The 132,604-nt window shown below is 47.3% G+C and overlaps 2 protein-coding genes across 19 annotated transcripts; one reads left to right on the forward strand and one right to left on the reverse strand.

Moving 5' to 3' along the window:
- Nucleotides 1-12,104: 12,104 nt before the first annotated feature.
- Nucleotides 12,105-17,455, reverse strand: TP53RK (TP53 regulating kinase). The gene is made up of 2 exons (XM_045363069.2): nt 17,092-17,455; nt 12,105-14,938 (listed from the first exon to the last, which is right to left on the reverse strand). The coding sequence occupies exons 1-2, from the start codon at nt 17,372-17,374 to the stop codon at nt 14,460-14,462; spliced, it is 762 nt and encodes a 253-aa protein (XP_045219004.1). The 5' UTR covers nt 17,375-17,455; the 3' UTR covers nt 12,105-14,459.
- SLC2A10 (solute carrier family 2 member 10) lies at nt 16,907-53,753 on the forward strand. Of its 18 annotated transcripts, XR_012419503.1 has the most exons (9): nt 17,671-17,794; nt 24,864-24,975; nt 27,188-27,884; nt 28,451-28,552; nt 42,814-44,097; nt 44,308-44,502; nt 44,638-44,760; nt 47,124-47,259; nt 51,213-53,753. XR_012419503.1 is itself a non-coding variant. In XM_074005466.1 (8 exons), exons 5-8 carry the CDS (start codon nt 43,158-43,160, stop codon nt 51,289-51,291), a joined length of 1,278 nt encoding a protein of 425 aa, XP_073861567.1. In that variant the 5' UTR covers nt 17,490-17,625; nt 24,864-24,975; nt 27,188-27,884; nt 28,451-28,552; nt 42,814-43,157; the 3' UTR covers nt 51,292-53,753. The 18 variants fall into 18 exon arrangements, 10 of the variants coding, with proteins under 10 accessions (XP_005569307.3, XP_073861567.1, XP_065379311.1 ...); XM_074005466.1 differs by lacking the exons at nt 17,671-17,794; nt 44,308-44,502 and adding an exon at nt 17,490-17,625; XM_065523239.1 differs by lacking the exons at nt 17,671-17,794; nt 27,188-27,884; nt 28,451-28,552; nt 44,308-44,502 and adding exons at nt 17,490-17,625; nt 40,641-40,723 and having other exon boundaries at nt 24,864-24,947.
- The last annotated feature ends 78,851 nt before the right edge of the window (nt 53,754-132,604 follow it).

A 132,604-nucleotide genomic window follows, 5' to 3' on the forward strand; every position in this document is an offset into this window, starting at 1 on the left:
TTGCCTCAGCAAACAGTGCCACGTTAGCCAAGGTCATGTTTCCTTCCCAGAGTGACTGACATCCAGTTACTGACTGAAGCAGGAATACAAGTGCCCAGCCTCCTCACCCCAACTTGAGACAACTTTGAGGGCCATCCCCCTTCAGAGCACTCATGCAATTGGTCAAGGCCTCTGTCTAGGTTGCATTTCAGCTCAACATCTCCCTTCACCCTACAGTTGCCCCTCCTCTCCCCTCCCCTCCCCTGCCCTCCCCTTCCCTTCCCTTCCCTTCCCTTCCCTTCCCTTCCCTTCCCTTCCCTTCCCTGGATGTGGATCCCAAAGGCATGCTCTAATACATTTCCTGCACACTAGTCTCCAAATCCTGGAAAACCCAACCTACAACACAGTGTTTCTCAACCATTTGAATGTTATAGTATATGTCTGTACTGCTCATTAAAAAAAAAAAAAGGTATATAAGACAGAGTTCATATGTAGAACCAAATCACAGTGTGGGTTCTCTAGGAAACACGGGGTTAGGAGTGCGTAAGATTTATTGGGAATAACACCTGTGAAAAGGAAAAGGAACAGGGAGAAGCAGGATTGGGCAGAGGGAGCCACCAGGCAGCATTCAGGCACAAAAAAGTCTCGCCATCACAATGGAGAGCCCCGAGCAAAGCTCACCCACTGGAGGAGTCTTGCACCAGGTGGGTAGATACTTGTACCCTTATCTTGCTCAACCAGCCTCTGAGCTGAGGGCCTCCCTGAGAAGAGCATTACTTCGACTTGAAAACCAAGGCAGTCCCCAAAGGAGCTAATAATGACTGGGCAACAAGTCCCAGTTTGAAGGGGAATCTAAGCTGCACATGTCTATGACTCCCACTAGCTAGAGGGGCTTTTTCATAGTCATCCAATCTGATACACCTGTCCCACTCAACAGGTCAACAAATAGGGTCACAGTGTCTGTTCCAATACCACCCAGAGCATCAGGGTCTGAATTATGGCCAGTTCCCAGTCCAGGGGTCCTTCCACTAGACTTCAAGCTAACTCATGTGAAGAGAAGGAAAGCGTGGCTTTGAACTTCCAGTAGGCAGAGGCCATGCCTGCTCAGACACAGCTGTCTCTCCACTGCCTGGCACATGGGTGGGAAAGAAATATGAGTTGGGTTGAATTGAATTGATGTGCAAATCCCAACATTTGGTAATCTCTCACCAGAAGGCTGGGCTGTCAGCATTCCTGGTATTCCTCGTGCTGCACCAACCAGTAGTCATTCATACCCAAGCTCTGCTGAGCCCATGGTAACAGGAGTATGTATTTTGGAATCACCTATTCATTTATTCATTCAGCAAACATTTACTGAATTCAAACCTGTACCAGACACTGTGCTGGACACTGGGGATCTGACATGAAATGAGGCAGGCAGCATCCTTCCTTCATGCGGCTCCCCATTTAGTGGGGTAGGCAGTTCAAACGCCAGTCCATATGTGGTTATAAAACATAGCCACAAATCCTGTGACACCCTTTCCACTGGGAGGCAGTGTCTATGCCCCTTCCTGATGAACCTACGTGAGCTTCTGACTGCTTTGACCAACAGCTTACCGTGGAAGTGACCTGATATGGCTTCCAGGGCATGAATAAGGCCACACAGCTTCTGCCTGATTTCTAGAACACTTGTCCTTGGAGACCTGGACTACTGCCCTGAGGCTGCCATGCTGGAGAGGCCATGAGTATCTGCTCTGGTTGACAGCTGAGCCCAGACTTCCAGCCAGCCCCATCAAGGCACAAGACACATGAGTGAAGCTGTCTTAGGCCCTCCAGATGAGCTCATCTGATGGCTGAGTGACCCTGCGTGACATTCCTCAATGCCATGGAGAACAGAAGAATCACCCAGCTGAGCCCCACTCTAATTCTTGCCCCACAAAATCATGATATATTACTGCATGATTATTGTTTAAGTTTGGGGGGTAGTTTGTCAAGCAGATGTTTAACACTGAAACTGTGTACCTGGTGGGCTCATATCACCCCTCTGAGCCTCCATGGCCTCATGGAAAATGTAGATAATGGAAACAACTACATCATAGGTTTATGATAAGGCTCAAAGAATGAAAAGCCAGGCACTGTTAAGTGCTTTTCCTGTTTATTCGTTTAGCACAGGACCAGGTACCTATCAACCCCTAATTACAGGAAAGTATGATTTCTAATTGGGAAATAACACACTATGTGAGGTATGAATAAATATATTAACTATGGTCATCAGCCCAGTTATGGAGGCTTGCTGTGTGCCAAGCACAGTACTAGGCATTTACATGAACGATCAGGTCCTATCTGGTCCTTCAGCCCTCCCTCCCTTCCCTTCCATTGCTGGGGACTGTCCTCTTTGCAGTCTTCTTTCTGCTCCTTGAGCATAGCAAGTTCTCTACTTTTACAAATGCTCAGTCTGCCTGGATCTCCCTGTGCACCCTTCCCAAGCTCCCACCACCATCACCATGACTGGTTCCTTCTACTCACTCAGTCCTCAGCTCAAATGTCACCTCCTCAGAGGGTCTCCACCCCTGACCTCCTGATCTAATGAAACGCAGCCTTCCTCAAGTCCACGTCACTCACCCTGTACAAAATCCCCGAGTTATTCCTTCATAGCATGATTCGTCGTCTGAAAGTGTTTACCACTAGGTTAAACTCCAGGGGAACAAGGGAGTCCCAGTCGCCCCCTGCCACTCTCTCAGTGCCTGTAACATGGAGAGAAGCAATAAATATCGAAGGATGAAACACGTTCTACATCATTGGGTTTTATTGTTAGAAATATCAGTAAAAATCATGACTATTGTTCATTCAACAAGGATTAATTAAGCACCTATTGTGTACTAGGCATCATTCTGGGTGCTGGGGATACAACAGTAATCAAATCAGACACCAGTTTTGTTCTCACAGAGTTTTCATTTTAGTAGCTCTGTGATAAGACACGTGTGTGAAATACACAGCATGTCACGTGGAATTTAGTGCTATGAAGAAAAATAAGGTAGGCAGTGGGAGAGAGTATGAGGGGAATCTTGGCACCAAATTCCATTCTTCCCTCCACAGAAGGGACTTTCGGTTCCCCTTCCCTCCACCTCCGCACCCTGACCCCCATACCCCGTCAACATCTCTCAGTGTGACATTTTGTTTGAGGTCTCTGCAGCTCCAAGAACAATATTGGCTTTGATGCAGGTCCCAGCAGAGAGCCCTCAGACTGGAGTGGGGTTTAGTTCCCCCTTCTTTCCCCTGGAGGGGGAAGTCAAGCAGTTTGGCCTTGTGGGGCCTTTCCTCACTATGGGGAAGGAGGCAGGCCTGGGCCTTCCTGGCCTGGAACGTTGACTAACCCTGGGTTCTGGGCCATCCCCTGGCCTCCTCCATCCCGGGCAAAGAGTTAAGGTTTACAAACACGGAGAGGCCTTTGATCGGCAGCAGACCCCCAGTGTTCTGTTTTTTGTTCCAAACCTCAGGCCAGGACCATACTCTGTTTTGCCTCCAGCAGGGGAGACAGTGGGTAGGCAGGGAGCGTGCGTGCACGAGAGTGTGTGTGTGTGTGTGTGTGTGTTTGGGGGAGTGGGAGGAATCAGAGGAAGGCTCACACGGATCCTTGATTTTCTTTCCAACAAGCAGCTAGGTTTGGAAGAGAGAATTCAATTCAATTCAAAATACCTAAGGAGCACCTACTAAATCCCAGGCACCATGGTAGAAACTAGGGCTAGAGCAGTGAACCAAACAGAGCTCCCTGCCCAGAGCCCAGGTTCTAGAGGGGGCCATAGAGAGCAAACAAATGAGCAAGTGAATACAGAGGCTATCGGGGGCCATGATGCGCTGGAGAGGAACAAAGTTGGGCAATCAATGGGGGTGGGGTGCGGGTGCTGTGGGGGCTTCCCAGACAAAGTGGCATTTGGTAGAGACCTGAAGGAAATGAGGGAGGCAGCCATGTGGCGATCAGTGGGAAAAGTGTTTCAGGGAAAGGGAATAGCAGCTGTGAGGGCCCTAAGATGTGCGCAAGGCTGGCATGTTGGAAGTACAGCAAGGAGCCCAGTGTGGCTGACCCAGGGGAATAGCAGAGAGAGGAACAGCAGAGGGGTCAGAATGGGGACAGGAACAGCAGAGGGGTCAGAATGGGGAGTGCTGGGGTTAGTGGGGGCAAAGTGGAGTGGTTTTCCTTTTTCTTTCTTTTCTTTTTTTTTTTTTTTAGGAGACAGAGTCTCACTCTGTCACCCAGGCTGGAGTGCAGTGGCACGATCTCGTCTCACTGCAACCTCCACCTCCCAGGTTCAAGCAATTCTCCTGCCTCAGCCTCCCAAGTAGCTGGGACTACAGGCACATGTTGCCACGCCCAGCTGATTTTTTTTTTCTTTTTTAGTAGAGACAAGGTTTCACCATGTTGCCCAGGCTGGTCTCGAACTCCTGAGTTCAGGCAATCCGCCCACCTCAGCCTCCCAAAGCGTTAGGATTACAGGCATGAGCCACCGCACCCGGCCCCCCCCCTTTTTTTTTTAAGTTTGTTTTTAACTAAAACTAAACTGTGTCATCCAGGCTGGAGTACAGTGGTGCAATCACAGCTCACTGCAGCCTTGAACTCCAAGCGATCCTTCCCACCTCAGCCTCCCTAGTTGCTGGGACTATAGGCATGTACCACCTTGCCTGGCAGATCTGAACTGAGATTTAATAGAATTCCTGGGCTACGTGGAAACAGTGGGGACGAGGGCAGAAGGGGGGAGAACCATGAAGGGCAACTGCAGGGATTCAGGCAAAATATAGCATGGCCTATGCCAGGGTGGCCAGGAGGGGGAACAGAGAGTAGTTCCAAATTCATCTTTTTTTTTTTTTTTTTTTTCTGAGACAGTCTCACCCTGTCCAGACTGGAGTGCAGTGGCGATCTTGGCTCACTGCAACCTCCACCTCCTGGGTTCAAGCGATTCTCCTGTCTCAGTCTCCCGAGTAGCTGGGATTACAGGCACCCACCACCATGCCCGGCTAATTTTTGTGTTTTTAGTAGAGACGGGGTTTCACCATGTTGGCCAGACTGGTCTTGAACTCCTGACCTCAGGTGATCCGTCCACCTCGGCCTTCCAAAGTGCTGGGATTACAGGCAGGTGCCACCGCACCTGGCCTCATTAGCTTTTTACTGAAGTACAACATAAATACTGAAAATTACACATAAAAACATGCCTGCAGTTTCATGAAGTTTTACAAACTCAATCCACCCACATAACCAGCATCAAGCTCAAGAAATAGAATATGTCCATCCCCCCCAGAAGCCCCAGAAGCCCCCTCCAAATCACTGCCCCTTGCCCAAAGGCAGCCACTCTCCCAACTTTGTAATTATATTTTGAAAGTAAAGCTTGCAGGATCTGCTGCTGGATTGAATGGGGGCAAGGGGAGCTGGTGAAAGATGGGAGTCAAAGAGAGACCGCAGGTTTGGGGTGAAGTTCTGGATTCCTGGGGCTGCCATTTCCTAAGATGGCAAGTTTATGATGGGGGCAGAGACCATGGGTGAAACCAGGGGTTTGTTTTGGGACCTGTTGAGTTTTGGGATGCCTGTGAGGCCCTGGGGAAGATACACGCCATCTTATCTAAAGGTTGCAAACTCAAATGCTCTCAGGGACAAGTAACAAGAGCAGTAAGACATATCTAACTCTCCTCTTACCTCTGTAAGGAGAACAATGGGACCAGTGTGATGATAAACAGTGACTCAGAGCCAAAGAGCAATAGGGAGCAGTGGAGACTGGGGCAAATTGGAAAGCACAGCCCCCTCTAAAAGAAGATGTGTTAGAACAGGGGCCCCGCATGGCAACATCTCCTGAAAATGTTTCCAGAGAAGCCAGATGTCTGGATTTTTACAAATGAAACCATCCATATGTGTTTGAAATTGTTTAACACTGGCATATGAAGTTGTTTAACATTGGCAACTAAAAAGCAAACATTACGTGAACCCAAGAAAACTGGCTAGAGTGACAGCAACTCACTGGATCTAGATCAAATCTTCCACTTTACAGGTAGAGAAACTGAGGCCCAGGGAAGTCTAGAATTTTCCCCAAACTCACAGAGGGAGTTGGTGGCAGACTTTGGCCAGGGCTTGAGTAGACTACGTCTCAGTGCGGAGTTCTCACCTCCCAGACCTTGGTAAGAAGGGGTTGGAGTTTGTCTGTCTCCTTGACTTTGATCTAAACAGAGAGGCCCCAACCTGACGGTGAAAGGCAGTAAGATGCTATGAACAAGTATGGCTTTGGGGACCTGGGGTCTGAATCTGTGTTGGTTAGGAATGCTTTTGGCTTCAAGTGATGGAAAATCTGATTTACAGTAGCTTCAGCTTTGGAGATGTTTGCCTGTGCATATAAGTCCAGAAAGCAAGGTCTGAGGTCACTAAGAACAGACTCACACTCTGCCCATCCCTCCACCTCATCATCCATCTTCCTCTCATTGACTCTTTACCATCAGGGGTGGCCTCATGGTCTCCAGATGGCTGCTGAACCTCTGGTTATTGTCATTGCATTGAAAAACGGAAATTGTTGATGGGAATGTGCTGGTGTCCGAGCAGGGAGAGAATTCTTACATCTCCTCACCTTCTAGAAGCAAAATCTTCCACAGAAGGAATCTTCGCAGATTTGCTCTTGTATCTTATTGGCCACAAAACGGTCACATGCTGATATGGTTTGGAGGTTTGTCCCCTCCAAATCTCAGGTTGAAATGTGACCTCCAGTGTAGGAGGCGGGGCGGGTGGGAGGTACTGGATCATGGGGGCAGATTCCTCGTGAATGGCTTGCTGCCCTCTCTGTGGTAATCTCTGAGTGAGCCCTGGCTCTGTTAGTTCACAAGAGAGCCGTTTGTTTAAAGGAGCCTGCCTCCTCCCCTTCTGTCTTGTTCCTGCTCCCACCACGTGACACTGCCTGCTCCCCCTTTGCCTTCCATGATCGGAAGCTTCCTGAGGCCCTCACCAGAAGTAGATGCTGGAGCCATGCTTGTACAGCCTGCAGAACCACGAGCCAGTTAAGCCTCTTTTTCCTATAAATTACCCAGCCTCAGGTGTTTCTTTACAGCAATGCAAAAGGCCTAATACACATGCCCATTCCTAATCAGGGACCAATGTGACCTTTCCTGAGGTGAAGTTATCTTCACCTAAAAATATCTATATAAATTGGGGTTATGTCCAAAAGGAATAAGGAGGGTAGGCTGGGCGCCATGGCTCATGCCTAAAATCCCAGCACTCTGGGAGGCCAAAGCAGGCAGATCACTTGAGGTCAGGAGTTTGAGACTAGCCTGGCCAACATGTCAAAATCCTGTCTCTACTAAAAAATACAAAAATTGAGACGATCCTGGCTAACACAGTGAAACCCCGTCTCTACTAAAAGTACAAAAATTAGCCGGGCATGGTGGCGGGCGCTTGTAGTCCCAGCTACTTGAAAGGCTAAGGCAGGAGAATGGCGTGAACCTGGGAGGTGAAGTTTGCAGTGAGCCGAGATCGCGCCACTGCACTCCAGCCTGGGCGACAGAATGAGACTCCATTTCAAAAAAAAAAAAAAAAAGAGGGATGGGCTCACGCTTGTAATTCCACATTTTGGGAGGCCAAGGCAGGTGGATCATTTGAGGTCAGGAGTTTAAGACCAGCTTGGCCAACATGGTGATATCCCCATCTCTACTAAAAATACAAAAGTTAGCCAGGTGTAGTGGTGGGCACCTGTAATCCCAGCTACTGGGGAGGCCGAGGTGGGAGAATCGCTTGAACCTGGGAGGTGGAAGTTGCGGTGAGCTGAGATCGCACCACTACACTCCAGCCTGAATGACAGAGCAAGACTCTGTCTTTAAAAAAAAAAAGGAGGGTGACTTTTGGTAGGCAATAATGCTGTAAAATGGGTATGGCAGATGGTATTTTGTTTCTTGCCCTCTCAGCATCTATTTCCTATTTTTCTGATGACATACTTTGATTTTCCTTCAGGTAGGCGTTCTCAGAACAGCAGCCTCAGCATCACCTGGGAGCTTGTTAGCAATGCAGATTCTCAGGCCAATCTCACACCTTTGATTCAGAAGATTTGGAATGGCAGACTGGCGATGTGGGAAAGTGCATCCTGTCTACCCTTAGCTTATAAGGGGAACAAATGGAGCTGTATTATAATCACCTGTTTGCTGCTCTCTAAAAATAGTAGACACCTAAATGACATCATAACGATATTGCTCATTGTTGCCATGTGCCATGCACTGTGGTAGTGCTCCAAGTGCTCCACGCACCTCCTTATATGGATGTTTGTGGTGGACATGGATGTGCGACCCAGATGCCTTAAGGAAGGACTGATTGCCCCAGAGGCAGGGCGAGTGGTCAGCAGTCAGCTCCTGTGGTCAGCTCCTCCAGGGATAGCCTCACAGTAGGCAGAGAGTGGCCTTGCCTGAGCTCATGTCCCTTCCAGGGGTGACCCCCCAGTGACTAATGTGAGACTGCAAAGTCCTGGCCATCTCAGGCCATCTTGTGACATCTCTGAAGAGCCATTTCAGCTGCAGAGTTCCCACAGGGTTGAGCGAAGCTGCTGCTGGGTCTCAGCTCCAGTTCTCCCTCTGCCCTCTCCTGTGTCCTCCGTGCTGTGGATATTGATCCCAAGGGCAGCTCAATCGCGTCTCAGAGTCTGCTTCCTAGGGATCCTGACCAGTTACAATACTCACAGCAATTCCACCATGCAGCACCATTGTGAGTCCATTTTGCAGATGAGGACACTGAGGCTCAGAGAGGTACGAGGAGGGGATCCCAGGCCATGCACCTGGTAAACAAGGAGACATGGGCTGGGAAGCCAGCATATTTGTGAATAGAGAAGTGGCATGTTCTGGCTTTAAAAGGGTCCCCTGGGCTGCTGAGTGAGGAAGAACAGAAGGGGCCAGGACAGAGGCAAGGGTGCCCTAGGCTGCAGCTGGACATTGTCATCCCTGCAGCTTCTTCAGAAGAGCCAGACACAGCCCATGTGCTCACTAAATACCCAGTGAAGAAGTGAATGAAGAGAGAATGGATGAAAACGTTAAGACCGGAAGGAACCAGACATCCTCACGTCTGTCTCGCTCATTACATGGTGCATAATTAGCACAGTGCCTGCCACACATAGGTGCTCAGCTAAGGTGGTGTTGAGTGAATAAATGAACATGTTGAAGGAAGGGAGAGAGGGGAGGAAAGGAGGCCGGGACTTGGGAAGAAAAGATGGAAGTAGACGAAGGAAAAGGGGAGAAAAGAAGGGGAGGAAGAAAGAGGGGAAGGAGGGAGGAGGAAGAGAAGAAAGTGAAGGGAGGTTTCTTTACCTGTTCGCACCGAGAATGACAGTAACTTACGACCCCTGGTGGCAGAAAAGTGCAGTCCATTGAAATTGCGGTGCCTAGAATTAAAGAAAAGGGAAGACTCCTAGTTCCCCAAGAACTAGGCTGCATTCGTTTGTTTTCTGTTGCTTTTAACAGAATACTTGAAACTGGGTAATTTATAAAGAAAAGGAGTTTACTCCTTATTGTTATGGAGGAATACAAGGTCAAGGGGGCACATCTGGTGGTGGCATAGCCTTCTTGAAGGTGGGGACTCTACAGAGACCTTAGGCGGCACACGGCATCATATGATGAGGGTGCTGGGCATGTTAGCTCAGGTCTCTATTCCTCTTACAAAGCCACCAGTCCCGCTCTCATAATAACCCATTATGTATTAATCCACATGTGGATTAATCCATTCATGAGGGCAGAGGCCTCAGGATCCAATCACCTCTTAAAAGCCCCATCTTTCACTACTGCTAAGTTGGGCAGTTTCCAGCACATGAGATTTGGGGAACACATTCAAACCATAGCAGGTGCGGGCCCTTTTAAGAACATGGACTCCTCCATCAGGGTTCTGGCAGTCAGTGACAACTGGGTTAGAACTAGGGTGAAGCAAGCGAGGCACAAATTTAAGGGGGCACCCAAAAACTCAATAATCAAGACAAATATCTTAATGGGATGGTTTTAAAAATCAAATTGGCAAACTATGGCCCACAGGCTGACTGATTTGTAAATAAAGTTTTATTGGAACCAGGGTCAGGAACATGGTGAACTCTTGCAGTTAAATCAGAGATTATGCCCTGCATGTCTTCACTAATGTAGGTGTTCCCAACCCCTAAGGTAGCACGTGCTGTGGGCATGGTCGGTTCAGCTCATCCAACAATAAGAACACAGCTTGTTTGGAGCACTCCCCCAGCTTTAAAGCAACTCTACTCTGGAACTACCTCTCTTGGCCCCATGGACTGGCCACAAAAGCACTTTTCAGTGTTCCAGGAATGTGGGCCTGTGTCAAGTGTTGGTCGCATCTCAGTGTCCTATCACATTTCCCTGGCGCTGCCATTCGCTAAGTGGCATGGGGCAGGACTTAATTTCTCTGTCTCATTTGCTTTTTCTGTAAAATGGGTTAATGCATGCAAAGAATGCAACTCTATAATAAAGTCAGCTGCTGCTGTTAAAAGCATGGGTTTGAATCCCAGCTGTCACTTACTGTGACCCTAGGACATGATATTTCCTATTGCTGTTTCCTCCACCATAAAATGGAGATTATAATCCTCATCTGGTTGGGTTTAGGTGGGGATTCACACAAAACTGCTAGTGCTTTTGGCTCAGCACTGCAAAGCACCTGCAGCTCCCCGGTGGACATCAAGGGATCTGAAAGTGCAGAGGGTTCCTTAGCCCTTTGTGACACGGAACTAGGGAAGGAATCCACTGTTTACCTAGGAACGTTTGTTAACCCTTTATTTCCCACTGTGGGCCACGGGCTAAGTGTGCAGATGGGCGATTCTCCTCCTGGGGGCATTTGTGACGTTTCTCCAGTCTCCAATATCTGCCACTCTCCCTCTGGATACTAGAAAAGATCATTACTGCTTCCTGACAGCTGTGGCTACCCCAATTATCACTGGCACTGAGACTGGAGGTAGAAAGAAATTATTTAGGCAGATATTGAGGGCAAAAGAGTCATCAGCTGAATTTCCCTTCTAACAAAAAAGCAGTCCCAGAAATCATTTCTTTTCTAACAAAGAGCAGCCTGAAATATCCAGCTTCAAACATAGATAAGGAAGCTGGAAGCTTGCACAGGGGAATACTGGCAGCTGTGCCAATAGAAAAGGGCTACTTGGGGGCCAGGCATGTCCGACACAGAGGCTCCATCTTCCCTTTTAGCACGTGTACAGTAATAAAGAAGTGGGCAACATGGCACAGCTCAGGCAGAGAACTCGCCTGCATAATAAAAGATTGGGGTGGGGGTGCCCAGAGATTCATACCCTATGCCAGTGGCACACCTGGGTCCAACCAGTTTTGCACACCCTATGTAGATTAGACAGTACCTCCTCACCAGCTCATCTATAAAACCCCCTGCAGATCTGCTGGATCACCGCAGATCCAGCAACCCATTTTTCCAGGACCCCTCTTGTAATAGTTTAATTTCTTTCAACTATTAAATTTCTGCTCTTCAACTCACTCTTTGTGGGTCCATGTCCTTGATCTCCATGACCATGAGACAACGAACCTCGGGTGTTCCCCCAGACAAGGCTGCTTCTCCACTGCGTTCCCTGCCTCGGTGGCTGCCAGGTCCTGTGCCAAGCAGTTGGAGCATGCTCGCCACGGCTTCCACCCTGGCTACTGTTTTCACTGGCCCAGCTGGTTTTGGTCGCCTTCTCACTTCCAGGTTTCTTGCTTCCACTCTTGCCGTCTATGGTTTTCTGCCAGCAACCAATGCAACTCTTTCAAAACAATCAGGTGTCACCCTGTTAAAAATCCTGAGTCCCATTAAGAACAAAACCCAACCTTGTAACAGGGCCCTGCAGGATCTGGCCCTGCCTCTCCCATCGCATGTTCTGCTCCTCCTCCTTGCTCACTGATGCCAGCCACACTGGCCTTGCTGTCGGGGATGTTCCTTCCTCACCAACTTCGCACGCCACAGCCTGCCTGGGATATACTCCCTTCATCTCCCGTGTTTCTGGTTTTCCTTCACCTCTTCACTCATCACTGTCTGAAACTGCCTTATTTTACGTTCCCCAGGAAAGTAAACTTCATGTTCCCCTCTATTAGATCTCCAGTGCCTGGCACATAGTGAGTACTAGTGTATTACTCACGCTGCTAATAAAGACATACCCGAGACCGGGTAATTTATAAAGGAGAAGTTTAATTACTCACAGTTGAGCATGGCTGGGGATGCCTCGGGAAACTTACAATCATGGCGGATGGGGAAACAAACACATCATTCTTCACATGGCAGCAGGAAGTGCCAAAAAGAGGGAAAAGCCCCTTATAAAACCATCAGATCTCATGAGAACTCACTCACTATCACGAGAACTGCATGGAGGTAGCCGCCCCCAGGATTAAATTACCTCCCACTAGGTCTCTCCCGTGTCACGTGGGGGTTACAGGAACAATTCAAGATAAGATTTGGGTGGGAACACAGTCAAACCATATCAACTAGGGCTTTGTTGATTTAATGCACATAAGCCAACCATACCCCACAAAGTAGGTACTAGCCTTATAGTACATGTGAGGAAACTGAGGAATGAGGCATCTCATTCATGTTGGGAATATTAATTGAAAAACTTGTCAGCTCCTGTGGTCCTTGGAGTTCCTTGAAAATAATGTTATATGCCAATACTTCTTATAGTACTGTGAAGACGCACCATATCCCATATCTCTTTTGTCAGTGGAAAGAACACAGATTTGGAGCCAAGTAAAAGTACCTTTGGCTACCTGTGACGTCTAGGACAAGTTCCCACCTTTTGGTGCCAGTTTCTCCATCTATAAAATGGGGACAACGCTTAACTTAAGAGTTATTTTAGATCCAATATAAAAATTCCCAGCCCAATGCCTGACATGCAGTAAACAGGCAATGATACTGTTTTTCCTCTCTACGAGTCACAACTACCCAGGAAGGGAGTTTTCACCATTCCTGGCCATCCACCCCATGCTGGACACTGGGGGAGTGCTGACTGTGATGAACGAAACAAACAGGGTACTGGTCCTACTATTACAGAATGTTTGCTTCATAAGAACAGGCACTGACTGTATCATCTCTCAACACAACGGAATGAAGCTAGGAATGAGTAACAAAAGAAAAACTGGAACATTCACAAATGTGTGGAAATTAACAGATTTCTAAACAATCAAGTGGTCAAAAAAGAAATCACAAGGGAAATTAGAAAATACTTCGAGATTAATGAAAACAAAAACACAAAATACCAAAACTGAGAGTGTGTGATGAAAAGTGTGCAGAGAGAAATTCATAGCTGTAAATGTCTATATTAAGAAACAAGAAAGTAACTATGTGAGGTGATGGGTGTTAATTAGCTCGGGTGTAGTCATCATTTCATAATGTGTATCAAAACATCACACTACTTTATAATTTTTTATAAAAATAAATTTTCTTACAAAAGAACAGGCGCTATGTCTGTCTGGCTCACCATTGTACCCAACACCCAACAGGGTGCCAAGGAACATAAAAGGTACTCAAAATATGTTTGTTGATTGGAGTTTACAAGGAAGAAAGGTATTTTATTATACATCCGTTCCCTTCCCACCCACACACAGCTTCTTCTAAGAAAAGAAATTGAGGCTGGGCAAGGTTAAAAGCTAGCTCCTGGTACCTTTGCATCCACACTCAGCTTATCTGTACCTTAAACCAGACTTCATCAAACTTCAGTCTTCACAAGTCACTTCATCATTTTTGCTCTACCTACTCATTGCCTGTGACAGAAATCAACTCAGTTTGCTTACCTGTATAAACTTAAAAGGAACTTTATATCAATCACTTGTCTTAGAAGGTAACCACAAAAATACAAAACAATAAAAATAAAAACAATGTTAACATGAATTTCAGTTGCCTGAAAGCTGTAAGTCTGCTTTTTTAAAAGAGAAATTGGAGTTAAGCAGATTTTTCATTTTTTGATCATGACCCTGAAAGAGAAATATATTTGACATCAAAACTCAGTACATATCCTTGTCTACATATACATGTGAAAGTTTCATAAAACAATACATTGATATTTTCTATGCTGCAATTCTATTTCATTTTAAAAAATGCTGGTTGTATCCCATTAAACTGGTTTCAAAATAAATATATCATGTACACAACAAAAAAAACACTGGGTTAGAGGGCCAGTAAGCTCAGTGAGCATCACTGAGACTTCATCCTTGTCTCACAAGGACTAAAAAGAGAGTAACATTCTCATTATGTGGTTCAATGCCACACCCATATAACTGAGACATACATGTCACAATCTGGGAGAAGCCTGTCCTAGATTTAAATACCCAGTTCTGCCTAGAACATGACTCAGACACATAATAAGCTCTTGAGTAGAGTGAAGTGCAGATGATAATGACACCACAGGCACGATCACACACCACTTAAAAATATCTTAACACCTTTACTTAGATCTCATCTCATACTTTTAGTATTTCTTCAAATTTACTTTGAAAAAAGAGCTTCACTGTGTGTGGCTGTCATACACATTTTCCTACCCAACCATGGTCCTCTTTCTTCCTCTCAGGCGCACTTCATCTAATTTTTTTAGCACTGGCCTGGCCTTTTTGGAGGAGGTGGAGTAGCTCTTCAAAAAGGCTTCAAATACAGTTTCAGTGTTGGGATGGGTACTGAGGAAGGCCTTCTCCAGGACATAGAGGTCTACTCCCTTATCCTCTGGAAGTGCCGAAATGAAGCTCAGCCCAAAGTCTATGAGGACAATGTTCAGCTGTTCCAGGGGGGGTTTCAGGAGCATGTTGGAGGTGGTGAGATCACCATGAATGAGGTCTTCATCGTGCATTCGAGCCAAAACCTGCCCAATTGTCTTGGCTAAGTTGGAGAGACTTTGGGGAGTTTTTTCAGTCTCCATAGTAGACTGAATATAATCTCGAACAGTCACTGAGCCTTCAATTTCTTCCATATATAAGCAGTTGGAAGCATAGTCCACAAAAAAGACAACTGGGGCAGATATTCCTGAAATCAAGACATAAGTGGTTATTGGGTTGGATTTTTTTTTAATGGATAAACTTAATTTTCAAAGATTAAGCCAGTTTTTCCATCTATATCTACTTATTTCAGGATGATTTAGGAATGCTACAGGGAATGGTACAACTGAATGGAATATTCCCCTGCTCCTGCCCCCTGCAGGACTATACCTGGGACCACCCCACAGCTAAACTGAGGAGGCCATAGCTTCCTCCTCCCTTCCAAACCACCCTTTCTCACTGAACTTCATTTGTCACACTCACTCTCTAAAAAACAAACAAAACAAAGGCTGGGTGTGGTGGCTCATGCCTGTAATCCCAGCACTTTGGGAGGCCGAGGCAGGCGGATCACTAGAGGTCAGAAGTTCGAGACCAGCCTGGCCAACAGGGTGAAACCCCATCTCTACTAAAAATACAAAAATTAGCAGAGCGTGGTGGTATGCACCCGTAGTCCCAGCTACTCGGGAGGCTGAGGCAGGAGAATAGCTCAAACTCAGGGGGTAGAGGTTGCAGTAAGCCGAGATTGCGCCACTGCAGCACTCCAGCCTGGGTGACAAAGTGAGACACTGTCTCAAAATACAAAAACAAACAGCAAGGCACAGCCCAGTCAGAGCAGTTTCTACTGATGAGGACACAAACAGGAGGCCAAGCAGTGTGCTGGCTTCGAGGTTCATCTTCACAGTCAGAGAGGACAGGGTTCAAATCCCAGCTCCTTTTCTTATTAGTTGTCTAATCTAATCTTAAAATTACATTAACTTCTCGGCCAAGGCAGGTGGATCACGAGGTCAGGAGATCGAGACCATGCTGGCTAACATGGTGAAACCCCGTCTCTACCAAAAATACAAAATATTAGCCAGGCGTGGTGGCAGGCGCCTATAGTTCCAGCTATTCTGGAGGCTGAGGCAGGAGAATGGCGTGAACCCTGGAGGTGGAGCTTGCAGTGAGCCGAGATTGGCCACTGCACTACAGCCTGGGGGACAGAGCGAGACTCCGTCTCAAAAAAAAAAAAAAAATTACATTAACTTCTCTAAGTCTCAGTTTCTGCTACAATAAACTCAAATGAATTTTTACTGAAAGTCAACCAGGCTCAGTATACTTTTCTAGAAACTGAGAGATGTATCAATGGGGATACAGCAATAAACAAGCCAGCTATAATACAATCTCTGCTTAACGAAACATATCATAAGAGGCTGAAAACAGAAATATGAACACACAAATAAGTTCGTGAAATCTTCAGTCTCTGAAAGGGCAGCAATGTGTCTGCTTGTTGGCTACTGAATGTCCCCCCTTGCTAGATCTCCCAGCACTTAACAATGTCCTGGCACCCACAAGTACCTAAAAAATACTAATAAAAGAAAGGCACGAAGCGTAAAATTAAAAAGCCAGTACTTCTGAGTCAGAGGCATACGGAGCTGAGGGCCTGGACCGGCCACTTAGTAGCCGTGTAACCTTGGGCAAGTTACTTCTCTCTGAGTGTCACTTTCTCAACTGAGGACAAGGTTTATGGCGCTGGCGCACAATAAATAGGCAATTTAATGAAATCCAACACTTACTGAGCACTATGTGCCAGGCACACATTCGAACATAATACACTGCACACAGACCTCCTCTAATGGTCACAACATCCCTATGACATGGATATTGCTACTATGTCTCCCATTTTACAGGTGAAAAAACCGAAGGTGAGAGGCTAAATAACTTGTTGAAAGGCTACATAAGCAGCAGAGTTAGTATTTCAACCCAGACAGCCTGGCTCCAGTGGGGCAAGTACTTGTAATTACATGTTTCTTAAAACTAATAAATGAAAAGATAATGATCGAAAATTGAAACGAGTCAAATGGGGAAATCAAGGCTCAGGGAAGTTAAAGATGTTCGACGTTGAGCAATAATGACAGCGTCCAGATTTGAACCTGGCAGAACGGCCCCAGGACAAACGCTTGACGCTGCAAGGCCACGTGGTTTCTTAAGACTTAACGAATGAAGAAAGGGATGAAAGAATAACATTTCCGAAAGGCTGGCCACGGCAGAAGGCACAGAAGGAGAAACTGAGGCAAACCGTGGCTCGGAGCGCAGGAGAGTCCCTCACCCGCCCAGGCCCTAGAGCCTCGGGGCCGCCCACGCCAGGATCCGGGCCCTCCTTACCCGCGCGGCGGCAGCGGAGGAGAGCTCGCGCTTCCTGCACCGTCCGCCGCCGGCCAAGCCGCGCCTCCAGCGCCGGGTGCCGGTAGCCCTTGGGGAAGCGGTGCTTTATCACCGCCGCGCGGCCCTGGAAGCGGCCGCGGAACACGCGCGCCTCGGCGCCCTGCTTCACCAGCTCCAGGCCTCTCAAGAAGCGGCTGCTTCGCTCCCGGGCCGCGGCCAGAGCCTCAGCCTCTGGCGCGGGCTCCTCGCCATCGTCCGGGGCAGCAGGTCTGGCCGCCGCCATGACTGTGCTCGGCGGTACAGCTCCGACCGACCCGCTCTCTCTGAAAACTGTCGCGATGCTTCGGCTCGCTTCGGAAATCCTGGTACTTCTTCGGTTACCCGAACGCTTCCGCCCCGGACACTTCCGGCCTGTGAGTGGTTACGCCTCCCAACCTTTCGGCTCTCTGAAGCCTTGGGTTCCCTGCAGGAAGGGCTCCTGTGGCCCCGCCTTTCACCTCTTCGGCTATCTCCGTACACGTTCGGCAACTCTCGGTAAGTGGCTCTTCCCTACTCCTTGGCTCTCCGGAAATCTTCGGTGATTCCCGCAACCGGTTTTGGGAGATCACCTCCCAGTTGGTCGTCTCTTTCCGGAGAACTTCAGCTCCTCTCGAGAAAAACGTCGGACGCTCTTTGCTCACTTAAGGAGTCTCCTCCTGGACAGGTGCACCCTCTAGTAGTGTCTTTTTGGAACACCTCTTCCCCTGACTCCTAAATTCCCCCCAGAATGTACTCATACTAGTCAGTGTCGGAAGGGTCAGACAATGAACCGTGTTTCCGACATCCTCTTAAGTGCTAGGATAACTACCATTTAGTGCATTCAGAAGAAATAAGATTAAATGATGAAAATCCTTACAGAAAAGAAAATTGAGACTCAGAGAGGGCAGTGGGGGTGGTGGGATGGGGCGGGGAGTGGGGGCTGGGGAATCCAGGAAAGTTTTCCGGAGACAGAACCTAAACTGAATTGGGAGGAATTAAACTTTTTCAGTTTCTACCTGTTTCATTACAAAGCTAATAACACAGGCTGTAGCAAATTCTTACAATACGGAACTTTGCGCGCACACACACATATAAATAAACTGCCCATCCTCCTTGTGACACCGCTGGCCGTTAGTTTCTTTCCAGAACTTTCTTTTATTCAGTGCGCACACTCACACATCATTGTGGCCTTTTTTCCAACATAAATGACATCATACTGTGGGTTCTTTTGCAACTTGCATTTCATTTTCCTAAACAATTTATCTCGGACTATATTCCATATCAGTACATACAGAACTACCACATCCTTCTACTTGGTCAGGCAGTTTCTTGTTGCTAAGCAGTTGTTTCCAGTTTGTTGTTTTTCAGAAAAACACTTTACTTACTATTGCCAGTTTATTATAAAAGATAGTATAAAAGATAAAAAATGAACAGCCAGATGAAGAGGTACATAAGGGAAATTAAAAATTGTACGTATTTATCATGAGCAACATGTTTTGAAATATGTGTACATTGTGGAGTGGCTAAATCCAGCTAGTTAATGTTACCTAACATACTCATCATTTTGGGGATGAGGACACTTAAAATCTATTATCTTAGCACATTTTTCAAGAATACAACACATTGTTATATCTATAGTCACCATGTTGTGCAATAGATTTCATGAATGTTTCCTCCTAACTGAAATTTTGTGTCCTTTGACTAACATCTCAAAATCCTCCCAATCTCCCTCCTCCTGCCCCAGCGCCTGGTAACCACCATTCTACTCTGCTTGCATGAGTTCAACTTTTCTTACCTTCCTCATACAAATGAGATCATGGGATATTTGTCTTTCTGTGCCTGGCTTATTTCATTTAACACAATGTCCTCCAGTTCCATCCATATTGCTGTAAATGACAGCATTCCATTCTTTTTAAAGGCTGAGTAGTAGTATTCCATTATGTATATAAATGTACCATATTTGTATCCATTCATTTATTGATGGACACTTAGACTGAGAATTGCGAATGATGCTGCAATTAACATGGGAGTGCAGACATCTCTTCAATATACTGATTTTGTTTCCTTTGGATATGTACCCAGTAGTAGGGTTGCTGGATCATAAGGTAGTTCTATTTTTAATTTTTTGAAGAACCTCCATACTGTTTTCCATAATGTCTGTACTAATTTACATTCCTATTAACAGGGTGCAAGGATTCCCTTTTCTCCACGTCCTTGCCAACACTTTTTATCTTTCTTATGTTTTATCATAGCCATTCTAACAGGTCAGAGGTGATATCTCATTGTGGGTTTAATTTGCATTTCTCTGATGATTAGTGATGTTGAGCATTTTTAAAATATACCCGTCGTCCATTTTTATGTCTTCTTTTGGGAAATATTTCTTTTGATCTTTTGCCCACTTTTAATTCAGGTTTTGTCCTTTCTTACTATTGGATTGGATTCCTTATATATTTGGATATTAACCCCTTATCAGATGTATGGTTTGCAAACATTTTCTCCCTTTCAGTAGTTTGTCTTTTCACTCTTTTTTCTTTTTTCTTGACTGGTCAGAAGCATTTTAGTTTGATGCAATTCCATTTGTCTATTTTCACTTTTGCTGCCTGTGTTTTGAGGGTCATACACAAAAAATCATTGCTCAGACCAATGCCATGGCATTTTGTCCCTGTTTTCTTATAAGAGTTTTATGGTTTTGGCTGTTACATTAGACTAAAGTCTAATCCATTTTGAGTTGATTTTTGCATATGATATAAGATAAGGGTCTAATTTCTTTCACATGAATATCCAGTTGTCCCAACACCATTTATAGAAAAGACTGTCCTTTCTCCATTATGTGTTCTTGGCATTTTTGATGAAAATCAATTGACTATAAGTGTGTGGATTTATTTCTGGGCTCTGTATTCTGTTCCATTGGTCTATGTGCCTGTTTTTATGCTGGTGGCATGCTGTTTTGATTCCTATAATTTTGTAGTATATTTTGAAGTCAGGTAATGTGATGCCTCCAGCTTTGTTCTTTTTGCTCAAGATGGCTTTGACTATATGGAGTCTATTCTGATTCTATATAAATTCTAGAATTTTTTACTTCTACAAGAAATGTCATTGGAATGTTGATAGGAATTACATGGAATCTGTAGGACATTTTAACAACGTTACTCCTCCAGTTTTGTTTCTTTTTTTTTTTTTTTGTCTCATAAACAGTGCTGCAGGAGCAGGCTTATCCAAGTGATATCACTGGGTTGTAGGTGACAAGCACTTTGAAACTCAACACCTCAGCCAAACTACCCTCCCAAAGTTTTGTGCCTATTTATGCTTCAGTCAAACTCATGTCTCATTTTCTCATATCTTCATCTTCACTGAGTTTTTCAGGTGCTGGAAAGCTCAGTCAGAGGGTGGAGTGGGAGGGTGCTCAGGTTCCAGGCAGCGAGAACAGACACAGGGTACAGTTGGGTTGGACAAGAACCAGCAGCTCCACATGGCTGGAGCAAGTTGGCACTGGGGACAGGCAGGGAGCTGAAAGAACAAGGACAGTGGCCTGGTCCCAGAGGATTTTTCTTGCTGGAAGAGAGGTGCTGTGAGCCTGGGGTGACTGCACCAAGCATGGCCCTTTGAGGCCTTGACCTCTGGCTGCCAAATATGCAGCTGAGCTCTGGGTAGAACAGCCAAGCAGTAAAGGGGAGGGAGGCTTCTACTTTTTAGCCCTTTCTGAGCCTGAAAGAGAATCTATGGCCTCTTCCTCACTTCCCACCCATCAGCACCAGATGCCCATTCATTCATTTATTCACTAATTCATTTAGTAAATATTTATTGAGTAACTACTATAGGCCAGGCACTGTGCTAGGCCCTGAGGACAGAGCTGTAAAGAAAATAGAGAATCATTATTAGTGCCTCCATGGAGTTTATTTTCTAGTGGGTAGAAACTGACAATAAACACATAAGGAAAATGTGTCGTTGACAGGGGCTAGCAGGAGATAAATCAAGTGGGGAAGGGGGATGGGAAAGATGACCTGCATCTGGGCTTGCCAGGGACAGCCCTAGTTTTTACCTGTTACCCTGGAATAACTATCATTAGTGCCCCTGCCTTTTTTTTTTTTGAGATGGAATCTCACTCTGTTTTCCAGGCTGGAGTGCAGTAGCATGATCTTGGCTCACTGCAACCTCAACCTCCCGGGTTCAAGTGATTCTCGGGCCTCAGCCTCCTGAGTAGCTGGGACTACAGGTGTATGCCAGCATGCCCAACTAATTTGTTTGTATTTTTAGTAGAGATGGGGTTTCACCGTGTTGGATAGACTGGTCTTGAACTCCTGACCTCAGGTGATCTGCCTGCCTCGGCCTCCCAAAATGCTGGGATTATAGGCATGAGCCACCACACCCAGCCTAGTGTCCCCTCTTTACTCTCAAAAGCATCCAATTTTGGATGATACAATATATGGTTACCCTATGGGTAGTAGAGTGGGGTCGGAGGGAATGATCCAGTTTTATTTTATTTTTTTATTTTTATTTTAACTGAGACAGGATCTTGCTCTGTTGCCCAGGCTGCAGTGCAGTGGTGCAACCTCCTGGGGCTCAAGCAGTCAATCCTCCTACCTCAGCCTCCTGAGTAGCTGGGACCACAGGAATGTGCCACCACTTGCAGCCAATTGTTATCATTTTTTGTAGAGACAGGGTCTCCCTATGTAGTGCAGGCTGGTTACGAACTCCTGGCCTGAAGTGATCCTCTTGCCTTAGCCTCCCTCCCAAACTTCTGGGATTACGTATGTGAGCTACCATGCCCGGCCTAATTTTAAATAAAGTGGTTGAGAGGGTGTCCACGAAAAGGTGACATTTGAGCCCTGTGAATGGATTCCTGGGGGAAGATCTTTCCAGACAGGAGGGGCCCCAAAGAGGAAGTGTGCTTGACATGTTTGAGGAAGAGTAAGTTATTTAACCTCTCTGTGCTTTAGTTTCCTCATCTGTAAAAGAAGATTGTAGATAATATTCACCTTGTAGGGTTTATGTTACGATTAAATGGGTAACGAGGTAAAACACATAGAACTGTGCTGGGAACATGATACGCTCTTCGAAATGGAAGCTATGATTATTATGGAGTATTTAGTATGATGACAATTAAAAATGGACCCCCAGGATCCAACCACTGCTCCTTGGCGGGGAAGGGGCTTCCCATTGTGTGGTGTCTTGGGAAACACAGAAACCACCTCCCACTGTAGAAGCCTCTCCTTTGCCCCATCCTTGTGTGGCTTGCAACAAGAACCCTGACTTGTACCACTACTGAGTGGAGGTGTGTTGTGGTTACTGTATTAATTAGCTAGGAAACAAAATAAACTGCTGTAACAAAGTAACCTACAAATAGTGGCTTAAATATGAGAGAGATTAATTCTTGCTTATGAAACAGTCCAGATCTGTTATTCTCAACTTGTTGCTTCCTCCTTTGAGTCTACTCTACTTGTTGCCCTCTCCACTCAGCAAAAAGGGTGATGACAACCAGGAAAAAGAGATCAACCAGCTAAGAACTGGGCCCAAAGTTGCACATGTCACTTCCACTCTTATCCTATTGGCCAGAACTTAGTCACATGGAAGATGCAAAGGAAGCTGAGAAGTATATTCTTTAGCAGGGCAGTCATGAACTCAGCTAAAACCCTGTGTTATTATTACTAAAAGGAAGTAGAGGAAGAATGATACTGGGGGACCATTAATAGAGTGCAATGGTTTTGATTTTTTTTTTTTTTTTTTTTGAGACGGAGTCTTGCTCTGTCACCCAGGCTGGAGTGCAGTGGCCGGATCTCAGCTCACTGCAAGCTCCGCCTCCCGGGTTTACGCCATTCTCCTGCCTCAGCCTCCCGAGTAGCTGGGACTACAGGCGCCCGCCACCTCGCCCGGCTATTTTTTTGTATTTTTTAGTAGAGACGGGGTTTCACCGTGTTAGCCGGGATCGTCTCTCGATCTCCTGACCTCGTGATCCGCCCATCTCGGCCTCCCAAAGTGCTGGGATTACAGGCTTGAGCCACCGCGCCCGGCCCGGTTTTGATATTTTAAACTGCAAGTAACATCAGTCAACTAATTAGCTTAATTGGCATAAACAATAAGTTCATTTATTATCTCCCAAAATTTCAAGAGGTGTGACTGGGTGTGGTGGCTCATGCCTGTAATCCCAGCACTTTGGGAGGCTGAGGCAAGTGGATCACCTAAGGTCAGGAGTTCGAGACCAGCCTGGCCAACATAGCGAAACCCCATCTCGACTGAAAATACAGAAAAAATTGCAGAGCGTAGTGGCATGTGCCTGTAGTCTCAGCTACTAGGGAGGCTGAGCCAGGAGAATCACTTGAACCCTGGAGGCAGAGGTTGCAGTGAGCCGAGATCACACCATTGCACTCCAGCCTGGGCAACAAGAGCAAAACTCCGTCTCAATAAATAAATAAATAATTTCAAGAGGTGGAAGGTCCCAGCTGTCATTAGATACCAAGGACACGGGGTCTTTTCATTCTTTCCACCAGCCTCAGCCTGTTGTTTTGGTCCTTATCCTTGTCACCTTTTGATCTCAAGATGGCTACCAAAGTTCCACACATTATCCGAAGACACAAAAACATTTGGTTCAAGAAGAGGAGCAGTACCTCCTGTATAGTTCTCTTGATTTGGGAGAAAAATCCTTTGCTGACGCCTCTCCTCTCCCCATCACACTTCCCGTAAAGGGCATCGGTCACAGTTGACTCATGTGTCTTTGGCTTAGCTACAGAGGAAGCTGGAAAAGTGAGGATCTGGCATCTTCAGCCTTTGAAGATGGAGATGTGTTCTACAAGCAATGAGCAAAGGAGCTGGGCATAGCTATTGGAAAGGCAGCCACAAATGGCTGGCACACTGTGACACCCACCAACATCATTTTTCTGAATTTTCAGTTTAATCATCTTCAGAATGGGGATAATTAGTTCTACTTTGGCAAGTGTTTATAAAAATTAAACAAGATGTTCAACATAAGGGTGCCTGGTGGATAGCAGACACTCTTCATGTGTTCATTTTCCTTCCTTCCATCCCCCAGTCATTGGGGCGCTGTTTGAAATACCAAAGAAAAGCCCCTTTGGTCTGAGGGTTGCTATGATACCAGTGCCTTGAGCTCTGCAGTCCTTAGGTTTCATTCATACACGAGGCAGGTCGCTTTTTCAAACATAAGACCCTTTCTGTTGGCATAATGTGGTTTCTAGCACCTTTCATCAGCCCAGACTACTCAAAACCTACCCAGAACCAATTATATTTATAACTCCCAGTTTCCCAAGTTTGTGGCTTCATTATCATAATTGTTAGTGTCCACATAGTTGTCTCTATGGTTACCAAATTCATCTGAGCCCTTGCCTTAGCAATCTGCATGAAAACATACTTACAAGACCCAGGCTTGCTATGGTCAGACTAGTTCTGGCTTCCGTGGCAGGAAACTCCATTTAAAGCCTTTCAGTGGCTCCCCCACTGCACTTAGGATAAAGATCCAATCCTTATTCAGCCCAGGAGGTCCTGCATGATATCCCTGCCTCCTCTTCCAAACTCATCTCCCATGGAACTCCCCCTTCTCCTTGGTCTCTGCTTTTTTTTTTTTTCTTTTTTAAGAAACAGGGTCTCACTCTGTCACCCAGGCTGGAGTGCAGTGGCATGATCTCAGCTCACTGCAGCCTCAAACCCCCTGGTCTCAAGCGATTCTCTGGCCTCAGCCTCCTGAGTAGCTAAGACTGCAGGCATGAGCCACCACACCTAGCTAATTTTTGTATTTTTTTTTATAGAGATGGGGGTCTTACTGTGTTGCCCAGGCTGGTCTCCAACTCCTAGACAACTGTAATCTCAAGAAACACCAGGAGAGGAGTGAGGTAAGGACAGGAAGGCAGCCGGTGAAAGGTGAGCCCATTTCCACTCTAGGCAACTACAGCTGAATCCCACTGGGGAACAGAAGCCAGTGTAGATGACGCAGGCCTCAGACCCAAGGGGCAAGGGAGCCGGGTACTCAGACAGCAGTCGTTGATTGAGGGTTGTTCCCAAGAGATGTTACTTTCTCTGTGCTCCTGGCCTGCCACAGAGCAGCAGAGCAGGGGCAGAGAGAGCCCAGATGCAGATGCCAGCTTGACTGTCAGTCATGCGCTCTGAAGGGCAAGGCATTCAGGGGACTGAGCACAGCACTGCCAGTGACTGCCTAATGGGGATACATTTTGCATTATTCATCGCCATGGTGGCTGCAAATGACAGAAACAAGCTTAAACACAAAAGGAAGTTTATTTTAGATGCAGCTGGACCCAGGGGCTCACACGATGTGTCTGGCTGCCTCTATTGCTTTCCTCTTTGATGGCTTTATCTCCAGCAGTGCTCCCCTTCTCATGATGAGCTCCACATCAACCAGCCCAGCAACCCCAGCAGAAGGGACAGACCCTTCTGCACTGGTTTCTCATTGCTGCTATAACAAATTGTCACACAGTAGCTTAAATGTCTTTTTTTTTTTTTTTTTTTTTTTTTTGAGACAGGGTCTCACTCTGTCGCCCAGGCTGGAGTGCAGTGGCACGATCAGGGCTCACTGCAGCCTCAACGACCACCCCCCACCCAGGCTCAAGCAGTCCTCCTGCTGCAATCCCCCGAGTAGCTGGTACTATAGGACTACAGGTGTGAGCCACAATGCCCTGCTAATTTTGTGTATTTTTAGTAGAGATTGGGTTGTGCCCTGCTGGCCAGGTCTCAAACTCCTGGACTAGGAGTTTGCCTAGTGGGCTAGGTGGAATTATTACTCAAATGAGTCTCTGAAAACTTCAGAAGCCAGAGTTTTTATAAATACTTTGGTGGGCAGGGGGCTAGGGATTGGGTGCTGCTGATTGGTTGGGGGTTGAAATCATCGAGATATGGAAAATGGCCCCGTGCACTGAGTCTGCCTCTAGATGGGGGCCACGGGACCAGTTGAGTCATGAATCTTTGGTCCAGGTGGGGTCAGTTGGTTGCCAGGATGTGAAAGCATGAAAAATATCTCAAAAGATGAATATTAGGTTCTACAATAGTGCTGATATCTACACGAGCAATTGGGAAAATTACAAATCTTGTGACCTCTGGCCACCTGACTCCTGAACAGTAAGGAATTATCAAAACCACATCTGCATTTTAGCATAATTCAGGCCCATCCTATAATCCTAACCTCATGGACTTTCATTAATTTTACAAAGGTGGCTTCAGTCCCTGAGCAAGGAGGGGGTTAGTTTTAGGGAGCGATTATTATCCCTACTTCGAAGTTAAAATATAAACTAAACTCCTCTCATGATTGGCTTGGCCTATGCCCAGAAATAAGTGAAGACAGGTAGCCTGTGAGGTTAGAGGCAAGATGGAGTCAACCATGCCAGATTTCTCTCACTCTCTAATCTTTGCAAAGGCATTTTCAGTCCCTTAAGATCACACTGAATTAAAGTTAGATACTATCCTCACCGATTTCTCAGCTTCTGATGGTTAACTGTTCAAGGGTCAGAGGAGAGATTCAAGGCCGAGGGTGATAAGCCTCCCAGTGTCCATGTAGATATAACCTAATCCCTACTTTCTCCTGGAGATGATCCATCTCCTTTTTCTAATCAAGATAATTAACAATAATGAAATGTGTATTAGTTATTTATCACTGTGTAACAAATTACCCCCGAAATTTAGCGGCTTAAAGAAACAAACATTTATTATCTCATGTCTTCTAGGATAAAAAATTTAGTACACCTTAGCTCTGAGCAAGAGCTTAGAATCTTGCAAGATTGAAATCAAGGTGTCAGCCAGGACTAGAGCCACCTCCAGGCTAGGCTGAGGGAAGAGTCATGTCCAAGCTGACCACAAGCTTGTTGGCCAGATTTAGCTCCTTAGGGGCTGTTGATCTAAGGACTTTAGTCCCTCACTGGCTATTGCCTGAAGGCATTAGCTATGTGATTCAGTAGCTTCACACCATGTAGGCCTCTCCATTGGGAAGCTCGAAACATGGCAGCTCAAAGGCTTCATCAGAGCAAACGAGTGAGAGATCTCGAAACTGAACAACACAGAAATCTCCATCATTTATAACCTAATCCAAAAATGACATCCACCACATTTGCTGTCTTCTATTCATTAGAAGTAAGTTGCTAAGTGATACTTCTAGTGACATCTAGAAGAGAAGAGGATGCCACTAGGCCACGAATACCAGGAGGGTCTCCGTGTAATCGGACTTCTTACATGAAGGCTCAGGGATCCAGGCACCAGTGTTCCAGTGACCCAGTCTCAGAAGTTACACAGTGTCACTTTACAGGCTACTGATCAAACCAGTCACAAGCCCACTTTGATTTCAAGGGAAGGAACGACGAATTCTGGAGCCATGTTTTCAAACTGCCCCAGCTATTATTATTTTTGAAACTGTGCAAGGATCCCCTGGTCAGAGGTCTTGTGGATGCTGTTATCTTTGCTGAGATACCTGCTTGTGCCTGTAGCATGGAAGAACGCCTGTGTATCCACCTGTACGGTAGGGGTCGCTGTGACTTTGGCTGGTGAGGGTACAGCTACTGGTGCACATGTGCGAAGGTGCCTATCTGTGAACACGTATTGAGAGGCTGGATGAGGCTGCGCCCATGTGAGTGCTGGGCTTGTACATGCATTTTTGCCCGAGTGAGCATTAATGGTGGTGTCCCCAGCCTACCCCTTTCCAGAATCCCAGGCTCATAGCCAACTGCCCACCTATTTCCACATGGATACCTGCTGAGCACCTCAAATGTCACGCAGCCAAGACAGAACTCTGGATCTCCTTTCCCAGTCCCAAGCTGCCCCTCTTCCAGTCTGTAAGTTCTTACTGAGTGTATATGTGATCTGCCTACTTTTCTCCAACCTCACCACTGTGACATGAGCCCAAACCAACTTCTCACCTTGCAACAGCCTCCCAGGTGGGAAGGCTGAGTATTCCCGCCCTTTAACCAGTTAGAACTCCCCAGTTATCTCTCCTGCTGATGGGGGTGAAATCTACATTCCTGACCCTGGCCCACCAAAGCCCCTCCCTTAGCCCCCATCTCCCTCCTCTCTCCCTGTCTTCTCCTCTGCTCCAGACACTCTGGCTTCATTTCTGCGTTCTTTATACCCCATAAGCTCTTTCCCACCCCAGGGCCTTTGCCTTTGCTGTTCCCTCTGCGGGGAATGCCGGGTCTCTGCTCAGATATCCTCTCCTAAGATCAGCGAGCTAATTCAGCCACCTGTGCCTGCCTAACCCACCACCCTAGTTTAACTCTCTGCCTAGTCTTTATCACTAGCTGATATTTCTCAGGATCCTTTAGTTATTTCTTTTTCGTCTTCTCCTAGAATGTAAACTCTTCCCCTCCCAGAAGGTAAACAAAAGACCTGTTTTGTTCTTCAGCCCATCCCAAGCGGAGCATAGTGCCTGGCATGTGGTGGTGTCCAAACACAAGCGTGGAGTGAATGAGGGAGGAATCCATGAGACAGTGAGCGGCTCCAGTGGGTATGCGCGAGTGTCTCACTCGGTGTAGATGTGTGTGTTGTGTGTGTTGTGTGTGTGCACACGCTGGGGAGGCCAGACAAGTGTGGACCAGTGATTGGGACACCTCTTCCCTGCAAAGAGGCCGGGGAAGACAGTGCGTGTGGGGTCTTCTACTAGGGAGGATGGCTGGCCAGTGTGTCCCCTCTAGGGGAGGGCTACAATGAAGGGGACCCGGGAGACGGCGGGTGGGGGCCCCCGGGAGGACAGTGGGCGAGGGAGGGGGTCCTTGCCAGGCCTGGGGCGGCCGGGGGCGGTCCCGGGCTTCCCTCTGTCCCGCCTCCAGGCCCCGGGGCCTGGCTGGCCGACGTGGCGTTGGCGGCGCTGCAGGGCAGGAGGGACAGAGGCGGGGGCGGGCCGCAAAGTTTGTCCGGCCGCGGCGGCGTTGGGGACTCCGGCCCGGGGGATGCGCGCCCGGCCCCCCAGCGTCCCCAGCACGCCACGGAGTCCCGCTAGCCATGGGTAAGTCCCGATCAGGCGCTGCCGGCTGGAAGCCCGATCCCTTCCCGGAGTGTAGACACCGCCCCCGCGCGCCCCCAAGAGTGCGCGCCTCTTGGCTCCCCCTGCGCCGCCCTGGCCGGATACCGCCTCTGGGATGGCCGGCCCGGGACTGCAGGCCTGCGGCGGGGGCTGGGACGGGGCTCGGTCGCGCTTCTTTCCATCGTCCTTTGTGCCCCGGAAAAAGTGGCCCCTCACTTGCTGCGGCGCCCACTCGGGCCCAGGCACTCTCCCGAGCGCCTTCATCCGACAGCCCCAGGCAAGTGCTGTTGTTCCTGGTCTGCGGATGAACAAATGGAGGCTCCGAAAGGAGCAAAGCAGTTCATGGATTCCCTGTGCCCCAGGCGCTGTTGTGGGCCTGGGGACGCTGTCGCGAACGAACCCTTGAACAAAACAGACGAACCCCCTCCTCTGGACGTGATTCTGCAGAGGGGGCAGAGAAGGAGATTCTAATACAGCATTGGGATGGGACGAGTTGGGAATGGCTTTGTTACCACTCGGGACTAGGGCTCTATTTTTCTCTCTGCATTCAGAAGCCTCGAAGGGTCAGTCATTGATTCTTGAGTGAGCACCTACTATGTGCCAGACATTGGTGTAGGGGTTGGAGATTCAGCAATGAACAAAATAGACAATGATCCTCTCTCTCATGGAGCTGGCATTCTGGTTGAGCAGCTGGTAAACACGTTTATGAATAACTTCAGAGAGAGAGAAGGTGCTGTGGAACCCACGAAATGGGGTGGTGTGAAGGCCAAGGGTGTGGGTTCGTTAGGTGGGTGGTCAAGGTGGGTTTTCTGGAGTAGGACGTTTTGGAGCTGAGACCTTCCTCAGAAAAGGGTCTTGCTGAGATCTGGAGAAATAGCTTCCAGGTGGCAGCAACGGTGCAAAGGCCCTCGGGCAGGAATGAGCTTGAGTGGCCCAGGCCGGGATGGCCAGAGCACAGCCGGCAGGGCACCGAGGTCAAAGGGATGGCAGACAGGTGTGCAGGGCTTTGTAGGCCATGGTGAAAAGTTCAGATTTTATTGCAAATGCCACGGGAAGTTGGAAAAGGGTTTTAAGCTGGACTTCTTCTTTTTTTCGAGATGATTGCTCTGTCACCAGGCTGGAGTACAGTGGCATGATCCCGGCTCACTGCAACCTCCAGCTCCCTGATTCAAGCAATTCTGCCTCAGCCTCCCGAGTAGCTGGGATTACAGGCACATGCCACCACACCCAGCTAATTTTTGTATTTTTAGTAGAGAAGGGATTTCACCATATTGGCCAGGATGGTCTCGATCTCCTGACCTTGTGATCCAGCTGCCTTGGCCTCCCAAAGTGCTGGGATTACAGGCATGAGCCACCGCGCCCAGCCCTGAATTCTTTTCAAACCTTGCTCTGAGTCGTTCTGTGGAGCTAACACTGGCTATGATGTAGGTAAGCCTAGGAGGTGGGCATTATTATCCCATTTGTAGATGGGGAAGCCCAGACATGTGAGGTGAGTTCCCCAAGATCACACAGCTATGGAGAGGAGAAGCTGGGAAGGAACCCAGCATTCTGGCTCCAGTCTGCATTCCTAACCACTGTGCCATGTGGCCTTTCATGGTGGATTGATGGTAAAACTGGTGAGCAGTTCTGGCTCTGACTGGAGAGTCCATCCTCTTAACCCCCACATCACAGTCCCCCAGAGCCTGAGAAAAAACTGAGGCCCAGAGAGGTCAAAGTCTTCTTAAGGACACTCAGCTTAGCCCTAGCCCCTTGCTCCTGCGCCTCCTATTCCTGCTAAGTCAACCCAACAGCCATTTACTGAGTGTCTTCTATGGGCAGAGCAAGGGCTGGGTGTTGGTGCTGGGGGAGGCACAAGTCACAGCTGCTGGTCTCTGTCCTCCCCAGAATTCTTACACTGCTCACTTCACAACAGGGACCAGGGATTGGGCTCTCTTTATAGCCTTTGGGGGCAGAACTGGGTTCTAGCCCCAATTCCTCTCACTTTGTTCCACCATTCCACTTTGACCTGGGAGAGTCTGCCAACTTCTCTGGTCATGCTTAAATACCCTTATCACAGGGCAGCCGTGAGAATGATGTGAAAAAATGAACTTACAGTGCTCAGCTCATCACCTATATCTGGTAAATGGTGAGTGAATGTGAGTTTTTATTTTATCTTGCACCCAATATTGGGATTCTGGAGTCAGACTGCCCAAGTTCAAGTTCCTGCTATGTCACTTACAAACTGTGTCACCTTGAGCAAATGTCTTCACCTCTCAGTGTGGTTGTTATTTCTGTAAAATGGGAATGACAATAGTGGTTGTCATAGGGTTGACTAGAGATTAAGCCAGCTGGTACAGATACAGCCCCTTAGGAGACTGACTGGCTATAGTGGGTGCTCCAAGTATCAGCTGGGACATTTGGAAGCCGGCCTTCTGCAAGAGGATATTCATACAGTTCAATTTCACTTCTGGCTTCTCCCTGGAGCTTCAGGGAAAGCCACAGCAGGTCTCTGGTGCAGGGGGGACACAGTGCTCTGTGACTTCTGGTTGCGACAGTGCTGTAGTGTCACCAACAGGAGGCCTGGGACTTGTGGCTGGAGATACTTACATCCCAAACCTGGGTTCTTCCCCCTCCCACTGCCCCCAACTCTCTCCCTGGGAAGCTCTGCCCTCCACAGTGAGGGGCTTAGAGGATTAAGGGATTTCCTCCAGTGTGGGACATCTTCACATACAACCTATGTTTAGACAGGTAATTAATAGAAAGGATGCACACTTGCTAAACTTAGGTCAAGCCATCTTAATTGGTTCTCCTTAATTTTTTTCTTTTCTTTTCTTTCTTTTCATTCTTTCCTTCCTTCCTTCCCTCCCTTCCCTTCCCTTCCCTTCCTTTCTCCCTTCCTCCCTCCCTCCCTTCCTTCCTTCCTTCCTTCCTTCCTTCCTTCCTTCCTTCCTTCCTTTCTTCCTTCCTTCCTTCCTTTTTGACAAAGTCCGGCTCTATCATCCAATCTAGAGTGCAGTCTTGCAGTCTTGGCTTACTGCAACCTCCGCCTCCCAGGCTCAAGCTATCCTCCTACCTCAGCCTCCTGAGGAGCTGGAATTACAGGCCCCCGCCACTACACCTGGCTAATTTTTGTATTTTTTGGTAGAGATGCAGTTTCACCATGTTACCCAGGCTGGTCTTGAACTCATGAACTCAAGCGATCCTCTTGCCTTAGCCTCCCAAAGTATTGGGATTATAGGCATGAGCCACCATGCCCAGCCTAAGCCATCTTAATTTGAGGACCAGGCTTTACTCTGCTTCCTGTCCATGGCCACTTCCAGGCCCTGGACCTTTCAGATGTTCATGAGCCAAGATCCTTTCTCTCTGGATTTCCTACGTCCTCACAGTTCATTTGTTTTTTCATTCATTTACTCAATCATTCGTTTAACAAATGTTGATTGAGTGCTGAGTAACTGTCCTTGGCATCAGGGAGACAGCTGAGAAGAAACAAACCACTCCTGTTCCCTTGAGACTGACTTTCAGGTGAGGGAGACCAAAAAATATGTAAACTATATAGTTATTTTGGATGATGAGAAGTGCCATGCAGAAAAAACAAGTGCAGAAGGGGATACAAAGTGCTAGATGCTACGGGGAGGTTGAATTTTACGTAGAAGGCCAGGGACAGCCTCACCAAGAAAGGGATGTTTCAGCAAAGATCAGAAGGGAGGAGGGAAGGAACCATTGGCATGTAGGGAAAGGACTTCCCAGGCAGAGAGGTTGGCAGGTACCAAGCTTTGAGTTGGGACGTGCTTGGAGTGAGAGTAACAGCAAGAAACCAGTGTGGCTGGAGCCCAGTGAGAGGGGACGGATCCTATAGAGCCTTGAAGGCCACGGTGAGGACATTGGCTTTTCTTAGAGTGAAATAGGAGCCTTGGAGGGCTCTGAGTGGAAGAGTGATGAGGCCTGATTTAGGTTTTCCCAGGATCCTTCTGGCTGCTGTGTAGAATTAGTTTAGGTTCAGAGGTATCTGACACAGCCCCAGAAATGCCATGAGGTAAAATAGCCCTGGTCCCCTATCCAGTCATTTGTTCATTCAGCAGAAACTTCATTGAGTTCCTCTTGGGTGTCAGGGCAGGGCTGGGGCCCTGGAGGCTCAGGACGAGTCAATCTCTATCCCTGCCCTCCTTAGTTGAATATGGAAGACTCACAAAGGAACTTGCAGTGTGACCAAGCAAAGGGAGTGCAGTGGAGAGTTGAGGAAGATGCATGGGAATTGCTCAGGGACTCCCTCAAACTTTTCCAATGAAAGGCGCTAAGCAGACATTACTGTCTGCTGATATGAAGGGTACTTGGGTACTGAGATTTAAAAAAAAAAAATGACAGGACAACCTTCAGAAAATCGAGAAATTGGTGATGAGTATTTATGGGTCACTGAAGTCTGTGGCTTCAGGTACAGTTGGATCTAGGGGCTCATACCGTGTTGTCAGGAATCCTTCATGGGGAAGATGGCCCCCAGTGGCTCCAGGCAGGTAAACCACTAGCTTGGCACCCCCGGTGAGCAAACACGCTCGGGCCGACTCTCACTGGGCCAGGTTCCCCCACGTGGTATTCACCTCTGCCTAGGGCCCAGGAATCTGCTGATTGGTTGGATCTGGATCATGGACACCACCCTGGGGCTGGGCACTGAGGGTGGAGGTGGGGGTGGTCATCTCCACCCAAACCAGGAGACTGTGAGACAAGGAAAAGGGGTGGCTCCCTGCAACGGAAGATGAGGAGTGGATGCCAAATAACAGATGTGTGTACCTGGAGGCTCCTTGGGGAGGTGGCACAGGGCCTGGGACTGAAGAGGGAGAGTAGAGGAACAAACGGACCCTTTCCTTGGAGAACAAGGACAGTGCACGTAGGAGGCCCAGCACGTGCGGAGGTGGAGCAGCATGAAAGCGTACAGTATGTGCCGGAAACAAACGTGTTGGCAAGGTGTGTGTGGGGGGGCTGTGGCGACAGGGTCTGGGAGGAGGCGAAGTGGCTGAGGAGTTAGGCCAGCCCATGAAGGGCCTTTGCTGTCATGCTAAGGTGGTGGGACTGACTCAGGTGATGGGAACCATGGAAAGGGAATGTTCTTCCTTGTCTTCCTGATGGCCCCGACTCCTTTGAGGTGCTCCTTTATACCTACAGTCGCATGCCACAGTATCATTTCACCACGCTTTATCCCTTGGGGTTTTTCTGAGCGCTCTCTCCCCTCCACCTCTGCCCCCTGCACCCCAGTTGCCTCCCACCCCACCTATCTCTGATTGACTCTTCTTGCTGGAAGGTCAGTGCAGCAGAGCTCTTAAGGACATGGGTTTGGGAGGCAGGCAGGTCAGCATTTCCATCCTGATCCTGTTGCTTCCTAGCTGTGAGAACACTGTGAGCCTTAACCTCCACATCTGTGGATGGAATAATGGCAGCAGTCTCACCTAGGGTTGTTATGAGGATGAATTGAGGGAAGGAACATAAAGTCTTTGCACAGAGGAGGTCTCCAAACATGATACCTGTTATTATTACTATTTTATTTCACATGTTGTTTGTTTTTATTGTCCATTAGTTTTATTGTCCATTGCAACTGAACCTGCACTGATGTGTTTTCCAGTGGAACCTGTGGGTGGAAGTTGTGAACCCTTTGGCTGGGTTCCCTTTTGCTGCAAGAGGAACCCAGGAAATGGCAAACAAATCCTGGGCTTTCACCTCGATTGCTTCACATGGCCTGGAAAGACCTTCCTTTCTGAGAGAAAACCTCAGGAATGAGGGAGGAGGGGCAAAGGGGGTGAAGACAGAGCAGGATCTGAGCAACATCTTCCAGGATGTTTACTAGTGGTGAGGAACAGGAAGGACAGGCCAGCCAGGGAATGGCAAGGGCTTGTTTCCTTGGAGGGTAGGAGTGGCAGGGGAGAGGGATGAGCAGAAGTGGAGGTGGGGAATGATTCCTTCACCCATGGAACTCCTCCCTCTGCACAAAAATTGCCCAACAAAGCTAAGAAGGGACCGAACCAAGAGAACAGAGTGAAATCACATTGCACCAAGGTTTTATAATGGAGCAGTCAAGAGTAGGGACTGTGGACCCAGACAGCCTGGCTTTCATTCTAGCCACAGCCGCTTACAGCGTTTTTCGTTCTTTTATTTTAGAGTCAGGGTCTCCGTCTGTCACCCAGGTTGCAGTGTAGTGTCACGATCATAGCTCACTGTAACCTCAAACTCCTGGGCTCAAGCGATCCTCACACCTCAACCGCTGGAGTAACTGGGACTACAGGCACCCACCACCATGCCTGGCTAATTTTTAAATTTTTTGTAGAGACAGGATCTTGCTATGTTGTCCAGGTTACACTTACTACTTTTGACCTTAGGTGAGTTGCTTCACTCCTCTGGTGATCACTGTATTCATTTGTAAATAATACAAGAGCCTACCTCATAATGTTGGGGTGAGAACTTTTTTTTTTTTTTTTTGAGACAGGGTCTTGCTCTGTTGTCCAGGCTGCAGTGCAGTGGCACGATCTTGGCTCACTGCAACCTCCACCTTCCCAGATTCAAGCGATTCTCCCACCTCAGCCTCCCGAGTTGCTGGGATTACAGGTATGGTGTGTGCCACACAACCAGCTAATTTTTGTATTTTTAGTTGAGATGGGGTCTCACCGTGTTGGCCAGGCTGGTCTTGAACTCCTGGCCTCAAGTGATCCGCCTGCCTCAGCCTCCCAAAGTGTTGGGATTACAGGCGTGAGCCACTGCACCTGGCCGTAAATGTGTTTTTAAACTCAAAGCAATGTCTGGTCCAGAGAAACTCTCCATACATCGGGCTATAATATTGCAGATGTTCTTGTCAGTTCCAGGGTGGGAGTGCATAACACAGATACTGCTGGATTATTCTAGATGCTTCCAGAAATATATAAATTTAAGTGTGTGAATTAAAAATTAAGAGTAATCTGTACAATTGTGCTGTGAATAGGGTAGCCACCATCCATATGTGGTTATTTTTATATGTACATTAATTGAAATAAAATAAAATAAAAAATTCGGGCTGGGCATGGTGGCTCATACCTGTAAGTAATCTCAGCATTTTGGGAGGCTGAGGTGGGCAGATCACCTGAGGTCAGGAGTTCGAGACCAGCCTGGCCAACATGGTGAAACCCCATCTCTACTAAAAATATAAAAATTAGCTGGGCATAGTGGTACATGCCTGTAGTCCCAGCTACTTGGGAGACTGAGGCAGGAGAATTGCTTTAACCCAGGAGGCAGAGGTTGCAGTGAGCCAAGATTACACCACTGTGCTCCAGCCTGGGCAACAGAGTAAGACTGTCTAAAACAAAAAGAAAAAGAAAAAGAAAAGAAATTAGTTTCTACATCCCATTAGCCACATTTCAAGGGCTCATTTTCCACATGTGGTTGGTTGGTGACTATCATATTGCACAGCATAGGTATAGAAATTTCTGTCATTGCAGAAAATGCTGTCAGGTAGTGCTGCTCTAAGAAGAAAGGAAAACATAGAAAGTGTAACACTCAAATCAGTGGGGGAAAAAATGGAAAAAAAAAAAAACCACCCCATAAATAATCCATCAAAAGCAGAAATGGAGGTAAGAAGAAATATCCTGATAGCACAGTAAATAGAAGACAAAAAAGTAAATGGCAGAAATAATTTCAGTTGTATCAGTCATTGCAATAAATGTGAATCAGTTCACCTTTTATTTATTTATTTATTTGTCTATCTTTATTTATTTATTTTTGAGATGGAGTCTTGCTCTGTCGCCCAGGCTGGAGTGCAGTGGTGCAATCTCAGTTCACTACAACCTCCGCCTTCCAGGTTCAATTGATTCTCCCACCTCAGCCTCCTTGATAGCTGGGATTATAGGCACCCACCACCATGCCTGGCTAATTTTTGTATTTTTAGTAGAGATGCGTTTTGCCATGTTGGCCAGGCTGCTCTCAAACTCCTGACCACAGGTGATCCACCTGCCTTGGCCTTCCAAAGTGCTGGGATTATAGGCATGAGCCACCACACGCGGCCGAGTTCACCTTTTAAAAGAAGAAACTCAGATTGTACCTGAAATCATCCAGCTCTATACTGCTTTCACAAGGGACACATGATAAATGGTTACAGATCTAACCGGTTGGGTTAAGTGGGGACACAGCCAAACCATATCAGAAGGGGAGCAGGTGACACCAAGTTTGTGTTTTCTTAATCCAGTCTGGCATTGGGCAGGACTGTTACAGGTGGTAACAGCAATCATGGTACTTCTCCTCAAGCACGCTTCCTGGGCCTCCTTTCTCTACTGAACTCTTCCAAGAGCCAGTTTTTACAGGTGAGGAAACTGGAGTTCAAAGAGAAGAAGCAGCTTGCTCAGGGTAGCACAGAGCAAGTGGCAGTGCTGAGACTGGAACTCAGGCCTTTTCAGTCCTAGTCCTCATTGCTTTCCACTGTGCTAAGTTGTCAACACGGCAGATCATATAACAACTTAGAGGAACAGCATCCATTGTTTCATTTTATCTTCCCACCAGTTCTGAAAGCAAACAAAGTGGATATTATTGTCCCCATTATACACATGAGCAAACTGAGACTGAGAGATCAGAAGTACCTCGGTTCAAGTGCAGCTGAGAGGGGCACAGAGTGAGATGAGGTATGTTCAGACACACAAGAGAGAAGCTTCAGAATGTCTTTAATAACCAGAACTCTCGGATAACTGGAATCGTGAGGACTAGAAGGGGAAAAGAAGCAAATGGCAAGAAAACAAATCTACCAAAAACAAAACAAAACAAGACAAAAAGCCTCTCACATTCTCACATTCAGCCAAGGATTTTCTACCTTCTTCATTAGTTTGTTCATTCATAAAACGGGAACACTGAAACACTCATTTCTTTGGATTTAGGAAGAATTTTTCAGAATTATTATTTTTGAGCTCCTCCTTTATTACCCTTTTCATTTTTCATCTTTAGCCAGTGGTCCATTTGGATGTAAATTAAACTAATCTAGGACTAAAAACCTCACATTGTAAGATATGGAAGTCAGAATTATTGTGCAGTTTGGTGTTTCCTAAGTAATGAAGTAGTTGGGTCATGGCGTGCTTTCCTGATTCCCACAAACTGACCCTTGAGCTCACTCATCATGTACTCAGGAATCTTTATTCCATCTTAAAGGAGAAAAATGTTTGAATGGATGCTTTATTTATTGGTATTTTTAACACATAGATGTTGCAACATCTTTCATTAATTTGTCAGGAGCCCTTTGGAAGAGACTGATCTAGTAACATTTTATAGATGGGAAAAGAAAGACTCATTCAAGTTATCTATTGCTGTTTAACAAACACTCCAAGACTTAGTGTCTTCTAATAAAAATCATATTATTATATCTACTAGTTATCTGGGTTGAATGGGTTCAGCTGGATGGTTCTTCTGCAGCTGTGGTTGGAATCATCTGGAGGCCCCTGTCTGTTGCCTAAGGGTCTCTCCACATGGTTTCTCCATGTGACAGTGTAGCCAGATTTCTTACATAGTGGTTTGGGGCTCCCCAAAAAACATAAAACGTGGAAATTGTTCAAGATTTAGACCCAGGACTGAACAGTGTCACTGTAGCTGTATTCTGGTGGTTAAAACTAGTCACAGAGCTACTCAAATTCAGTGTGAGAGGGAACCACATAAAGGCATAACGCCAGGAGCCGTGACTCATCGGGAGCCATCTTTAGAGACCAGCTCCCACAGCCCAGAAAGGGTAAGTGACTGGCCTAGTGTCACACAGCAAGTTAGTTGCCAAAACAGAAAAGAACCTTGTTTTGCAAATATCTAAAGTATTGTCCTGTCCTCACTACTATATATATGTAAAAATGACTTGGGAGCCCTACAAATCCCTCAATTAGAAAAAAAAAGAGAGAGAGAGAGAGAGATTGCAGGTTTTTCCATGTGTCTGGAAATTCTGTTGCTCAGTATACTAATTGAGAGCTTTTAAATTATAATTTGTAGAAACCAGACTAAAAGAACAAAGAATGTTTGTTGGCTCATGTAACAAGAGCCCAACGGATTGAGTAAGCTTCAGGCACTGCTAGATCCATGGGTTCATGCAATAATATTGGGATCTATTTCTTGCTATCTTTTGGCTCTGTTCTCATCTGTGTTGGTTTCATTTTCATAAAGGCCTTCTGCATATCATGACCAATGACTATTTTGTTTCTGTAGCTTGAAATTCTCAAAAAATGTAGTTCTTTTTTCCTGTCTATGCATAGCAATTCCCTGAGACCCACTTGCTCATCCCTACGTGTGTGTGGAGAGTACTTGTGACTGGTAACCCCATCAGTGGGGGAAGGGGCTCCTTCTCAAAGGAAAATATTCCAGGCAGACAGAAGAGGTAACAAATGTTTACTATACCCAGAGCCTTGTATTCTTTGAAGATTTGTTTCCATATGGAAGCAGTTGAAAACTGGTACCTGTGGGTTAAACTCTGAATGTGTTTTGTCTGACTCAAAGAATATTTTAATATGTTCTTGGAACAGCATTTAAAAATCAGAAAATAGTTTATAAAAATCTGGATTTATGGTTTCTCTTAAAAAAAAAAAAAAAACAAATCTGGCAGTTCTTGACCTTCCTGTTTTCCAATTTCCTTATCTGTTACATGGAGATATTAATAATACCTAACTCGTAAGGTTGCTGTTCCATGGTGAGCAGGTCTATGCAAATCTATCTCTGAAGGCTGAGGAAGCTGAGAGGCCAAAAAAGGAGGCCGACAAATCCAGTCTTGCAGAAGGAAATTTCACAGGGACATACAAACAGGAGCCGTATCTCAGGTAGCCACAAGACCGTGGATTCTCATACCTGCCCTCCAGAAAGTGTTCTTAATATATCAAGCTTTTAGCATAAAACATGTGCAGCTGATCACGTCTTCACACTTTCTTGCCAAGGCTTGTGACCACTGGAGAGGCTGGATAAGCATCTTTATGAAGGGTTATCTATACTACAGGTATTTTAAAAGATCTTACTGTAGAACAACTTGGTATGTGGGGCCCAAATATCCGTCATCATGGTGGTTTCGCTTCAAGATGCCCTCACTCTGGCCATGCAACAGGGTGTTTTCCTACAGTTGTGAGGATTACATGAAATGATGTGTTTAAAGTGTCTTACATTATGCCTGGCACAAGGGGATCAGTCATGAAATGGCAGTTACCCTTCTCATAATTTGCTAGAGATTATACAATCTGGTGTGTTAACAATACCTGGAGCTGTGTTGTGACTTTAGATGAGGCATGAACTCTCCAGTTTGCCGCAATCCCCACCATTCTTTGTTGTCTTACATGCAGCCCGTGTTCCTCATTGATTTTAACTGGCAGCTCCCTGCTATATAGCATTTCTTCTTAGTTTTCATTAGCACTCTCACCTGGACCCTTGTACTACCCTTCCAACCTGGGGTTACTCTTGCTCTCTGGTTTCACTGCTAGGAATAGAAACTGGAAGTAGCATAGTTTCACTAAGTGAGAAATGGTTGGGATTTTCTTCTTAGCACATAAAAATATATGGAGATTGACAATCCATTGTTGATATGGTAGGCTTACTGTCACCAAAGACCCATTCTTCTTCTATATTTCTGTCCTACTATGTCGGTGTGTAGCTTGCATCCTCATGGTTACCCCCAACCATGTTCCAAGATGGCTGCTGAAGCTCCAGTCATCACACTTGCATTCCAGGCAAGAGGTAAGGGAGCTAGAAAAAAGGGCAAAAAAGACTCTAGCCAGCTGTCTCCCTCCTCACCCTCTTCTTGGAGAGCTTTTCTCAATGTCCCACCAAAAAAACTCCCTCTTCCGTCTTAGTAGCCACCCATAGCTGTGGGAAAGGTGGGAAATGTAGTCTTTTAGCTGGATAGAGTCCTGATACCAAAGAAAAAGGGGTGAATGGACGTTGATTGGGCCACACTCACCTCATTTAGCATCTCCATACAACAGCAAGAGCAATATTTTAAAAATTAAAAGTAGATGACCTATTTATTTCCTGTTGGGACTCATAAAAATTGAAAAATAAAAGTAGATCACCTCATTCCTGGCTGAAGCCATCAAAGGCTTCCAACCACTGAGAATGACATTCCTCATTGTCCTCTTGACCTGCAAAGTCCCACATGGTCTGGCCCCTGCCTACTTCTCCTGCCTCATTATTTCCCATCACTCTCACTCACTGGGCTTCAGCCTTTGGCCTCCTGGCTGATCACCTCAGTGATTAAAGGTCCTCACTTTAGCCACATCACCTCTACAACTTACTTGTTATGTGACCATGAGAAAGTTTCTTAACTTCTGTGCACTTTGGAAGATGATAGTAATGATAGGTTATAGGGTTGCTGTAACAATTAAATGAGAAAATACATATAAAGCTCTTAAAACAGATTCTGGCATTTAGTAAGGACCATATAAGTACTAACCATTAATATCCATAGTTGTTCAAACACCAAGAACTGTCCTACCTCAGGGCCTCTGTACATTTTGTTCACTCTGTCTAGAATGTTCTTCTCCCAGATTTTCCTAGGACTTTCGCTCTCACGTCACTCAGATCTCTGCTCAAATTTTTGCTCTTCAGAGAGGCCTTGAAATAGTACTACTCCGTCAATCTTTTTTTTTTTTTTGAGATGGAGTCTCACTCTGTCGCCCAGGCTGGAGTGCAGTGGCGGGATCTCAGCTCACTGCAAGCTCCGCCTCCTGGGTTTACGCCATTCTCCTGCCTCAGCCTCCCAACTAGCTGGGACTACAGGCACCCACCACCACGCCCGGCTAGTTTTTTGTATTTTTTAGTAGAGACAGGGTTTCACCGTGTCAGCCAGGATGGTCGCGATCTCCTGACCTCGTGATCCACCCGTCTCGGCCTCCCAAAGTGCTGGGATTACAGGCTTGAGCCACTGCACCTGGCCTACTCCATCAATCTTAATTCTCTTTCCCTGCTTCATTTTTTATGACATCTTCACCACCCAAAATTATATGTTTATTATCTTCCTATTTCTTCTAGAACGTTAGATCCTGGACAACACGGCTATATTCCAGCCCTAAGAGCACTTCCTGGCATGTTGTAGATGCCAGATAAATAAATTTGGATGGATGGATGGATGGATGTGTGGATGAGTATATAAAAGGATGAAATACAGAGATGGGTGGATGAATGGATGGTTTTGTAGACAGATAAATAGATCAATAAATTGATGGATGGTTGAGTGAATTAAGGGATAGATAAATGGACATACAGATGGATGAATATTTGGATGGATGAAGTAGATGAATGGATGGAGGATGCATAGATGGATGGATGGGTGGTTGAATAGATGGAGTGGATGGAAGAATGGATGGATGGTTGAATGGATGATTGAACAGATGGTATAGGATGGTGGTTGGATGGATGGATGGATGGATGGATGGTTGAATAGATGGAGTAGATGGATGGATGGTTGAATAGATGGAGTGGATGGATGGATGAATAGATGGAGTGGATGGATGGAGTGGACGGATGGATGGATGGATCAGTGGATGGTTGAATGGGTGGTTGAACAGAGGGAGTAAATGGATGGATGGAGGAGGAATGGATGGATGGTTGAATTGATGGAGTGGATGGATGGACAGATGGATGGATGGATGGATGGATGGATGGATGGATGGATGGATGGATGGATAGATGGTTTGAATGGATGGTTTGAATAGATGGAGTAGATGGATGGATAGATGGAGGTGTTGACAGATGGAGGGAAGGTTGAATGGACTGATGGTATGACAAGGAACCATTCTAACTCTGTCCCTGTCACTTTTGTTTTTTAGGCCGCCCCCCACCTCTACTGCCCTTGTGTGCCTCTGTGTCTTTGCTGGGTGGCCTGACCTTTGGTTATGAACTGGCAGTCATATCAGGTGCCCTGCTGCCACTGCAGCTTGATTTTGGGCTAAGCTGCTTGGAGCAGGAGTTCCTGGTGGGCAGCCTGCTTCTGGGAGCTCTCCTTGCCTCCCTGGTTGGTGGCTTCCTCATTGACTGCTATGGCAGGAAGCAAGCCATCCTCGGGAGCAACTTGGTGCTGCTGGCAGGCAGCCTGACCCTGGGCCTGGCTGGTTCCCTGACCTGGCTGGTCCTGGGCCGCTCTGTGGTTGGCTTCGCCATTTCCCTCTCCTCCATGGCCTGCTGTATCTATGTGTCAGAGCTCGTGGGACCACGGCAGCGGGGAGTGCTGGTGTCCCTCTATGAGGCAGGAATCACCGTGGGCATCCTGCTCTCCTATGCCCTCAACTACGCACTGGCTGGTACCCCCTGGGGATGGAGACATATGTTCGGCTGGGCCACCGCACCTGCTCTCCTGCAGTCCCTCAGCCTCCTCTTCCTCCCTGCTGGTGCAGATGAGACTGCAGCACACAAGGACCTCATCCCACTCCAGGGAGGTGAGGCCCCCAAGCTGGGCCTGGGGAGGCCACAGTACTCCTTTCTGGACCTCTTCAGGGCACGGGATAACATGCGAGGCCGGACCACAGTGGGCCTGGGGCTGGTGCTCTTCCAGCAACTAACAGGGCAGCCCAACGTGCTATGCTATGCCTCCACCATCTTCAGCTCTGTCGGCTTCCATGGGGGATCCTCAGCCATGTTGGCTTCTGTGGGGCTTGGCGCAGTGAAGGTGGCAGCTACCCTGACCGCCATGGGGCTGGTGGACCGTGCAGGCCGCAGGGCTCTGTTGCTAGCTGGCTGTGCCTTCATGGCCCTGTCTGTCAGCGGCATAGGCCTCGTCAGCTTTGCCGTGCCCATGGACTCAGGCCCAAGCTGCCTGGCTGTGCCCAATGCCACTGGGCAGATGGGCCTCCCTGAAGACTCTGGCCTGCTGCGGGACTCCTCTCTACCTCCCATGCCAAGGACCAATGAGGACCAAAGGGAGCCAATCTTGTCCACTGTTAAGAAAACCAAGCCCCATCCCAGATCTGGAGACCCCTCAGCCCCTCCTCAGCCGGCCCTGAGCTCTGCCCTCCCTGGGCCCCCTCTACCCGCCCAGGGACATGCACTGCTGCGCTGGACGGCGCTCCTCTGCCTGATGGTCTTTGTCAGTGCCTTTTCCTTTGGGTTTGGGCCAGGTAAGTGGAGTTCTCTTGCAGGTGACTCTGGAGCCTCCTACCCCTCCTAAGGGGAAGTTTGGGGACTTCCCACCCTGACTACCTGGCAGGGTGTCAGCAGGGCAGTAGAGGTGGGTTGACCATGAAGCTTCAGGGCCCCTCACTTACTAGCAGTTGCTCCTCCCAGGGCCAGTGCCTAATTTTATGTTTGTAATTTGTATTCCTTAAAAGGCTCCCCAAGTCATTTGAGCTTCAGGTCCCTTAAAGCCTGGATAGCTCACAACTGGAAGGAATTTAATGAATAGGGTGAAAAACCAATCATCCCAGTTCATCCAAGACTATTCCCATCTCAGCACTGAAAGTCTCATGTCTCAGAAAACCTCTCAGTCTTCAGCAAACTGAGACCCTCCTGGGATTCTTACAGAGGTATGGGGGTGGGAGTTTGGTATCGGGAGCCTGACACTGCAAAATCCCATTGTTGAGAGGCTGCGTGTTTGACCTGATGGCGCCAGGCCCCAGGTCCCACCACAGCCCAGGAGCCCTCCTGCTCTCCCACCCTAGTGACCTGGCTTGTTCTCAGCGAGATCTACCCTGTGGAGATACGAGGAAGAGCCTTCGCCTTCTGCAACAGCTTCAACTGGGCAGCCAATCTCTTCATCAGCCTCTCCTTCCTTGATCTCATTGGTGAGTCCTTCCCAGACAAGCCCGTTTTTTTTCTGTGGCCCAAGCTCCCTACTCTAAAGCAGACATTTTTGGATTTTCCTGTGTATTAGCTGCAGAACCATTATTCTGTGCAGAAACATCACCAAGTGTCCAAAACGACATCCAGGACCCTCATACGCACTGTAAAACTCCCCCGGCCAGCTAACGGGTGATAGTCTACACCCAGTACTGGTGAGAGGTCATCTGAGGTCAACCGGCAGGTGTAAGAGTAGCAATGTTTATTTGCTCCAAACTGGCTTAAACTGGTTCATGACACCTGTTTTTCTTGGCTTTTCTTTTCTTTTTAATTTTTTTTGAGACAGAGTCTTGCTCTGTCAGCCAGGCTGGAGTGCAGTGGTGCATTCTCAGCTCACTGCAACCTCCACCTCCCAGGTTCAAACTATTCTCCTGCCTCAGCCTCCCGAGTAGCTGGGACTATAGGCACACGCCACTATGCCCGGCTAATTTTTGTGTTTTTCATAAAGACAGGGTTTCACCAGGTTGGCCAGGCTGGTCTCGAACTCCTGACCTCAAGTGATCCACCCGCCTTGGCCTCCCAACGTGCTGGGATTACAGGCGTGAGTCACTGTGTCTGGCCTGGAAGTTTTTCTCAAATCAAGTTTGGGTGACATCATCTCTTCCTCCCTAGCATTGAAACCCAGTCTGCGGTGTGGTGGGATGGGGTGGAAATTATGTGGGCCCAGAACACCAGGGAATGACTCTGAAATGCTGAGATGCTCATGGCTCCAGACCCTGGTCTTCAGTGGGTATTGCTCATCTGGGCCAGAGTACACAGGCTCCTTCACTGTGGGCCCCAAGGTTCAGTTATTTTCCTATACCCTATGGCCAAGAGTTTCCTTCTCAAAGGTGCAGCCACCTTGGGAGGCTGGGGGGCGGTGCTGTGGGAAACCCCAGTGGAAGAACCCCCCCCATCATGGCTGTCTTCCACCCCCCGTCTTAGGGAATCCAAGCTTCTCCCTGCAGCCTCAGTCTTCAAGCATTTCCCTTTGTGTGGAGTAAGTGAGTAAGAGAGGAGAAAGAAGGAGAGAAACAAGGAAGGGAGGAAGGAAGGGAGGGAGGGAGAAAGGAAGGAAGGAATTTACTGGAATTGTATCATACATCATCCCCATTTCACATATGGGAAAATACATCCTTACCCCATCCAGCCAGGGAGTCAAAATACTAGAACCAGCCCCACTGACTTCCAGACTGTGGCTCCTCCTGCTGGCAATAGGTCCAGCTGGTCATGGGAGGCTGCCTAAAGGAGATACGGATATGGCTGTCAGAGGTGAGAATGGCTTCCAAAACATAATTTGTCTTCTGCCTTGACAAAGACCCTTCCTCCACAGCCTCTTCTCTTGTCTTGGGCTGGATGACATCAAAGGACTCAGGGTCATTCCCATCTTGGCTGCTGGCTCTGAGACCCACTGGAGGCTCTAGGAAGGAGGCCGACCCTGGGACTGAACTGTGACTTTTGTCCTCTCTCCCAAACCAGTCACAGGCCAAACTGGCTAAAACTCAATTCTCTGAATGATCAATTCACTGAATGACCGATTCATGGAATTTCTGGGTGTTTTTTTGTTGTTGTTTTTGTTCGTTGGTTTTTTTTGTTTTTTGTTTTTGTTGTCTTTTTTTATTTTTGAGACAGGGTCTCTCACTCTGTCGCCCTGAGTGCAGGGCAGAGTGCAGTGGCATGATCTCGGCTCACTGCAGCCTTAACCTCCAGGGCTCAGCCTCCCAAGTAGCTGGGGCTACAGGTGTGCGCTGTCACGCCCAGCTAATCTTTTTATTCTTTGTTTTTAGTAGAGACAGGGTTTCACCATGTTGCCCAGGCTGGTCTTGAACTCCTGAGCTCAAGTGATCCTCCCACCTCAGCCTCCCAAAGTGCTGATATTACAGGCCTGAGCCACTGTGCAGAGCCCAATTCATGGAATTTCTAAGGATTTTTTTTTTTTTAAACTGAGATTTGCCAAGCTGTGTCTATGCAGCTGTTTGGCAACTCAGCTGGATCCACGATCCTTCAAGCCAGGCTTTTGGAGCCCAAGCACACTCCACGGGATAGTGCTCTAGATGTGGGTGAGGGCTCTTTCCCATAAACACAAGTTGCCGTTGTCTCTGTGCTTGTGGACTTGCATCCTGGCTCATCCCCTCCTTTGAGACAATCAATGAGATTTCCGCTTTAACGTACTTCACTGACAGCTTATTGGTCATTCTGCAAATTGATCATTGGGAACATTTGCTTTGAGTGAACTGACTTTCCATGCCTGACCTAGAACCCGCCAGTTGGCCCAGGCTGCGGGGCCAGAGTGCCTGGCCCCAGGCCTACACACCCGCCCTTTTTCCAGGCACCATCGGCTTGTCCTGGACCTTCCTGCTCTACGGACTGACCGCTGTCCTCGGCCTGGGCTTCATCTATTTATTTGTTCCTGAAACAAAAGGCCAGTCATTGGCAGAGATAGACCAGCAGTTCCAGAAGAGACGGTAGGAAGCTGACAGGGTGGGTCTGGGGGAAGAGCTGTATCACACCCCAAGCACATGGCTTCAGGATTTTCGTCTTTGTGCTTTCCCTTTGCAAGCGGGCATTCCTCCTGTCTTCCTGGGCACTATGAGTTTTGTCTGGTCACACACAGCTGTTTTCCTTGAGTTGTTCTGTGTCTCCCTACAGTGCCTTTTCATTTGACTTTAAGACCCAGCTCACAGGGATTTAAAAATCATTTGATTATGGAATACAGGAGGCTAGAACAGTGGAATCTTAAAACCATAAACTATCTTAGAGTCACTGGACCTTGGAGAAGCAAAACATTATAACTATGGCCTTTAAATATTGCATGCAAAACACTTGTGGGCTTCATGCATTCATTCTGTGGCTATTTATTAAGTCGTTACTATGTGCCAGACAGTGTTCAGAGCCTTAGGAAACTTGCAGAGATTAAGGAAGACAAAGTTCCTGTCCTCAAGGAGCTTCCATTTGATGGGGGAGGGAAGACAACACATGCATAAACAAAAGCATTTTAGTTGGTGATGGGTGATTAGGAGAAAATGAAACAGAGCAAAATATGTTGAGAGGGCCAGGTTGACACAGGGGGAACAAAGAAGAAAGGGGTTGTGGCTGAAGTAGAGTGGGTGGTCAGGGAGGGAAGTCCTCTCAGAGGAGGTGGAATTTAAGTCAGTGAGAAGGAGGCACCCATGTAACGATGGGGGAGGAGCATTAGGCAGAAGGAACAGCAAGTGCAAAGGCCCTGAGGTGGGAATGTATCTAGCATGTGCAAGGAACAACAAGGAAGCCAGTGTGCCTGGAACAGAGGGAGGGAAGAGCGTGCAGGGTCAAACAGGCTAGATGGGTAGGAGCTAGATCACATCAGGTCTTTGGGTCATTAAGGGGAGTTCAGAATCATAGCATCATGAGACTGTTCAAATAAAAGAAGAGTGGAATGGGAGCTTCGGAAGGAACTTCATACAATCCTAAGCATCTTTGGCAAATGTCCCCAGTTACCTCTTGTAAGTAGGTGATAGTCACCAGCTCCTGACTGCCCGTTCTGTTTCTGGGAAGTCATACAAAGTTTTAAAAAAACATTTTATTATTGACTAGCATCCCTGCACTGGCTTCTAAGCCCCACCCCAATCTGGCTCCTGATGTAAGAACCCGTAACCCAGTCCTCCCCACTCCAGAATGTCCTCTCCTACTTTGTTGAGTGGCACCTTCTGCAGTTTCGGCAGGCCCCTCAGCAACCCAGCTGTATTAGTTAGGAAATCGATTTGGCGGCTTGAAGTCGTCCAAATGTCAGTTGGGGATCCAGGGCTGGGTGGAAGCTGTGTGCCATGAGGTCATGCAGGGTCCCAGGCTCCTTCTGTTTTGTTGCCGTGCCACCTCTTCCGTATCGCCTTTCCTGCATGGCCTAAGGAGGTGCAACCCCACATACCTGCCAGAGGATGGGGGGGGTGGTGGGCATAGTCCTCAAGGTCACTTCCGCCCACATGCCTTTGCATAGAACTTGGCTACACCTATGTGCAGGGGAGGCCAAGAAATGTGGTTTTCAATCTGGGTAGCCATGTGTCCAGCTGAAAATCAAGGGTTCTGTTACTAGACAGCTGCCTGGCATCTCTGCCACACTGATTTTCTTGGGAGAAGATTCCAAATCCATCCTCTGAGATAAAAAGCAAAGGAGGCAGAAAGGCAGGTGGGAGCCAGCCTTGGGGTAAGGCAGGATGTGACTGCAGCTGTGGGGTGTCAGGCTGGTCCTGGGGTTACATGGGGGAGCAAGGGTCAGCCCTTGCGGACTGGAGGCTGGGTCTGCTCTGACTCTGGAGAAGATAGGAAGTTAGGGGTTTTCGTGGATTCCAGAGGCAGGTCTGTGTTTTATCATCTCTGTCCCTAGAGTTCAGGGGGCTCTTGATATCAGAGGCCACAGAGAGAGAGAAACTCAACTTTGGGAACACAGGACCAGGGCATATCCAGGGATTTTGACAACAGGAACTAAAGGGATAGTCTTTTCAGCAGCAACTATTTTCATTCCTGTGTCCTCCATACAAAAGTCATGGTCCCAGGAGAAAGTCTGATTGGCCGAGGCTGGTTTATGTGCCCACCTCCTAACCTCTAACTTAGCCAGGATAGGGTAGAGATCCTTGATTGATAGTCCAGTCAAGCCGCATGCCACAGAGTAGACTAGTTCCCCCAAAATGAGAGGCAGATGCCGGTAGAGCTGTCACCCACTGCTGTAGGGCTGACTTCTTCTGCATCCCTATGCCTCAGATGTGCTTGTTGGAAATGGGGACCTACATCTTACAGATCCAGTTTCTCTACCTGCTTTAGGGACACATTAGTAACACAAGGGGCTCAAATCGTCTTACATCAATCAATGGCAATTGGTTGCCGAAATGTTGTTTATTTTGCTTTCTGTCAAGTTATTTCTGTTCAAAAGAGACCTTTACCAATCCCTCAGGGGATATAATAACAACAACAACAAAAAAAACTTTCAAAAATTCCTGTTTTATCCCAGTTTCTCTGGAATCGATTCATTCAACTTTCAGCAAATATTTTTAAGTGCCGGGCACTGTAGTAGGCTCTGGGGACAGACCCATGACCGAGAGAGACCCTGTCTCTGGACTTAGAAGGAAGTTACATTTTAATGTATAGGAGAGAGATAGACTACAAAACTCAAAAATGCACGAATAAGATAATTCAGAGTTTTTACATCATGAAGAAAATAAGGCAGGTTAACCTACCAGAGAGTGAACAGCAGATTTGGGAGATGGATACAGTTTCTTTAGCTAGGGTACAAATAGCTATGGGTGCATTTGTGTTACAAGTGTATCAGGAATTTTCAACAAGCACGGTGATATTTTTTGTGTATTGGTTTCACTCACTGCCCTGTTCCCAGGGCCTAGAGCAGTGCCTGGCACTGTCATCTTTAACCATATCTCTGACTGAATGAATGATGCTCAAGGAAGGCCGCTCTGAGCTGAGACTGGAATTATGAGAAAAAGTCAGCGGGTTCAAGAGCTGAAGAAATGTTCAAGCGGAAGAAACAGTTTCAAGAGCTGGAAGAAATGTTCTAGGTGGAGGGAACAGCAAGAGCAAAGGCCCTGAAGTGGAAACAAGTTAGGGGTTTCGAAGGGGGCCCAAGTGGCCAGGGTGTGATGAGCAAATGGGACTGGAGGGGTTGGTGTCAGGGAGGGCAGCCATGGTGAGAAGATGGGATGTTAGGCTGAGCATGATGATGGCTTTCTTTTGAGCAGGTGTATTAGTCCATTCTCACATAGATATAAAGAAATACTGGGTAATTTATAAAGAAAAGAGGTGTAATTGGCTCACGGTTCTGCACTCTGTACAGGAAGAATGATGCTGGTGTCTGCTCAACTTCTGGGGAGGCTTCAGGAAACTTACAGTCATGGCGGAAGGCGAAGGGCAGTCAGCACATCTTACATGGCGGCAGCAGGGGGTGGCGGGAGCAGGGGATGGTGCTACACACTTTTAAATGACCAGATTTCATGAGAACTGACTTACCATCTCAAGGACACTACCGAAAGGGATGGTGTTAAACCATTCATGATAAACTGCCCCCATGATCCAATCACCTCCCATCACGCCCCACCTCCAACACTGAGAATTACAATTGAACATGAGATTTTAGTGGGGACACAGATCCAAACCATATCAGTGGGGAGTGACAGATTTTTGCGTTTAGAAAGGTCACTGTGGATGTAATGGTGACAAGGGGTTATAGGAGGCCAGGGAAGACCCTGGGAGACCAGGGAGGAGCTGCTGGGGGTCCAGGTGAGAGAAGGTGGACATTTGTAGTAAGGCAGGAAGCAGGAAGGGTCATTGTAGGAGTGAAGGTGGGATTGGGGGGTGGGAACTCCAGTGGAAGGTCCACCCCCCAGGGACGGCCCCAGGCCTTGCCACCCCGTGATCCCACACATTCTCTGTTTGACAGGTTTGCCCTGAGCTTTGGCCACAGGCAGAACTCCACTGGCATCCAGTACAGCCGCATTGAGGTCTCTGCAGCCTCCTGAGGAATCCGTCTGCCGGAAATTCTGGGACCATGGCTTTGGCAGACCGTCTCCAGCATCCTGCTTCCTAGGCCCCAGGGCACAAGTTCCAGCTGGTCATTTGGGAGTGGCCCCTGCCCCCAAAGGTGGTCTGTTTTTGCTGGGGTAAAAAGGATGAAAGTCTGAGAATGCCCAACTCTGAGGGTTTCTGAGGATCTAGCTTCATGCCTCAGTTTCCCCACTGACTTGCACATCTCTGCAGTATTTATAAGAAGAATATTCTATGAAGTCTTTGCTACACCATGGACTTTCTCAAAGAATCTCAAGGGTACCAATCCTGGCAGGAAGTCTCTCCCGATATCACCCCTAAATCCAAATGAGGATATCATCTTCTCTAACCTCTTTTTTCAACTGGCATTTTGGGGAGGGGTAAATCTCTTTTTTTACTCTTATTTTTTTTGAGGCAGAGTCTCACCCTGTCGCCCAGGCTGACATGATCTCAGTTCACTGCAACCTCCACCTCCTGGGTTCAAGCAATTCTTGTGCCTCAGCCTCCCAAGCAGGTGGGACTACAGGCGCATGCCACCACGCCCAGCTAATTTTTTGTATTTTTAGTAGAGATGGGGTTTTGCCATGTTGGCCAGGCTGGTCTCGAACTCCTGAGCTCAAGTGATCCTCCCGCCTTGGCCTCCCAAAGTGCTCGAATTATAGGCCTTTTGACTTTTATCTGAGTTTTATTCGACCCCTCTAATTCTCTTACCCAGAATATTTATCCTTTGCCAGCAACTCTGACTAGTTGATAGGAGGCTTCAGCTCTAGTCCTTGGTCTGCTGGTGTCATTGCTGTATGAATGACCATGGGCCTCAGTTTCCCCACTTGTATAATGGGAAGCCTGGACAAGGTCATTCTTAAGATTTCTACTGACTCCAGTGAGCTGGAATTCTAAATGCTGGTCCAGGAGCTGTCTCCAGGATGGCACAGGATGGCTTTGCAGAAAGGAGATAGGTTTGGAGGCCAACAAACCTGCTTGTCAATATTGCCTTTGCCTCTTGGCAGCATTTGAACCTCGGTAAAAAACAACTCCCCGAACCCTCAGTTTTCTCATCTGCAGAATGGGGATAATTATGTCTCAGGGGGTGTATTTAGACCCTGTTTCCCTTCAGGAGGGTCCCCAGCTGGTCCAGGAACTGGGAAATTTCTACTCATCCTCCGTTACCCAGGTCCCTCCTCTGGACCCAGTAAAGGGTCAGGGTGAATCAGACAGGGGACTGAGCAAGTAGCTAAGACTGGAGATCACTTAAGGAAGGGACTGACAAGAAGCTCCCAGATGCTGGGGAGAATGAAGAGCTAAGATAGGTCCTAGGTGCTGGATGCTTTGTCATTCATACCTGCACACATGGATGCTGGCAGAGCCCCCAAGGACTCCGGTCCCTCGAGTTCTCCTGTCTTCTCCATTCTAGATGCTTCCGGTGGTGTGCTGGAGCTGGCCATGCCGGCTTGTGAGAGCTGATTGCTACACTTTCAGGATTTTTGCAAGTGTAAACACAGCCATTATAAAAAATTAAATGACTTAAATGTATAATTCAATACATTATATGAAAACAAATAATTATACTCAAAACTCATTACCTAATTTTACTACATGTTACTTTTATCTGTGCTCTCGAGGCTATTTATATATAGTAACTCTTACAGAGAGACCTAGGGGAGATACCGCACATTTCTTCCTGATTCTCCACTCAATGATGTCAGGTTAGTTTGTCTTTGGTTGGTTAACTGGCTGCGGGGAGTATTTTTGTATCACAAAGATTAGAGAGGACTATACATCAGGGCTTGATCTTGATTTATTGTTTTGTTGGTTTTCTAGACTTCAGAACATGCTGGATTAAATGTCAGTAATGCACATTAAACTTTAAAGTATGTCTTGTTTATAGCCAATACAGTGTGAATAGCACCAAAATATGAAGAAACTGTTCTTCCAATAGTCAGACACTATTATCCATTTCAGCTGACAGCTTCTCGAATCATTGAAGAAACTGGAGTTCTGACATTCATCTTCATTGTTTTACTTTTGTCTTCCTCACTAGTGTAAACAAAAATTTCAAGCAGCATTCATGCCAAACTTCTACCCATTCTTCAGTGTCTCGCTGTAGAGTAATCAGTGATTTTTATTCGTAGTCTAACTTGGTCAAATCATGGCTAAATCGCTGTGATAGTTGGCTTTGGATACAAGAGCTTGGCAAAAAAAATTAGCAAAAGATTCTATAAGGATTAATTGGCTATATGGAGTTCAGGGTAAAGAGTGTTTACAATAAAGAATATTTACAATAAAGAGTTTATTATTATTTGTAAATTGTGTGCAACAAACATATCCTTTATCTCTGTAAAATTTATACACAAAAAAATTAACAAAAGATTCTGGAAGAATTAATTGGCTGTATGGAATTTAGGATAGAGTATTTACAATAAAGAGTATTTACAATAAAGAGTTTATTATTTGTAAATTGTGTGCAACAAACATATCTTTATCTTAGTAATATTTACGCACACACACATACACACACATTTCTTCCCTGGAGAGCTGTTGTTAAACATTTACCAGCACACTACTGCTTAGAGCTGTGCTTGTGGCCCCTTCAGATCTCTTCTCTCTCTAAGGACCCATAAATCTCATTCAATTCTCCTTTCCTCTCCTATCAGCCTGGAAGAATGCGCTCCTAGTCCCAGGGCGAATTCTCGCCTTTCTTGCTCCGGGTTATAAACTTGGGGTTCAGGTAGGGAATATAAATGAGTGAAGCCATTTAAGACATTAGGGAGTAGTGGGGTCTGTGGAAACGGGGAAACACAGGGTCTTTCTTTTTTTTTTTCTTGAGACGGAGTCTCGCTCTGTCGCCCAGGCTGGAGTGCAGTGGCGGGATCTCAGCTCACTGCAAGCTCCGCCTCCCGGGTTTACGCCATTCTCCTGCCTCAGCCTCCCGAGTAGCTGGGACTACAGGTGCCCGCCACGTCGCCCGGCTAGTTTTTTGTACTTTTTAGTAGAGACGGGGTTTCACCGTGTTTGCCAGAATGGTCTCTATCTCCTGACCTCGTGATCCGCCCGTCTCGGCCTCCCAAAGTGCTGGGATTACAGGCTTGAGCCACCGCGCCCGGCCAACACAGGGTCTTTCTATAAGGGTGACTGACCCTCAATTCCAACTGGTGGCTCCCATGTAGGAATATGGGCCCAATGTGGCATGGCCATCTGTATTTTCAACAAATTCCAGAAATTCACACTTTGGTGCAAATTTTATTGATTTTTAAGTTTTGGCAATTGATTCCAAACTTAAAAATAGCTTGTAAGTTAAACAAAATACTCCATGGCTAGATCATGACCTTCAGTCTGTGCCTCTAAACTTGATGTTTTCCCCTCTGAGACATTCCTTTCTTCTGCATATTTGAGGCACTCAGCTTAATCTCCTTAAAGAATCATGGCTTTTGGGGTGGGCTTGGTGGCCTACGCCTGTAATCTCAGTACTTTGGGAGGCCAAGGCGGGTGGATCACTTGAGGCCAGGAGTTCGAAACCAGCCTAGTCAACATGGTAAATCCCCATCTCTACTAAAAATTAAAAGATTAGCCGGGTATGATGGCACTCACCTGTAGTCCCAGCTACTTGGGAGGCTGAGGCAAAGAATTGCTTGAACCTGGGAGGCGGAGGTTGCGGTGAGCCAAGATCGTGCCACTGCACTCCAGCCTGGGCGACAGATCGAGACTCTGTCTCCAAAAAGAAAAAAAAAAAAAAGAATCATGGCTTTTGAAAAATAAAATGCCAAGCAAACTGAATAGTCATCATTTGAACTGGGTGCGTGAAGGGGCTGTTATTGAACCTGAAGGATAAGTCACCAGGAGGGTATGAAAACAGTCCACACCTCAAGCATCTTATATTGGCACAATTAGTGCATGACTTGGGGAGTTGTTTGTCTCTATTATGGGGATGACACTACTTAGTCTTCAGAGATGATATGTGTCAGTCACTTAGTGCAGGGTTCATACTGGGTGCTGCTAAATGGCTGTCTCAGCAGCCTCCAGAGGCACCTGGCTTTAGGTAAGGACAATGAGACCAAAGACCAGGTGGTAGTCTGGATCGGGGGAAGGGGGCATCAAAGAAAGCTAAAAATCTGGGGGGAACCAACTAGGTGCTCAGTTAGGAGGGTTCTGGTTTTTTGTTTTTTGTTTGTTTGTTTGTTTGTTTGTTTTGACAGGGCTTGCTCTGTTGCCCAGATTGGAGTGCAGTGGTGCGATCTAGGCTCACTGCAACCTGAAACTCTGGAGCTCAAGCGATCCTCTCACCTCATCCTCCCAAGTAGCTGGAATTATAGGCATGCACCACCACGCCTGGCTAATTTTTAAATTTTTTGTAGAGGTGGAGTCTCCCCATGTTGCCCAGGCTGGTCTCAAATTCCTAGGCTCAAGCAATTCTCCCACTTCGACCTCCCAAAGTGCTGGGATTACAGGCATGAGCCACTGCACCTGGTCAATGCTCAAAGGTCTTTAGCACCAACCAGAAAAGAGAAGCAGTCTGTTCATTGATCTGCAGGGAGAGCACTGGGAAATTCTTCTCCTTCCCCCAAGTAACTCCAGAATCGCTTCAGGGAAGCAGTTCCCAAACCTCAGTCTTGTGTACAGCCCTTTAATAAAATACGCCCATCACTTAGCACCTTTGGTTATTTGCCAGATTGTACCACACAGACTACTTGCTGAGTGCTTTTCTTCACATTGATTTGCTATTCCACTTAAATAAATGTATTTTAAAAGGAAACTATGTTAACCTATTTTTTTTCAAATGCATATTTATTGAGTGTCTCATATGTGCCAGTCACTGTTCTAGATCCTGGGGTCACAGCAGTGAACATAAGGTCCCCGACCTCATGGAGCTCTACTAAGGGAGATAAATTCTAAACAAAAGATGGGGAGGAAGGGAAGGAGGAAAGGAAAAAGGAAGGAAGAAAAGAAGAATGAATGAAACAAGGAAGGAAGGAGAGAAGGAGGGAAAAGTAAGTAGGTAGAGAGAGGTTAATTAGTATGAGTGCTAAAAAAAAGTTGAAAAGCTAAAGAGAGATGGGTGAGGTTCAGATGCAGATGCTTTTGTGCTATGTTAGCTAGAGTCGCTAGGGCAGTCAGGGAGAGCCTCTTTGAGGTGTTGGCATCTGAGCAGAGACCTGCATGAAGGGTTAGAATGAGTCATGAGATGATCAGGTGAAAGCATTCCAGGCAGATGGCACGGCACGTGCAGAGGCCCTAAGGTGAGACTAAGCTTGGCATATCAGAGGAACATCAAGGGGGTGTGAGCGAAGGGCAGAAAGATGGAAAATGAGGAGGCTGAGCTCAGCAGGGGTCTGACTATGAAGGGTCTTCCAGACCATGGAAATCCCTCAGATCTTATTCTAGATGTGTTGGGAAGCCCTGAAGGGGTGTGAGCAGTGGACTGACATGATCTGACTTGATGCTATAAAATACTCATTGGATGTTGGTGAACACACAAAGCAAATATCAACTGCAGAAATAGGAAGAAAACACTAAAATACTATGAAAGCAATAGTTTCACTAAATTCTCACTGGCCATTGTTATCTACTGAAGATTCTGAACCTGAGGTCTGCTCTGTAATGAAAAGGGGAGCTTAGCAAGAGTGAGAGGGGTGTTTAAGACATAGTAGCAGCAACTGAAGACTTTCTCTTTGTCTTGATTGAAAGAACAACAGTGCAATTCGTCATATTTATATGGTGTTTGTGAACCACCTAAAATCATTTCCAATGCTATCGATATTATGCTTCCGACTCTGGTAAATACAACTCTAAGTGAGAACACCAAGGAAGTCACAAGCACCAAGAGAGAGGTGACCTCTTGTTACTTTCTCATGTCAGACCCTCCTAGAGAGAAACATTGACCTTCAGCATGGAGCTAGTTTAGAGTAGAGTGAGGTCCCTGCAGCCAATGTCCTCCCAGGTAGGAGTGAAGGAACCAGGTAAGGTGGCTTCCTTTGGGAGAGGAGAGGCTGTGTAGATGCAGCTACTACCTTCCTGCTGCTTCTGAAGGGCTGGCCATTCAGAGAGGCAAAGGATAAGAGAGGGGACCAGATGTCAAACCAAACATTTCCCATGCCTGAGGTCATCAAAGCCACAGGGGCAGGGTGGGCGGAATTTCCATCCCTGTCTTGTCGATGAGGAAGTGGAGGCTGACGAGGCTGATGATGGACCCTCTTGGCTTCTGCCGGCCACCTCTGTGGCCTAACATCCTCATGGGTTACCCTTCACCAGTCTGGCCTCTCCCAGTTCCTGGACTGTGAAATCCCAGAAGCCTATGTTTCATTTTACTTCACACACCCTGAGGAGCTCAGCCTCAAACACCACTCACTTTCAAGGCTTTATCTCAAACATCCTATTTCCTGGTCACCACATCCTTACATTTCTGCTAATACTCTAATACTCTCTCATGGCAACAGTTCTCTGATCTCATGAATATCTCTGACCTCTAAATGCTAACCCATGACCTCACCCCTTTCCCAGAATCTATGAACGTCTTCCTGCCTTCACTTTCCTTCTTGTCCATCCAAGATCCCATAGCCAAACCTTATAATCCATCCTTTGCAAACATCCCCTTGTGCACTTGGTAATGCTAATCTCAGATCGATTTACACACCCATCTTCTCTGCTTGCACGTGGGCTGTGAATGTTGCAGGAGAGAGAAGTCACACAACCTGACAAACAGGTTTCATTTAAAGTCCATGAGTTCAAGCCTCAGATTCACCCTCCAAACCCTCTTATGGCACACATTCCTGCTCCACAATTCAGCGATTTGATATGGTCTCCTTGACTGAAACTGTCCTGTCTCTTTCATCTCCCTCACTCTCAGCTGCTAACCCTGTCGCATACTTCGCTGAATGAACAGAAGTTCTCAGGAGAGGTATGGAGGCTGGCCCCTAATATCTGTCTCTTTTATTTATAGTCACAGAGTCTCTGATGTTCAGCTGAGAACATGGCTGCCCAGACCAAACACTGCATTTCCCAGGTTCCTCTGCAGCCAGGTGGGACCATGTGACCAAGTTCAGGCTGATGTGAGGGAACACAAGTGATGTGCTCCAGGCAAGCCCTATGGTAGAGAAGACTAGCTGTCCTTGGAAATTTATTCTCCCTTGTTTCTTTTTAATAATAGAAATCCCTTTGTTTTAGCTGGATACATGGCCATCTAGTTAAATATGACTTTTCCCAGCTTCCCTTGCAGCAAGAGGGCCATGTGACCAAGTTCTGGCCAATGGGATGAAAGCAGTAGTGATGTGGCATCTTCTGGGTCATTTCCTTAAAAGGAAGATGTTTGCATGAAATCAGCATGCATTTTCCCCTTTTTGCAGGCCAGAGTGAGTATATGGTGGTCAGCTTCCACCATGAAGACAAAGACAAGGGGATGGTGGAACAAGATGGAAGGTGGCTGGATCCACGGATACCTTCATGAACTAATGTATCTAGTGGCCCTGTTTCATCACCTTCTACTGGACTATTATATGAAAGAGGAATCAACTACCTTATTCCAGCCAACTTATGTTAGGGTCCCTTTTGTTACAGCACCTTAACCTGTGACTTTACTAATGCATAGCCTCAGATGGAATGGAAGTGTCCTTCCCGTTTTCCATCTCCTGTTCTTATTGAGTGAAATAGACGTGTGTTAGGGAATCATCTGGGGTCATGCAGACAAGCACAACATCCTAGGGATGGCAGGGTGTCAAGCTATAAGAAGCCTGATCCCTGCTGACATCACAGAGCAGGGCTGCCACATTAGCCTGGACTATTATGTGAAAGAGAAATTCTATCTCGTTTAAGCCACTGCTATTTTATGTGTCTGTTACTTGCAGCCAAACAGCCTGACCAATACAGAGGGCCACTACCAAAATTACAGACTTGTCCATTATCTCTGCCCTATCCTCCATCCTTCTACCATGGGACCATACCCTTACCTGGACTGCTGGGGAGATACCATCCCCACATTACACCTTGGTGAGCTTCTCTGTCTTCTAAATCACCAACCTCACTTTCTGTTGGACCATTCCAAGTCCCTTGTTAGTTTCCTCCATGATACTTATTTTTGCCTTCTAATTATTTTGATTGTCTGTATACTAGGATTCAAATTAAAACTCTTCCACCTCTCCTTTACATCCTTTTTCTCCATCCAATATTCCTTTCCAAAAATAGTTTGATTGGGAATGAGGATTTGAGCCAGTAATTCTCATTTATTTGCCCCGACAAATTCAACCTCTACCTGCTCTGTGTCAGGAGGTTGACGTGTTTGGGCTCCATCAGTGGGCCGTTCCATGCTCAGCTTCTGGTTGGGTTAGGAGTCCTGGCATTTGGTAGTAGGGAGGGGGAAGAATGAGTAGGAATATTTCTCCCCCGGATCCCTCCCTAGCTTACAGCTCTTTTCACCACTCTCTCCAGGTTCATGAAATTTCTACCCCCTTTGTCCCAGCAAATCTAATGGTGGTAACACTCTCTCAATTACTCATCCTGGGGCACTGCACTGTGCCTTGTGGTTTCCCTACATCCTTTCTTTGAATTATCCAAATCGAGCAGGCTCAGGTATATGATTAAGAGTGGTCAATTTTTTTTTTTTTTTTTTTTTAAGACAGAGTCTTGCTCTGTCATCCAGGCTGGAGTGCAGTGGTGCAATCTCGGCTCACTGCAAACTCCGCCTCCTGGGTTCAAGCAATTCTTGTGCCTCAGCCTCCCAAGTAGCTGGGACTACAGGCACACGCTACCACACCAACAAGCTAATTTTTGTATTTTAGTAGAGATGGGGTTTCACTATATTGGCCAGGCTGGTCTCAAGTGATCTGCCCACCTCAGTCTCCCAAAGTGCTGGATTACAGGCATAAGCCACTGTGCCCAGCCAAGATTCTTAGTGGCAAACAAGAGTATTCACACTAAAAAAAAAAATAAAAATAAAGAAGTTGTTAAGTTATTAAAGGATATTACACAGTTCAATGAATTCTAGGAGGGGCAGAATTGGGCTTAGAAGCTACAGAGCCAGGAACTATGCCTCACCAAGCAAGACCAAGACTGTCCAGTGGGAACCCTTGGCTACCATCACCGAGCCCAGACAAAGCAGTGCTTCCCTGCCAATGCTGGCTGGTGAAGGCCACTGCTGGAGACTCCTCTGTCAGTGCTGCCTCTGGAAACTGAATGCTTTCCCCAGAGGTGGCTGTGCATGTACTTGCACCCTGCATCACCAGCTCTGGAATCAAAGACTTGTGTGGGTGAATCTGATTGGCAGAGCGATTTCACATGACTATAGCTGACAGGGATGCTGGGAAAGCACAGTTCTGTCTTCTACCTGGGGAAGGCACAGGCTCACCAAATTCCTACTGGGACCTTCATTCTTTCCTCATCATCCATTTGTCAACATCAGCAAGGGGAGACATTAGAGGTCAAGGGACCCCAAAAGGTGGATGAATAGGGTGGGGAAAGAGAATGATTAAGGTATTCCCAAGCAGGAACAGATGAAGTTCAGGATCAGATCAGCAGGAAATGGAGGGATTTGGCCTGTGTATACAGGAGATCTGGTACCTCCATTGTAGCCTCAGAGAGTTTAAGCTGGGGGTGGATTTGCTCAGATAGTAGCCTTCATCTGGAATGCTCTTCTGTTCCCTTTGTGATTTACAGAGCCTTCCCAGTTGATGCCACTTTTCAAAATTATAAGTAACAAAATCCAATGTGAGTATTATAAGTAAAAGGGAAATTTGTTGACTGACACAGAGTCCAGTCACAGGCTTCAGGCATGGCTGGATCTAGCGGTTCAAGCAATATCACCGGGAATCTGCCCCTTTCCAAGCACTGCCTCTGCTTTTTGCTGTGGCACCTTCTTTAAAGGTGGGCCCTTTCCACAAGTGACAAAGATATCTCCCAGCAGCTTCAGGCTGACATCCTCCTGGCTTAGCAGCCCTAAAAAAAAGAGACTCCCAGATGCTGACTTACATTACCCCATATTGAGTCAAATGCCATCTCTGAGCCCATCAAGGTGACCTTGCTTGACCAGGTTTTGGTTACGTATCCACCCCAAGAGCACACATTAAGGATCAGCTTCTGTACCCTGGTCCTGGATTGTGAGCAGGGCTGGAGGGCTGCCAGTACTACTTCCACATTCACCTGGCACCAGTGCTCCCCTGCCCTTGACAAACCTTACCTTTGATCCCAAAGAGAAGGATCAGAAAAAGATGTGGCTCCACTTCCTGCTTGGGCCCCTAAGCCAAAGTGTTCACGGCCACTTCCCACATGCCCTGCCTCCCAGGACTGGCCAGGCAGGAGGTGAAACCAGGGCTGCAGAGAACCCGGAGAAGCAAGAGGAGAGAAGGTGGAGGCGTCTGTTGGGTGCCACTGCCAGTGGAGGCCAGAGGGCTGAAGTTTCCTGACCACTTGCCCAAGGCAGGAAGCACCATGGAGCCCAAGGGTGAAGTGACAGATATAGCAACACAATGATGAGATGTGGGCCTGAAGGAAATTTCTCTAAAATATCGATAACAAAAAACAAGTTTAAAGTGAACATGCCTAGGCCGGGTGCAGTTGATCACGCCTGTTATCCCAGCACTTTGGGAGGCTGAGGCGGGCAGATCACTTGAAGTCAGGAGTTCAAGACCAGCCTGTCCAACATGGTGAAACCTCATCTCTACTAAAAATACAAAAATTAGCCAAGTATAGTGGCATGCACCTATAATTCCAGCTACTCTGGACGCTGAGGCAGGACAATTGCTTGAACCCAGGAGGCAGAGATTGTAGTGAACCAAGATCACGCCATGGCACTCCAGCCTGGGCAACTGAGCAAGACTCTACCCCAATAAATAAAATAAAATAATAAAGTGAACATGCCTAAAGATTAAATCACCTTTTTATTGTCACTGTAGAAAAGAACCTTATGAAATTGTTATAAGAGAAGCTGCAGCCAAAAATGGAGTAACACAGGTGTAATAGAGGTGGATCAGGCTGGTGATGATGATGATGATGGTAATGATTTGTTATTTATTCTGATTTTCGGGTGTTCATAGCACTTGCCAATTTTTAACATTTCCAATTTGCAGTGATTCCTTTTCTCACTTTAAATAAATATCCATGTCCATACTTAATTTTATATGTGTAGTGTGTTTTTTCTTAAAAGAAGTCCTTAACATTGAATCGGCCTGGGTAAGCCCCTTGCTGGCCAGAGAGGCGCTAGGACAGAGGATGGGAGGTCAGCTGCAAACTGAGCGTCCTCCTGTCCCTGAAGCCTCAGCCTGCGTTTTCCCCCTTGTCCTCCCTTCCTCCCTCCACTGGCCAGAGCCAAATCCAGCTGAAAGAGCCAAATCTTGGAGCTCAGAAGGGGTTAGTCACAGGGCAGGCTTTATTGAAAGCTCCTGCGGCCTCGCGTCTTGGGCAGGAGGTTTCCTCCAAAACCTCATCAGGTGGAAATGTCAGGGCACCTGAATCGATTTTTCTGCATAGGACAGACTATTATTTTTTCCTACATCTCAATCGCTCCTAGGATTCAGGATCAACTAGGATTAACTGGAAAGTCCCGAATATGTGTTTGTAATGCCACCTTCTCAATTAGCTGCCCTCTTTCGTAGTGGAATGTAGGGAATGCCAGAAGCATTCAAAATCTATTTCTAGATTGATTAATGTATATGGTTAAAAGGCATGGGTGAAGCAAAAAAGACCATCAAGGCTATTTGGACCACACATTCATCCAATACTTGACTCCCTGTATTACTTAGAAAACTTTTCGACAGAAACGGAAACCAAGCAGGCTTAAGTTACCAGGGAACCCACTCATTCTGGACTAAAAACGTCACAGTTAGTCCTGGTTTCAGACAGGCTCAGCTTGATCCAGGACTAAGATGATGATATTTCCTTTTGCCTCTGTTCTCAGTTTTTTTCTATCACAAAATCGCTCTTCTTCCAGCAGCAACTCTGGCTACGCCCTTCCAGGTTCACATAGAGGGGGAGAGAGGGTTTCCTTCTCCATCAAGCCGCAGCACATACGTTCTAGCATCTCACTGGCTCTCTGTGGGTTAAAGGTGCCTCTCCAGACCCAGCCACGGGGAGCAGGGCGCTGGGAGACGCAGACAGGCTGGAGGTGGGGCTTGTACTGGCTTCCTAGGCCTGCATTCACAAAGCAACACATGCTGGGTGGCTTAACATAACAGAGGTTTATTCTCACACAGTTCTGGACCTGAGAAGTCTGAAATCGAGGCGTTAGCAGCTCCCTCTGAAGACTCCAGGGAAGAATCCTTCCTCACCTTTTCCAGTTTCTGGTGATTGCCTGCAGTTCTTGGCATTCCCTGGCTGGCAGTTGCCTCAGTCCAAATCTCCGCCTCCACCCTCACGTGGCCTTCCTCCCACTGTGTGTCTCCTCTGTGTCTCTGTGTTACATTTCACTCTTCTTATAAAGACCCAAGTCATTGCATGGAGGGCCCACCTGAATCCAGTGTGACTTGATGACATCTGCCAAGATCTTATTTCCAAATAAAGTCATATTCACAGGGTCCAGGTAGACATGAAGTTTATGGCACTGTTCAACCCAGTACAGGGGCCGATCACCCCAGACGCTATGACTGAGTGGGAAAACGTGGACACCGTAAAGGCAAGTTGGCAAGAGAAGAGGAAAGAGATGCTGGAAATCACTCCGCACATTTCCCGTGGCCGCACTGCATCCTGTGTCCAGCTCCATTTGCACACACCCCCGGATGGGGGAATCACTTCCGGGCCAGGCAGGCTGTCGCTCCTGCGGGTGCCCTGCAGTGTGGCCCTGCCCTCATGTTCACCAGGGGTTTTATTTGTGGTCTTGGTCATGACTTGATCGAGGATCATGGGGTTCTCAGGCACAAAACTAAACTGCTAGAGGAGCTACAGGAGGGAGGGATGGGGTGCAGATGGAGCGCGTAGAGAGGGGGTGACCTGGATAAGAGGAAGGGTTCAGAAGGTGCAGTCAGGAGACCTGGGTTTGATTCTGCCGCAGCTACTTAGTTAGTTTTGTGATCTCGGGCAGGTGATTTAACCTGTCTGAGCCTCAGTTTCCTCAACTGTAAAATGTGGGCAGCAGCATCCCCCACCCCAAAGGGCTGCCGGGCAGATTCACTGAGATACTGGGTAGGAAAGCTCTTTGGCAGCTGCGAAGGGCAGTGCGACCACAGGGCGGGGATCCACCAAACCCTTTCCCCCAGAAGCGGGCAGGGCTTCTTGCCCCACCCAGGGCTGTCCCCAGCTCCCGCTGTCCCAGGGCCAGACTCAGTTTCCATATTTGTTCCTTTTACTTTCCAGCTTAAGTATCTTTTTCATCTATGGCAGAGGAGGAGGAGGATGGCATTTTGACACGAGACACAACATTTTCAGACACCCCCTGAAAGCGTTTCCAGACCCTCACATGCTGGGTCCCATCCAAGGATAGAAAATGATTTATCGTGGATGGTTTGGCACGTGTTTTGGAGTTTTTCCTCCTTATGAAATGTTTAACTGGAAAAGCTCACATTCTGCTTTTAACTGGTTCTCATGAGATGAGAAAAATTCCCAGGTAGGTTATATTAAGTTGAAAGTCTCCTATTCTAAATGAAATTAAATAACAAATAAAATTCAGTTCTTAAAAATGATTCTGTTAAACATTTTGAAGGGTGGCACACCAAAACATTATTACACATTTCCAAATTATAGTAAACTCTAATTTATTTAGTTTTGCTTTGTCTTCAAATTGTATTAAAATCAAAACATTTGTTGACCCAATTTAGGTCTTCCGAGATTATCTAGTTAACATACTCTCTCTTAATAGTCACATGAATTCTTTTTTGTTGAAATATTTGCATCTTAGTAACTGTTTTTGCATATTAAATCACAGCTTTCATTGTGTGTGTGTGTGTGTGTGTGTGTGTGTGTGTGTGTTTCCACTGAATTTGGCACACCATGAAGTGATTTGGGACTGATGCCATCCTGCCTCTCCTGGTTTGACAGGTTAGGTTGTTGGTTACTGAGATATGATCCCCAAAGCTTCCTCTGTAGCATAATAAATATTACATGGATCCTTAAGCTGATCCATATAATTTCAATACCTAAGCAATAAAGAGATTAAAAAAATAAAACCTCCAAGTTACCTCTTGATGATGAATAACATGCCTTGTTTGTTTTTTGGTTAGGTTGATAGAAGCTCACATGACTATAGACTCTCTGATGTCACACAGTGTTAGGGATGCCAGAAGTAACTATAAAGTGGGTATCTGTCTTTTTGACTTTTCAAAAGCCAAAGCTAGACCTAATGCCAAACAGTGATTACTGTCTGATACTATTGTTATAGGACCAACAGATTCATATACCCACTGTGCAGTAACAGACCCGTTACACCAAAACAGCAGGGATGAAGCAGAGAAAGAGTTTAAAGATCACAGAGACATCCTGAGCCCAGGTCCTAGCATGAAACAGCTGGAATAGACCTGAACCCTACCTGTAGCCTGAACCAGGGCTGCTCCAGCCAACTCATATCTCAGAAAGTGAGAAAGGAACACTAATTAAGAGCTGGGAGGCCAGGTGCAGTGGCTCATGCTTGTAATCTCAGCACTTTGGGAGGCCGAGATGGACAGATCACTTGAAGCCAGGAGTTCAAGACCAGCCTGGCTAACAAGATGAAACCCCATCTTAACTAACAATACAAAAATTAGTGGGGTGTGATGGCACACACCTGTAGTCCCATGTACTTGGAAGGCTGAGGCACGAGAATCTCTTGAACCTGGGAGGGAGAGGTTACAGTGAATTGAGATCATGCCACTGTGCTCTAGCCTGAGCAACAGAGTAAGACTCTGTCTCAAAAAAAAAAAAAAAAAAAAAAAAAAAAAAAAAAAGCCTGGGGTTGTTTGTTATGCAGCAGATGCTGACTAATACAGAATCCAACAAGGTAGAAAGTGTTTTTACCTGGTCCATTGAGTATACCATTGCCATGCCCGAAAGCCCCAAATTAAAAAAAAATAATAATAACAATCCACTTTTTATATTCAAAAATGAAAAATCTTAAAAAACATAAAGAAAGATAAAATCACCTATGACCTACCACATAGACATAATTATTAACAACATTTTTGTATACATCCATGTAATCTTGTCTCTGATGACAGATCAAGTTATTTACAGAGTAAGATCGTGAAAAGGCAATCCTATCCTTTCAATTGTTCAGATCAAAAACTTTGGAGGGGCCAGATGCAGTGGCTCACACCTGTAATTTCAGCACTTTGGGAAGCCAAGGTGGAGGGACTGCCCAAGGCCAGGAGTTTGAGACCAGCCTGGAGAACATAGTGAGACTCTGTCTCTACCAAAAAAAAAAAATTAGCCAGGCATGGTGGTGCACACCTGTAATCCCAGCTACTTGGGAGGCTGAGGCAGGAGGATTGCTTGAGCCCAGGAGTCCGAGGCAGCAGCGAGTTATGATTGTACCACTGCATTCCAGCCTGGATGACAGAGAGAGACCCTGTCTTCAAAAAAATAAGCAAAACTAAAACAAACCATCAACGACAAACCTCGCAGTCACCCCTAACTCCTCTTTTGCACTCCCGCATCCAATCTGTTAGCAAATCCTGCAGGCTCTGCAGAATTTGACCTTTCTCATCATCTCCTCCATCACCATTGTCATCATCACTCCCTAGATTAAGGCTGCCACCACTTTCTAACAGGTCTCCTTACTTTGCTCCTTGCCCCCTGTCTTCCATGCAGCAGCCATGAGGGGCTTTTAAAACCCAAGTCAGTTCATATGACTCTTCTGAGATGGTCTCCCCATGGCTCCCCCTCTTACTCAGAGGGTTCCTTATCAGAACCTCTCAGGCCCCCAGTGAACTGCCCAGCCTTTTCCTCCAATCTCATCTTCTCCCATTATCCTCCTTGCTCAGTTAGCCTAGCCTTTCCCAGTCCCTCCAACACACCAGCCACACCCTGCCTTGCGCCCTTACCTCTTTCTGTGTCGTTGGTTAGGAATGTGCACACTCCTCATACTTGTATGGCCCCCTCTTTTCCATCAAGAGTTATTCAAGAGTTATCTGCTTAGGAAGGCTTTTCCTGGCTACCCCAGCTAAAATGTCACACTCACATGAGCTCATACACATGCGCACACTTAACATGTACACACACACCCCTGCACATGCATGCACACACGCATACTGCACATTCCTTCCTCCTTGCTTTATTGCTTCTCCTTGACCCTTTACCACCATCTAACATATGATACAGCTATGTTATTTGTTCATTTAATATCTATATCCCTTGCTACAGTATTCGTTCCCCAAGGGCAAGGCGTTTTGCCTGTTTTGTTTACTGCTGTAGTCCCGGTGTCTAGAAAAGTGCTTGGCACATAAGTGGACAATTAATATTTGTTGAATAAATGAATGAACGAGTGAATGCAAAGTTCCTGGAATGTTGCAGACATACAATAATAATAAAGTGTAATCATTAGCACCAAACAGGTAAAAGAAGGATTTTCTTCCTTTTTCATTGTAGATGCTGTGAAAAGTTGATAGAATTGAAAAATGGAGTTTAAATATATTACATAAAGTCATAAAGGCCACTGGTAGGAGAATTAGTAATAATCTAACTAATAAAAACAAGGAGGTGAAAGGAATAAGGGGCAGTGGAGCGAATGCATATGAACAAAATTCCTCATCCCTAAAAATTGATCATTTATACAACACTCTACATCTATTTCTTAAAGCAGAGGCCTCAATGATTTGGACATTGGCCTTCAAATGTTTTTATTTGTTACAGACATTGCTTTTAAAAATTTTTAGTTAGTTGCCAACCTTTGAAATTTGGAATATTTCTCAGAGAACTTAGTATTTCTGGCTTCTCTTGAAAAAGATCTGGTTACCATGGGTCTGCATTCTGCAATCGAGCCACCAGGTGGCGCAGAGTCACAGCAACTCCCTTTCCATGCCACTTGAACCCTCCTGTTTGCTACAGATTGCCAGTGATTTTCACTCCTGGTACAAATGTTTCATAGAAACAGTCTCTGGACCGGGCACAGTGGCTCACACCTGTAGTCCTAGCACTTTGGGAGGCCAAAGCGGGTGGATCACCTGAGGTCGGGAGTTCCAGACCAGCCTGTCCAATGTGGTGAAACCCTGCCTCTACTAAAAACATAAAAATCAGCAGGGTGTGGTGGTGGGCGCCTGTAATCCCAGCTACTTGAGAGGCTGAGGCAGGAGAATCGCTTGAATTTGGGAGGTGGAGGTTGAAGTGAGCCAAGGTCGTGCCGTTGCACTCCAGCCTAGGCGATAGAGTAACTCTGTCTCAAAAAAAAAGAAAGAAAGAAGAAAGAAAGAAGAAGGAAGGAAGGAAGGAAGGAAGGAAGGAAGGAAGGAAGGAAAAGAAAACAGCCTGAAAAATAGAAAGCAATATTTCTGACAGTAGCAATCTCAAGGCAGTTGGAAGAACAGGAAAGACTAGCTCCCCACTTAGAACCTTCTATACTGTCTATGTGTTTCTGTGCATTCTCATTCATGTCTTGCTTCTATAATGAAAGGGCTATGACAGTGAAAGAAAAAAATCAAAAAAAAAATTTTAGTACTTTGGAAAACACTGAAAACTATGATAAAAACTGCCCATGTCCTACCAGTTACTAACAACATTTTAGCCTATATTCATTCATCTACTCTTTTGTCTATGACGATAAATCAAGGTAGTTAGAAATGAGGACAGGTATTGGGATATATAGATATTCTCACATCATTGAGACCACACAGTATACAAAATGCTGTGGCATTTACTTTTTGAGATTATTAAGCATTTCACATGAGGCTGAGTTCACAAACATATTGTCTTTGCCAAAGTTACAAACAGTATCCACGATTTCTCCCAGGGTCTGGCTTTTTCTTTATTTCTGAACGTGTAGAAAAATGAATTATGTGCCTACCAAGACAACATTCCAGTTTTCCTGGCAAAGGCTAATTCTGCCGATGGAAACAGAGTGTTTTCATTTTCTTTCTTTCTTTCTGCCCACCATTCTATGCTTTTCTGGTTCTCTGTGTGCGTATTTTCCCCCTGAATTTGACATTATGAAGTTGCTAAGTTCTTCCAGATTTAAGGTGCTATGCCATCTTAAATCTCTGGATTTGACAGGCTGGGCCAGTGGTTACTGAGATATGATCCAAAAAGCTTTCTCTGGGGCCATCTGTCAATCAGATGTCAGCTCATAAGGAGGAAGAACTTGGCTGCTGGCCTGCACTTGGATGCCAGAGTTGGTTGCCTTTTCCTTGAACTGTGTCTGCACAGTGCTGGGCACCCAGTAAGTTCTCACTGCATCCCTGATGGATAAAATCTGATCAGGTAGCTCCTGGACGGAGATGTAAAATGTTTGCCTCGTGTCAACTCTTCTTGATCTTTTTAAGCCATGTCTTCCGATCTAAACAGTGTTTAAAACTTTCTCCCATTGTAGCACCTATGGCCTTACTAACTTCTCTGATCCTATTGTGGGTGAATTTTTGAAGACAATTATAATCTGCCCTACATGTCAACACCTGAAATTTCTAGTTTTCCAGTGTCACCCATTCTAAAACCCAATTCGAAGACTCTTCCATGCAATATAGGAAACCAAGAACTACCACCACCATGCCCTGTCATCGCTGTATCTTTGAGGTCATTTATCCGGCTTTCGTGTCTGGTATGTTGAAAGAGTGGAAGTTGGGAGTTAGAGGAGTGCAAGTAGCAACTTGATTTTACCTCCCACTGCCCATTCAAACAACCTTGGTGGGATAATTCTTTACCTGCCCTGAAAAATCCCTTGGGCAGATCCCTTAGTCCTTCTCCACACCCTTAGATCATGACAAAAAACGATGTGGTGATGATGATGATAATAACAAAATGTCTCCAAGTCACTTCTGAGTGTAGCAATAGTCTAAATGAAGTCACTAAAGTATTGAATCATGTCAAAACTCTGAACTTCATTCCTGTTAAACCTCTCTCTTCCTCCACTCTCATTTCATCTCCTCCCCAGACCCCTTGGGCTCTGAAGAGGTGAGGGGCAGGGACGTTTTACTTGGCTGGTGTTGTGATGATGCAACCTTGTGCTTTCTGGGCTTAGAGGGCCAATTACTTCTTTCCTTAGCTTGTGTGTTCCAGGGGAGGGATGGTAGTTCTTGGCAATTCTCCCACTGGCAACCTTCAAATTTGCTTCCTGGGATGCAGGCAATGTGTCTCCTCTGGCCAGCCACTCTTGAGTGTGCCCGCAGGTCCTGGGCATCCCCTGGACCAGCAGCCCCGTTTGGGTCCCTCATATTTTTAGGCAGTCCTGCACTGGGAATCCCAAATAATCCCAGACCAGCTGCCTCTGGAGGTTCAGAACCTGCTGGAAGAAACTTACACCTTTGGCCTGCTCTGGAGTCATCATTCCTGATGCAGTAATCCATTACCTGGCAGAGGCTGAGTGGCCATGGTCCCTAACTTCTACCCATTTCCAGGCATGGGTCTGGCACTGGTCTGTCCGGAAGTCACAGGGCAAGTTCTTCCAGTGGTTTCCCCACATCTCTCTGACTCGGCGTTCAGTGAAGAGTCGGAATGGCTTTTTCTCCAGCATAACGTTGGAGGTGCTAATGGCAAAGAAATACCACAGGACCCCAAGTATCAATAGTTTCTCCAAAGACATGTCTCCAAACCTGTGTTAGTTCGTTCGTTCTCGCATTGCTATAAAAAATAGCCGAGACTGGGCAATTTACAAAGAAAAGAGGTTTAACTGGCCCATGGTTCTGCAGGCTGTACAGGAGGCAGGGCTGAGGAGGCCTCAGGAAACTTACACTCAGGGAGCAGAAGGCACGTGTTCACATGGCTTGGGCAGGAGGAAGAGAGAGAGGTGGGAGGCACTACACACTTCTTTTTTTTTTTTTTTTTTTTGAGATGGCGTCTCACTCTGTTGCCAGGCTAGAGTGTAGTGATGCGATCTCGGCTCACTGCAATCCCCGCCTCCCAGGTTCAAGTGATTCTCCTGCCTCAGCCTCCCGAGCAGATGGGACTACAGGCACACGCCACCACGCCCAGCTAATTTTTGAATTTTTAGTAAAGGCCGGGTTTCGCCATGTTGGCCAGGATGGTCTCCATCTCCTGACCTCATGATCTGCATGCCTCGGCCTCCCAAAGTGCTGGGATTACAGGCGTGAGCCACCGCGCCCGGCCAGCACTACACACTTCTAAACAATCAGCTCTGATGAGAACTCACTCACTATCACGAGAACAGCAAAGGGGAAATCCGCCCCCATGATCCGATCACCTCCCACCAGTCCCTCCTTCAACACCGGGGATTACAATTTGACATGAGATTTGGGTGGGGACACAAATCCAAACCATCTAAAAACCAGTCCTCTCTTTCAGCTTCTCCAACCTCCTTGAGCACTGGGCTAGGGATCACAAACCAATTTTTTTACCATTGCTTTTTGCAGTTCCTGCAGAGGTGGAGGGAAGGGTGCTTGCTACCCATTGGGTTACTCCTGGCGTTTGGAGCTTCAGCCAAATGGAAGACAGAAAGAGTCCCATCCTCACACCACGGCTCTCATTCATCCCTTCAACAGGTGCCTGGATCCTCCGGTTCCACTTCTCAGGGCGTTCTGCCTTGCAGCTCTGGCAGCTGTTGTCTCCAGCCCGCATCAACTCAAATATGGAAAACATCCACATTTTCTTTTAATTTTCTTGCCTCTTTCTAACAGTATCACTCATACAAGGCAGAGAGTCCCATAGACTTTCTGTGAGGGATGGAGTCACAGAAGCGGGCATCTGTTGCTTGGACACCATCCACTTCCATTCGCCCCTAAGGTGATAGCTCTTACGGATCTTCTCCTCAGGACCCCGCCCATCTCCTAGTTAGCCAATAAGAGCACCCCATCCCCACTATCCCAGCAACAATGATTGGTTCAGGAATGAGGGCGTGGCCAAAGCTAAGCCAATCAAAGCCAGTGATACTGGATCCTGGGACTCATTTTCAAATCTCGTAAGAAAAACCATTGGTACCGGATTGCTGAGAGAATAGGATATAAGGCCTGAACTCATGTCTGCGCTCATGCTACCAGCAAAGAGAACCTTGAAATCAAGTGTCCTGTATCCAGCACGTGCTTAGTAGTAGTTTATCGAGTGAAGGAAATAATGGGGAAAACATCTGCCAATGCAAGTAGTGCCAGTGCAATGACTCAAAGTGGTACTAAGTGCCCCCTGGAGAGGGCTGCATACACATGCAATTCCAAATCTAAGAATGTATCCCACAGATTCATTTGCACATGGAGCTATATCAGTGTTATGGTGAAAGGTTGGGCAGGTTGTGCACTGCCCAACATTAGTGTGCACCATTCACCCTCAGGCAGGACAGAGTGGGAGGAGATAACTTCGCTGTAAACCTTTGTGCCCTGTGTGAAGTTTTTTTTTTTTTTTTTACCATGGTCATATAAAGTTTCTTCAGAAGAAAAATTTTATATCAAAGCCGAAACTGTGCATTTACATTTCTTTATACATTGCTTGGCACATCAGCGCTCAGTATGTATCAGCAGCCATCGTTGTTATTTTTAAAGCTGTTTTGAAAACCTTACAATGTTATTACACCATGGAGACACACGAGGGCGCGCTAGGCATCTATTTAAAAAGCGTTTTCACAGCTGTTCTTGGAGGCTGTAATTTTGAGTGTGTACAGGAGATGGGTGGAAAAGTCTTGGGGGTCCCCTGTGGGTGACAAGGGCAAGTCTTAATTCCAACTTGGTCCAGTCTGCCAGCCTTGTCAGTGAAATACCAGGACTCCCTTCCTGAGCGCTCCATAGTGGAATCAGGGTGACAGTCCACTCTTTGTAGGTCCTTAGAGGAGAGAGCTGGCGCAGCGGGAGGACTGGCTCAGGGAGTCCCGGCTGCACCCGGACCTGTGTTCTCATCTGTGCAGCAGAAATAATCAAACCCACCTGCAGGGCTGTGGTGAGATTAAGCAGGGTCTCTCAGAGATCAAAAGAAGCCCGAACTACGTTCTACAGTGAAGAACTGAAAAGAGGAGAGGGAGAGACAAGGCAAAGAAAGCCTAAAACAATCACCAAAATTGAAGTCACTCTCACAAAGTTAAATTTTACAGCTCACCCCTCTGCCTCATATACACGGCAACCTAACAGTGCCAGGCAGAGATGGTGGGATTCATGTTAAAACAGTAACTTACATGGTCTGATAGAAGGACCCAAGCTTGGCAGGGCATGGGGGCTCACGCCTGTATTCCCAGCACTTTGGGAGGCTGAGGTGGGTGGATCACGAGGTCAGGAGTTTGAGACCAGCCTGACCAACATGCTGAAACCCCGTCTCTAAAAATACACAAATCAGCCGGGCTTGACGGCGCGCACTTGTAGTCCCAGCTACTCAGGAGGCTGAGGCAGGAGAATGGTGTGAACCCGGGAGGCGGAAGCTGCAGTGAGCGGAGATAGCACCCATTGCACTCCAGCCTGGGCCACAGAGCGAGACTCCATCTCAAACAAAAAAAAAAGAAGGACCCAAGCTTAGTAATTTCTTTCTTACTGCTTCTGCTATCAGTTCTGGCGGTGCTTTTGCATGACTTGGGTATAAGTTTATTCGATAAGGTTCTACGTATACACATAAGATAATACACAAAAGCATATGCGGAGGACTGCGGCAGACAGATTGCTGGTCTACTGGAAAGCCAGCTTCCCTCCTTGGCTAAGAAAATGCCCAGTTTGTTCCATGCAAGTCGGATGACAATGTGCTCAATGGAGAGATGCTTCAGCCCAGCCCCAGGGCATCCATTATGACTGGGCTAAGTCATTCCTTTCCCCCCAGCAATTGGTTTAGAGGCAGGCACATGACCTGGTTCTGGCCACGGAGACACAAGTGGATGTTTCCTGGGAGCTTCTGAAACAGAGTTTTTTGTGTGTGATAAGATAGAGATACTTGAGAAACTTCTCTCCTGTTTATCTTATCTTTGGATGTTGTCAGAACGTCTGGAGCTGCAGCAGCCATCTTGTGAGCACAAGGGAAAGACCAAAGGAATTGTAGAGACCCTCGTATTTGTCTCTGACATAATTGAGTTGCCAAATTAGCCAGCCCAATTAGTGGCTAATTCCAATAATCCTGGAATTATCAAATTCAGGATTCATTCCTTCCTTCCTTCCTTCCTTCCTTCCTTCCTTCCTTCCTTCCTTCCTTCCTTCCTCTCTCTCTCTCTCTCTCTCTCTCTTTCTTTCTTTCTTTCTTTCTTTCTTTCTTTCTTTCTTTCTTTCTTTCTTTCTTTCTTTCTTTCTTTCTTTCTTTCTTTCTTTCTTTCTTTTTCTTTCTGAGATAGAGTCTCGCTCTGTCACCCAGGCTAGAGTGTAGTGGTGTAATCTCGGCTCACTGCAGCCTCTGCCTCCCTGGCCCAAGTGATTCTCCTGCTCAGCCTACTTAGTAGCTGGGATTACACTGGGATTACAGGCACCCACCACCATGCCCAGTTAATTTTTGTATTTTTAGTAGAGACGGGGTTTCACCATGTTGGCCAGGTGGTCTCGAGCTCCTGACCTCCAGTGATTCACTTGCCTCCCAAAGTGCTGGTTTTACAAATGTGAGCCACGGCACCCAGCCCAAATTCAGGACTTCTTATTATATGACATACTTTCTAGGAAACTTGCAGTTTCACCTCTTTTAGATGATAGATTACTTGCAATCAAAGCGCGTTTGATGACACAAAGCCCATGCAAACAACACAGACATGTGCCAAATGCCCCCTTGGGTGGAACCCAGGGATTTGCATTTCTAAGAAGCTCAGGGGACCCCGGTTTGAGTATCATTGAGCCCAACCATTTCTTGGTGGAGAGTAGGAGCCTGCAGAGGGGACAGAGCTCAGGGGACAGACACACCTGTTTCCAGCTTCATCTCCATCCCACACTAGCTGGGTGACTTTGCACGAGGGAGTCAATCTCTTTGAACCTGAGCTGCTTCATCACTAAATTCAGGATGATAAAAGAACTCCTGTTTTTCTCCTCTGCTTTTCCTTAAGGAGAATCTGTATCTCCGGCCACTTTCCGCATCTTTGTACATGACAGTTCCATTTTCCAGAAGTTACAGAAGCTCCAAATACTAGAGTTATCCTCCAGAACTTTCATTCACGCACGCCTCACCTTCAATCGGTCTGAAAAACCTGGGAGTTCTACCTTCAATTGTATGCACGTTGAGACCCTTTCTCATCACCTCCATCACTACCATGCTGGTCCAGGCCTGTGTTGCTTCCTGCCTGGGCTGTGGCTGCTCACTTCTTGCTGGCTCGTGACTCCACCTCACCCCTAACAGTCTGTGCTGCACACACAGCACCAGAGCAATTGCTAAAATGAATAAGCACATCACAGCCCTCCTCTGCTTGGCTCCCACAGCTCTCACCTCACTCACTCAGAGCAAGAACTGAAACTCTACCATGGCCTTCAAGGCTCTTGGAGATCTGGCTTCCTGGTACCTTCTGCCCCATTTCAGCTCCCCGCACTCCCCACTCTGCTCCAGCTGCCTTGGCCTCCTTGCTTTTCCTTAAGCACACCAAGCAAGCTTCTTCCTTCTGCCTGGAACCGTCTTCTCCAGGTATCCACATGGCTCCTTCTTTTGTTTCCTTCTGACCTCTGCTCAAATGTCACCTCCTCAGTGAGGCCCACCCTGATTGCTTACCTAGATTTCCACTCCACCCAACCTCTTCTGTCCCTTTTGTTTATCCATGTCCCACTTCACTAAGTGTATAATTGTTTGCCTATTTGTTTATTTCCTCTCTTTACGTATTGAAATGTAATTTCCACAAAAGCGAGATTCATATCTGTTTTGCTTTTTTAAATTTATGTTTAATTTACATACAGTAACATTCACTTTTTGAAGTACAGTTCTATGAGCTTTGATAAATGCAAGTCATGCAACCATCACCAGAATCAAGACACAGAACAGTTCTGTCATCTCCAAAAATATCTTTGAGCAACCCCTGGATAGTGAGGCCCTCCTCCCAGCCTGCCCATTGTCAATCATGGATCTGGTCTCTCCTCTGTAGTTTTGCCTTTTCTATTCAATACGCGTCATATAAAAGACACATAGCATGCAGCCTTTGGGGACGGGCTTCTTTCTTGCAGCAGAATGCTTCTGAGATTCATCCATGTTGTTGCGTCCATCAATCGTCTGTTTCTTTTTATTGGTGACTCGTAGTTTATCCTATGAATGAGCCACTTGTTGATCCATTCCCCAGGTGAGGGGCATTTGGATTGTTTCTAGTTCTTGGTGATTGGGAATAAGCTGCTGTAATCCTGCATGTACTAGATTTTGCGTGAACAAAGGTTTTCATTTCTGTAGGTTACACACCAGGAGCAGGATTGCAGGATCGTGTAAGTGTGTGTTTAACGTCATGAGAAACTGCCATGCTGTTTTTCAGAGTGGTTGCACCATTTTACTTCCCGTGAGCGATGTAGGAGCCCGATAGCTGTTCTGCATTCCTACATCTGTTTTTTCTCATCATTGAATTTCTACCACCAAGCATAGAACCCGGCACTGGTAGGTGCCCAACAATAGGCACATAGTAGGTACACAAAACTATGCATACCTACTATGTGCATATGGAGGCTATCACATAGTGGGACCGGGAGGATGAATTAGGGTAAAATGTACAGAGAGCTTGGGACAGTACCTGGCCCTTAGTACCTGAGGATCATTGCTAACAGTAGAGGCCACTCTCCCCAGGGGAGGGCCACAGGGCAGGGGCCTCAGCTCCAGCCACACAGAGACACTGCCTAGCAGAACCCTCCTCTATGCTAATCTCTGGTTCCCTGAGCTCTAGGCTTTGGAGATAGAAAGATCTTCTCCCTCCAGGAACTGAGGAGGTAAGAATCTGACTCCACCCCAGCAAGACCCCCAATGCTACAGACACTTCCTGAGCCTCTCTGTGCCCCCCTCCACCCCAGCCTAGGAGGAACCCAGGAGACCTGGCTCCAGCTGTGTTTTCCTTGTCTCCGCACTCAAAAATGGGAGGCCCACAGGCCAAGGAATGGAGTAAGTCTGTTTTCCTAGCTGGCCTTGTCCCCTCAAGGGGACACCAGTGCCCCCAAGCCGCTGAGGTTTCTCCCACTTCAGCCAAGCTCTTTGGCCGCCCTTGTCCACCCCCACTGGGGGCCTGTTTGCCAGAATCTTTCAGCACCTTTTCTTTTTCACAATCACTCTGACCCTTTTTGCTATTGTTTTTGTAGGTTAATTGAGTACATTCTCCTCTCGGTGGAGACCGCAGGCAGGGCCAAGCACAACAGGCCCAGCGTGAAGGGGGCCTGGGAGGCCCATCCCACCTCTGCAGCCTGGGGCCTGCTCAGGCAAGGGCAGGGGGACATTGATGGGGCCAAGATGTAACTGACCTCGCCTGCAGGCAGCAGCTAGCTGGGGTGGGGGACGCAGGCGAGGAGAGCGTCAGGCCTCCCTTTCAATCCCTGCTCTTCCTTCTTCCTCTTTTTTGTTTTCAGAGCAGATTATCCCTAAATTCTCCTTCAGTTGGTATTTTCTGAGCACCTTCTAACAGCAGAAAACTGTAGCACGATGCGAGGTGGAATGACTGACGGAAATGAGGCTTGCAGTGGTCTCACCCAGGGCGAGTTTCTGCCCCAGGGGCCACTCAGCAATGTCTGGAGACTGTTTTGGCTGCTGGGGCTGGGCAGGGGGGTCCTGCTGACACTTAGTGGGTGGAGGCCAGGGATGCTGCTAACTTTCTACAATGCACAAGACAAGCCCACGTGACAAACAATGATCCAGGCGGGATGTCAGCAGCGCTGAGGCTGAGAAAGCCTAGCTCCTCACTGTCCTGTTGTATGGATGAGGAGACTGAGGTCCTGGGCAGTTAAGTGACATGTCCAAGGACACACAGGATTTCAACCCAGAGGCCTGACTCTGCTGTCCCCATGCACCTCCCAATCCTAGAGCTCATCAAGGGACGGGGAAAGGAGTTAGGAGGGACAGGGACGCCGGGGCAGTTGACCTGGGTGTGGGAGTGGAGCTCTGGGGGCCTTCCACAGAGGATGAGGGGACTGAGGGGAATTTGGAAAGACTCCCAGGGGATGGGAGAGCCTGTCATGATTCCCTTTGACATCCATTTCTGGTAGGGGAAAAGCCTGCTTTGAAATTTAGGAGTGGGGGGAACACCTGTCCCCCGCCCACAGCACTTCCGGCACATCCTGGGAGGTGCATTGCAGTAGCAAAAGATGAACAGCAGAGGGCGGGAGGGTTCTTTTGCCTCCTATTTGCCACTTTTTCATCATAAAGGCAATAGGTGTGCCTTAAAGAAAACCGCGGAAAGCCCAAAAAAGCAGAACAAAGAAACCTACATTGCCCAGAATCCCACCTCCCGGGACAGTTGAACATTTAAATCGTGAATACTTTTTTCCTGTCTTTTTCCCCAGACAACTTTGTTGACATTTTTTATTCTGTTTTGTTTTGCTTTCCAACACAGGTGCCATCAGCCCGTACACGTGATTCTGCAGCCTGGATTTTCACATAACATTCTATCGGAAGCTTTTCACTTTGTCTGACAAGCCCATGTCATCCTCAGTCCCTGGTCACCGCTAAGGAGTCAGGGCATGTGTATTAGGCCATTTTTCAATTTCTGTAAAGAAATATCTGAGGTTGGGTAATTTACAGAGAAAAGAGGTCTCATTGGCTGGTGGTTCTGCAGACTATACAGCCATGGCACAGGCATCTGTTTCTGGGGAGGCCTCAGGAAGCTTCCAATCATGGCAGAAGGCAAAGGAGGGGCAGGTGCATCCCATGGTGAGAGAGGGAGAAAAGGGGGGCGTCCCAGGCTCTTAAACCACCAGATGTGGCATGAACTAACTGAGGGAGAACTCACTCATCACTAAGGGGGTGGCGCTAAACTTTTCCTGAGGGACCCACCCCCAGGATTTAATCACCTCCCACAGTGCCCACCTCCAACACGGCAATCACATTTCAACATGAGATTTGGAGGGGAAAAACCTCCAAACCACATCAGCACACATCCATTCAGCAGATGTGTTTTGAGCTCCCATGTGTGGGAGGCTGTGACAAGCAAGGAGATCAACTGTGTCTGTGCTCTGGCTGGAGCAGAGGGACCCCACCCAGGATCATTTCAGATGGGGCAATGCACAGTGATGGAGTGAGAGATCTGGGTTGTGTCACTGGGGGGCCTCTCCAAGGAGGGGACATTTGGACGGGGACCTGGATGACCGCCAGGAATCTGCTGGAGCTGCAGGGATATGCCTTGCACATAGGAAGGTCACATGAGAAAGGAGAAAGGCCTATTTTGGATAAAGATCCCCCCAGGACTGGGCAAGGGATGGAACATGGGATGTGAGGGACATGAGGGGTCTCAGATGCCTGCAAGTCTCCTTCCTGGGCCTTTGGGCAGGTGATGGTACCATACACGGTGGCAGAGAAGGAAGGATGACACTTAGGCCTGCTGCCCCGCTCCCCCCTTGATATGATTTGCCTCTGTGTCTCCATCCAAATCTCATCTCGAATTATAATCCTCATGTGTCAATGGAGGGAGGTGATTGGATCATGGTGGTAGTTTCTCCCATGCAGTTGTCACAATAGTGAGCGAGTTCTCATGAGATCTGATGGTTCTATAAGTGTTTGACAGTTTCTCCTTCAGAGTCTCACTCTCTCTCCTGCCACCGTGTAAGACGTGCCTGCTTCCCCTTCTGCTGTGATTGTAAGTCTCCTGGGGCCTCCCCAGCTATGCAGAACTGTGAGTCAATTAAACCTCTGTCTTTAAAACTTACCCAGTCTCAGGTATTTCCTTATAGCAGGATGAGAACAGACTAATACACCCTCTCTTCCCAGAGCCCAACATTCAGCAGGCGGGAGGAAGGAGCATTTTCTGCTTCTCTTTCATTAGTGAGGATAAAGAGGGATAGTGCCAAAGGAGGATAAGGACTCAATAACAATGGGAACCCCTTGCACTTTATTTAAAATATCATTGTTTGTTTGCTCTTTCAGATTGCAAAAATAATTACTAGTCATTATAGAAACGTGTAAAAATATAAATAAGTACAAAAGGAATAGTGGTTCCCTATGATCCCATTGTCCAGGGACCCTCCGCAAGCCTTTCAGGGTATTCCTTTATAGTAAGACCTTCATCAGTGTCTGTGTCTGCATTTATTCATCCACTCAACAGAATTTTTTGAGCACCCACTATGTGCCAGTCTTTTTTTAGATGCAAAGGATGTAGTACGGAATAAAAACACAAAAACCCCCATTATCATGGAGGTGACATTCCAGTGAGAGCAACAAACAAAATAATCAGTAAAGGATGCAGTACAGTCTATTACAAGGGTAGAAGTGCCGTGGAGAAATGAAAGCAGGGAACCCGGAGGCGGATGCTTAGTGGGGTTTGGATTTTAAGTGGGGTGCTCAGGGAAGGTGTCACTGAGAGGTGACATTTGAACAGAGGCTTGAATTTTTGGAGGGAGCGAGGCATGAGGGCAGCTGCGGGGGAGGGAAGAGAGAATAGCAGGTGCAAAGGCCCCCAGGAGGCGAGCCTGGGAGGTTCAGGAGGCGCCAGGTCAATCGGTGAGTGCTGGGTGAGCAGGGGTGGCGAGGGGTGGGGAGAATAAAGAGGAAGTTGGGGAGCAGACCTCACAGGGCTGTGGGGGACACTGAGAGGACCATGCTTTGCTCCGAGTGACATGTGAAGCCACAGCAGGACTTTGATTTCTCTGTAAGTGTTTTATTATCAATCCAAACAAAAGTAGAGAGAACAGTAAGATCAACCCCACGTACTCATCCCCCAGCCCCACGTACAGTCCATCTGGCTTCACTGATTTCCACCCCACTGGATGGTTTTGAAACAGATCCTGGCACCCCCTCATTTCATCTGTGTACATTTTGTAAATGTCACCAAAATCAGGAATTTTTTCCAACATAATCTCAATGCCATTATCTTGACTTCAAACATTACCAATCATTCCTTAGTGTTATCAGAATTCCAGTCCGTGTTCGGATGTCCCTCATTCTCTCAATTCGTTTTCGCCTTGATTTGTTCAAACTAGGATCCAAACAAGGTTGTTTATGATCGCTGAGCTGTTCCTCACATCTTTTTAAGTCTATGGCTTCCCCTTCTTCTGTTTTTCTCCTTGCAGTGTATTAGTTGAAGAAACTGGGCTGCTCATTCTCTAACGTTTCGCATATCTGTAGCACTTATCTCCTTTGAATATGCCATATAATTTATTCTTCTTATTAAAAAAAAAGTCCTCTCTCCCCTGCTAGAAAGCAGTCTCCCAAGAGCAGCGCTGTTGGTCTGTTTTGTTCCCTGCTGTGTGCCCAACACCAGAGCCTGGCACAGAGCTGATGACCCATAAGAGGATGGCTAACACTGAAAATACTGGCTATTGTTTCCCAGCATTACAGATGAGGAAACTGAGGCTCATAGAGGTTAAGTGAACTTCGAAAGGTCACACAACCAGGAAGTGAGGAGACTGGGATTTGAACTCAATCTTTCAGGCTTAGCAATCAATTTTAACAACCATACATCACATTCTCCCCTGACCCAGCTCCCTCCTCCACAGACAGTGGCCGTGTGTGAAAGGATGCAGCTCCAAAGACAATACTCCAGGACCCTCGGGGTCCCGCTTTCCTAGGGGTGCTGGTGCCTGCTGGAAGCTGAGTCCCACTGGAGAGACAAGGCCATGCTGGGCCACCAGGGACACTTGTCCTTCATGAGGCAGTCTCAGCAGCCCTGTGTGTCTCAAACTCCCCAGCACGGGCTTGAACTCCGGGGGCTCCTGAAGGCGAGGACCCCCAGCGCTCACTGAACATTTGGTTCATAGTAAGTGACCAAGAAGCTGCTGGGAGACAACAGACCCAGCAAAAGTGGTCAAGATATCTGGGCCGCACCACTGCTAGGCCTGCCAGACTCTGTCTCCTGCCCCCTGCGTCAGGCCCTGCCTCCAGCCAGCCAGCCTCCGGGTCAGTGCTGCTCAGTGGTTCTCAGACCAGCAGTTTCTGCACACACCAGCACCTTGCTGGAAAGGCAGGGTGGAGCACCCCGAGGGTGTGGTACACAGAAAGACCAGGAGCCACAGGTGCTGGGGTAGACCCCGCGATCTGGGCTTTCGCAAGCCCCAGAGGCTCTGATTGCAGAGATTTTTTGGTTCTCAGTGTCCTTGAGCAGAGCCTTCTTTGAGTGTTGGGCCCAGGACAGCCAACTCCTTGGTTTGTTGATTAGTGGGAACCACTGGGCTTCTTCTCAAATGAGTCTAACCATTTATCTGGGTGCAGGAAAGTGGAATTGCAGGGCTGGGAACCATGAGCCTGAGCCTCGTGTTGAGGTCCTCTGGGGTCCCAAGGTCTGCTCGGTCTAGCATGCACAGGGTTAACAGCTAAGCCAGTTTCTCCAACTCAGATGCCTCCCAGCATCCTCTCTTCCATCTTCCTGTTTATTTCTTTCATGGCTTCCATCACCACTGAAAGTTGGCACCAATTTGCTGTCTTGTGTGTCTGTCTAGCCCCCCATCAAGCATGCCCCTCACCCACCCAGCCATGAGCTCCACGAGAATGAGGTCTTGTCACTTTGTTCCCAGCACCCAAAATAGTGTTTGGCCCATAGCAGGCACTCGAGGAATAGATGCTCAATGAATGAATCAGTGAATGAGTGAATGAACGAATGAATGAATGAGAACAAGAAGAACCCATGGAGTGAGAGAATGGGAGTGAAGGGAGACGGAGAGGTTGCACTCCCAAAGTGGGATTTTGGAGTTTCAGACCATGGTGAGTGGAAGTGTCGGAACAGATCCCCAGGAAATACCAGGCCTCCATGCAATATTACAGGTTTTTAAATGTAGCCTTAATGTGATTCTTGCATATTGGGAATAATAAAAATGTAAGCGATGTCTGCTCAGAGCACACTCCCTGATTCAATTTCCACTCTGTTTGTGAGTATGTTGTTAAATTGTCTGGTCCCATGGGTTAAGAACAATGGATTCGGAGTACGTTGAAATCAGAAGGCCCAGAAGGTGATCCAGAGCAGAGCTCTCCGATCTTTTGACAGCAGCTCACAAGAAGAAATACAGTTGACACAGCAACCCAGTACCTGTGCACGCCACGTACACACACATGTGAAAGTTACAGGAAACCATACCTTCCTCTGTGCAGTGTACTCTGTTATTTTCTGTTGGTTCTATTTTCTTTCCTTTAAAAAATGACAGTTGCCACCTGTCAACTTGACTTCACAACCCACTTAAGGGGTCACAGCTCACAGTTTGAAAATCAGCAGGTCCAAAGCCTGCAGTTTACACATGGGGAAATGGAGGGAGACCCAAGCTGGGCCAATGACCTTGCTAAGGTCACATGGGAAGTTAGTAGAAGAGCCAGGCAAAGGAATTTCCAATTCCAGTGGAACTTTCTTCCCGCTTAGACTATCTGGAGGTCTGGGAATCTAGGGACAGTAGAGAACCTTGGAATGCTGGAATTCCAGCATCCTGGACAGTGATTTTGCCATGGATGGCCCCTCTGTTCCATCAGGTGCTCACCCTACCCCTACCAAGCTGCCCTCTCTCCTGGCACACTGCCTGATTTTCTTCAAAATGTTTATCGCTCTCCAACAACGTCTAATTCATTTGTTTGTTTCCCAGGTGTCTGTCCCACCCACCAGTACCACAAAATGCAACCTGCATGAGAGCAAGGACTTGTCCGCATTGTCCTCTGCTGTGTCCCCAACACTCAGAAAGGCATCTGGCACATAGTAGATGCTCAATAAATATTTGTTAAATAACTACAAGAATAAATGGAGCAGCTGGGAGCTGGCATCCCGGTTTTGATGAAGGCACCTCTCAGACCACATCCAACCACAATTTATTAACAAGCAGAGGAAAACAGCTCCACAAGCCAGTCTGGAAGCTCCTGGACTGCCAGATCTCAGGCCTTACTGAGGCTCAGAAAATGCTTTGCATTACAGGCTCCTAGGGGCAAAGGCCACAGTATCGCAGCAGTTGAATTTGTCTAGCAGCCATGGTGGTCAGGACTTGGGCCTTATAGGGATCAAACCCAGGGTGCCATGCCTTAGAACAGCTCTGGCCAACAGCACTGTCTATGGTAATGGAATGTTCTATTCTGTGCTGTGCCATGTGGTAGCCACCAGCCACATGTGCCAATATAGGGGCCAGACCTTTCTGGCTATTCTGTCGAAACAAGGATTTGGGATTTTTTTCTCCCACCCCATTCTCTCATCCTTTCCCTGGGATGCTGGCAGGTACTGGGTTAAGCAAAGCTCCGTGGAAGCCAGAGAAGCCAGCTGAAATAAAATCCTTTGTATATGCTGTCTGCTATAGGATCCAATTTAGTATTGATATTCCCATTTAAACAAATAATAATTTCCATTAGATTGAGACCAGAATGCCCCGTGAAGCCTAGTGTGGTTTGCCCGTTGATTCACAGAATGAAATCTTATCTAAAATCTTTTTATTTTATGCTATTAGGGATGCAGGAGGGAGCAGCCAAGTAAAAAAAAAAATCTCCCTGCTTGGTTAATGCACAGGGTCAGCTGGAAGTGGCCCTGGGGTCATCTTAAAGAGACTCTTATTTGCGATTTCCCACTCTTTTGTTTCACGTTACCAGTAATTGACATTTTTTTCTTCCCTTCAAGTGGAGTTAATGGATTGACATCTTCTTGTTAGCACCTTGGATCTTTACTGAGGACTCCTTCCCGGGGCGGGCATCACCCCCAAGTACCCTTGGGAGGCCTGCAGTGGTCAGTGCAGTTTGCCAACATTTCTCTCGGTGGCCCTTGGCAGCAAGCAGTGGGAGGGAGGTTGAGAGAAGGAGGGGATGTGTCCCCCACCCCCAGGCCCACAGGCCACACAGCTCTGAACCCTTGGAATGGCATGTCTCATGCTGATCACAGGATGACCCAGGAAAGGGCAGCCTTGAAGGATGCCTGCAGGAGGCCAGCCTTGTGCAGACGCAAAACTGGGCAGAAAGGAAAACTGTCAGCTCCGCATGGGCCAGAAAAAAAAGATGATTTTTTTTCCTTTCACCCCACATTTTACTTTCCTGTAAAGATAATAAAAAGCTTTGACTTCCAAAGTGACAGACTCTCACTAGAGAAACCACAGCAGGTCACTGCCCCTGGCTCTGCTGCAGCCACAACGGCCCCTGGCTGTTTCTTGCACACCTCACATTTGCTGTTCCCCTTACCTGAAACCTTCTTCCCCCAAATGTTCTCACTCCCTCCTCTCCTTCCAATCTTTGCTCGAGCATCTTTTTCTCAATAAGGCCTTCCCCACCCACAGCTGCACCTGCAACCTGGCACTTCCTGTCTCCTGCCCGGTTTGATTTTGTTCTCCAAAGCACACATCAACCCCAGCCCGATGTATATTTCACTTAGGTAGATGTTCATCGTCTGTCTCCACCTGCCAAGCGGGTTTGCATTTTATAATTCACTGTTTCATCTTCAGTGAATAAAACAGCATCTGGAACATAGTACATGCTCAATAAAAATTTCAATGACTAGAAGAAGAGGGCAGAAAAAAAATCACTCTCACTTTTTCATATTCAGCCATTGGTAGTATTTGGTGCATTTGCTTCTTATCTTTTTCTAGATATAGGCTTCCATTTTTATTTCTACAGTGGAGTTCCCCATACACCGGGTTAGGCTATAAAGATAAATGTCTACGGAGAAAGCTACAAAAACGCCCATGAATACCTCTTATATTGCTCTTGAGTGGTTTTGTCTGTACATAGAGTAGTTGGTTTGCATTTGGGAGGTCTGTTGCATGGAAATGACATGTCTTGAAACACCAGAGGTGTTTAGAGACACTCTCAGGAGAGATAGGACCCTGTGAAGGTCCCCAGCTTCATGCCACCCACTTCACACTCAACAAGGACAAATAGTCATTAAATGAGAGGAACTGCCTGCATTGTTTAAGTGATTTTTTCTCTCTTGTTTGTTTTTAAATGTTTTTGAGCAAGCGAATATAGCTGAATTTATATGTGTGTAATGTGCAAAGAGGCAGCTTTCCTATATGCAGCTCCAATTATACCCATGAAAGTACTTTTAATTCTGCTCATCACATAATTATATTGTACTCATTGTCTGCATCACTATGAACACTTCATAAATATCTCTAACGGCTGCAATATCTGCCATCAGGGCATCCTCTCATCTACTCAGTCCATCCCCTGTTTTTGTACATCGAGGTTGTTTCCAGTTTTTCAACATATGGTATTATTTTACAACCCTTGGCCCAAGGTTATGGCTCTGTGTCTGTAAAGTATCAGGCATTGTACCAGTACTACATGACCCTCATTGCTAAGCCTTTAGCAACCTTATAAAGCCATTGGCAACCTTATAAAGGACGGATCACTATCCTTCCCTATTATTGTTGCAGAAGTGGAAATTGAGGCTCAGAGAAACTGACTGATTCACCTAGCATCACACAGCCAACGTGCAGCAGAGCCAGCATTTGAACTCAGGAGGTCAGACATCAAGCCTCATTTCTATTTCTATATCTTTTAAAAACCAGAATCCAGGTGATAAAGATCCAAGGCTATGGCCAGGAAGACACAGCATTGTCTAGAGGACAAGAATGGGCTGGTAACATCACAGTAAACGATATGAAATGCTGACAGGTGACATTGACATGGAGGCCTCCATTCATTTGGCCAAGAGGGGTAGACTCGATGGCATGGTCACTGCTAGGTGTGACCATGGTATGGGGTCTTGCGCTTATGCCTTCCTTCCACCTCCTTACTTTTCTCCAGCCTGCTGTCTGCCCAAGAGGCTCACCTGCATGGACTCTGCCAACAGGCTCCCATGGGTGGGCGTCCTCTGGTTGGGTTTGGCCAATGGTGACCTTTAGCAGGATGGGAGGAGATACGATGCAAGGTAGAAATGTATTCCCTGTCCCTGCCCTGCAGAGCTACCTGTGATGGCTGCCTCTCTCGGCCCAAGGTCATGGCTCTGTGAGGTGGCCCCCTCCAGGTGGCTGTCGTTCCAGGAGCACTTCTGTGTCAGGGGCACGGTCCCCATGACTTTACTCCACCCTGCCCATACTTTGTAAGTAGAAAATCACTTCCAGTGACTCTGTTTAGCTGTGTCCCAATATCTTCCTCAGATCCTGACTGATAGAGACCCCATTCACTCACATTTACTCTGTCCTCAGTTTTCTAAGGTGAAACTGCAAACCAGTGGGCCATGACACATGCCTCGTGGTCTGTGCAGTGCTTGAAAATCCTTTCACATTAGTTTGCAACCTTTAACCATTGGGAGAGTTTATGCAAAAAATTCTAAATTTTTGGCTTTGCTGGAAAACAAAGCAAAACAAAACAAAACAAAATGGTGGGGGCTCCCTGGCCACATGGGGCTTGCCTTCTCTCAGGACCACTTTTAGCCACTTGGGAAGAGCTTTGTGGCCTTCGAGGGCTTTTCAGGTACCCCCTCCCATAGACTCCTCTTCGTCATTGGCGTTACCTGCCCAGCCCTGGTAAACAGGTTTATGACGGCCTCTCAAGCCTTCCAGATGTGGTCTCACCAGCCTTTATGGAGCTGCTTGTGAGAGAAACCAGAAGTAGGATTGGGTTCTTGGGCTGGGGCACAGCTCAGAGGGCAGTCAGTACTGAGGAAATGGAGACGCGGGGATGGCCATGAGCTTGGCAGCTGCGCTGGGCTGGGGCAGCAGGGTTGCCGTTGTATAGATCAGCCCGGGGAGAGAGAGACTGTGCTTTGATCGTGGGCGACGTTAGTTAGATTAGGGGATAGCAGCCTCTAATTAGCCGCGGTAAAGAGCTGAGAGGCAATGTGAGAGCATGTCCAAGAGTCCATCTCTGCGATATCGAATTCAGACAGAACCAAGGAATTAGAAGGCTCTGGATAAAATGACCACCTCTGCCCTCCTCTCTGGGCTTTCCTCTAGAGCTCTGGGGGTGGGTAAACACGAGAACATGCTCTTGACCTTCTAATGAGATGATGCTGCAAATTTCCTCCCAATTGGCTTATCAAGTTTACCAGCTCCCACTCACCCAGGGCAAGCTTTGGCCCAGAGAGAGCTCCCTTCATTGTCAACACACCAAGAAAGCGTTCTGAATGGTTCCCAACACACACGCAAACCCCAGCACAAGAGAGACGTGGAGGGCACGTGGAGGAAGACAGTTTGAGGGCCTAGGATCTGAAGTCAGACTGGGAGATGTACTGCAGGACAGGCCTCCAAAGTTGGTCACAAAGGCCCTGAATTGGCATCCATGATCTTCTCACTTGGAAAACTTAGGGAGAGTTCAGTTTTGCAGGCACCTGAAGGACTCTTCAGCTTGGTCACTGTCATCAACGTCAGCTCTGGGAGCCTGACAGACCTCAAACTCATCCTCGTTCCTTAAAGCCGGTGCCTTTAGCAATGTTATTAACCTGTGTGCGCTGTTTCACTATCTGTAAAGTGGATGGTGGTCACAGCCACTAAGTCCTTGCTGCTCAGAGTGTGGCCAAGGGCCGGGAGCATCAGCATCCCCTGAGAACTTGTAGAACCACAGAATCTCGAACCCAGCCCCAGCCTCACTGATTCAGAATCTGTTTTCACAAGCTCTCCAGGTGGTTTTGATCAAACTCGTAGGGCTTTTGGGAGGAATATGTGCAGTTCAATAATGCAACAGTTTTGTTTGTTGGTTGGTTGGTTTTAGACAGGGTCTGGCTCTGTCGCCCAGGCTGGAGTGCACTGGCGTGATCTCAGTACAGCCTCTACCTCCTGGACTAAAGTGGTCCTCCCACCTCAGCCTCCCGAGTAGCTGGGACTACAGGTGAGTGCACCACCATGCCTGGCTAATTTTTGTATTCTTTGTAGAGATGGGGTTTCACCATGTTGCCCAGGCTGGTCTTGAACTCCTGAGCTCAAGCAATTCACCTGCCTTGGTCTCCCAATGTTGGGATTATAACTGTGAGCTACCGTGCCCGGCCAATCCAACACATATTTCTTGAGCACTTACTATGTGCCAGGCTTGGTTGCAAATGCTGGGAGTACAGCGCTGAACATTGCAGATGAATCCCAGCCCTCATGAAATTTACTTCCTAACAGGGTGTATTAGTCCATCCTCATGCTGCTAATAAGGACATACCCAAGACTGGGTAATTTATAAAGGAAAGAGGTTTAATGGACTCCCAGTTCCACATGACTGGGGAGGCCTCACAATCATGGTGGAAGATGAAGGAAAAGCAAAGGGACTTTTCACATGGTGGCGGGCAAGAGGGCATGTGCAGGGGAACGCCCCTTTGTAAAACCATCAGATCTCACGAGACTTAATTACTATCATGAGAACAGCACAGGAAAGACCCGCCCCCATGATTCAATTACCTCCCACTGGGTCCCTCCCGCAACACGTAGGAATTGTGGGAGCTACAGTTCAAGATGAGCCAAAGCATATCATAGGGAGAGACAGACAAACAAGAGACAGACAAACAGACAAGATGAAGATAGAAAATCTAGGAAATGGGGGATGGTGCTCAGTGGGAAGAAGAAAAATAAAGCAGTGCTCCCAGGTGGGAGCCGGCAGGGAGAAGGACTATGATGGAATTCCAAAAGTGGAATGACGAGAAGGTGACATTTGAACAGTCGCCTGAGGAAGGTGAGGAAAAGTGTATTCCAGGTGACCAGAGCAGCAAAGGCAAAGTCCCTGCAGCAGCAGTATGCCTGGTGTGTTGGAAAGATCCATCAGGATGCCAGTGTGGTTGGAATAAAGTGAGTCAGCAGAAAGTGCTGGAAGGTGAGGTCAGGGAGAAGTAAGAGCAGGGGCAGGTGATGCACAACTTTAGAAGCTGCGGAGGATCCTGGCTTGTCCTCCAGTTCCTGATGCCCAGGAATGGGCAGGGACCCACTGGAGAGGGGCTGGAAGCAGTGACTGGCACGTGGTAAGTTCAGGGACCAGCATTATTGAATTCATTGCTGTTATTCAAAGCTGGTAGAAACACGTCAGACTCACCCTTGAGGTTTCAGCTTAGGTGTCCCTTCTCCAGGATTGCTGATGGCTCAGGCTGCAAGGGGTGCAGCCCTGAGAGCACCTCAGCCTTACGAAAGCTCCTAGGTGAGGCTGGGATGGGGAGCTGGCCAGCCCTATTCATGATTGTATCTCAGAGCACAACACTGGACTTGGCATCCAGTAGGTGCTCAGTAAATACCTGTCAATTAGAGGAATGAATACATACAAAGACTTGGGGGTGTCGGGTGGGGGACGTGCTCAGGAAAGGTGGGGAAGTGGCTGGGAGGAATGGCAGGAGTATTGTTAGAAGCAAACACCTGAGCTTTGTCTATTCAAGGTGCCCTCTGGAGCCTGACGCCCAGGAACGAACAGGGCGAGGGTGTTGGCCATCTCTGGTCACACTGCTGGGTAAGGTAACCCAGAGGCCACCAGGACTCTGTGCCAAGAAACCCTGGGCCTTTGTGCTGAACTTGGCAAGCCTCCTGTCCTCCTCTGGCTCATTTCAGGGCCACCCCTTGCTTCAGCCCACGCTCCTCTGTGAAACTTTCTCCCCCATGGAAATGCGTGGGCACTGCTGGTAAAAGGATGGCCCCTCAGGAGAGCCACCAGGCAGCACTCAGAGAAAGTGACAATGCACAGGCCCTCAGACAGGCAGCCCAGCCTCAGGGGCAGGGCCCAGGGCAGCAGTTCTCAACCTCGGTGATCTTGAACTCCTAGGGACACGTGGCAATGCTTGGGGACATTTTTGTTTGTCACAGCTGGGAAGGAGGTGCTACTGGCATCCAGTGGGTGGAGGCTCAGGGTGCTGCTAAATATTGTCCAATGCACAGGACAGCTCCACAGTGAGAATTATCTGGTCCACAGTGTCAACAGTTATTATCTTTTAAGGAGCCTTTTCATATTGTTTTTTTCTAATTATCCCTTTAACGAAATTGGAAAACTACAGAGATACTGCATATACATGTTTGTGTGCTGTAGGCATATGTGTGCTTTATACATACAAATGGTAAGATTTGGCTGGGTGTGGTGGCTCACACCTATAATCCCAGCACTTTGGGAGGCCGAGGCGAGTGGATCACCTGAGGTCAGGAGTTCAAGACCAGCCTGACCAACATGGTGAAACCCCATCTTTACTAAAAATACAAAAATTAGCTGGGTGTGATGACGTGCGCCTGCAGTCCCAGCTACTCGAGAGGCTGAGACAGAAGAATTGCTTGAACCCAGGAGGTGGAGGTTGCAGTGAGCTGAGATCGCACCACTGCGCTCCAGCCTGGGTAACACAGAGAGACTCTGTCTCAAAACAAAACAAAACAATACAAACAAATAAAACAACAACAACAAAACAAAACAGTAAGATTTCTAAGTGTCCATTGATGGATGTGAATAGATAAACAGATTTTGCTACTGTACATAGTGTGGAATATTATTCAGCCTTAAGAAGGCAGGAAATGGTGACACATGCTACAACATGGATGCATCCCGAGGACACTCTGCTAAGTGAAATTAGCCAGTCCCCAAAAGAAAAATGCTGTGTGATTCTACAATATTTGTAGAATATTGTATGATGTACCTAGAGTAGTCAAAACCCTAGAGATAGAGATAAATAGAATGGTGGTTGCCAGGGTCTGGGAGGGCGGGGAATGGGGATTTAGTGTTTGATGGATACAGAGTTTCAGTTTTGCAAGATGAAAAGACTTCTGTGGATGGACAGTGGTGACAGTTGCACAATAATGTGAATGTACTCAATGCCACTGAGCTGCACAGTTTAAAATGGCTAAAATGGTCAACTTTATTTCACGTGTATTCTGCCACAATTTTAAACAAAGAGTAAGAGTATTTCGACCCCTTAAGCATCAGTTCTCGGCCCCTAGGGGGCTGTATCACCTCCATTGAGAATTCACAGCTGAGAGATCCTTGCACAGGACCTACAGGTGTGGATGTTCACAGCAACATGGTTGAGAGTGGTGAGAGCTGCAGGCACCCTGGGAGTCCCTCCCTTTGATGGTAGGAGAAGTTCTTAGGAAGAATGGGCCCACCTGGCCACCGCAGATGGAAAAGCTGGCGGAGAGATGCTCCTGGTCATTGCTCAGAGACGTCGTGACTGCCACACAGTCATACTCTGCAAGTTTTCAGAAAATTCGGGCTGGGCACGATGGCTCACACCTGTAACCCCAGCGCTTTAGGGGGCTGAGGCAGGAGGATCGCTTGAGACCAAGAGTTTGAGACCAGCCTGGACAATATGGTGATACCCCATCTCTACAAAAAATAAAAGAGAATTAAACAGACACGGTGGCATGCACCTGTAGCCCCAGCTACGCAGGAGGCTGAGGTGGGAGGATCGTTTGAGCCCAGGTGTTCGAGGCTGCAGTGAGAACCACTGCATTCCAGCCTGGGGGCTGGAGTGTTACAGTAGGTAGGTGGTCAGGTATGAGCAGAGCAGGAGAGGATCCCCCCTCAACACACACCAGGAGGGTCACGCAAGCATCAGGTGATGGTCAGGCAGTTGTTAACTGGCTCGCTAAAGTAGTAATTGGCCACAGCTGGCATGAGGGAACGGCAGCGATCCCTTAATAGATAGAAAACACCTGAAATGGGTGACCAGCCGCTTCCCAATAAGATCTCAGGAGTGGTGAGAAGGAATGCAGGACCCCAAAGGCATGCCACCATATGAAACCGCAAGTCAAGAGGTCAGGTCACACGCTTGGTCTCTCGAGTTGCCCACTTGGCCCTCTTCCAAGTGCACCTTCCTCTCTTTCATTCCTGCTCTAAAGCTTTTAAATATACTTTCACTCCTGCTCTAAAACTTGCCTCAGTTGCTCCTTCTGCCTTATGCCCCTCGGTCGAGTTCTTTCTTCTGAGGAGGCAAGAACTGAGGTTGCTGCAGACCCGTACAGATAACTACTACTGCTAACAAGAGCGAGACCCCATCTCAAAACACAAAAACAAACCCGTAAACAGCCCAATGCACTTCCTCATCTCCTCTAGTCAACAGCTCAAACTGAATTTTTCAAACTGACCTCTTCGCTGTCAAAATTCCGTGTTTGCCTTTGTGGCTTGAAACAATCTAGGAACATGCGTCTTCTTCACGTGAGAGCTAAACAGCATGCAGGTAACTAGCTAAATGTTTCAGCCATTCTTTGACCACAAGTAAAATGTGCCAGGTGTGCACGAAGCATCTTATGAGATGGTTTCAAGCACTGCCCCAGATGTGTGCACGGCAGTACCGAGAGGTCTTAACAACACAGCTCAATACCATTTTACATAAGGTAAAATAGACTCACACAAAGCAATTATAGGTGTTTTGCAAACCGCCTACAAACAAAAGGATAACTCAAGCATGCCGGGGGAAGAAGGTGAATGGGGAATAGAGATTAGAGGAACTAAATAGATTTATAAACACGAGCACAGCTGTGGGTTGCTCCCAAGGTGAAAAACAAAACAAACACACACACATAAACAAGAGGGAGTCTATCACATAATGTGGCATACTTAAAACACACACAAAACAATGCTCACATGTGTTATCCTGAATAATACAAAATAAAACACATAGAAAACACATCTGGGCAGTTGACAGTGGCGGGAGTTGGAAGTAAAGGATGGAATGAAGTAAAATTAACACATAAATGAACAAATCAACCATGGATTAGAGCTTGTCTGAACCAATTATGACAATATGTAATTGGAAGGACTTTTTTTTTTTCTCTGAGACAGGGTCTCACTCTGTTGCCCAGGCTAGAGTGCAGTGGCATGATCATAGTTCGCTGCAGCCTCCACCTCCTGGGCTCAAGCAATCCTCCCACCTCAGCCTCCCAAGTACCTGGAATTACAGGAGTGTGTCACCATACCTGCCTAATTTTTTAATTTTTTGTAGAGATGAGGTCTCACCATGTTGCCCAGGCTGGTCTCAAACTCCTGGGCTCAAATGATACTCTTGTCTCAGCCTCCCAAAGTGCTGGGATTACAGGTGTGAGTCACCACCCCCGGCCAACAGAGGAATTTGACTAGCCCCTTCATTCCCCAAGGTCCATAAAGTTCCCAAATAGCCATAAGGCATCATGGCTGATTCACCTGTGTTAGTTAAGACCTGTTAGTTACAACCAGCTGATACCCACCACATTGCCTGAAACCCATACAGGGCCACTATCTTATAAAGAAGGCATGGGGTGTCCCAGAGCTCTGAGGCTGAGAGGCTGGTGGGCTTTATGCCAGCTTGACTCAGAGGGCACCTATCTCTGTGGCTTCTCTCAGTCTTCCTCTCTGGGTCTCTGATTTCTTCCCTCCATCTTCGGACCCACTTTCTCTCCTTTTTCCTCACAGAATAATAGCCATCCTTTCTTGTGTAGACTCAACCCACACCACCATGCTACCATTTATTTGCCAGAATAAGTTAGAGCTTTATTCGTTGGCTTGGAGACATTTCTATGAGATATTTTTGAATAAGAAAAAAGAATAGAATGTAGGTGAGTGTAAAATAGAATCCCATTTTTATAAAACAAAGACGAATGGAAAAATCCCAATTAATTTGCATATATTTGTGAGTCTATATATGTATCACATAAAACCACAGATGTAAATATAAGCACAAATAAACATAATTTGAAAGAACACATGCTGGGTTGTTAACCTGGGTCTCTAGCACTGGGTCACAGGCATAATGTAGATTAAAGAGTGAGGAAATAGGAATAAGGGAATAAGGAATGCACGTCATTACATGTATTCCTTCATGTAAAATTATGTATAAAAATATTTTACAAAGGTTAAGAAAGAGAGAGAGAAACATAAAAGTGAAGCGAGATCAAGATTCAAATCTTTATGTCACATTCCACATTCCCAGGGAAGGACTCTGATTGGTTCACTTTGGACCAATCAACTGTGACCAGGAAGCATAGTCATTGGATGTAAGTATTAATATATCTGTTCCCACTTCATCTGTGCAGGTAGGGGAGGAGGAGAAAAGTCCAGAAACCTGGAGGGTGGAGGAATTAGTCACATGAAACAATAGTTTTGCTTTTTTCTCTGCATTCCTAGGAACCTTAAGTGGAAGGATTGGAGAAGGAAGGGGGCATAAACCAAGTAAGATCTGAGGGGAGCTTAGAAACTAAGCCAGTGAATGAGGTAGGGACAGTACACACAAAGGTTCTGTGACAAGGCCGAGCCTGGAACCGTCAGGGGTCTTTAAGTAATTCCAGGTGGCTCGAGAAATACTGAGAGATAGGAGGAGAAAATACTGAGAGATGAAACGGAAACAGAACCAAGCCAATCATGAAGGACCCTGGGCATCCCTGGTGAGTGAGGGATTCAGCAAGTTTATGGGCAGATCACATAGGGTCTTAAAAGCCATTGTAAGGACTCGGCTTTTCCTGGAATGAGATGGAAGCCACTGGAGGGGTTTTGTTGTTTGTTTGTTTTCAGAGCTAGGGTCTCACTGTGTTGCCCAGGCTGGAGTGCAATGGAGCAGTCATAGCTCACTGCAGCCTTGAACTCCTGGGTTCAAGCCGTCCTCCCCACTCAGCCTCCTGAGTAGCTGGGACTACAGGCATGCACCACCACACCCAGCTAATTTATTTATTTTTTTCTTTAGAGACAGGGTCTCACTATGTTTCCCAGGTTGGTCTCGAACTCCTGGGCTCAAGGGATCCTCCCACCTCAGCCTCCCAGAGCCCTGGGACTACAGGCATGAGCCACCATGCCCAGCCAGGTTTTGAGCAGAGGCGAGACATAGTTCCACTTAGGTTCTAACAGGATTCTCTAGCTGCTGTACAGAGAAGAGCCTGCCCAGGCAAGGACAGAAACCAGGAGACCAATGAGAAGGTGACCGCAGCAGTTTAGGTGAGAGACGGTGGTGGCAGTGGACACCAGATTCGGGATGGTTTTTAAAATTAGAGCCCACAGGATTTGTCGATGGACCATTTGTAGGGTGGGACAGGAAAAGAGGCTCAGGAAGGAGGCACCATTGACATTTGATCCAAAAACTCAGCCAGGCCAGATCGAAAAAACAGATTGAAGTTAGTCACTCGCTTATCTCGAGGAGTTTCCAAGATGAGAGTTTCAGCCTGTCACCCCAGAAATACAGTGAGGCCATTAGTTCCCCATCTTAATCAGATCTCTCCCATCCTATTAAGCAATTTGGGGCCATTTCTGGAGAAGATTTTGTTATTTACCTAAATCTCTGGCTGCTTCATTTAGACCTGGTGTTTAGGCGGAATGCAATTAACACATTCCAAACCTGGTTTCCCCTAAAATCCAATCAACTGTAACTCGTTTTCAAATCACACTGCTTTCTCTAATTGTGAACCTCGGCCTCCGCAGAATAGTGATTTAAGTCAATTATTGCATCGCTTGTATGAAAATTGTGCTATTTATGTTGGCAGCTCCCCACATTACTGATGAGCTTCCTCAAGCTAATGGAATAATGAAAACACAAAACAGATTTACCATTCTTAATAAGAGAAAGAGATAATGAAGCCAAATTAAAATGGAGGCTCAGATCTGCATGGAGAACAGGTAATGCAGTTTCTTCTTTGAAATTAACACTCGAATTCTCAAATGCCTATGGCAGGGAGGGGGAAAGAAACTCAAAATTCCTTTAGATACAAGTGTGCCACTTCAGCTTGGTTTTGAAGATTGTGGTCCTCCCTGGGACTTTCTGGAGTTTAAATATGGGACGCTGTCAGTAGCCATCCCTGCTGGCACAACAGCCCACGCACTCACCTCCTCCCCAGTTTATGAGCGAAAACTCGCTTTCCAGACACGATGTTCAGCTCTCTCATGCCTTAGGTCATTAGATCCTCTCCAAATTCTATGCGCTCAGTAGCGTTATCATTATTTCACAGAAGAACCAGTTAAATAATGTATCCAAGGTTTAATGCTGCATGTGAATCTAGCCCAGGGTCTCAACTAATTGTTGTTTGGGGCTAGCTAATTCTTTGTAGTCGGGGGTGGGGGCTGTCCTGTGCTTTACAGGATCGTCAGCAGCATTCCCAGCTTCTACTCACAAGACCCCAGTGGCAGCCCCGTACCTCCAGGGATGACGACCAAAGATGCCTTGAGACGTTGTCAAATGTTCTCTCCGAGGCATAATCACCCCCAGCTGAGAGGTGCTGGTCGGGGCTGTGTACTCGTCAATCACCCTGAACAGCCACTTTTGCCAGTGCCAGTAGCAAGAGGCTGAAGGTCAGGAAACCTGCATCCTGGATCTGCCCCCACCTCATAGTGTGGCCCAGGGAAAGTCACAGTTCCTTGTGGGGCCTGGGTGTTCTGACCTGCCAAATGGGTGCGATGACACTGGGACCTGGAACCTGGCTCGGCTAAAGAAGTTTGGTCAAGGTCATTGAAGACCTTGGTCATGTGAGAAGCAGCAGGCCAGGAGGGGCAGTCACAGAGGGAAGGGTCAGAGAGATGCCAGGGGGCAGCCAAGTCAGGGTCTAGATTGGCGAGAGGCAAGGTCAGCTGTGGTCAGATGGGTCAGAGACCTGCAAAGGCCAGAGCTGACTCCAGGAGGCCAGGAGAGCTGAACCTCCACCTCCCTCCCTCTTCCTCCTCTGCACCAGGCATTGGGGTCTTACACCTCATTTTCCTGTGCTTTTGCTGTGCACTTTTCTATTTACTATGAATAGATGCTTCTGGGCCCAATTCTGGGGCTAATGAGACTCAGACTGGTCTTTATAATACATATAAAAATGTAGAAACAAATATGATATGCTGTGCAGAGCCGTACACTGGCATCATGGCCTGCATCCTCCCAGCAGTACTGTATCCTTATCGTCATTAGCCCAGAGGGACAGCCCACTGCTAGGTGTCATAGAGAGAAAGGAGAGAAAAGAGAACCTTTGAGGCCGAGGAGAAAGAAAGACAGAAGGGAGACCTGGTGGTAAAAGTTGTCATTTATTGAATGCATAGTGTGTGCCAGGCCCTGTTCTAAGCACCTGACTTGGTTTTGCTCATTTAATCCTCACCATTACTTTTAATCTCCACTTCGTAGTTAGGCACAGAGAGGTTAAGCCAGTTGCCAGGTTTGCACAGTTAACTAGTGGTAGAGCTGTGATTTGAACCCACATAGTCTGCCTCCAGATTCTGTGCTCTTGACAGCTGTCCCTCAGAGCTGATGGCTCTGTGCTGCACCAGGGAAATTTAGTCCTCAGCCCCGGGGGACCCTAATCCCACCAAAGGTATTGTGCTCTAAAAACAGCATGGATGATTGGGGCCTCCTGTCCTGGAGGGACCGTGTGGGAACTAGACAACTCATTATGTGGGGACTTTGCACTGATAAGAGTGCTTCCTCCCCACCACTCCCATGACTTGGGTTACCCAGGATATTTGCACAGGCATTGGATGGGAGCCCCAAGAAGGACTGAGTTTGGCTTTGGCCTCCCCAGCAGTTCACTGATTTGACATGTGGCTTGGAGACCAAAAGAAAGTGCTTAGTAAAAACAAAACAAAGCAAAAATCACCTGAGTTTATGAAGCAAGAATAATCCAAGGACAATACTTGGTCAGTAAGAAAAGTGTCCAGCATGGAGGTTGGCACATCGTGGGTGCTCAGTAAATGTTAGTGCCCACCTTGTTCCTGACCATGCCATCACCACCCACGCCCCTGCCTCGCTTAGGGCTTACCCTGCTGGGTGGGGGTCTGTTTGGAGTCACTTGTGCAGTCATCTAACTGGTCACATCCCTCACTCGCAACAGACCACTTGAGCTCATCTTTCTTTTCTGAGGCTAATGCTTGGCTGTGTGACCTTTGGCAGGGTGCTTGGCCTCTCTGAGCCTCCACTTCCTGGGAGGTTGGGCAGAATCTGTGGATTCTCTTTCAACTCTGAAATGCTAGGAATCTCCACTCGGCTCTCTCTTGCAACCCTCTTCTCTCCTCTTCCCCCCTTCTCCTCCATCTGTATCTGTCCTCTTTCCTTCTGTCTATACCAAGCTTCTCCAAGCTGCGGTCCAGGACAGCTTTGAATGTGGCCCATCACAAATTCGTAAACTTTCTTAAAACATTATGAGATTTATATTTGCAAATTTTTAAAAACTCATCAGGCCCGGCGCAGTGGCTCAAGCCAGTAATCCCAGCACTTTGGGAGGCCGAGACAGGTGGATCGCAAGGTCGGGACCTCTCCAAGCCACATGTCATCCTGGCTAACATGGTGAAACCCCGTTTCTACGAAAAAATACAAAAAACTAGCCAGGCCAGGTGGCGGGCGCCTGTAGTCCCAGCTACTCAGGAGGCTGAGGCAGGAGAATGGAATAAACCCAGGAGGCGGAGGTTGCAGTGAGCTGAGATCCGGCCACTGCACTCCAGCCTGGGCGACAGAGCGAGACTCTGTCTCAAAAAAAAAAAAAAAAAAGGCTCATCAGCTATCATTAGTGTTAGTGTATTTTATGTGTGGCTCAAGGCAATTCTTCTTCCAATGTGGCCCAGGGAAGCCAAAAGACTGAACACCCCTGGACCCTGGACTCTGGACTCTTCACATACCTCTGCACACTGCTCCGAGCCTCTGTCTAGATCATGATTTCCAAGGAATGGGGGAGGGCAGGATGGAGAGGACCGTTCCCCCTTTTCCATGGGGTGGCAGTGCCCAAGAGGGCTTTTGGCTAGCTACCCGGGCGCTCGGCTTGCCTTTTCAGGAAACTTGTAGCACAGGTAGATCTCAGCTGACGTCTAGTCGACAAGCTAAATATTTACGGAGCTCCTAAGATTTCCCACCACGTTAAGCCCATTGCTTGATCTCACGTCTGCACACAGCCCTTTTCTATTCACCTTCAGTCAGACATTTCCCAGAATCCTCTGGGTTCCAGGCACCATCTCTCAGGAGGGTGATGAAACCATGTCTGCGTCTAATCACTTCCAGTAATAATAATAATTCCTTATCGTTGTATAGGATTTCTCAGAGCACGTTTGCACACGTTATTTCACTCGCTCCTCACATTAACCCTGCGACTTAGATTTTATTTTGAGTCCCATTTTGGAGAGCACGGCTGAGCCACCTGCTCCAGGGCCAATGTGTGGCAGAGCCATCAAGATCCTCCCTCTTGTCCTTCCACGATTGGCAAGGCCAGCTCACCCACGTCCAGTTCATCTCTGAGCCCCAGGACAAGAGTATAAATGGAGCCCCACGTACCAAGTATCTAATATTTAAAAGTTATAAACAAAGCTAAACATGTTTTTTTTTTTTTTAATCTTCCTACCTTGACTAAAACACCTAGAAGCCCAGGTTCAAATTTAGAGATCTTGGGCGGAGTGTGGTGGCTCACGCCTGTAATCCCAGCACTTTGGGAGGCCGAGGCAAGTGGATCACGTGAGGTCAGGAGTTTGAGACCAGCCTGGCCAACACGGTGAAACCCCATCTCTACTAAAAATACAAAAATTAGCCAAGCATGGTGGTGCACACCTGTAATCCCAGCTAGTTGAAGGCTGAGGCAGGAGAATCACTTGAACCTGGGAGGCGGAGGTCACAGTGAGCCAAGATCAAGTGACTGCACTCCAGCCTAGGTGGCAAAGCCAGACTCTGTCTAAGAAAAAATAATAATAAATTTAAAAATTTAGAGATTTTGGGCTTCTTGGGGTTTCCTGCTGGAATGTGCTAGAAGCCATATTATGCATGGCCTTTTTAGTTTCATAAACTAAAAAATTTGCTTTATGCCACAGCCAGTTTAAATTCCTGTCATTTGTAGGAAGAGTCCTGATAATACGGTTGCTGTGGAAGACAGACCAGGGGACAGGAGGGAAGGGAGGCCAGGCTTCCCCTGGCGAACTGGGAAAATTAGAGACCCACAGTAGTTCATGATGAGACCTTTGAGACCAATGGTCCCCAACCTTTTTGGCATGAGGGACTAGTTTGGTGGAACACAATTTTTCCAGAGATGGGGACAGGGAATGGTTTCAGGATGATTCAAGCGCATTACATTTATGGTTCACTTTATTTCTATTTCTATTATTATTAGATTATAATATATAATGAAATAATTATACAACTCACCATAATGCAGAATCAGTGGGAGCCTGAGCTTGTTTTCCTGCAACTAGGTGGTCCCATCTGGGGGTGATGAGAGACAGTGACAGATCATCAGGCATTAGATTCTCATAAGGAGGGCGCAACCTTGATCCCCGTCATGCGCAGTTCACAACAGGGTTCAAACTCCTATGAGGATCTAATGCTGTAGCTGACCTGTCAGAAGGCGGAGCTCAGGTGGCAATACCACTGGTACCAGTCTGTGACTCAGGCACTGGGGACCCCTGTTTTAGATAATGGAATAGCTATATAAAGTTGAATCAAAGAAGAGGACCCAGAAAACTTATACATCCTTGCACCACATGCACCCACACCATGCCTTTGTAAGATAAGAAAGTAATACAGGAATACTGTGGACACCTTGAAATTCTCAAACCATAGCTCACCCTCATAGACTATCAAAGCTCATTTGGCCCAGTCTCTCTATGTTACCAGTGAAAAAAATGGAAGTTCAGAGAAGGGACCTGCTCAAGGTCTCCAAGCTGGTGAGCAGCAAGAACCACTCATCAGGTTAGCAAATATTTCTTGATCCCATATCACATCCAAGATCTCATGGTAAACACTGGAAAGACCTTGGGATCCACCACCTGTTTTTGCAATAAAGTTTTATTGAAACACAACCCTATTTGTTTATGTATCATCCATGGCTGTTTTTACATTACAGTGGCAGTATTGAATAGTCGCAGGAGCCTAAGTCTTACCTTAGCCTGCAAAGCCTAAAATGTGTACTCTCTGGCTCTCTACAAAAAGTTTGCTGGCCAGGCATGGTGGCTCATGCCTGTAATCCCAGCACTTTGGGAGGCTAAGGTGGGTGGATTACCTGGGGTCAGGAGTTCGAGACCAGCCTGGCCAACAAGATGAAACCCTGTCTCTACTAAAAATACAAAAAATTAGTCAGGTGTGGTGGCAGGCACTTGTAATCCCAGCTACTCAGGAGGCTGAGGCAGGAGGATCGCTTGAACCTGGGAGGCAGAGGTTGCAGTGAGCCAAGATCGTGCCACTGTACTCCAGCCTGGGCAACAAGAGTGAAATTCTGTCTCAAAAAAAAAAAAAAAAAAAGTTTGCCAACCCCTACAATAGGAAATAAACTAGGCATGAGGTTCCAATCTAGAGAGGTGGAAATGGTACCCAAATATCATTCCACAAACATAGGCAGGCAGGAAATGAACCTCTCTGTATTTCTCCAGGGCAATTTGAGTCTCCATTTTTGGGGAATGTTTAAATCTTAGTTTCATCGAGTTGGGTGAATTCTGAGTTCATGCGGGGCCAAGTATTTGAAGGAAGTGGATGGGGGCTGGTCTTGGGGTGACCTGGCCATCTGCCATGCTTTGGTCCTCAGTCACTGTCCACACAGTAACTGTGGGGTTCCCATCCTCAGGGCACCTGCAGATCCAGAGATCCTCTGCTGGATCCTTGTTGCTCTCAGCTTGCAGATATTAACCATATTCAACCACTCCCTTCTGAGCTGTGGGGTGAAGACTTTGGTGAGGGCCAGACTGCGTGGAGCACACACCTGTGCCTACAGCTGCTTGTCTTCTGGTCTCCTGCTACCTCTTCACGGCTCTCCCCATGCTCTGGACACAGTGCTGTGTTCCAGATGTCTCCAGGCACACTCACACCTCTGTCTGCTTTTCATCACCCGCCACTACCACCACCCCACTCCAAGCCATCGTTGTTCCCTCTCTGTGCCATGATAGTGGCCTCCTTCCTGGTCTTTCTAATCGCAACCTGCCCTCCATGGCTCCCAAGATCTATTAGCCCTGGGCAGCCAGAATAATCCTTAAAAAATGGAAGTCGTCTCTGCCACTCCTCTGCTCTCTAACCCCCCTACAATCAGCACCCCATCTGCAATCAGCATCAATGGCTTCCCGTCTCCAATCAGCATCAATGGCTTCCTGTCTCCAATCAGCATCAATTTCAAGGTCTTTGCCGTGACTTCTAGGGCTCTCGATAAACCAGAGCCCTTTTGCCCATTGACCCCACTGAGCCATCTTCATTCCATCCACCCCACCCCAGTTACCAGTCAGACAACGTTTCCTAACACAGTAAGTGTTGGCTACTATTTCAATTTTTTTTTTTTTACCCTGTCTCCCAGGCTGGAGTGCAGGAACCCTCCACCTCCCGAATTCAAGCAATTCTCCTGCCTCAGTCTCCCAAGTAGCTGGGACTGCAGGTGCACACCGTCATTCCCGGCTAAATTTTGTATTTTTTAGTAGTGTTGGGGTTTCATCATGTTGGTCAGACTGGTCTTGAACTCCTGACCTCAAGTGGTCCGGCTGCCTCAGTCTCCCAAAGTGTTGGGATTACAGGCATGAGTCACTGTGCCCGGCCTGTTATGAATATTATTACTATTAAAAAATCAGGGAAATTACATTTTTCTTTATGTGGAGTACGACCTGAGGTTTTGACCTGGTTACATGTCTCGTAAGAGGGACCTTGGGTTCTGACTGTCTACAAGGTGACGTACCCTGTCTGGAAGCTTCCACTGCCCCCCTGGGATACCCAAGGACCCCTGGGTCACCCAAGGACCCCTGGGTCTCAGGATCAGGCTTTCCGGCTGGTCGTACCCTCAGAAGGGTCCAGGGCTGCAGTCTTGTCTTAAGAATCTTTATTGGAAAATAAACACCATTAATGTACAAGAAATCCCATCCAAGGGTCCAGTCAAAACATCCCCATGTGGAGTGATGCCCTTCTAATGGGCTCCAGATGTCCTCCCGGCTCGGTGTCCCGGTGACCTGAGGGAAGGAGGTGGGCCTTGGGGGAGACACGTGGCGGGTTTGGAACCTGCACAGGGCCTCTTTGCTGCCCCAATTTCTTTCTGTGTGGGAAGGTTTGGGGGACCTCCTGCGCCCGACCCTGTCCCGTTTCACCAGACCCCCATCTGTCTTTGCCTTCAGCGGCCTCTGCAGCTTCCTTCTCCTGAGTTTATTCATCTGACCACAGGAAATGCCCAGCTTGGGTGGATCCGATTTCACTTGGAATTGAAACTGGAGGTGACTCTTTCCGGTCAGCTGAGCTGAAGGCCTTGTCTATGCCAAAGCAAGCCAGCTCGTCCCAGAGAACTGTGGAAGGAGCTGCGGTGGGGATCCGGTATTAGGATGAATGGGGCTTGGAGAGATGTGTCAGAGACCAGAAAGGAAGACACAAGTTGGGGGTTGGAAAGGCAAGCTCAGAAATGTCTCTACTGATAACTTTCTTGAAGATTACTGTTCAAAATTACGGTCTTACACGTTAACACCTGAGCTGACCCCAGCTCTCTCCGAGACCTCATTTCCTACCATATCTCCCTCTTGGCTGCAACCCCACTGGTGTGCTCGCTCTTCCTCCAACCAGGCGAGAACAGTCCTGCGCTGGGGTCTCTGCAGTTGCTGGTTCCATCACCTGGAGAGCCCTTTCCTTAAACATCTCCGCGGCTGGCTCACTCTGTTCAGATGTCACTCCCCAGAGATGCTCTCCCTTGATGGTCAGGTCTAGAATATCTGCTGCCTCCTCTCTGCCTCGCACTTCTGTGTCTTTTCTCTTGTCTCATTTTCCTTCTCATCTCACTTCTCACTACCTGCTACTAGATGACGTATTTCGTAGTCTATTGATTTGCTTTTCGTGTCTCCCTCGCTGAAGTCCAGTAGCCACCGGGGACTTGTTCACGCTTGCTGCTGTGGCTCCAGCACTAAGAACGGGGCCTGCCTAGTAAGTGCTCAGTCAATAGTTACTAAGTGATGCTATACTGATACCTTATCAGCGTAAAAATATTTAAACAGTCCAGGTGATGAGGTCAGGAGTTCGAGATCAGCCTGGCCAACATGGTGGGACCCTGTCTCTACTAAAAATACAAAAATTAGCCAGGCATGGTAGCGAAAACCTGTAATCCCAGCTACTTGGGAGGCTGAGGCAGGAAAATAGCTTGAACCTGGAAGGCGGAGATTGCAGTGAGCCAAGATCGTGCCACTGCATTCCAGCCTGGGCAACAGAGCAAGACTCCATTTCAAATAAATAAATAAACAAATAAACGAACAGTCCAGGTGAGCTTTTTAAAAAATAATCCAGTAGATGAGTCCTGTGTCCTTGAGGCTTCACCCCCACCTCAACTGCCCCCAACCCCACTCCACCCTACCCTCAGTGTCCCTGGAGCATGGCTCTGCCAGGGAAAGTGACCGGGAAAGGACACTTACCTCTGGGGAAAGGAGAGGAACTGAGGCTCGCAGACTAATGAATGTATAAGAATCTTAGGTCTCTGCCAACCTCAGTGGTCAGAGTCCACACTACCGCCCCTTACCAGATTACTGCCCCCTGTTAGAGTCATTCTTTGGGGGAGCTGCCAGGAGGCCTGTGTATTCTCACCAGGCTTCCCTCCCTGAGAGAAGCCAAACGTATAAACAACTTGTGATTTGTTTGAATTTCCCATGATGTACCCAATCCAAGTTTGGCTATACCAGAGACATGAAAGCAGAGACCTCTAGAAATCCAACCTTGAGGTCAGGCGTGATGGCTCACGCCTGTAATCCCCGAAGTGGGCAGATCACTTGAGGTCAGGAGTTCGAGACCAGCCTGGCCAACATGGTGAAATCCTGTCTCTACTAAAAACACAAAAATCAGTGGGGCTTGGTGGCAGGCACCTGTAATCTGAGCTACTGGGGAGGCTGTGGCAGGAGAATTGCTTGAACCTGGGAGGCGGAGGTTGCAGTGAGCCGAGATCACACCACACTCCAGTCTAGGCAACAGAGCAAGACTCCAACTCAAAAAAATAAATAAAATAAATAAATCCAGCCCTGAAAGGCACTTAGAAACCATTTACCCACTCTCCCCTTCTCTCCCTCCATTCCACTCTCACTGCTGTTCCCATCACACCAGGTACGGACCCACCCTCTGGGCCTGTGCGCTTGCCCAGCCACCTACCCAGAACGTGACTGCCCCCCTCCTGCCCTGGCTCACACATCACCTTCTCAGTAAGGCCTTTCTTCACCTGTCACGTCCTGACACCAGGCGCTGCACTTAGTTTTGCATTGAATATTTGCTTCCACCTGCTGGGAGGTCACTTTCACAGGGGCAGGGATTTCTGTTTCCTCAGCTTCCTGCAGCGTGTCAAATGCCAGGTGCCAGGAGATGTCCAACACACATTTGTTAATAAATTGATGTCCAAGAGCCTCTCCTTTTACAGGTGAGCAAATCAAGGACCAGCGGAGGGAGGGACTTGCCCACGTCCCTCCAATCAACTAGAGCCTACATCGATTGTTTAGGGCTGTCATGACAAATAGCCGCAATCTTGGTGCCGTAAATTCCTGCCCAAACAACATGAATTTCTCCTCTCACAGTTCCGAAGGTCAGCACTCCCAGATCAAGGTATCGGCAGGGCCACGTTCCCCTACAAGGCTCTAGGAGGGAATTCATTGCTTGCCTCTTCCAGCTGCAGGTGTTCGCTGGCTTGTGGCTGCACCTCTCTAAGCTCTGCCTCCGTCTTCATAGGGCCTTCTCTGTCTGTGTCCCTCTCCCTCCTCTTACAAAGACATCAGTCATTGGATTTAGGACCCATCCTATCTTCGGGGTGACTTCATTTCAAGATCCTTAGGTCATTATGCCTGCAAAGATCCTATTTCCAAATAAGCTCACGTTCTGCGGTTCCAGGTGGACCTGAATTTTGGGGGACAGTAGGCACCCTCCTACAGAGGCAGACCTGGCAAGATTCCAGGTCTCCTCCCAACTGCAGCCCCTAGGGGGGCCTCACAAGGAACTCTGCTTTCAGAGGTGGAGCTGGCGGCCAGCGGCTGTGGTTGTCAGTCTCCCACGTACTTGTCAAGAAGGAGATGAAAAAAATAAACTGTGTGGTTAATGAAAGCAGCGAGATGACCTCGGCTGATCCCCGTAATCCCTCGCTCTAAGCCTGGATTTCTATCATCAGTCAAGGGTTCTTTTTTTTCTCCTTCTTCAGAAAGTTTCTCCAGAGAAGCAGCGCTTCCAAATTTAACATATCTCACCGCCCCCAGCTTTCCCTGAAATAATGAACCAGCAGGATGATTTTCAAATGTCTGTCTCAACCCTGTGACGGAAGAATCCCCAGGAAAAAACCGCAGGGGAGGAGGAGGTGTGGAGACTGGGGCTGTTGGTGTCTGAGGATGTGCACAGACACCTGGAAGTGTGTGTGATGGTGTGTGCAGCGCGCGTGTGTCTGTGTAAGGGGTATCAGGCCCATGGGAGGGGGATCTGACCGGCACTGCCTACATTGAAAGTGTGTGCACATAGGCGAACACATGTGTGTGAATATGTGAGTGAAGAAACGAGCATGTGTGAGTGTGCACGTGTGTGTTTGCGACTGTGCGTGTGTGTGTGCATGCGTGCATGAGTACATGTCAGAGAGAACGTGGGTATTAGAGTTTATGTGTCAGGCAAAGGTTTGGAGGTCCATGTGCAGTGTGAGGAAATGCCTGGATGCCTGGATGTGAGTGTGTGGGTGTGCGGGTGTGTGTTTATTGGATGTGAATGTGTGGGTGTGCGGGTGTGTGTTTATTGGATGTGAGTGTGTGGGTGTGCGGGTGTGTGTTTATTGGATGTGAGTGTGTGGGTGTGCGGGTGTGTGTTTATTGGATGTGAATGTGTGGGTGTGCGGGTGTGTGTTTATTGGATGTGAGTGTGTGGGTGTGCGGGTGTGTGTTTATTGGATGTGAATGTGTGGGTGTGCGGGTGTGTGTTTATTGGGTATGAGTATGTCAGTGTGCCAGTGTGTGTTTATGTGCATACAGGCCAAAATGGGTGTGAATATGCATATGTGGACCAATGGGAGTTTGGGTATGTGAGTTTTTGGTGAAGTGTGTATGTAACTCTGAACATCACGTTAATATGAATCATAACAATACCCAAAGCCTTTCCAGTGGTCCAGGGTCCCTACACAGTCTGCAGCTGTCCCACTTCCCTTCTGACCTTATGGTACCACCTTCCCCTTCATCCTCGCTCCTCCAGCCACACGGGCTCCCTGATGCTCCCTGAGCACAGCAGGTTCATGCCTGCCTGAGAGTCTCTCATGGCTTCCTGTCTCACCTTTTCCTGGCTCTGCTCCGTGTCATCTTACCAGAGCGCCCCGCTGCAGCCACGGCTGCCCTCCTCCGGAATCCCCCATCGTCCTCCACTGCGTGCGGCAGGACAGAAAGGCAGACCAGGAGGTGGGAGTGCGGGTGGTCACCAAAGTTGGTAACTTCAGTAGAATCTCACTGGCTTGACAAGACAACTCAGGTCACATAAAATTGTTTGCTGTTGGGAAGTCTCTTTAGAACGTTTGGCTACAGGGGAGTTTAGAAATCATCTAGTTTCATGCTTCTTTACTGATTTGTGGTTGTGAACTCGCATTCATTTTCTTTGGGTAACAAGTAACAAAAATATAAAACCTCAAACTGGCTGAAGGCAAAAAGTGCATTTGTTGGCGTATATAACTTCTGGGTAATGCACTTTCAAAAGTAGAACTAGCTTCAAGCTTGGCTGGACTCAGTGACTTACACTGAATGCATGTCCATCAGGACGGGTCCTTCTCCATCTCTCAACTGTTTTCTTTTGTGTTGGCTTTAGACCTCTGAAGACCGTCTTTGCATGGTGGCCTTGAGTAACGTTGGGGCATTTATCCAATTAGCTTAGCAACCCTAGTTCATATCACTGAAGCAAGAATTCTGAGACGACGCTTATTGTCCTGGCTTGAGTCATCTGCTCCCAGCAGAAAGACGGCTCCAGGCACAGGGTGTAGTGAGCAGCTGCTGTTTTTGGAACCCAGCATGCTTTCACCAGATAGCAGAAACCTGAGTTTCCTGCGGCAATTCACCTCCCCAACTCGCAGTCCACAAGCTGACCAGGCAATCAGTGTCGCTGGCCACAGTGACTGGTTCAGGGGGGGTCCTATGGCTTCAGCCAAGCCAGACAAGCCAATTCAGGGGAACCCATGGCTTTTGCTTTCCACAGTTAAAGGTGTTAGAGTCTTTTCCTCTCTGGACTTGATGTTGTGAGGGTGTCAGCCGAAGGTCAGTGCATTAGGCCATTCTTGCATTGCTATCAAGGAATACCTAAGGTGGATAATTTATAAGAAAAGAAGTTTAATTGTCTCATGGTTCCGCAGACTGTACGGGACACATAGTGCCAGCATCTGCTTCTGGTGGGGCCTTAGGAAGCTTCCAATCATGACAGAAGGTGAAGGGGGAGCAGGCATCTCACATGGCCAGATAGGGAACAAGAGAGAGGGTAAGAGGAGGGCCTGCATTCTTTTAAACAATCAGATCTTTCGAGAACTCACTCACTATCACAAGGACAGCACCAAGGGGATGGTGCTAAACCATTCGTGAGAAACCCCCCACCCCATGATCCGATCACCTCCCACCAGGCCCCACCTCCAACACTGGGGATTACATTGCAACATGAGATTTGGGTGGGACAGACATCTAAATCATATCAGTGAGTCAGTCACCTTGACATCACAAAGGAAAATCCCATGAGGGTCCCAGGGGAGGCAGCCCTGAAAGACGAAATCATGTGAGCATTTGCAACAAGTGGTACCTGGAGCCGGCCAATCGTTCTGGGCTTTCACACTATAAAACCCAATCAGTCCCTGCGGGGATGGAGAGCAGTTGTTGAATGGATACAGCATTTTTGCGTGGGATGATGAAACTCTTCTGGAGATGGATAGTGGCGATGGCTACACAATACCGTAGATGCACTTAGTGCCGCTGAAGTAATTGTACGTGGAAAAATGGTTAAAATGGTAAATTTTGTTATGTATATCTTACCACACTTTTAAAAACTACAAAAAGCTCTTAATAAATTCCAATTTTGTTTAGTCTGTTTGAATTACTCTTACAACCACAAGTCCAGGTAACACTAATGATATGCCTTCAGCTTATTTATTTATTTTTTTAAAAATACCCAAGCATATTTAAATATATCTGCCCTGTGTCCTATCCCCTCATGGGTTCCACTGGCAACCAAAGAAATATCTGGACTAAGGTTTTGGCAGGCACCAATGTGCTGCTCTTTTCTGGGTAACATTTGTGTGTATTTGTAGAGACTTCTGGAAGGAGTGCTTCGAATCCTAAAGTGCACTTCTAGTGGTAGGTGCTGAGGCCCAGACACGCAGGAGGCTTTCCCACAAATCCACAGGTAGATTCACTCAACAAACAAGCCCTTCCTGACCCTCCACCTGCACCTGGGAGTGGCTGGGCCCCTGCACCCCGGCCGGCAGCCTCTAGGCATTCCCCATCCCATGGTAGAGGCTTCTCTTCCCCCTACAAGGAACCTGAGTGTGGCAGGGCCAGCCAGGCAAGTGCTACCCACCCACCCACTCTGCTTGGCCCTAAGCACCTAAAAACCCAACCAGATTTTTATCCCTCGGGTCAATCTCGTGTGATTTCCTGGTGACAGGTGCTGCCAGATCCTGAGGCCACGGTGGGGCAGGCAGTCGGGGCTCCCCTCCCTCCTCACCTTATCTGGCTCCGTTCCCCGTCTTCCAACCTCTAAATGGTTATTAACGTCACAAGCAGCATTCCTGAGCCAGCTGTAGCCTTTCTGATGGGTCACCGGTGCCATGATAGACAGAGGATCCTCCTCTCCCTTCAGGGGCTGGGACATATCTGCCTATGATTCCCCCCTCTCCAATGACCAAAGCTTTACATTATCTGCTAATTCACTCATTCATTTACTTGTTCATTGATTTATTCACTGTGGCCCCTGCAACCTCTCTAACCTCACTGGGCTCTGTCACCTCCCTCCTTCCTGCCTCTGCAAGCCCGCCTCCAGCCTTTGCCCTTGCTGTTCCCTCTGCCTGGAGCCCCTTCCTTCAAAAATGTAAAACCTTCCCATGGCTACCTGCTTCCCCGTCCTTCAGCTCTGGGTCAGGCGTCACCACCTCAGAGAAGGCTTTGTTGACCATCTTGTCTAAGATGCACTTTGCCCCTTAGACATCTTCTAAATTTTCACTCTGCTCATTTCCTCCATGGCGTCAGCATTATCTGATCATTTTCTTGTCAGTTGCTTCTTTTGTGCTTGTTCATGATCTGTCCACCCCAACTGGAGGAAAAAGAGTAAGAGGGACCTGGATACTTCTATGTTTCTGGAGGTCAGAACCAGGCCCAGCTCCAAGTTGGTGTTTAGAAAATAATTGTTGAGTGTCTTTGGTTGGGCCTCCCCAGAAGCAGACCCTGAGACCAGGATTCAAGCTCAAGAAGTTTATTTAGAAGGTGCAGGAAATATCAGTATAGGAGAGGGCAAGTGACGTGGGGAAGGCAGGCAGCCCATGCAGGGCGCCATCAAGCAGCTGGAGCTTAGTCCCACTGGGGCCCTCTGGGTGACTGTGTAGCTGGGTGACACATCTTGAAGCTACCCCGTCTGGGCAGTGAGATAGCTGGCGTATTTATTTTCAAACTCCCTCTGTCATCAGTGACCACTCCGTGTTGTTCCCTGGAAGGGAAGAGGCATTCTTTCCAGGTGCTTCCTGCCCTCCAGAGGCACAGCAGGGCTCACCTCAGAGTCCTGTGAAAGCCCGCAGGCAAAGGGATGCAGGTGCTGCTGGCTGGAAGTCAGGTTGAGGTGCGCTGGGGTAAAGACCAAGGGGGCACAGGTGGGAGCTGACAAGGTCTGCCAGGTGAATAAACGAATGAATGAACAAATGCAGTCATTCATTCATTCCATCAGCCTGCATATCTACAACATAAAGTGTTGCCAATGGAGTGATGATTTAGACACACACAGTTCTGTTCTTTGTGGAGCTGGAATTCTAAGAAGGGGAATGGGAGGAACAAGTAAGAAACAGAATCACAAATGTAATTGTTTAATTTCAGTTGTGGCACGGGTTCGGGCTTTAAGTTGAACAGGAGCTCTGAGTGATTGCAAGGTGAGCGCCTGAGGCTGGCCAGGATAGTAGGATCTACCTGAGAAGGCCACGTTGAACCTGAGCCCTGGTGAATAACTTGGAGGACAGCACTACAGACAGAAGGAACAGCATTACGGAGGCTCTGGGGAGAGAGGAGCAATCTGTTGGGGAATCACTGCAGGAGATCACAGCCCTCCATCTCCCCGCCCTGCTTTGCTTCTTCATGGCACTGTCACCCCTGACCAATTGTCTGCTGTATTTATTGTTTGCCTCGCTGAGATGTAGGGTCCCTGATAGATCAAGTGGTGCTCTGTTCCCTGTGATATCCCCAGCCCCCAGAACAGCCAGTAGGACATAATTAATGTTCAATAAATGTTAGAATAAATGAACACATGAACAAAAACATGAATGAGTGAATGAATGATTCCATCTCTGCCAGATGTGAGTGAAGGAAGACGAGGGCTGCCTGTGATTCTGGAGCTCGGACCTAGGCATTGGAGGCCCGATGACCTTGGCCTGCCCTTGAGTTCTCACCTCCCAGCGCACTGCCCAGCCTGCCTTCTCCAGCTGCTCCCATGCCTTCAGCCTCCCTCCATGTATTCCCTGAGCCCTACACCTGCAATGACACCTCCTCACCCCACAGGAAGATCTCTCCTTCCTGCTTGGCCCAGCTTCCATGCATGCCGCCCAGCACAGTGGCAAGGGAGGTAACACCAGCTCTACATCAGACAGGCCATGGCGGCATCTGAACTCTACCACTCGGGCACTGCACAGCCTTTGGCCCTGCGTGGGCAGGTGGTTAAGGCGGCTTCTCCTGGTGCTCGTGGCCCTTGCCAACCCTTTTTCTGCAGCATAGGTGCAACCTGCAACCTGCTTCTAGCCAGTAGAAGGCACCAAGTTGGTGAGACGTGTGAGACTGCGTGTTACAGAGGTGCTTACGTGATGACGGTGCGGGAGACGTAGCACTGCACCTATTTTATGGGTCTCCCTCTCTCTGGCTGGTTTTGAAGAGATGAGCTGCGGTAAGGAGGCAGCCATACTGGGAAAGCTCAGTTCGCGAGGAACCGTGCACCAACTCCTGACCGACAGAAACTGTGAGATCGTAGACAAACATTGTTCCAAGCTGCTAAATTTGTGGTGATTTGTTTGCAGCAATCGATAACTAATAGGGTTACCCACTTTTCAGAGTCGTCCTGAGGATGGAGGTAATATACATACATACATATGCATATGGACATACACACATTACATTACATATATAAAATACATGTAGGCCTAGGCCCCGTGGGTGCAATCCCAGCACTTTGGGAGGCTGAGGTGGGAGAATCACAGGAGCCCTGGAGTCCAAGATGAGTCTTGTCAACATAGCAAAACCCCATCTCTACAAAAAATACAGAAATTAGCTGGGTGGCAAGTGCCTATAGTCCCAGCTACTCAGGAGGCTGAGGCAGGAGGATCACTTGAGCCCAGGAGTTGGAGGCTACAGTGAGCCATGATGACACCACTGCACTGCAGCCTTGGAAACAGAGCAAAACCCTGTCTCAAAATAAATAAATAATAAAAATATATATGTACATACACATACGCATGTGCTGTATATACCATGAGGCTTGGCTCAGTGCTTGGGATGTAACAAGTGTGTGTTGTCTCCCCCTCCCTTGTCTTGCTTTTGGTTGCCATGATGAGTGGCGGCCATAGCTGGAATTCAGTGGGCACTGACTGGAGATGGTCAATGCCCTGCAATGCATGGACTGTCAGCGCACTAACAAGTTGTTTCATCCAAACTGCCAATGACAGCTCCATTGAGAAATCTATTGGTGGTTATAGATAGATGATGTAACATGTAAATCCTTGTAATTGGGCACGTGTACAGTGCAGGGTCTGAAAACAAACACACACGAATGAACACCACTGCCACCCTCCCATGAGGTGTGATGTTCCTCCGAGCTTCAGATGTCTTCAGTAGGTTTGTGTTGCGTAGATTCTGACAAAGTGAGGGGGCCCCTGACAATCTATTACTAATAAATATAAATTAGGCTTAATTTCTTATTTATTAGATAAGAAATATAAATCGAATTTTTAATATTTTCTTCCCGTGCCCCAATGGACTACCATGGGCTTCCCAGTTTGGGGGCCACAACTTTGGTACAGAAGTTATTGATCCTAGCAGTTAGCAGAGACACAATTATATCATCTAACAAGATTTCTAGAGCGGTCGTCTGCAACCAGGCATGATTTGCCACACCAGGGGATGTTTGACAAAGTCTGGAGATACTTTTGTTATTGTCGTGAGTGGGATGTGGGTGTTACTGGCATCTAGTGGGTAGAAACCAGAGATACTGCTCAACATTCTACGATGAGGAAAATGGCTTCCCACAACAATTATCTGGTCCAAAACGTCAATAGTGCTGAGGTTGAGAAACCCTGGTCTAAATGGAAGCAGTTTCAGGGTTGATTCAGCAGCTCAGCAATGTATAGACTTTGAGCACCTCTTTGATTCTTTTGGAGTTTCCCCTCCTGGTTGCAATATAGTTGTCATAGCTCCAGGCATCACACTCATCATTCCAAAGAAAAACAAATATCTGGCTTTCTCTCTCCTTTTTCCTCCCCTTCTCCTTCTCCCTTCCCTCTTTCTCTCTTCTCTTTCACAGAGAAAAATATGGCCAGTGACACACGCTGGGTCACATATTCACCCCTAGTCTAATCACTGTCCAAGAAAGACTGAGTGGCTCAGATTGGCTTGGATTGACTGACTCACCTCAAGGGTCTAGACTTATATGAGCAAAGAAGAGGGAATGGCTGTTGGGCAGTCAACTTGACCAACAGTGTCTGACATTGAGAATTATTTCCTTTTTCTCTTCTGATGGTTTCTACCACCAAAACAAATCAGAGGGATAAAAAAATGCCTTGCTCTTCCAATTACTTCCCACCCCAAAATCCACCTTTGCTGATCTGACTCCACTTCTTCAGCTTGCTGGAGAAAAGAGGGAAAGTCTTTCCACTGTCCCCCATCAGATTGCATTGGGTCCTAGGTGTGCTTTGGAACCCAGGTCAATTGGATTCCCCTTCCAGTGTCCCTTTAACAAACCCAGGCCCTCTCTCCTTCCCACCAGACATCTCTTGCTGGCCCTGCAGACCTACGCTGCTTGTAGAAGCAGCAAACATCCCAAGTTCACTAAAGAGGCCTGACCCCAGTAAGGCAGGTGGGAGTTAAGCAACCTGAGCTGGTCCACAAATGCCAGACAGCTGTGCACATCTTTGGGGCGGAGACGAAAAACAGATACTTAATGTATCTGGTTAGAAATGAGGATTTTCTGGTTTGGTTATGCCTGTCATTTCGAATGTGTCTCTTCTAATATTTACAGCATCTACGCACCTGACCTTGTCAGTTTCACCACTGAGAATCAACATGGTAAACCGTCCTCAGAGTATGACCCAGAGGCTTGGGGGTGTTCTCTGCCCAGCCTCAATCCCTCTTAAGCCTTTGTCAGGAGACAAGTCTGGGTGAAGATGTTTATGCAGATGAAGGTTTGCCAAGCTGCAGATAACCCTTCCCATTCAGACAAACTGCCCTCTTGATTCAGCCTTCCTCTGTATTCGCCCCAAACCTAGGACATCTGACCAGTACCCGGTTCCATAATCTCCAGGTGATTCTTATTTCCTTTCTTTCTCTCATGCCTCACAGCTTTCTAGCAGTAAACCCTGTTGGCTCTTAATTAACAATATATCGACTGGACACGGTGGCCCATGCCTGTAATCCCAGCACTATGGGAGGCCAAGGTGAGAGGATCACTTGGACCTGGGAGTTCAAGACCAGCCTAGGCCACACAGCAAAACCTCGTCTCTACAAAAACAAATTTTTAAATTAACCGGGTGGGGTAGCGCACACCTGTAGTCCCACCTACTTGGGAGGCTGAGGTGGGAGGATCACTTGAACCCAGGGGGTCAAGGCTACAGTGAGCTATGATAGCCACTGCCCTCCATCTTGGGCAACAGAGCAAGACACTGTCTCAAAAAAAATAAATAAATAAATAAAAGAAAGAAAAATAAAATTAAAAAAATAAAATCTATCTATCTCATCCACTTCTCAGCACTTCCGTGGCCACTGCTCTTATCTAAGCCACCATCATCTCTAAATTAGCGCAATTGCCTCCTTGCTGGTCTTGTTTCTGTTCTTGCCTCCTTTTCAAGCCACTCTTCGCACAGCAGCCAGAGGGATCTTCTAATAGAGAAATCAGATCAGGGCCCTGACCTGCTTCAAATCCACCAATGATGAATCGCTGTGTTTAGGATAAAATCCGAATTCCTGGCAACGGCCTCTCAAGCCCTGTACTGCCTGGTTCCAGGGGGTCTTACTAACCTCATCTCCTGCCCCCTGCTTCTCTTTCAGCCCACTCCAGTCACAGGGGCTGCCCCCTCCTCTCCCTAATCGCTGCAAACTCAGTCCCATCTCACAGCTGCAGAATTTGCCGCCTCCTCCCTCACCCAGGAATCCTCTGTCCTCAGACCTTGTCATGGCTCATTCCTTGTCATTCACATCTTTGCTCAAATGCCACCTTCTCAAAGGCTTCCTGAGCACCCCTATCAAAGTAGCCAGCCCATCCCATCAGCCACCCCGGCACCATCCTGTTCTCTTTTCTTCATTTCTTTACTTGGTTACCACTTCCCTCCCCTCATACAATGTTTTGTCTGGGAGAACGGGCACCATTTCTAACTTATTTGGTGCCGTATCTCATAGAATATGATACTCAGCACATGGCAGGTACTCAATAAATTGTCCTCAAATTAATGAAGCTCATTAGTGGCCCCTTCACTCAGGAGTCATCCCAGCCTCCCCAGTCCCTGGGACTTCTGTTCTTTCTGGGTTCCCATCACCCTGACTGACCTTGAGCCAGCTCTGAGGGGAGCAGAACGCTCTGGGAATGCCCGCCTCCTCAGCTAGACGCCAGACTCGTCAAGGACGGAGCCTGACCTAGATCCTGCTGTCTCCCCCATAGCATGAGTGCTGGATATGCAGCAGATGGAGAGCCCTGCATCAGCATCAAACCACACCTGGCACAAAGGAAGGCTCAGTTCTTTTCTTCATATGAACTCAAAGACATCACATCGTCTATCAAACCGTGCAGCATCTCTGACATTATCCTTCCATTTCTAGGACTTCATACCTCGGAAATACTCAAGGGTGAGGAAAAGATGCATATAGAGGGTGTTTCCTGCTGCATTGTCTGTCCTGGGGGAAAATTGGAACCTACCTAAAAGCTAAATTGTAAAGGAATGGCTACACGTGCCATAGTCCTCCCAGTATTGTGAAATACTATGTGGCAATTTAAAATCATCAGAGGGCTGTATGGGCTGACTGTCATGTTCTTGGATACTTTGCTATTTATTGAGCACCTACTATGTGCCAGGCAGTGTTCTAAATATTTGGGATTTAACAGGGAACAAAGAAGACAAAAATATCTGCTAGAGTCAGGGAAGACAAACAAAAAACTTAAAGAAATAACATGCCAGATGGTTGATAAGTGCTGTGGAGAACAGGAAAACAGGAAAGGGAAAAGGGAGGGTGTCAGGTGGAGATGAGGGTCTTGGGAAGAGTGGGGAGCAGGGTTTGGGCTTCTAGGGGTGACCGATGTCAGCGAGTCAAAGAGCATGATGAGATTAGTCCTGCTGGTCTCCACGCAGATAAAGTAGGGGAGAAGGGTCTCACTGAGACCTAGGCGGGGCTTACAATGCAATGTGGCGGTCTTCCGCTGCCTCCTCCAAGTCCAGCCTGGAAGCTGGCTCATGCAGGTTAAGCTCCCCTTCCTCCAGCTTCCTGTAGGTTCACTTAGGGGGAGGCCCCAGCAGGAGACAGGCGCACAGTGAGGGCTTTATCCCCCTTTGCTGGCTCCCCGCGAGGCACCGAGGCTTCACCATGTCTCCACAGAAGGCTCTCTCCACTCTGCACCCTTGTTGGTTCCCCAGGACCACTGCACCATTCTTAGGGCCTTCCCACCGGCTACCCACAGCTCTGTAAATATTTCATTCATTAAAGTCCCTGTATTACTCAGGCTGACTGTGCCATCTGTTTCCTGACGGGTCCTGACACACACACAGAGTGTGATCTCATTAGCTAGAAAAAGTCAAATTACCCATGGATATACAGGCATGGAGACTTGTTTGGAAGCAAACATCAAACTGTCAATAATCAGTACCCAAGGGAGGTAGGAGAAGGGATGTCCTTGAAAGACAGTCTTATAGAAAAAAAAAAAAAAGAGAGTGAGAGAGAGAGAGAGAAGGGATGGAGGGAACTTCATTTGTACCTTCTGCTTCTCCATTGGCTTTGTTATATGTTTGGTTTTTTATAATGAATGTGTACTGGTTTTGTAATTTAGAAAGTGCAGAACTGGAAACGAAATGCCACCAGCCCTGCTGAGTCTGTGTGGAGCCCAGGGACAGCTGACTCTGGACAGCGCCTGTGTCCCTCACCATCCTCTCCCCAGTGCCTGATACAGACCAAACTCTACCCAAAAAGTCACCTAAATTTTTTTTTTGCAATAAACATATATTTCCTTTGTTCTCTCTACATATATATGTAGAAATACACATACACATATACAATTAACATTATTATATATACAATTAACAAGTAATTAACACAATTAACAACTTTGTGATTGTATGTGTGTACTCCTCTGTAAAGAAGAACAGTGGACATAGCATGTACCACAGACTGGACACTGTTCTCAGTGCTTTACACATTTTAGCCCAATTCCTTTTTGCAACAGCTCTAAAGATGAGCCCCGTTACTGTTTGCATGGATAGGTTGAGGGGGTCGAGGCATGTACACATATATGTAATGATCCAGCGTGTTAATTGTGCTACTCAAGTCCCCCATATCTTCTACTCGTGCTGGCCGCTTTTGAGCTTGTCATTTCTCGGATGCGGAGGGCACAGTGTGCTGTGCGCCTGCAGCCCAGGTGCCGCGCTGCCTACGCTTGAGCCCTGGGTTGACATTTGCGAGCTGTGTGCCCTTGGGGAAGACACAGACTTATCTTGATCCCTCAGTACCCCCAGCTTACAATGGGATCAATAATGGGGCCCACCTTTAAAACTGTAAAAAGTAAACAGGGCAATGTGTAAAGTGCTTAGAACAGAGTCCAGTCTGCAATGTGAGCTATGTTCCCGTTCTTCCTTGCTGGTGGGTCTTGTTAGTTGAGCAATGTTCCCCACTCTGAGTGACAGCTGGCTAGCTCATCACTGGATTGAGCCTGTCTTCGCAGACTGTTGCTTCACTCATACCTAAAAGTCACAGGGTGAGTCACTAGTCAATGGGTCCTTCAGGGAAAGTCAGATGGGGGAGGGCTGGAAAAACGTGGGCTTTCCTGACAAAAGATTTATTTACAACTGTCGTTACTCTTCATTTCCTCCTGCTTTCTTTCTGCCTTGTCATCAGGTGTGATGTTGGGAGCTGTAGCAGCCACCTTGCAACCATGAGGCAAGAAGTTGGAAAGACAAGCCAAGAGACTAAAACACTGTGACATCACATCTGACAACACTGAACCACTGAACCAATGCCAGTAGCTGTCTCCTCCAGTTTTCTTCTTATGTGGGCCATGACCCTTATTATGCAAGCCACCAGTGGTCAGATAGTATTACCTGAAGCCAAACACACTCCTGATGGAAACAGTGGGTTTGTTTCCCACTTACGATTGAGGATTTGTCAATGTCTCCCTCTCTCTCTTTTTTTTAATCCCCAGGGCAGAATGACGAGTTAATCCTACTCCTCAAGTCCTGGCACATCGTCATTGGTACAATCTTGAGAGATTGATTAATTGGTTGATTCCCTTTTATTCCCTTTCCCTACTTTCTCTCCTTTCCCATTCATAGGCAGCCATTCTAATGCATGTAATATATTACTTATTTCTGATTTTCAGACATTCCTATGTGATTGGCATTGTCTTGTGTGCACATATATTTTTATCTTATGTAAATGGTGTTGTACCGTATATCTCTCGCTTCTTGCACTCTGCAGTGTGTTCTTGGAATCTATTCATGTTGCAATGTGTATGTCTCATTCATTGTTCTAACTGCTGCTCAGAGTTCCCAGAGTACATCCTCCTTGTGGTGGACTCCCACGTAACTTCTCTATCCTCACCACCACTAATGCTAGAATGATTATCATTGTACAGGTCTTCTTATGAACTCTAATGAGAACCCGTCTGGGGTTGATAGCCAGAAGAGAAATGGCAGGGTCCCATACTTCTACATGTACTTAATTAGATTCATCGGTGCCTGCTGTTCTTTAGAACGGCTACATCAGGCTATCCTCCCATCAGAAAAAATTTCATCCATTTTTTATTGCCTTTTGAACTTTGTGTTTCCCTTGTTAGGTAGACTCATATTCAAGGCTTTCTTTCGTGGGATTTTCCTGTTGTTAACATGCAATTTCTCTCTTTGTCCATTTCAAAGCTCTTCACCTTGAATTCCATTTAGTTGGGCCTCAGAGCTTGAGCACTTCCCAATTTTTCATGCAGCCTTTCTGACTCAAAGCTCGTGCCTGCTAATCCTGTATGATCAAGATTTATGTCAATGCCTGCAGTTCATGCATGCCCATTGTTAAGATGGGATAATGCCTCATGATGGATTCTTCAAAACAACAGCCTTTGCCAGCAAAGAAAAAGAGACAGACTGTCCAAAAGGTAAAGTGAACATCTGTTGTTTACATCTGCCGAGAATCCATTCCTTCTTCTGGCCATGGCACCATAGTTTTTGTCTGGGGATCTACCCCTCCCCCGCTTCTGCGAAGCTCCGTCTCTCCCCAAGTCCAGTCCTGGCCGATCAGAATATCCACACTCCCAGCCACAGCAATTGGTTCAGCAATGATCAGTCGACCCAGGCCATTTGATAAAACGTTGAACCAGCACATTAGCTGTAACTCTTCAGGAAGAGGTGTTCTCTCTTGCTAAGATTTCTAAGCTTGCAGAGTATAGCCTGGAACTCCCTGAAATGGGAGACAGAGTTGAGAGAGAGAGAGAGAGATAAAGGGAAAGAGCCAACAATTCATTACATCATCATTGAGCTACTGGATTCAGCCATGGCTGAAGCCCAATTACCTGTTTGTTTCCACTACGTGACTCAATAAAATCCCCTGTTTGAATGAGACAGCTTGAGTTGGATTTCCACCCCTCACCGCTGAACATGCAGCATGCATTGGTGAGTGAGTGGTAGAGAGCTTCATTGATAATACAGTGAGTGGTAGAGAGCTTCTCCCAGGGCCTGTGAAATAAATAAATAAATAAATAAATAAATAAATAAATAAATAAAACAAAACCCTGTTCATCAATCACCTGTTAGGCAACTGCCCACTTCTTCAAACTCATATCCTACCATGCTTCCCCTCCCTGACTGTGTTCCAGCTGCACCAGCCTCCTGGCTATTCTGGGAGCACACTAGCTTGTCCTGTGCACTTGCTGTTGTTCCCTCTGCCTGGAGTGTCCTTCTGCCGAATTGCCTGATTGTTTCCTTCTCATGTCTCAGGACTCAGCTCAAGTGTTGCCCCCCCATGGGACCTCCTTGGCAAGCCCCTCTCGGCGCGACCGTCAGTCTGCTCTGCAGCTCGGCACAGCAGCCACCTGGGCAATGCCTCCTTGTGCATTTGGTCCTTTACTTGGCTGTTGCTTGTCTCCTCTGCCAGAATTAAGCCGTTTTTTCACCACTGCAACCCCAGTGTTTATGCGGATGCCTGGTTCATGGAAGATACTCCTTAAATATACGTGAAATAAATGAACGAATGAAGAGATTAGGAGGAAGAGAGAAAAGAAAGGAAGGCAGGAAGGAAGGGCAGAAGGAAGAGAGGGAGGGGGAGAGAGGCAAAGGAGGAAGGGAGGTAAGTCGGGGGCAGGGAGAGGAGGAGGAGGAGGATGGACTCACTCAAATGCTTCAGGTTTAGGGGTCACTTCTTTTTTATTCATACCCTCAGACTTGGTCCAAAAACAAACTCAGAAACAAGAGTCCTTGAAATCTCATCTCAAATGTCCCTCTGGCCTGCTATTTAATTAAATGACCCCATAATGAAATTTCTTCCCATTGAGCCTGTATTTAATAATTAATTGACCTCTTCAGCCCAGCCAGGCTTAGAGGCTCATCAATTATGCATCTTTGCCGTCTGCACTCAACACTCACCTCCCAGGAAAATAGGGTCCAAAGGGGAGAGGCTGGGAGTGACTGGAGGCGAGCACGGGTTCCTCTAGGGGGTGAAGTTACTCCCTGAATGGTGACCTGCTAGGGACAGATGGAGAGGAATGAAAAGGGGCTAGGTTCAATCTAGGGCCTGAAGTTTATTCTATCTGAAGCATCATCTTGCAAAAGACAAAATTAGTTATAAAAAGTTAGGCATGAAAGTAAACATTTATCTAGAAAAACTAAATAACAACCAATTACTTTGTTATGACAAAAATCACAAAATCCTGCAAAAACAACACAATATTTTTATTAATCAACTAACTGCCTGGCATACTTGAAGTGTCATCAATTTAGTGAGTATTTAAGACTAGTTACTTCATGGCCAGGCACGGTGGCTCACGCCTGTAATCTCAGCACATTGGGAGGCCAAGGCAGGTGCATCACCTAAGGTCAGGAGTTCGAGACCAGCCTGGACAACATGGTGAAACCCCATCTCTACTAAAAATAGAAAAATTAGCTGGGTATGGTGGCACGTGCCTGTAATCACAGCTACTCGGGAGGCTGAGGCAAGAGGCGGAAGTTGCAGTGAGCCAAGACTGTACCACTGCACTCGAGCCTGGACAACAGAGCGAGACTCTGTCTCAAAAAAAAAAAAAAAAAAAAATTAGTTACTTACTTCACTAGAAAATTTGAAATGCCCTGAAATGTTTTAGCTCCTGTAGGAAAAAACTTGATAGTCATTTTCCCTTTTTGGCCAGACTCTTTGATTATCTTTTCTCATCAATATCATTTTCTATAGATAGCAGAGAGAAAAGAAAGGTCATTCATTATTTGAAAGGTTGATCAGAAAAAGAGAAAAGAAAAAAAGAAAAGCCTGACCATTTAGAAGTTTATTTTGGCTTTGTAACCCGTCAGGGCTCTCACTACAGAGGACCACACCCTGGGTGGCTTAAGAAACAGGAATTTATTTTCTTATAGTGCTGGAGGCTGGAGGCCTATAATCAAGGTGCTGGCAGCGTTGGTTTCTTCTGAGGCCCGCTCCTTGATCTGTAGATGGCTGTCTCCTCTTCACACAGTCTTCCCTCTGTGCATTTCTGTGTCCTGATTTCCTCTTCTTAAGGACACCAGTCATTTTGGATTATGGCCCACTAATATGACCTGATTTACACTTAATCTTTAAAGACCCTCCCTATCGGCCGGGCGCGGTGGCTCAAGCCTGTAATCCCAGCACTTTGGGAGGCCGAGACAGGCGGATCACGAGGTCAGGAGATCGAGACCATCCTGGCTAACACGGTGAAACCCCGTCTCTACTAAAAATACAAAAAACTAGCCGGGCGAGGTGGCGGCGCCTGTAGTCCCAGCTACTCGGGAGGCTGAGGCAGGAGAATGGCGTGAACCCGGGAGGCGGAGCTTGCAGTGAGCTGAGATCCGGCCACTGCACTCCAGCCCGGGCGGCAGAGCGAGACTCCGTCTCAAAAAAAAAAAAAAAAAAAAAAAAAAAAAAAAAAAAAAAAGACCCTCCCTATCTCCAAATATGGTCACTTTCTAAGACACTAGGGTTAGGACTTCAACACACGAATTTGGGGGAGGAAGACATAACTCAGCTGATAGCACACACATTTATAGGACAGTTGTCAAATTTGGGAAACCACTATCAAGTTTCTTTCCTACATGAGCTAAAACATTTTGAGGCATTTCACATCTTCTAAGCACAGCAACTAACCAAAAATACCTGATGCGTTGGTAACTCTTCTCAATCAGTTTGTCAATGACATCCCTGTGCTGTGATGCCGCATGGGGATCAGAGTGCGCAGGTGGCATTTTCTAGAAATCCGTTCTAACACTTGAAGGACAGCAATGATTTACCCACAGAGACAACTGCAAGCCACATACAATATGTCATGGTAGCCAGAATGAATGCAATCCCAACCAAACCCCGCTTTGGCCAGATCCCAACAGTGCCCGCTGTCACCCCAGCACCACTCCATGCAAGGGAAAGTGTAGGGAAAGTCAAAGCAGAAAGAAACAGTGGTCTTAATGGGCTGCAGTTCAAATATCTTTCTTTTACAAATTTCACTAACATGTGCCTCATGAACATAGCGTTAGGGCCCTTCCCAGGGCTTTGGAATGTCCCTGGGCAGGCGATGGCTCCTGAAGCTTAAAGTTTATAAACTTCCCAGGAAATCTGCCTCCAGGTGGGTCCAGATTATGAGCGTCCTCTCCTCCAACCCCACGCAACCCCTGGCCAGGCCAGAGTTCCAAAATGAGAGAGAACAAACGGGGCATTTTTGGTGTTGTGTTTCTTAAGGCCACTGCCCACCTGAACTGCAGCAAATAACCACAAAGTTGATGGGTTAAAACAACAGAAATGTATTATTTCACAGTTCTGGCGGCCGGAACTCCAAAATCAAGGTTTCGGCAGGGCCGCGCCCTCCACAGTTTCTAGCTGAGGCTCCTTTCTGGCCTCTTGCATCTGCTGGGGGCTCCTGGTGTTCCTTGGCTGTGATCACATCACTCCCACCTCTGCCTCCATCCGCATGTGGCCTTCTCTCCGTGTCTCTGTGCGTCTTCTTCTCGTTCTCTTCTTCTTCTCTCGCTAGGCCCTGGTCATTGGATTTAGGACCCACACTAATCCAGAATGATCTCATCTTGAGATCCTTACCTTAATTATATCTGCAAGGACCCTTATTCCAATTACGGTCACATTCACAGGTACCAGGGTTAGGACCTGGACACATCTTTTGGGGAAGACACCAACTCACCACAGAGAGGTTAACAATGTTCTCATCACTCATGACCTTTACGGAGAACAGGCCTAGGCCTCAGTGGCTTCATAAAGGGAAGGCCACCCCCTCATGCCTAAAAATCCCACCTTTATGACTCCCGTCAAGGCTGGTTTTATCCATCACCTGCACGCTCTGGAAGCAAATGCTCTGCAGACAGGCTTTTCTCCCACCCAGGAGTTGCCCAAACTTCAATCTATTTCTCAACTTCGTGGTGATTTTCATATCCACAAACCACTTCATTAATGTTTTACCATCCACTTAATGTTCTCCTTCCAACGGATTTATTTTTAAAAATTCAGCCTCATCCTAAGCAGTAATGCCCTTGAAATCAGGGCATTGATGTGCCACTTCTATTTTTTCCAATACATACTTGAACAACTGCAGTTTGCATGTATTGATCTCTGCCTTTGTGTCATAGCTAAGTCCTGGTGATTTCATCCTCATGCCAGCCCTGCAAAGAAGGAACTGTTATTACCACCCCCATTTTACAGTTGAGAAAAATGGAGGTAGAGAAAGGGCCGGTAACTTGAGCCAGGTAAGAAGGGACAAAATGGAGAGCCCCGGGGGAAGGGACAGAGGAAGGAGAAAACAGACAGCAGGCTGGCTCTTGGTGTATAAGGGTGGACGGGGAAGCGGGAGGGAGAGAACGGGGGGAGGAGAAGGGAAGGGGGCATGGAGAGAAGGGAAGTGGAGTTTCAAGGGATGAAATAAATCCTGAGCCCAGAAGTGGAGAAGGGTCACCAGGTCCTCACTTTGCAGAAGTCTTGACATTGCCAGGCACTGTATTCCATCCATCACGATGAGCCAGAGGTCTGTCCTATAGATCAGAGCTCCCCTCCATTGTTCAACGTAGAGACTCAAGATGAAGATGAAGGGATTTTATTGAGGGCAGAGGGGGTCACAGCCACCCCCCATTGCCCTGGGAAAGAACTCCTGTAGAGGCTGGTCCTTTAGCCCCTCCCCATCAATGCTTGACACAGCCTAGGTTGCCGCTGGCTGCCCACCTAAAATTCCCCTTTCACCAACTTAGCTTCTCCCTGCCCTCATCCAAAGTCCCCCTGCCGATCCCTCAGGCTGGATCGGATGCTACAGGTTGGCCCAAAAACTGAGTGGAGCTGGAGCGTTCCTCACTCACCCCTTTCATCACAGCTGCTGTGAACTGACTGCCAGGCTCTGCACTAGGCCCTGGGGATATGACAATGAACAAGCCAAAGTCCTGGCCTCCCAGAGGTGACATTCCCTGGAAAGTATTAGGGTGAGCCAGCTGCTGCCACCAACAGGCCTTAAATCTCAGCTGTTTAATTTTAAAAGGAAGAAAAATTTACTTCTCATTCACGTCACAGCCCACTGCAGGTTGGCAGGTAAGGGCCTGAAGGACCCTACGAGTTCTTCCATTCAGTGGCTCTGCCATCGTGAGCCTGGCATTCTTAACCCATTGTGTGCTTCTGGACCTCTTTGTGGGATAGTATTTTAAAATCCCTCAATTGTCATTAAAAAATAAAACACCTAGGACTATGAAGAATACCAGTTATATTGAAATGTAATTATCCAGTACTTTTTCAATTCATCACTTAGTAATATGAATTCTTCTTTTTAACACGCTAAATAACAAGACATAGGGGCAGGTCTGATAACTACTGTAATTTCAAAGTAGTAATGAGTGTAAATCTATGGTCAGCAAACTACTACAGATGGGCCAAATTGGGTAGACATGCCACCTATTTTTGTAAAGTTTTATTGGCACACAACCATAGTCATTTATTTGTAAAATGTCTGTGGCTGCATTTGTTCTACAATAGCAGAATCAAATAGTTCCAACAGAAACTGTATGGCCTAAAATATTTACTATCTGTGTCTTCACAGGAAAAGTTTGCAGTTAACAGTATTTTTGAGACATTTGCAGCAACTGTCAAGTAATACAAAGGCATTTATGATTTCTCGGGAAAAAGTCACAGGCCTTCCTGCCACCATTGTGGCTTGTGGGCTACATTCATTATTGAAGAAAATGATAATTTTCAATTCAAGGTGAGTGGAAATAAAGACGCAATTTTTTAAAAATCCAAACTCAGAGATCCCTCCTCTGCCTTTTAGTCACAGATCTCTTGGGGTTCTCAGGACTGATACCAGGGTAGAAAGTCCAGGTTAAAAAAGCCTAATCTGGCCAGGTACAGTGGCTCACACCTGAATCCCAGCATTTTGGGAGGGTGAGCCAGGCGAATCACCTGAATTCAGGAGTTTGGGACCAGCTTGGCCAACAGAGTAAAACCCTGTCTCCACTAAAAATACAAAAATCAGCCAGGCGTGGTGGTACACGCTTATAGTCCCAGCTACTCAGCAGGCTGAGGCAGGAGAATCGCTTGAAGCCGGGAGACAGAGGTTGCAGTGAGCCAAGATCACACCACTGCACTCTAGCCTGGGCAACAGAGAAAGACTCTGTCTCAAAAACAAACAAACAAACGAAAAAAACCCTAATCCAGGGCCGCGGGGATTCTCTCCCAGATCCTCTGCACCCACAGGTGATGAGGGAGGCGAACAAGTATGGAGGATCCTGCAGGAGGTTTTGTAGCCCAGGACAAAAGGTGGCATCCATCACTTCTACCATTTTCAGAACTCGATGACAGGGTAATGCCTCGTTTCAAGGGATGCTGGAAAATGCAGTTAAGCAGTGTGCTTAACACAAATATTTGGTAGAGCTAACGAAAACAAACCAATATGTACTATGTTAGATGGCAATGGGCACTGTGGAGTCAAAGCTGAATAAAATGAATAGCTAAGGATCTAGCATGAACCATGATTTTTAAATAGCATGGTCAGAAAAGGCACCCTTGAGAAGGCAACATTGAAAAATGATCTGAAGATTCCAAGCCTGGAAGTTTCTGAGGAATGATGTTACTGGCAGCAGGAATAGCATGTGGGAAGGGCCTGAGAGAAAAAGCAACTATGATGATTTTGAAGGCCTGAGATTCAGCCACGGTATACATTTTAATCGTTTGTCTATTTCTTGTCTGTCTCCCCGACTAGAATGTCAGCCCGTGAAGAAGAAATGTTTGCCTATTTTGTTCACTGCTCTTTCCTAAGAGCCTAGAGACGTGCCTGGTACATAGTTCGCACCTGTTTGTTGAATGCTGCCGGAACATGGCAAGATCTGCCTGCTCCGGGGAGACAGGAGTATGGAATGAGGGCAGAGAAGCCTCCCTCCAGGGAGACCACTCAGGGCCATAGGTGAGGATCAACATTTTATTCTTTAGGAATAGGAAATTATTGGATAGTTTTCACCATGGAGGGATGAGTTCCAATTGTGATTTTGCAAACATTACTCTGGCTGCTACAGCGGATGCTGTGGCAGGTGAAAGCCTGGCGAAGCGTCTGACACGAAGAAGGGGAGTTCAGTCCAGCAGTTTCTGGGGCAGTGAGTGAGAAGGTGTTTTGAGAGGGGAAGGATGGGACCTGGAGGACCCCTTATCATGGAGTTTCACTGCTGAGAAAAGTCTCACATTGGGCCTTTGCAAATGACATCTCAATGAGCTCTCTTCTCAGTCTCAAAGAGCGAGGAGCTGCTGAAACACGGTAGGTTGACCATGTACAGAGAGGAGACTGATGGCACCCCCTGCAGCCACACACTCTTTATATAGGGCTCTAGGCAGCTCTCATTGAACGAACTGGTCCTGTAAACATCTTAGGCAAAAGCACAATTTTATTGCGCCTTGATTTTTTTTTTTTTTTTTTAGTTGGAGAGTTGTTGAGAGATCGATGCAGTCCATGTAAACATGTAAAACAGGCTAACATTTCAAAACCTCACTACATTTTGTTAGGTTGGTGCAAAAGCAATTGCGGTTTTTGCCATGAAAAGTAACGGCAAAAACCGAGTATTACTTTTGCACCAACCTGATATATCCGTAACTGGAGCAGCGGAAAGCAAACAAACAAACAAACAAACAAACAAAAAAGAGGTGGAAGGACTGGCTCCCCACAACTGAGAGCCTCGTGGGGACAGCCCTGGACTGGGAGTCACTGGTGGAGCTGCCTCTAGCTGGGTGTTCCTGGGTGCGGGGCTGGTCTTGCCTGGTCACAATCTTCTCCAAGGAGAGCAATGACAGGAGCTAAGGGGCCCCCTGGTGCTCTAGGGTCCTGGCCAGTGGAGACTCTGGGGTGCTACAAAGTAGTTGGAGGGGCTCCCCACTGCCCGCCCCTCGCCCCCACCTTTCCCCCTCGCGCTCTCTCTCCAACCCCGCCCCAGCTCCAGGCTGGAAAGCCCCAGGGAGGCCACCACGGTAATGACCCCTCGACAGCTGCGCTCCCCGCGAAGCAGCCGCCCCCATCCCCCGGGCCCCCGCCCTCCGCCCCGCCGCCTCGGGAGACAGGTTCACACCTGCTCGGGGCCATTTCTCATCAATTAGGCCTTGGCAGCGCTTGAATGGGGCCCGGCTAGGGCGCGTCCCGGCTCCTACCCGCGCCGCCCCCCGGCCTCCCCCGGCAGAGCCGCGCTCGCAGATGGCAGCTCGGGCGCAGCTGCCCGCCGGGCTCGCGGGGGCCACAATCGGCCCAGTGTTCGCAGCCCCCAGGTTGGATAGGGGGCCGGGCACACCTGCGCGGCGCAGATGGCGCCGGGGGGACAGCAGGCACCAAAGGCTCCTCCAGGGACCGGGAGGCGGGAAGAGAGCGGGGTGCGGGCGGGGCCCTCACCGCGAGGCGGTTCCTGTCGGAACTTGGAACCTGGGAAGGGGCCATTGAGAAAATGACCAGGGGCAGCGGGACCCAGCCATGCCTTAGTCCTTCTCATTTCGAAAGGAGGGGGTTCTTTTTGGATAGTAGCTTGGTAACCTAAATGCCCAGCAATAGGGGATTGACTAGAAAACGTGTGCTGCGATTCTGCAGGGCACTGACACAGCCATTAAAAATACACTAAAGAAAAGCAAGTCGGGAAGAGGGATGTGTTGAGTGTAACTTTTTTTGTTGTTGTTGTTAGGTAGGGTCTCCCTCTGTCACCCAGGCTGGAGTGCCGTGGCGCCATCACAGCTCACTGCAGCCTCTACCTCCCAAGCTCAAGCGATCCTCCCACCTCAGCCTCCCAAATAGCTGGGTTTTTTTAGTTTTGTAGGCACGGGATCTCCCTATGTTGCCCAGGCTGGTCTTGAACTCCTGGACTCAAGCAATGCTCCTGCCTGGGCCTCCCAAAGTGCTGGGATTACAGCCATGAGCCACTGTGCACAGCCTAGTGTAATCTTAATTCGAGGAATCTGAGTTTGAGCTCTGGTGCCATCTCTTTTGAGCTTGATCAGGTCACTTCACCCTTGCCAATGTCAGTTTTCTCATCTGTAGAATGGCATAATAAGAGAGCTGTTGCAGGAGTTAAATGAGACAATGTGTGAAACTGCATAGCCTAGGCATAAGAAAATACTAGGAAACCCCTAGTATTTTTCTTATTTCTTATTATATAAATAATACATACTAGTCACTGTTAAGAATCTACACTTTATCTAATTATGTAAGATTAAAAGCCAAATGACTATAATTTCACCTCTACCTGAGATCATCATTGATAACAGTTTTGTGTCTTGCCCCATGATTGATTGATTGATTGATTTTGAGACAGAGTCTCACTCTGTCACCCAGGCTGGAGTGCAGTGGCACGATCTCGGCTCACTGCAACCTCCACCTCCTGGGTTCAAGCGATTCTCCTACCTCAGCCTCCTGAGTAGTTGAGATTACAGGCTCCTGCCATCATGCCCAGCTAATTTTTATATTTTTAGTAGAGATGGGTTTTCACCATATTGGCCAGGGTGGTCTCGAACTTCTGGCTTCAAGTGATCCACTCTCCTCGGCCTCCCAAAGTGCTGAGATTACAGGTGTGAACCACCGCACCTGGCTGCCCCATGATTTCTTCTACATTGTATGTATAATAAATAAATACAGATAGATCTATGCATAAATGTAGATTCCAAAATCAAATAGCAGCAGTTTCACTTAGAGCCTGAAACCTTGGACTCTGGGGCTAGACTTCCTGCACTAAAAAACCTGACTCTTGTTTCCCTGCTGTGTGTCCCTGGGAAAACTACTTAACTTCTCTGGACCCCAGTTTCCTCTACTATAATCTTGTAGGAAAGTTGTGAGATTAACACAAAACATTTCCAACAGTGCAAAGAGAAGTATGAGCTTTATTGTAGGTGTGGTTGTGTAACTTTCTTCCTGAATATTTCTTAGATGTTCTTCTGTGTTGGAAAATTTAAAATAACATTCTTTTTAATGGCTGTAGAATATGCCACCCTATGGCTCCATTTAAGCAGCCGTCTTCTAAGAAGGGCTGGGGCTGGTTTCCCATGCTGCAGTGAGCACTCTTGAGCACACTCTTTTGTGCCTGGTATGACAGTTCTCCTAGCGTCAAGCCCTAGGGGTGGTATTTGCTGGAAAAGGCCCCATATGGTTTGGCACAAGCAGGATCAGAAGTAGGGTAAGGTGAGTGAAGCATTCAGGCACAAAATTTAAGAGGATGCCCCCAAAACTCAGTAATCAAGATAAATTGTATCTTAATGCAGTATTTTTCTAAATCAAAATTAATGCTAAAAGCTATCCATAATGAGCAAAATATCAAAATTTTAAAGACAGCATCTGACAGTGTCATACTGGCTTTGTTGAGCCTGTGACCAAAGAGAAAACGTGCCTTCATATACATATTTTAATGTATTCTTTAATGGTAATTTTCTCCCAGACCATTGAAGTAGTTGAAAAATATATACTGAAAAGTTAAAAGTAAGTGTATTAAAACTCAAAGCATTATTTATGTTTTATTTTATTTATACCCCAAACAGAATTTGTATCAATTTTACTTTGCTGGCTTTAATAGAAGCAAACTCATCCCTAATATTTTCAAAATCTACTTCTGGAAATAATTTAACTGTGAAAAAATGGATAAATAAATATATCTACATCTATATCTGTATCTGTATCTGTATCTATCTATATATGAGGCTAGCCCGGCATAGTTGTGAATGTCTATAGTCCCAGCTACTCAGGAGACTGAGAGGCAAGAGGATCACTTGAGCCTGGGAGCTCAAGACTACAGTGAGCTATGGCTGAGCCACTGCACTCCAACCTGGATGACACAGTGCGATCCTGTCTCAAAAATAAAAATAATAAGGCTGGTCGCAGTAGCTCATGCCTGTAATCCCAGAACTTTCGGGTGGATCACGAGGTCAGGAATTCGAGACCAGTCTGACCAATGTAGTGAAACACTGACTCTACTGGAAAAAAAAAAAAAAAAGGAAAAAATTAGCCAGGCATTGTGGCAAGCGCCTGTAATCCCAGCTACTCAGGAGGTGGGAGGCAGGAGAATTGCTTGAACTCGGGTGGTGGAGGTTGCAGTGAGCTGAGATCACACCACTGCACTCCAGCCTGGCCGACAAGAGTGAGACTCCGTCTCAAATAATAATAATAATAATTTTGTAAAGTCATATATGAAGGCTGCACATTTTCCCTTTGGCCTCAGGCTCCAAAATGACTCAACAAGGCGCTGGTATCATTAATTTGCCTTTGCAGAGGGTGGCACCAATTGATGCTTCCACTGACAGCAGGCTCCGTTTTTTTCAAGCACCTTTTGGGATTAGGCTGCTTTCAGCAGAGGGTCATTA

The sequence above is a fragment of the Macaca fascicularis genome, chromosome 10, assembly GCF_037993035.2.
Source record: "Macaca fascicularis isolate 582-1 chromosome 10, T2T-MFA8v1.1".
In the NCBI taxonomy this organism is placed as follows: Eukaryota; Metazoa; Chordata; class Mammalia; order Primates; family Cercopithecidae; genus Macaca; species Macaca fascicularis.

Excerpts from the sequence above, each read along its gene's own strand:
- TP53RK (XM_045363069.2), bottom strand. The coding sequence starts at position 17,374 with ATGGCGGCGGCCAGACCTGCTGCCCCGGACGATGGCGAGGAGCCCGCG. Across the intron at positions 14,939-17,091 it reads CCTCCGCTGCCGCCGCGCGG|GAATATCTGCCCCAGTTGTC; the intron begins GTAAGGAGGGCC and ends TCTTGATTTCAG.
- SLC2A10 (XM_065523237.2), top strand. The coding sequence starts at position 28,752 with ATGAAGGGGACCCGGGAGACGGCGGGTGGGGGCCCCCGGGAGGACAGT. Across the intron at positions 40,724-42,813 it reads ACTTGCATTCCAGGCAAGAG|GCCGCCCCCCACCTCTACTG; the intron begins GTAAGGGAGCTA and ends TTTGTTTTTTAG. Across the intron at positions 44,098-44,637 it reads TTCCTTTGGGTTTGGGCCAG|TGACCTGGCTTGTTCTCAGC; the intron begins GTAAGTGGAGTT and ends CTCCCACCCTAG.